Genomic DNA, 140719 nt, shown 5'->3' with positions numbered 1-140719 from the left:
GAGGGATTGAAAGGGAAGCTCCACAAATCGTAGCTGTAGCTGATTAACTGGTCCCTCCAAAACGCCTGAGTGGCCAGGGTAGCCCAAACGTGGCGTAATGACGACTATACACGTGTCAGCTAGTTAATCTTGTACGTCCTCGAATACACTGTAAGCACTTTAACGAGATGCCCGATCGAGCTGTGCAAATCACCAACCAACCATCCTAAATACCATTCCGTTCCAATGGGAGCCGCTCGCTCCAACAAAAATTCCCGCGCACCCGATGTATCCGTACATTTCACACATCACATTTAAAATCCAACAAACAAACATCAAATACTTTCATAAATCTATAATAATAATAATAATAAATCTTTTTAGTTTTACTTTCTTTTTTTTTGAAAAAGAATAGTAGCTAACGCCTTACTGTTTCACAATTTAGTAGTAAATATGAAACAACTACTAGACTTCGAACTTAAAATTTAGTTACAGTGCATGATATATATTATTGGCTATTTATTATTGGGTTAAAATAGGTTCAGCTTCCTGTCCCGTGATAATAAATTTAAAAGACTAATAAGTTGAGTGGATGTGCGGTTCACAAAAAATCTAATGTCAAGAGACCCAACAATAGACTGAACGTCTTGTTGCGTTAAGTCACGTCGAAACTTGCGAGCGTTGTAGTTGAGCCCTTAAGTACGATGGGTGAGCACTTTCTATCAATACGTGTTTTTGAAATAGTTGGTTAGCGTTTACAATATATATATATATATATATATATATATATATATATATATATATATATATATAGTTCGGCTGGCCTGGATAGCACCGAACGTTTGGTGCTATTCAACTAATAACTCACTCAATATATATAAATATATATATATATATAATATATATATATTATAGAGAGAAGAGAGAGAGAGAGAGAGAGAGAGAGAGAGAGAGAGAGAGAGAGAGAGGAGAGAGAGGCTGAAATACTATCAATAGCTCCAAGTTATTAGTGCTATTAGGTTTTTGGCCATTGAATAAAAAAAATATACGGTTAGGATGATATGAGCCCCATAGGATTAAGTAAGTTATTTATTTAATAATAAACTAACGGATGAAAATAATTAAAGGTTAAATTTAACAGCAGAAAACTTAATAGCACCAAATGCTTGGTTTATCGATAGTATCATAACCAGACTTATATATATATAATATATATAATATATATATATATATATATATATAGAACTATGCTGGAATACTATCAATAGCACCAAGCTATTGGTGCTATTGATTTTTTAGCCCTTAGATTGAGAAATAAGTTGTTAGGATGATGTGGACCCTCTAGAATTGAGTGAGTGGTTGTTGAATAGTATAATCTAACGGAAAAATAATAAGAGGGACGTTAAATTAACGGTGGAAAACTCAATAGCATCAAATCCTTAATACTATTGATAGTATTTCAGCTGGACTATATATATATATATATATATATATATATATATATATATATATATAGATTATATATATATATATATATATTTAATTATGTGTTAGGTGCAGGGAGTAATAGGGAATAATTCCACTTGGTTGCATGGGAGCGGAGGAAAAGAATATCCGTGAGGGTTTCCTTCGGAATAATGTGGCTTTACTCACTTTATTATTTATTATTTATTCGTTGCTTGTTTGTGTGCATGTATCATGTATGTGATGGACCGGGGTTTGTGTTCCGAACCGGACGTCACTCCTGACGCCCTTCTCGCGTAGGCCGCCTCGCGCCGAACTTTCTCGCCTCGCACGATCTTCAATACGAGGTTGTTGTCACGTGTCGATCGGCACGTGTCTCGGAACGTTGTCACTTGTCACCACCGTGCGGCGACAGCAGGTTTTACTCCGCACTCTTCGGAGTGTAGGGAATTAATGCTGATTTTATTTTATTATTTTTATTATTACCATTTTTTGGTACTTTCAACCTTAAGTTTCGCGAACAAATCCATTAGGAAAACGTTACCTACATGCACACCCTAGCTATTTAGAATTTCTTTTTTTTTTTCAATAGTATAATAAGATTAGTTGAGAGTTACGGACCTATTTTTTGTATATATTTTTAGAACATACAAATAATATTGCTCAATCTGTTATTACATAGTTTAAATTCTTGAGGCTTCTTCGGTTCTTCCAATGACAAATATTTAGAGGAGGCAAGCTTAATTTAAGCTATTGAGCTCAGCTCAAATACGAAGAAGCTCATGCAAAAGCTTATCTTCAAAAAAATTATTGAGACTTCTTTTACATAAAATTTTGTCAAGTTATGTTATCACAACATGAAAAGTTATTTCTATACAAAATAATGATAAACTGTAGTATAATACTTATATGTATAAAATAAAGTATGTTTTATAATTCCTATTATTCAAAATTAGCAGAGTCAAGTGCGAGTAACTAAGCTAAGCTCACGCTTTCTCACCGTACGTCCCGCAATATAAAAGAAACCAAGCCTTAAACGTTTCACCTACAACCCGGCTTTTGGCACTTCCGATTAGCTCAGGCCCGACTCAGAGACCGGTCCAAAACTTTTATTTTGTAAAACCGGCCCAATTTGAGTGCATCAAAAATAAATCCGGCCTAGCTAGGACCGGCCCGATACTCTGCCAAAAGTAGCTATAAATATAAAGGAGGCATTTTAGTGCGATCTTGGTTTTTATCGACTAAATATTATATCTTACATCCCGCCCGTCCAACAGACTATTAATTTCTACTTCTTTCATCATTATTTTTATTATTAAAATTTAATCTAAGTTTCGATGGAACTTAGGATGAAAGAATTTTAAAATGTACACCCATAAAGTACATATATAACATTTTTCTTTATGTTTGAGTGGTTTGTTTTGAAAAATAGTTAGAGTCTTTTTTTTTCTAATAAAAATTTATAATTTATTTTTTAAAATTTATAAAAATAAGAATGTATTCATGTCTTGTGGATTTGAATACCTAAGTTTTGCATTCTTAAAAGAGATGTACAAATAATAAATTTTTTTTGGAAAAACTTCAAAAATCACCCTGTGGTTTCGCACTTTTCTATTTTAGTACATTGTGGTTTAAAGTGTATTAAGTTAGTACCCTGTGGTTTCGCACTTTCTCACTTTAGTATCTTGTGATTTAAAGTGTATCAATTTAGTACTCTGTGGTTTTATTTTTGTATCAAGTTAGTACCTTATGATTTTATTTTTGTATCAAATTATTACCCTATAGTTTTATTTTTTTCTTAATGAAATATTGAATCACAGGGTACTAAAGTGAGAAAGTGCGAACCACATGGTATTAACTTGATACACTTTAAACCACAGGGTACTAAAGTGAGAAAATACGAAACCACAGGATACTAATTTGATACACTTTAAATCACAGAATACTAAAGTGGAAAAAAATAAAACCAGAAGGAGGTTATTTGGAGTTTTTTTTTTTTTTTTAATCAGTTTCTCTATATATCTCTCTCTCTCTCTCTCTCTCTCTCTCTCTCCATCATTCTCCTTTAACCCCACAACCTGTTGGTGAGTCTTTTACCAGTACAAAGTAAAAGGTCAACATAACATCACAAGAAACAATCTGTACTTTGGTACATAATTTAGCACCCATGTGCTGCTGCTGCCAGCTGCAGCTGCAGCTGCTTTCAATGGTTTAGAGGTCCTATCGGCTTTTAATGGGGATGGGATTGTGAACGCACACACAAGGGAAATTTTTTGGGTTACCCTGTAAAGCCCCTTTATAGGTTGCTGATATTTTAGAAATTTATAGCTCCACATACAGATTATTAATATTGATGCATCAGTGATATATATATATATATAAGCAATATTTCGAAGAATTTATAACAGTGCTTCCAAAGAAAAAGCATGTGGGCCGAGCTTTATGTTAGCGAAAAAATGACTTGATCGATATCTATAGTTGGGGATATGCTATTTGGTCTCTTTCTGATTTTCGTAGCAACAGCATCGTATGGGTGCAATGACATGGATATATATGCATGCATGCAATTGCTATCTCTCGCAAATACTACGCAACGATGTAGAGTGCGTGAGGGATGCATCAATATACATAGGACAAAATAACTGTGGCAGCTGCTTTGTTAACATAGTTGCACAACTCTCTACGCTTCTAAACCCTCCGAGTACTACGCGCCCCTAAACAACATCGAAAAGAGTCTCAAATAATGATCTGGAAACAACTTTGATGCGATCGTATGTACTCACAAGTAGGCAAGAGCATATCATTGATGAATAATTCCACTTCAGTTTTTCTAATTAAGGGAAAGTTTGGAATATTACACAAGTATGTGGCAGATAAATAATGGCGATGAGTGCATGCATGTGTACTCTTAACTATCCATGTTTTTGCACAATATAGATCAAACACATTCTGCAGAAGCTCCAAATAGATAAGGCATACTTGTCCACATATATTTACAATTCTAGAATCAAATATTTTTGGTCAATTTTATAAAAGACTATATATATATATATATAGGCTAGACCTACTATCCTATTAATAGGATAGGAGCACTTGTCCTATCAAATTGTTCTTGATGATCGAGATTCCGAATCGATTATTGGAGCCATTGAAATTGATCTAGAGTATTTGAAATATCTAAAAACTAAATTTCATAAATTTTAAAAATTATTTACATGGTGATCAAAGTGTTATAAAATCAATAATTTTGACGGCCTATATGAGTCGTTTGCTTGTTTAACGGTGTAGAGCAATCCAAATTGCTTGAATTTTTGATAGAAAATTCTTTATATTATTTAGATAATGTTTGATAACTCTGATTATGAATTGAGAAAGTCTAACCTCTATTTTAAGAAGGTTATTCATTTATGACCATTCATTTTTTAACTCTTAAAATGAACTTGATAATGATTTTTAAATATTACAAAATTTGGTTTCTAAACATTTCTAATTGTGTAGATCAATTTTAACGGTGCCGATTATCAATTTGAAGTTCCGATCAATCAAAACGACTTGATAGGACCATGGCTCCAATCCTATTAATCGGATAGTAGCTGGACTCTCTCTCTCTCTCTCTCTCTCTATATATATATATAGAGTCCGACTATGGTGCTTGTAAAAGTATCAAACACTTGGTGCTTGTAAATTTTTTACCGATTTCTGCCTTTGATCATTTTTACCCGTTACATTATACTATTCAACCAACCACCCACTCAACCCTAGGAGGCCCATATTATCCTAACCACACATCTTTTAATCCAAGGGCCGAAAACTTACAAGCACCAAAGATTTGGTACTTTTAAAAGCATAGGAGCTCAATTCTATATATATATATATATAGAACTAGGCTGGAATACTATCAATAGCACAAAGCTATTGGTGCTATTGATTTTTTAGTCCTTGGATTGATAAATGGGTGGTTAGAATGATATGAGCTCTCTAGGGTTGAGTGAGTGGTTGAATAGCATAATCTAACGGGTAAAAATAATTAAAAGATTAAATCTAACGGTGGAAAACTCGATAGCACCAACTCCTTGGTGCTATTGATAGTACCCCAGCCGGACTCATATATATCCAATTTATTGAACATTTTGTTGATTGCTTTATAGAAATTACCGACTGTTTCTGGCGCAAGTGACAAAAGTCTTGGTGGTTGATAATCGAGGTCCAAAGTTTGAATTCTAGTTGATTTGTATTTCCAGCTAAGTTTATTTCTAAAAGAAATAAACGAAGTGGGTAGCATGCTACCTATTTCTCAAAAAAAAAAAAAAAAAAAGAGGATTGTTTTGTAGAAATCATATTGAAACCTTGTTAGGCATGTTATGGGACTGAAATGCAAGGCCCAAGATAAACCCTAGGGCCCAGCCCACTGGACTCAAATTGTCCTCGATTTCGATGGACAATGTTTACAAAATGTTGTTGATTTATTACGGTCATACATGTTGCTAATTGCAAAAAAAAAAAAAAAAAAAAAAAAGCTGTTCATTTTTTAATTTCAGGGTGATTGTGATATAAAATTATGTTCATCTAAAGCAAACTAGTATGTGAAAATCGTAAAGCAAATGCTTGAACTATAATGAATATCATAATGTAATTTATTATTTGTCATTGCAATAATGGGCATTTTAATTCCTACCGATGAAAATAATTATGAGAATAATCCCCTTTTTTATTTTTTTTAAAGAAATGGGAAGAAGAACCGTAGTGATCAAAATATTGTAATTGGTAATTTTGAGTTAAATTACTTTTAAATGAATATGTTGCTACTTATTTTTTTTATTCATATATTTATGTCATAAATCTCTTTTTTCCAAAAAGTAAAAATGAAAATATGCTAACGTGATTAATTAGCTTATGGAGTGAATGATTTACTCGTCCAAAAAGTTTTGGCTCCCATTTTTCTATTAGTTCACTTAATAAGATCAAGAGAAGGAAATAGTTAATTAGTTATTTCCCAAACTTCTACAAATTGCAGTTACTCCGAGAATCTTTTTTTTGAGAGATAGGTAGCACGCTACCCGCTTCGTTTATTTCATTTAGAAATAAACTTAGCTGGAAATGTGAATCAACTAGAATTCGAACTTGGGTCTCGAGTACTAACCACCAAACCCTTTGCCACCTGCTCTAGAAACGGTCAGTGTTACTCCAAGAACCTTAAGAAGGCTATTTTACATATAATACTATTATACTGTAAATTATAATAAGAGAACTCTCAGCAAATACAACATAGTCAGTATATTTTTCCATATTTAAAAAAATTTTCTTATATACTTCACGTGGTACCTAAAAATGATTTTTTTTTCCTCTGTTTTCAAAAAAAAAAAAAGTGGAACCATGCAGAATAAGTCAAATCATAATTCTCATCCATAATTCCATCTCCAATCTACTCCAAGTCAACCTTTGAAAATGAGCAAAGCTAATTTCAACAAGAATTTATTAGTCAATGCAAACAATGGTGGCCAAATTAAAGTGCTTTTATATTGACAGGTTTATATCTTTCCTTCACATAAACTTCTATGCTTCTCTCACTTTCAAAGAAATTCTCTTCGCTCATTTTCTTATTCCATGCACACACACTATATATATATATATAGAAGGTACGTACTTCACATCCCATTCTATAAGTTACATCTCAAATTGACAACCCATTTAGTGGGTCTAACTAGTTAGCTTAAACTTAGCAAACTCGATAGTCAAAACTCGAGACCACTTATTATTCTTTTACCGTTTGGTTCGGGTATAAGAAAGAACTAGCTATTACAGGGATAGGTACAAGTATGGGGATAAGAAAAATAATGTTTGGATGAAAATTGGGTTGTTCCTAAGGATAAGAACAATTTTAAGTAGTTTTTTATAGAAAATGGTGTTGGTGGGGATAACCGAGAACTACTATTCTCGGGTAAAAAATTAACGTTTGGATATAAAGGGAGGGATAAGGGCCTATTCCTATCCCTATCCCCTAACCAAACGCTGCGTTAGGGTATAAGGATCAATTAGTACTTTCAATGCAAATTAACAAATGTGGAACTCTAATAAATGTTGGAAAAGGAATTTTTCTTAATGTTCTCGACTTGATGCATAAATTTCAAGTGGTAAAACATAATTGAATGTGTGAGTGCATTCGTCACCGTCGAAGGTCGGTGAATATTTGTTGGCCGGTCCACCCCTTTTATCTAGATGAAGATTGTAGATTGAGTATTTTTAAATCACAATCGCCGACTTACTGCAACTAGTTAGATGAAACAATTTTCCATTGCTCTGTTATTGTCATTATATAGAAATTAATGTGTGACATATTCTGAGATTCACAGGCTTTAAGTGAAGGCAACAGCCACCTAAAGTTTTCGAGGAGTATCGGTCAACAAGCTAACTACCTACCAAATCCTGAAACTGAAAACAAACAGAAGCTTGACCACATCAAAAATCCCAAAAGGAGCTAATGCTAATGTTATATGCACCCATTTGAGAGAGCCCCAATTTATGTTTTGATTCATTGATCTTGAGATAAGTAAGGATGGAATTTTTTGGTAAGGAACAAAGAATGAAAGGCTAGAGTGGCATAGATTTGGTGTCCAAAGAAGGAGACTATATGTGGGATTTTATATATATAGAGTTAGGCTGGTATATTATCGGTAGCACGGACGCCTCCGTGCTACCAAATTGTTTTCAATGATGCGGCTTCCAAATCAACGATTGGCTTCGTTAGATTTGATCTATACTATTGAAAGTATTTGGAAACTAAATTTTATAATTTTTCAGCATCATTCACCTGTCAAACGAGTAGTCTAAAAATGGACAGCTGAAAATAAAAATCTCATAAAAAATGATAATAAAAAACTTAAATTTAAAATCAGATGTACTGATCTTACTCTAAATAGTGAAAAGAATTTTCTATAAAAATTTCATCAGATTTGGATTGTTTCACACCGTTAAATTCACAAACGCATCACATCTATCATTAAAATTGTCAATTTTGAGACCTTTTGATCACTAACCAAATGATGTTGAAAAATTATGAAATTTAATTTTCAAATATTTTTAATAGTGTAGGTTAAGTCTAAGGGAGCCGATTGTCGATTTGAAAGTCGCATTATTGAAAATAATTTAGTAGCACAGAGACCTCCGTGCTACCGATAGTATACCAGCCTAGCTATATATATATATATATATATATCCTCTACATCATACTACACACTATAACCGACACTAAAACCAATATATAGCTCATCAAACTTATTTCCTAGGAAAGTTTCCTATCACTTTGGTGTATGATTACTACACATGATGGGGTACTCTTTTGTGATTCTAATGAAACCCTAGCATGTCAATTGGCAAAGTGGGGTGGCGGCAACTGGCAAGTGGAAGAGGAAGTGGGTGAGGGAGAGGGAGGAGAAATCATCGCCCGGACCTTGTTCACCATATTCCAGTCGGGGGCCGCTGTATTTATTTGCGCTCCATCCCATCAATAGTTCAATAATCGTGATAAGATTTAAGAACTTCGTTCTTTCAACCGTCGTTCTTTCAACCGTGCTTCTGATAATTGAAAGTAGAGACATAATAGAGGACAGAGTAGCAGACTAGCTAGCGATGAGTGCGGTGCACCAAGTTCGCACAATAATTTCTCGATGGCGAGAGGCATGGAGCTTTTAAGCACCTGGGGCCCCATCCTGAAAGAGAAAGGAAACAAACAGGCCCTGGACCACTTTGATCACCACATATCTCAGTCCCTTTCCTTTTCTTCCCACCCACCCCTAACTTTTGCCCCTTCTCTTGCAATGTCCTCCTCACCCTTCGTCGATGCGTTGAGCATCTAAATCTTAACCGATCCAAGCCGAGGAAAACAAAACAGAAAGGTGGATCGTGGAGGATTTAGACGTGCCTCTTACGGCAGCTCACTAGGCTCACGCTTTGTTCCTATAACAACTTCCATTTCGTTAAATTTATTACTATTTTGGTGTGTTGAGAGGATTTGTTCTTCAAAGTGTTACTTTTTTATTTTGATCATATGATAAAACGATAGTAACACAACTGATAGATATTTCCCCAAGTCGATCTGGAAGGTGTACAGATTTTAGTTGCTTAAAGATCAAAAGCAACCAAATTTGGTTTTGAAGGTCCATGCATGCATGTATTCAAATTGGTATGTGGAGAATCTTCATATTGATGGCTCAGTGGAATAACTCCAATTCCTAAAGTTCACTCATGTATAAAGTTGAACTTCATTGTCTTAATTAGGTTATAATTTTCTGAAAAGATTTGACAAATGCTCATTGAAACGTACTTAATGCATTTGCTAACCAGTGAAAATGAAGTGAAGTTGTGTTTTTTCACTCCTATCTGTTGGCAACATGACATGAATTGCCGTAGGATGCCGGACTCAATTAGATCTGGTCATTTGAGACAGATCAAGTATGGTTTATGTCGATTGAGTAGATGAATGAAAATCATTCTGAAATTCTACACTCCGACAAATCATAATTGTTTTGATTGAGAATTATGTTCTGAGAAAGAATTCGACGCCACAACTCTTCTGTTAATAATCCAGTGAGAAAGCTCATCACCTAATATGGTATAAATTTACACTAGTTTATTGATGTCCTTGTAATTTGTTTTTTCATCACCTAATAATCAATCTCAGGAATCATTTCAAATCCTCGAGACTGCTTTTAATGAGTTATTCTTTGGTCTTCAACTTGATACACGCGCAATTCAACCACTCGAGACCGCCTTAGCATCAGAGGTGCTAACTAGTTATATGGAATGCAAAAGACTCTCTCCAACAGATTTGTGTAACTAACATTGGAAATAGTCAATTAAACAAAAATTTAGAGTAGATAAGTTTCTAAAAGTTGAAGGAGACCCTTCACTGTGAAGAAAAAGGAAAACTAGTTGATCTTCACGTGGAGGTCCGAGAGAATCTTGTCCGGCACAATGGTTCTATAATTTTTTTGAGAGATAAGGTAGTATGCTACCCGCTTCGTTTATTTTTCTTTAGAAATAAACTTAGCTGAATATATGAATCAACTAGGATTCGAACTTGGGAACCTCGGGTACCAACCATCAAGCTCTTTGTCACTTGGACTAAGGACGGTCAGATATGGTTCTATAATTGACCTGACTACAAGTAAATAACAATAAGAATTATGGCGCCACGAGTTGTTGACACATGTTGGATAATTTTTTGAATGAGACAGGGCTATTTGATTCAGCAGATTTTGACAATAATTAGTTCGCCATTTCATGAAAGTGGAGAATTCCCTTTAATCTTTTTCTCTATGCTAGTCTATATGTACAAGATATGAAGTACACAAATTAACAATTGAGCTCCCTATGCTAGTCAATATGTTCATGTACCATGCACCGCGATCTAAGTTTAATTAATTAGTAGTACCTTCACATTTGTTGATTTGTTACAGGATACTTAAGCCCAGAAGTATTCACGTATTTTCCCATTTTGCAGACATAAATGGGCATTGTTTAAATAAACTTATGGTTGAATGTTGATGGCGGTGAATTCCAACGAGTTATCATTCGATCGACTCGCACGAGAAGGGACTGCGTTTTTGTTATTTCAATTCTAATTATCACACATGCAAAATCATGAATAATAAGTAAATAGATATATATGTTAAATATGTCTCGAATTCTAGTACCGCAAGGTTTTCTAATCATATTCTGTTTTTATTATCCCATTAAATTAAGTTTAGATTAAGCCTAATCTTATTGAGATATTCCTAATCTTAGTGGGTTTATATACCTAGTTGTATTAGAATTTAGCCACTATTATAAATATACATTTTATTCCATTGATTTAGTGCGGAAGATGATAGAGAGTATAGGTGTATTTTTGATATTAGGGTTTTGTAAAAGAGACATATTTTGTACACCACTTTGATTATAATGAAGATCTTCGCTCCATCTTCGCCCGTGGATGTAGATCGGTGGCCGAACCACGTAAATATTGTATGCTTTATTTTTTCTTCTCTCTTTTTCGGATCTCTTTTGGTATTTTCGTACCCGACGAACTAGATCTTCTCAGTTTTAGTTCTAACAAGATAAATACATTAATTGCTGTGAGAGAACAAATGCGCACGAACGAATATATAGACAAATGTTCAATTTTAATCAATTGGTAATTGGGAGCCAGCAGTGAGAGTATTGACAAAAATCAAAAGTTCATATTAAATTAAGAAGCTGTTTAATTAAGTTTACTCAATAGATCGCACAGCCCGCTACAAGCTTGACACACTACAACAAAAACGGTCTATAGCGACACTTTTAAATGTCGGTACAGGTCAAAAAAAGTGCTGCTGGCTAAATTACCGACACTTTTAAAAATTGTTGCTATATGTGGGGTCACTAGGTATATAGTGACAGTTAAAGAGTGTCGCTATAAGCTAAAAAGAGTGCTGCTAATTTACCAACACTTATTTAAGTATTTAGCAACCGCCGGAACTCTACCTCATTGCTGTGGTGACGAAGAAGGCGGAAAGGGAAGGGCTTTTCGTCTAGAATTTCAGTAGATTGAGTAAGGGGAGAAGGGAAGATGGTAATCGATTTTTTTTTTTTCTTTTCTGTTTGTAATCGGGCCAAACGGGCTGGGTGGGGTGGGTTGAGTAGTGTAACCTTTTATTTTTGGTTGAATTGGGCTTTATATTTAGGCATTAGTATATTTTTTAAAAAATTTTGGCATAAATGGGACATTTACACAAAAATGTCCCAAACATGTGTCCCTATAACTTAATTCTGTTATAGTGCTTTTGCAATTTAAGTATGGAACCACAAGTTAATCTATAGGATTCCTCTGTCTTTATAATCTAAAAGTCTAACTATATAAAAGTTAACTTTGTTGGTCTTTAACACTTCCTATACTATTTTTTTCATTCTAAATTTTGAGGAATGATGGAACTACAATCCTGGTTCAACATATTCAGAAAAAAAAAAAAACAAGTTAATTCATATGTATTTGGCCTTTTTAGTTACTAACTAAATGAGGATTGCATGGTTACGTACTTCAGCTAAGATCAATTTAACTCTTAGTTGGTATACATGTTGGACACAGAGACATATTTCACATAGATATATATTAGATTCTAAATCATGAATTTAACTCCTGATTTGAACTAGTCATGCGAGAAAGCACCTGAAAGAGCGTCATAGGACTTGATATGCATTTTTAAACCTTTCTTTTCTTTTCTTTTGTTTTTCTCTTAAGTAACCTCATTTGTTGACTGCACAACTAATCAAAGTTCCCTTAATGATTTTTAGATTAATGTTTTAGCATAACTGCGTTTTTGTTGGTAATTTGGTTGCTACTAGAGGTAAATCTAAAATTGGTTCTCTAGTATTGCAAAACATCTATGGATTCAATGAATGATGAAGTATTCGACTTTTGATCTCCTCTAATCAAGTTCCTTTTGTGAACAGGGATTAGCAAGGTCTAGCAATTCCTAGCGTAGATTTAACCCGAGCTACGGTTTTATCAATGATTTTAACAGCAAAGTTACTAGCTAGGATATCCAAATAAATTGAAAACCATGCATCCAAACTAAAAAGGTATGATGGTTTCATACATAGATAGTAAGAACTAGTCTTCTAAACTCTAATAACTAGGCAAGTATATAAGAAAATCAACAAGGATTGTGGATGAACAATTAACCATAGTAAAATAATGTACGATCGTCTTAAATTAGATGTTAGCATAGGATCCTCAGACTTGATGTATAAACAATTTAATAGATTGACATCGTATAAAAACATTTTCACTCCAAATTAAAAGGAAAAAAAAAGTAACAATCATGAGCAATACTCATAATTGATCTAGATTGGCAAGTCCATTATATTCTATCTTGGTGATAAAATTGAGAATCAACTACCTGTGGGAAAAAAAAACTTATAAGATCATTGAGAAAAATATTTAGATAGGCATGAGGTAATATATATATCGAGAAAATGACCGAAGGATTACTATGTAGATATTTAGTCCCACAATACGATGCGTATATCCATGGGCCGAGAAAGTGCAAAAGTTAGGGGGAGAGTGCTAGTTTGGCATTGAAAAATAATATGTTATGGCTCTTTCTTTAGCCGTGAGGTGGCGTCGATAGCGGGTCAGCGTCACACAACGACAAGTCCTCGCCATCACTGCAAACATATCAAGCAGTCTCTATATATGCTCACATTCTTAAAAATGTCACTAAATTAAAACTATCTCAAATTGGTCCAAAAAAAATACGGTGCACCCAAATCGCATACGGAGTGCGAGACAGCCCAGATCGGGCCGCGAAGATCAAACAGCAAGTGGGCATCGCATTCGAGGGGAGCTAGCTAGGGTCCATGAACTGAAAGGAAGGGCGAATAAACGGCACCTTAGAACACCTTGTGCAAACTCTCAATATCAACATAAATGAGGAAAAGATTTTGGGGGGGGGGGGGGCGGGGGGGGGGGGGGGGGGGGGGGTGTGGGGGTGGGGGGCTGTGGTGGAGAACAGGGATCACATGGAGTTGCCCCTCTCTTGTGTCATGAGGCTCAATAACTTTTTGAGAAATGTAGTAGCTAGGATGCACAAAGCATCACATTCCTAATTAAATTCCCCAGTAACTATAAGATCAAACTCCAAAATCATATGTGAAAGTAAAGATAAAAGTCTAAGGGAAAGATACAAATTGACCACACACACATACACACTCTCTCCTATCTCAGACCCATACTTTGTGTTACTTTTCTGTAGCATGTTAGTTTTGAACTCAGCTCATCCCAAAGACCCAGTTCTTCTTAGTCACACCCTATTAATAATCCCTTTCAACGCCCAATCCTGTTCTCCCCTCTCTCTCTCTCTCTCTCTCTCTCTCTCTCTCTCTCTCTAGTCCCCACTGCTCACCCCCATAATCCTACCCATGAGTCTGATGGTAATGGATGCCTCACTTAATAATAACTAGTCCTTCTCCTTCTTTTGCATTTGATGCTCTACGCACACAAGTTTAGGGCCATAGATTGAGAGGGGAGGAATCATAGAGCGGAGGCTGAGGAAGAAGAGAGGAAGTGGAAGGAAAGTGGGAGCTTTTGGGGCTCAATCTTCTATAAATATCACTACCACCTCACACCCAAAAGCAAGCCCTTACCATTCCATGAATCTATAGAGGAGGAAAATTAAAATAAGAGAGAGAGAGAGAGCGAGAGAGAGAGAGAGAGAGAGAGAGAGCAAGGATTCACCCTCTTGTTAGAATTCTCATCTTTCACTTTCCCTCAAACTTTCTTCGCGGCCTTCCGATCTTAGACCCCAGTAAGGAAACGAGCCAAAAAGATCACAAGCAAGCACTTAAAAAATGATCACCTTTTTTTTTCTTTTTTTTTTTTTTCTTTTTTTTCCTGCCTCCTCAGATCCCACTTCCAACCACTGGGCACCCAATTGGTGTTACAACTCAATTAATCTCTCTATATATAAATATAGGAAAATTTCTGTGTTCTTCCGATTTATGGGCTTATCTTGTTTTTTTTTTTTTTTTTTACACAAGAAGCGGGCGACGACGGAGGGAGAGACGCTGGAGCAGCAATCAGAGAAGATGGGCAGGGGGAAGATCGAAATCAAGAGGATCGAGAACACGACGAACCGGCAGGTGACCTTCTGCAAGCGCCGCAACGGCCTGCTCAAGAAGGCGTACGAGCTGTCCGTCCTCTGCGACGCCGAGGTTGCCCTAATTGTCTTCTCCAGCCGCGGCCGCCTCTACGAGTACGCCAACAACAGGTCCTACTTATTATTACTCTTCCCTCCCCCTTCTACTACCCCAAATTCCCTTCTTCATCAAGCAGTACATATATAACTTACTAAGTTATAGTTCATAAATGAGAACTACTCTAGTCCTGAAAGGAGGAAAAGAGAGGTATAGAGAGAGAGAGAGCGAGAGAGAGAGAGAGAGAGAGATATAAGGAGGGGGGGGGATGAGAATGAGATGAGGATAATTAGATGGATCTGATTCGTTTTTCTTTTGCTATAACTTGTCTTTGTTTTTTTGGGTGTGTGCTCTAGTCATGAGGAGAGATTTTGCAGTGGTGGTGGTAGATCTAACAGTTAGAAGAGAAAGAGTAGGAGGATGTTTAGATAGATTTAGTACATGCTGAGCTGATATTTGCTATGCCTGGTGGTCCTCTTCCTTTTCTTTTATTTTTCTTTCTCTATTTATGCTGTTTCCCTTTCCTTTCTCTTTTGCTGTTATTTGGTGTGAGCTAATTCTCTTTAGATTCATCACCTCATTACACACACACACACACACACACACACACACACACATATGTTTACATATTAATATATATATATATATATATACACTTATATATGAAAATGGCACCCAAAATGGCACCTTTCCTTTATTTTATTTTTAATTTTATTTTGGCCTGTTTTCCTTATTTCTGCTTCTTTTCCTTTGCTTTGTTGGGTGGAAGCATGGATCTGAGGAGGCTGCAACAGGTAAAGAGGAAGTGGTAGGGAAAAAGTAGAGGTTTTAAGAGAAGAGTATATAGTTGGTTATAACTAAGTTGTTAATATATTGGGTTGTGAAACACACCTCCTCCCCCCTATCCATCTACTCTTTTTTGCCTCTCTCCCTTTCCCATTTCCTCTCTTATCCCCCCCCCACCCCACCCCACCCCACCCCTCTCACTCTCTCTCTCTCTCTCTCTCTGTTATCTCTCTTTTCCTTCTCTTCGTCACCCTCCCTCTACTACGTTGCTACTACCACCCCCCCATTTTCCTGTCTCTTCACGTCAAAGTACGTCACACCCCGCACCACACCACTCACCAATGAGAGATTAGGGTTTCTTCCTCGTTTTCTCCTTCCCATTATGCCCCTCCTTTTATTTACTTCTCTCTCTCTACGTATGTATGTGTGTTTCTCTCTCTCTCTCTCACTCTCTCTCTCCTCTCACTTCTACGAATCTTAAAACCAAAACCATCACGAGATTTCACCAGTCACACTCCTCCACCCCACCTCCCCCCCTCTGACACCATCTCTGCCACAATGCTCACTTCTCTTTTTTTTCATTTTTTTTAATCCACAAATTACTACAAAAAAAAAAAGAAAATATGGTGTTATCCCCAGAGAGAGAGAGAGAGAGAGAGAGAGAGAGAACGTACGGGGACGAAGAGGGTGACCAATGGGGTGATTGTACTCGCGGGGGTTTGCATGGGAACACTACAAAGCTTTTCTTTTTTTTTTAAAAAAAAGAAGAAACAAAAGAAAAAAAAAAGAAAAGATGAGGAGTGTATATACGTACCGTTGGGTAAAAGGGGCGCGCTCCACGTGGAGAACCGGGAATGGCCCCGGCCAATCATATCGTGGGATCGCGCGCCAGCGTGGCAGAGGAGAGCCAATCGGATCCTCGGGGAAACTAAGGTTGCGGAGAAAAGCTTTTTTATTTTTTGTTAATTTATTTTTCTCATTGTCCTCGGAAACAGGAGTGGAGTAATTCCTTTTTTCTTTTCTTAATAGTTATTATTAAATGTCTTTGAGGTGACATCCTCTTTTGTTCTTTTGGGCTCTATCATAATGAGTGTGTTTGAATAGTTTAATGTTGGGTCATTTCCCGCGAGTTTTTTCATTATTTACTGTTTTTTTGCGTTTTTTTTAATGGTTGAAATGATGGGGAATGAGTCGAAACGGAGAATATGAGAAGAGATAGGGATTAAAAAACAAAGTGGAGAAAAAGAATGAATACTTTTTTGGTGAAAAGACCCTACTGTTGATTATGTTCTTTAGGTTTGAGTACATGAGGATTTTGAATATCTTTTGGATGGTTTTGTTGTTTGAGATTAATAAATGGATGATTGTTTTAATTTTATATTTAAATAATACACATCATAATATAGCAGGTCCACTCTGATCTAATGTTTTGAGTAAGATTATGCACTTTTAAGTACTTAGATGAACAAAATTATGGGATGATCAGTTTAATTATAGCTTAATTTCATGAGAATTTCTAAGATATAGTTCTTCAGAGAAGTATACTTATGAGGCATAATGACATATATTTAGTTAAAAGAATTTAAGTTCTTTTCGTACCTTGTTTGCAAAGAACAACGCACGAAGGAAAAGTCGCAGATTAATAAGTTTCGACGTTGTTCTTCCTTAGTTGGTGCTTTAACTGCATCCTAATGAGTTGATCACACAGGATTAATTGTTTTTTTTTTGAGAGATCACACAGGATTAATTGTTTAGCCGATTTGTCAAATAAGCATTCTTTGTTTGCAACATAAAGCTTTGCATCAACTAATTATTTTTAATCTATTATGAATTACTTTTTCCTACGGCCCCTAGCCTCCTACTAGCCTCCTACTAAATAGGATTTTGTTCACGAATGCATGAGAGAATATATTGCTGATAATTTTTAGCTCTTTTGCAATTATTAAGTTCTTTTGCTATGCATAAAGCTCTTTTAACGCTTTATCTATAACAACATTAGTTGAGAATTAGATTGGTTACTCAATTTAGTTTATTTATTCACAAAAAAGATTTACAGCAATCCATACTTATTTCTGCTAGAAAGAACATTTGCAAAAGAGCTAANAAAGGGGTTAATCTAACGGCAGAAAACTTGATAGCACCAACTACTTGGTGCTATTGATAGCATAGCAGCCGGACTCATATAGATAGAACTTGGCTACTATGCTATTAATAGCACCAAGTCATTGGTGCTACCAAGTTTTTGGCCATTGGATTAAGTGATGTGCGGTTAGGATGATGTGGGCCCCCTTGGGTTGATAACACACTAGTGAAAAGATCCACGCTTCGTAGCGAGTGGAAAGTATAAAAGCTACCAATAAAAAGTAAAAAGTATTCATCAATAAAAACAAAGAAGGTGTCATGGACGGGATGATTGGCGCGACGGAATGCTAACCCTCACCTCTAACCCCCTATTAATAGTGGAGCCCTATGCTGCCGCAATCGCAAGAGGCTGCGTCGCCGTTACTGCCACCTACATTGACGNCGGGAACCTCATCCTCATTCTTGACTATAGATTCCAGTACACCACCCACCATATCCGCCAACTCTTCTCCTTTCTCTTTCTCTGCATCTTCCTAAACTCTCCCATCTCCTTTATCTCCAACAAAAAAAATAACAAAAAAATTGCAAAAGAGAGAAAGAAGCAATTAAACGAAGCTGACCTCGACGCACCCGTTTACAACGGCGATGTGGAGTGTAGAGAGGAGGTCGTAGATAGTGGTGTGGCGGAGGAGATCGAGATCAACATAGAGGGAGGAGCGGATGACATTGGCGCCCTCGACTCGGATCGCGCCGAAGAAGGCATCAGATCAATCAGTCACCGCCAATCTACATTGGAAAAGGCAAGATAATAAAAAAAAAGGCCAATGAAGAAAGTAGAAGAAGAATCACAACGTATGTGGAGGAAAAACGGTCACATGAAAACGAGAAACAGTTGTATGCGGAAGATAAACTGTCACATGAGAGAGAGAAACGGTTAAAGAAAGATGGGAGGCCGGAAAAAGCAAACATGAAAATGGAGCCCACACCAAACCTTGAAGATGGGGCTGCTACGTGGATTCTTTTTAGGAATATATATATATATATATGGAACTAGGCTAATATACTATTAATAGCACCAAATCATTGGCGCTACCAAGTTTTTGGCCATTGGATTAAGAGATGTGCGGTTAGGATTATGTGGGCCTCCTAGGGTTGAGTGGGTGGTTGGTTGAATAGTATGATCTAATGGGTGAAAATGATCAAAAGGGTAGATCTAACGGCGGAAAACTTGGTAGCACCAAGTGCTTCGTGCTATTAATAGCATAGTAGCCGGACTCTCTCTATATATATAGAGTTGGACTGGGCTACTATTAGTAGCAAAATCCCATTGTTGCTATCAGTTTTTTAGCCTTTGAATCAACTCTTTTCATTATTTCTAACCATTGGATTAAATATTATAATCTAGTGGGGACCACTCAACCCTAGGGGGACCACTCAACTCTAACCGACTAATATCATCCTGACCCTACAATTTTTCATATAAGGGTTAAAAACTTAATAGCAAAAAGAGCGTTTTACTATTNTATATATATATATATATATATTGAAAAGGGGGAAAAGAAAATTCTGAATTGAAGTTTCTTCAAGGAGAGAAGCTCCTCTATAGCTTCAATTCTGTTCGCAACTACTGTTGAATTTCCGGCATGTTTTATGCCACCTTTTCAATTTAGACTACTATAACACTTCTAATGCCTCAACACATGCTAAGAAAAATAGAGAGTGAATGCTTATTTGATGAAATTAGAGCATGTAATGTTATTTTCCAGAGTATGATTGTATCAAAAAGTTCTTCAAGTTTATACAAAATAGTGTGCATATAGGTATGATGGTACAATAGTTGAATCTTACCGCTAAACTAAATCACTACACTTTTAGTTTGCTAGCAAAGCAGAAATGAATGTAAGATTACTCTGACAAGCAAGAAGTTTACCCCGTAAATATTTAAGGGAAAACACAATGTAGTAGAAGCTCTGATTCTATAATAGTTTCTTACAACAGGTAATTAGTTCGAATTTGTGATTGCATGCATCTATGATGCTAAAAATTATCACAATTATACAACTGCTTAGTTATCCTGTTGCTGCATTAGTTATCTCTTAATTAAACAGCCTAAACTTGCCAATGGTTTTTACGATATTCATTAACAATACTCTCTGTTAATGCAGCGTGAAGGCTACAATCGAGCGATATAAGAAAGCCTACAGTGATACCTCAAACACTGGTTCGGTCTCAGAAGCTAATGCGCAGGTGATATATTGTCATACTTATATTGCTTCAATATATGAGCATAAACTTGGATTGCCCCTCCTTTGATGTAAATGAAGCATATACTATTAGAACTAGGACTTGATTCTGTAACTATCCCTTCATACATTTGCTAAATATCTTTGCATGTATTAAATCCAATTCTTCTATTAAACTCTTAAGTTTATTAGAAGTCATGATTTTCTTAGTGTTAAATTGTTTATGCAATTTACATAAACACTTCAATTAAATGAAAGTAAAATATCAGATTTACCTAATAACGGAAGAACATCAGATAACACACTATAGGTTGGTTTTGTATACTGATGGAAGAACATTAGATAACGTACTATAGATGCTCTTAGGTTCTTAAGTTATTGTATTGACCGAATAATGTAAAAGATTATTATATTAATTTATTTTTAAATGCTCAGATCATTTCTAAAACTCAAACTTGTTTATTTTTTCCATCCATCCTCTATCGATCATGCAAACCCATGATAAGTTAGGTCATTATTAGGAGATATCATCAAATTAAAAGATGGGGAAATGTAAGATCTCTAGCAACATAACTTTTTTGTGTAGAAGAAATGCAAGTGGAGTGTGACAAACCATTCTAAAATCTGCGGGTTGGCCAATATAGATAGTTGAACATGACATTTAAAAGTTCTTTATTATACTCACCATAAATAAATAAATCGCTACTAGTTCATGACTTGACTACTTCGGATGATGAAAAGGTTCTAGATGACAAATGTTGAAGTGTGATTAACTAATAGACTGCTAATGAGTTAAACTATGAAGGATAGGATAAAAGTGGTTGGTGAAATTAATGGAAAATGAAGCGATAAAACTAGCTGGAGAAAAAAATATGAATAGTTTATACCAAGGATTTCTGAATGCATGTTTGTTGCTGACTCCTTAGAATCTTGCACATAGTCCATCATAACTTAAAGCTATTGTATCTATACAACAAACTACAAATCACTTAAAGCTATTGTATCCATCTACAATATAAATCTCACTGACTCCTTACTCTTTAATCCTCACAATTTACAAGAGTCTGCTGTCATGTATAAGTTCTGATTCTCGGAATCAACATCAGACTCTTAAGCCACATATTTGGCATGCATTTCTATTGATCCTAATATACTGAGGTGTCCAGTTAGAATCCTAAGGCCTTCACTTGCCACTATCAATTTGTAATTGTTCGAGTCATCTAAGTTGCTAATTCTTGTATGATCTCTTAAACCTTCTAATTGGTAATTTTCAGCTATTTCTAGAGACCGTGAAGCCGGAAGGTCATACTTCTTCTAAACCCTGTCAACGGGGAATAATAGATACATTAAAATATAGTTTTTCCTAGGTCACTTATGCATTGTAAGATAGTTTTTCCTAGATCACTTATGCATTGTAAGGTGAATTATTATCACTCGACTTGAGATACAATTAAATTTCATCATCAACAAATAGAGTGGGTGTCGATCTAACAAATATGTAACTTTGACGCCCCACTTTCTAGGGGGATCATTCATTCTAGAACTACTTCAGTTCTAACACATATAACCTTTTTAATTTCTTGAATCTAACCGCTGCTCAAAATATTATAGCCGAGTTAAGAGATTTAACCGTATTAGACCTAATATGTAGGACTATTTCAAATCTTAGGGATGTCACATTCCTCTTCTATTTAAGCCCTAACATCCTCATTAGGCTCAGGTACACTGTCAAGCATAAGGTAATATGAGATTTTTCTTGCTAGATTTAGCCAACCTTGTGGGGAGCCTGTGCCCTACCCACAATGATCGTCAGTCACGGAACCATGCTTTTCCGCTGTATGACTCTAACTCAATTGAGACTCATTTCACTCTTCTGACTGATGATTGGTTCTAATACCAAACGTAACACCCTACTTCTTAGGGGGATCACCCATTCTAGAATTGCTCTTTCCCTAACACGCTTAACTCTCTTAACCCTTTTAATCTCTTAGGCTTATCTATTGCCCAAAATACTATAATCGGGTTAAGAGGTTTAGTCATATTATATTTAATATATAAGACTATGCCAAATTCCAGGTGTGTCATAGCAACTATGATCAGAATGAAGTCTTTCCATAGAACAAGCAATAATAGCTAAATACATTGGTGCCTACCAAAGTAAGAATGTATAAGCTGGCATTTCATCCACATAAAATTTGAGTGTAAAGGATAAGAAGTTAAAAAAATGAAGAATGTTTAACCTCATACCCCATCATTTTTTATGTTTGCAATACAGCACCTGTATGTGTTGTAGATACAATGGTAAAAAAGTTTGCATGAGAAATTAAGGGAACAAAGGTACATCTACAATCTTTAACAGCATGAATTAACTCTTTCACACTCCTAATATGTTAAAAAAATAGAAAATCAGAACAAAGTTTTTCACAAACTCTACTTACCTCTATTTATTTAGTGGTTTGACAAGGAAAAATACTATAATATATACTCACTTCAGTCCAAAGGTTAATTTCTTATAGTTTAGATTCCATTTGACTTGAGGCACAGGAATTGTAAGTTTGTTTTGTACATCTTTCCAAATTCAGTTCATAAATATCATTATAATTAACAAGAAACCAAATTTCTGCAAGTACAATCATTTCAGCATAGAAGCAGATTGTCTTTAGATAAATGATGATGATGAAACTGCATTGCCACAGGCACCTTGACAGTTGTTTCATTCTCAAAAGCATTTGATTGATGATACCCAATTGCCACCTAGCTAGGTACCTTCCTAGACTTGAGTTTCTCTTAGAAAAGATGAAAATTTTGATTGATGACTAAAAACAAAGCATGAAAACTATTTTGATTGATGACTCAAAAACTAGCAACAAAACAAAATGTCAAAATACAAGATTCTTTCAACAGATAAAAGAGACATACATAGAGATTTGACAACTTCTGTTGGAAGTCAAGTAATCAATCTTTCATCCTTTTGCCATTAAAACCGAGTTTTAAGTAAACTCTTGACTTTGTTTTCCCCAAAAATCGAAAAAGAGGGGAAAAAAATGTTATTAAACCAAAAGAACAGAAGGGATATGCAACTGAAAATATGAAACTTAATTTGCTGCATCGAAGATACCTTCTCAAAATATGAAACTTGAGGAAAATTAACTTACCTGACAGTGATGATAATACTACTTCAAATGCCCTCTATATAGTTGGCAGGTCTTACTATAATTTACCAAAACAAAAAGGAAAATAGACACCCAATCATGAGGTATACTTTTTAGTTCAAAATGTGAGACATAGCTTTTATTAGTGTGATCATTGGATGGAAAATTGACGCAGACCTAAGCCACATTGAGAGAGAAGAAGCATAAAAACGAAAAGAAAGCTAGGGATACACGAAGAACCAATTCTTTGCCAAACACCACGTCTATGTATAGGATTGATACCCAAATCTTAATATATATAAATTCTAATATATCTTTAAACGTAATCCGATCAGAAATAACCAAATAATCGGATTGAAAATAGAAAAATACAAAATTTTCTGAAAATAACCTAAATATGCAAAAACGGATGCCGAAACAATTGAATGTAGGTCCCAAACTTGGCCAGAACAGCTTTGCTATTCAATGCGTAAATTCGAAAAGTATTTTCTGAATAGGAGTTGCACGCTGAAATCAAACTCTTAAACAAAAAGTTATGACAGTTTAAAAATTTTCCACGCTGATTGTACAAATTGTCGAACTCAATGGAATTTTCGGCTCAGCTTAGTTGAGTCATGCTTTTTTTAGAAACTAGAATGCTAAATTGGCCGCATAAAAAACAAACAGGTAACTAACATGTAATAATATTAATTCAGACATTAAGCAATCCTATTGTCATATTGTAGAAGATAATGATCACAGGACAATTTGTATACATGGTTTTGTCATCAAATACTGGCTTTCAAGAACATCTACCACATTCGTAACTGAAAACTTTTTCACAATTCTGGCTATTCTACCAAGAATTATTTAGTTCATTGTGTTTTTGCATTTGGAGGCAGGAAGCACACTATTTTCTGTTAGCCACTAAGCCTACAAAATGATGAAGTTGCCCACATTTTCATTTTCCCATGTTGTTATCTCTGTTTGCCTCTAATGCAAAAAATAGTTGGCTATTAATGTACCATTTACTTTTATTATGATTGTGGGGAAGTGCTTCTCCAATGTGAAACCTATCAATACCTTATACTGTACAAATCACCACCTTTCACTTGTTCCATTCATTTATTCAGTTTTCTTATTTATAATGCTGCTAATTAACTCTTGCTTCATGTTGATTTTTCAGTACTACCAGCAAGAAGCAACAAAACTGCGCCAACAAATCACCAACCTCCAGAATTCAAACAGGTAAATATCTAAAATAGGACAGAATGCTTTTGGTTGTTAGTTTTTCTAACAAATTCTTTAATTTTTCTAGGAATTTACTGGGTGAGTCTCTCAGCACCATGAGCCCTAGAGACCTCAAACAATTGGAAACCAGGTTGGAGAGAGCTATAACCAAGATAAGAACCAAAAAGGTAGTCTCTTAACTGTCTATGTCAGTGTTGAAGTATGTTACAGTTAGTGAACTTTTCTTAGCCTTTTTGTTTGTCTTTTGCCTTTTCTCACTATTTTTTTCTTCTGTATTTCAGAATGAACTGTTATTTGCTGAGATTGAGTACATGCAGAAGAGGGTAAATGTGCACTAAACTACTTTATTAGTAACAATAATTTCTATAAACTGCAATAAATTACTGATCAAACCCTAAATTCTTCTTCAGGAAATGGAGCTGCAAAATGATAACATGTACCTGCGAAACAAAGTATTTTATTTCCAGAGCTACAAAATATTGAAAATATGGAAAACAAAGCTTTCCTATGCAACTATACTGTGTCTTGCAATAACTTAATTAGGATTTTACCATGAAACAGATAACTGAAAATGAGAGGACGCAGCAGCACATGACTATGTTGCCGTCAACAAGCGAGTATGAAGTCATGCTGCCATATGATTCTAGGAACTTCCTGCAAGTGAATCTTCTGCAACCCAATCAACATTACTCCAACCATCAGAGCACAGCACTTCAACTAGGGTATAAGTCTTATCTATATTCCACTAGATTTCGCACACACGTACAAATCACCCTCTTCATAATTCGTCATGCACCCTCTCTCTTTGAATCTTTCTATTTCGATGTATTTATGTTGTTCTTTCTAATTTTCACCCCTTTTTGTAGATGAATGCTGCATTAGATCACTCCCTGGTGCTTCTGCAAATTTAAGTTGTAGTTTGGCTACTTCGAAGCATCCTGTGGTAAGTCAAAATCTAAGATATGGACATTGTGTGAAATATTGCCTCACCTAAGAGCCCTCCCTCTAAAATTATCTCATAAGGTTTTACATTATGCTGTATGCTCTAACTATGTATTTTCTTCGTCACATAAGACCTGAGTGCTAGCTTTCATGTATTTTTGTGTGATCATTAGTATATCCTGAGAACCTTTAAATTGCTTGTTAGTTACTGGAGACATAGGATTGAAGTAGCTGTTTCTTAACTAACTAAAATTAATTCATAGTAGCTTCATTTATTGATTCCTTTTACAGGGAAAAAAAAGCTTAACTTATTTATCTCAAGAACTTGAGTATTACTTCTAATTAATTACTACATATTACATTTCTACTATCAAACTACTAGAATAGCGTCTAATAAGTTATTGCACCACTCGAAAGAGTAGTAAACCATTAAAATTCAGCGTGAATTTAAAATCTCTTTGGAAATGTGTATTGAAACTGATTTTTGAGATTGTTCTTGCATTCATTCAGTTGATTTTAAACAGATTAATTACATACAAAGATGACTTGTTTTGAAGCATGAATGTTATCCAGGACGTAGCTGGTTACATCAGTTTGCATTTTTGTGCCATGATCATTCACTTTTCAGTTTTACACTCGTTTCTAAGTACGGACGAGATTGAATTCGATTTTTGATCTGATACTGTATTTCTTTTTATGTGCCGACGGATTGAATAATATAGAGATTATTGCTGGAAGAGACAACTATTCCTCCACTTCTTTGTGAAAATAGATCAAGAAACTTTTGAGAAACAAAACAACAAACACTTGGTGCACAACCCAAAAAAGAAAAACGCCGAAACAGTATATTAAACCTCTAATAAAAATGAATTTTACAGTAGTTTATTCTGCAGCCCAAATTAGTGCTTCAGTCATATCTAAGGAGCCATCGATCTCTCTTAAGCACATCGTATGGAGTATTTATCAAAAAGGAAATATTTTCAATGAGGTCAAAAAGGCTAAGATGTAAGATCAAGAATAAGAAACTCATCTTCTGGGATGCTGTGAATAGGAGCCTGGGAGTGTGATTGATCAACCTAGACAATTGTAAAGTAGGCCCAAGTTCCACTCGAATGGTAACTGGACCTTCTCTACAGAGAAGGATGTAGCATTACAGGTGAAAAATCAATAATTGAATATATCTTGGGCAGCAAGATCAGAGGCTTGAAACCTCGACCCCTCTGACATATGACAACGATTAGAGTGTTTCTACCAACTGTGCTAATAATGTAGCATGAATTCGATAGAGGACACGTAATTAGGAGGCATATATTCGACTGATGCAAGGAAATCTTTTTTGTCTTCTCATCAAATCTATCTTTCATTTTGACCGCAAATTTGACAATCTTGCTATAAAACTGATCGGCAACCCAAAAAAGAAAAATTTAAGATTTTCCGTGTCATTTGTCAAGTTTGGCACCTCAAATTTCGCAGCCAATAAGTAGCTACTAGGAGTGTAAACGAGCCGAACACGAGCGAGCTGGGGTCGGCTCGTGTTCGGCTCATTTTAACACGAGCTGGCTCGCTAAAGTATAGAGCCGAAAAATTCAGCTCGTGTTCGGCTCGTTTATTAACGAACCGAATACGAGCTGGCTCACGAGCTGGCCAACGAACAATAAATTAAAAAAGATTGGATTAAATATATGATTATAAAAAATAAATTTTATAAATCTTATCCATTAGATTTTGATGTAATAGTTGAAACTTTACATATAAATGAGTATTTTTATAATTAAGCTCGCATTTTTATTTTTATTTTGCTAAAATTAATAATAAAAATATATATTATATATAATTATTTATTTGTATATAAAAATATAAATTAAATAAATTATATAAATATAAAATATATATATTCGAGCCTATTATTGAGCCGAACACGAGCGAGCTCACCCAGCTCGTGTTCGCGCTCATTTATTAAACGAGCTGAAAATCCAGCGTCGTGTTCAGCTCGTTTACTAAACGAGCGAGCGATCTCGGAGCTCGAATTTCGAGCGAACACGAGCTGGCTCGCGAACAGCGAGCTAGATTGCCACCCCTAGTAGCTACCACCCCAATAGTCTTAACTAATTATGGATTCAATGATGCGACAGTTGCACCCACTTAAACCCTGCTTGCCACGTTATTGGAAAGGAGGATTTGGACTTGATCCCTTTCACCCTAATCTATTTCTTATCTAGATAATTAAGTTTTAATCAACAGAAGAGAAAGTTATCTTCTTTTTTAAAAAAAAAAATTACAAAGGATGATAACTTTGGATAGGGATTGAAAGGTAAAGCCTCGTCCTTCCTTCTAGTCTCACCTTGAGCATCTTCTTATCACAAGGAACTTGTCATAGGATTCAATTTTGCTAATGCAAAATTCTGTCGAATGAAATCAAACCAAATAGTACTGTTTCCATGGTCGAAAATGTGTTTGAAAGCTTTAAAAAATTGAATAAATACTCCCTATCTCGTATTAAGGATATTTGTTTTACTCGCAATATGACAGGTCATAATTAAAGCAGATGGCTAAATATTTAATGATTGATATTCAAAGTTTTATGTTCGAAACTAAATTACTTTATATTTTTGGCTGGATTTTTTTTATTAAATCAGAACGAACCAAACACTAAAAAAAGAAATGAAAGGAGTGGGTTATTATTATAAGTATTATATGCCTGATTTAGTGCAACTCATTTATCCTTTTTCTGTCCTATTCTTAATTACATGATATTTATTGTTTTAAGATCAAATCAGTCGGTTTTATTCAATAAATCAAAAAAACAAAGAGCTATCAACTATGTAAATCACACTCTATAGAATTATGTCTTATCAAACAGATTTTTACCAACTGCCAATATATATATATAAGCCACAAACATACAGATTTTAAACTTAAGATTACATTACGAACAGGTTTTTATTCTATTACTTTGCAGATCTCTTATCCTTAGATTCAGTCATTTTTATTGTTTTAAAAAAATATTAAAAAAATCCTTAGTATCTTAAAAATAACGTTGTTCTTAATGGAAAATGTGCTTACTCAAAAGGCTATTTATGTGAGACACCGATATTATTTCCTTTTTAAAAAAAATTTTTTGAACTCGAAAGCAGCGAACATTGCGTGGAGACGTGGATCGGGGAGGGAACCGTTGCCCTCCACAAAAAAAGTTACGACAGGGTGCACCCGTGCCAACCCGGGCCCACACCCGGTCCAGGTGGTCGCACCATACGCCGCAAAAGCCCCTACGACGCTAACGCACGGCGCTCCCCCAATCCCATTACCCACCCAGTAACTTGCATCCCCCGGTACGCTTCACCGGCTGGTGCCGGTCGCACCCTCCTGATCGCACCGGTTCCCCCGTGGGCCCCGGCCCCAACGGATCGCCGAGACCGCCGCGCGAAACAGCATCTCCCCGTACCGACACGTGTCCGACAAATCGCAACGAGCCAACCCTCGCGAATTTTAAAGTCCGCGTGTTTACTGGTGACACGCTCGATCGCGTGTTTCCTGTTCTGATCTGTGGCGCGGAGCTGGGACACGGGTCCCGAGTGGGAGCGGTGGTGGGGGGAGCGTCGTACTGTAACTTTTAAATGTTTTGAACCCCAATGTTTCGTGGCCCAATCATCTCCCACCACCTCTCAAAATCGCGTTCGCCGAGGAGCCAGCGCATCTAGAGGCTCAGAATCCTCTCATCTCNCCGGTCGCACCCTCCTGATCGCACCGGTTCCCCCGTGGGCCCCGGCCCCAACGGATCGCCGAGACCGCCGCGCGAAACAGCATCTCCCCGTACCGTCACCTGTTCGACCTGAACCACCGGAAACCCTTCCCCGCCGACGTGTCGCAACGTCATTTGCTCGCGGACGAACACGATGCCCTTTTACGGTGCGTCCATGTTTGGGACGGAGCAGCTAATCACGACGGTAAATTAGTAACGTAAAGGTAAAAACAGTGTCAATTATGTCACAGAACTACATGTCACAGCAGTTGTGGGCGACAAGTCAAGGAAGCGTCGGGAAAGGTGCCACGCGTCCTCCCTTCTTTTGGCACTTTTGTGGTCTCGCATTTGTCCCCCGCACCCCCGACTACAAAATGAAAGCGCTTCACTACCGCACTTTATACCTTCTTCGGTAACCCCCTTATATTCCCCCTCTTCCCCTCTCCGATCTCCACCCACGCACCCAACCACCCCTTTTTTTTTTTTGTTTTCCCTTTTCTCTCTTTCTTTTTTTTTTCCTCGATCTTTTCTCTCGTCCAATTTTAGAGCGGCGCTACTACTACTACTGTAATGATGATGATGATGATGGAAAAATACGGTGGTGGCAAAATTAGCAGGAACGGTAACAACAGTAGTAATAACGGTAGCGGGGGCGGCGGAGGTGCGGTGGTGGCGGCGCCGTTCGTGGTGAAGACGTACCGGATGGTGAACGACCCGTCGACGGATTCGGTGATCGCGTGGGGGAGGGAGAACAACAGCTTCGTCGTCGTCGACCCCTTCGTGTTCTCGCAGACGCTCCTCCCGGCCAATTTCAAGCACAACAACTTCTCCAGCTTCGTGCGGCAGCTCAACACATACGTCCGCACCCTCACCATATTCTAGTAGTATCAATCATGCTATTGAATTTATATATATATGTATATATAAAACGCACCTTGTGTGTGTTCGTTCGATCGGGGTAATCATATCATCTGAAATGGGTTTGCTCGATCAGGGATTCCGCAAGGTGGACCCCGACCGGTGGGAGTTCGCGCACGGGGCGTTTCTACGGGGGCAGACGCATCTGCTGCGGCAAATAGTGCGGCGGAGTAGCGGGGGTGGGGGTGGAGGGAGGAGGAGGGAGGGGTGTGGAAATGGGGATGGGGGTGGGGATGGGGATGGCCAAGGCCGCGGGGGACCCGCAGCTGCTTCGCCGCCTCATGGGCCCCACCGCAGATTGCGCGCAGGAACAGCAGGAGGACGACAACGACGAGGAGGAGGAGGAGGAGGAGGAGGAGGGAGGGGAGAAGAGGGCTCGGTTGTGTTTGGAGGGGATGCACTCCTCCTGGCCGTTTGATTGCCCTCATCACGATCAGGAGCCGTTTGTGGATCAGATCGCGGTCGGTGATCATGGTGAGCATCATCCTTTCATCCGCACCGTCGATCCGGTCGGGTTTTACGGCGGAGTCGGTGGCGGCGGACCGAATCTGAATCCTAACCCGAACCCGAATGCTTACCCGTTTCTGCCACCAAATGGTATCAGTGGGTTCTAAATTACAGCTCGGTACGTCTCTGCCTTTCCTTTTTCCTCCTCCCTGCTTTTGTTTTGAGGGATCTGTGTGTAACAAAGTGACGTTTTAGGTATGTTACGTAATGACATGCAAGAAAACTGCTGTAAATAAAGCGATCTATGCAGTTTTCCCAAGATGTGAAGAGTCCATACTAGGAATACAAATGTATCTAAGTTGATAAAGTTCTTGTCCAATCCATCTTTTGTGCGCTAGGAAGTAACTGGAAGCTAGGTGGGTGGTTCGAAACAGGTAACATACTATCTTACTTCCAAAAAAATTGTTTGGAATCTTTTAATGATCCACTTCCAATGGTAATTCTACACGTTTATATAAGATAGTTGTTTTGGCATTACATTTTCTTTGCTTAGACATGCAAAATTCAGGATGACGCCATGTTTTATTGAGTCTGTAGTTCAAGATAACGCCAATAATTAAGATGTCACGATGTACCAATAATTAAGATGTCACGATATATTTACATAAACAATGTCATGTAAAACAATGAATGAAGCGGGTAGATTGCTATCTATTCTCAAAAAAACAATGTCACGTATAAAGTTCTTCTTTTTGAGGTCTCCTCGTGTTTCTTATATGGCCTATCAGTAAATATGGGGTCGTTAGATTGAGGGAGCACAAGAATAAAAAATAAACTCCAAAACTACTCGTATAAGCATCTTTTAGCAAGCAAACTATATCCCTCACCATGTACTCAGAATAAAGTATTTGAATATTATATTTTCTTTGCATGAGGTAAGGCAACTAGTAAACATTGAAATGAAGTGGATATGATGATGTTATGCTCCTTTGGGAAATTGAACGAAATCTTAGTAAATTGCAGAAACTCTATTAGACAACAAAAAGCAGAAAGAGAGTGGCAGATATATATATATTCAGTGCAAAATACAAGAAGGACAAAAGAGTGCATTACTTTCACTGGATAAAGATGTTCTAACCCACACAATTTTGATAACTAGACTTATCGGCATCGATAGGATGCACGTCTTGGCAAACCAAATGTCACTGCACCTACCTTTAAAGATCAAGGAAGTGAAGGAACAACCATCAAAACAATGTGAAAGAACAGATAAATAGCATGTTGGATTACATAAATTAGCTGCGGTTAACTACTCATGCAGATGTCAAGGCTAGTGACTAGTTGTTAACGAGTCGGTTTCATCAGTCAGCTAATTCACCAGCTGTGATCTTCCTGTTGGGCTCAAAAACATACTTGATCAATGAATCTTTGATAGATAATACCTCAGGGAACTCATTCTTCAACTTTGAAGCATCCATCTCATTGTTACTTCGAGGGGCGACAATTACTTTGGCTTGTTCTTCGAGCGTAAAGTTTACCCACGTTAAGTTAGGATCGATGAAGCTTCTATATAACTCTAAAATCTCATTGTGGCTAATAACCCCGGGATTAGTAAAATTCCATATGCCCCTGCAGTTCCTTCTAGCCATCTCAACTGATATGGGCAGAAGTTCATCCAGGACGGTCATGCTGTTCGGGATGTTTACCACTTTGTCGTACCTAGAGATCTTAGTGATGAAGTTGCGCGGGTTATTAAGGTCTGAAGATATTGGCATTCGAACTCGAAGAGTGCACACATTGTTGTACTCTTGCAAAAGATCTTCGACCTGCATTATAATGGGAAGGTCGGATATAGTTACTGTTAATCAACAAAACATAGTATTTACAGAGTGGATACACTGTTAAGAATGAAGTTAATTGCAAATTTTCACTTCCATCACCATATGCCAATTTGCTGCAATTTATAAATGAGCTACACTATCGAATTCTATCAAATTTCCCCTACAAGTTAGATGAGTGTGATGACAATGTAACAGTTAATACACGATAATATAATATGGAAATGAGATGCCAACTATAAGTCCTGCAACCTAAATGAAATTTTATTGAACTTTATCGGCGACGACAGGTGTAATTCACTCTCAATTTTGTGCCTAGGGACCAATTCTGCAAAAAGAAAAATTGAATACAAAGCAGAATTTACCATTGCTTTGGTCTTCGAGTAAAATGATCCGGTAAAGTTTGGCTTGTCTTCCTCTTTAAAGCCAAGGCCTGACCCTTCAGGATGCTCGTCATCATACTCAAATATGCACCCAGTAGCATAATTCATCATCAACAATCCATATTCTCTGCATACATCTGCAAGATTCAGAGTACCCGTGACATTGGTTCGAATCGTCCCTGGCTTGTGAGACTCACACCAGTCGACATTTGGTCTCCCAGTCACGCCGGCTGCATTGAAGACGTGTGTTGGCTTCGCATTCAGGATGTCTAATACGAGTTGCGAACGCTCTTCGAGACGACCCTTTCCGTACTCAAATGGTATGCCTTTCGTCTCACATATTTTACCAAGAAGCCCCCCTATCCATCCAGTCCTGCCGTAAATAAGGAACTTCAGAGGAGAATTTTCAGAATAGTTCGTTGAATTACGGATTGCCGTACTTGTGTAGTTACTCGTAAATTGATAAACCAAGTCCTTGATCTCCCCGGATCCATTGAAAGGCCTAGACGTCGTCAGCATTCTAGGATGAGGCAGTAACGCGCCAGAAACGTCGCCCCACCAATCAGGATTGCTTCTGTACCATTCAATAGTCTTTCTTAGCCCCTCCTCCCAAGTAGTTCGCTCCGACCACCCAAGTTTCTTCAATTTCTGATCATCCAAATAATATCTCTGATCGTTGAAGGGCCTGTTCGTAACAAACTGAATAACTTTATCAGGATCCAGCGTGAAAAGCTTGCAAATATCTTTAGCAACATCAATCACCCTCCTCTCTTTCTTCGTCCCGATATTATAAACATGCCCGACTGCTCCTTTGTGAAGGACAACATCGAAAGCCTCCGCGACATCCTCACAGTATAGATAGCTCCTAACATTAGATCCATCTCCGTGAATCGGAAGAGGCTGCCCCCTCATAGCTAAAAGTACAAACTTCGGAATAAGCTTTTCGGGGAACTGATTAGGCCCGTAAACATTGTTTCCGCGAGTAGTCACCACAGGCAAGCCATACGATCTCCCGTAAGCCATCACAAGCATCTCCGCTCCGGCTTTAGAAGCAGAGTAAGGATTTGTAGGAAGGAGCTGAGACGCCTCGTGATTCCCAACCACAGCATCCTCATCGGTTTCGCCGTACACCTCATCGGTACTGACATGAATGAACCTCCGAATCTGACCTGCTGACGTCCTGCAGGCCTCGAGAAGAACATGAGTCCCGTAAACGTTACTCTTCGTGAACTCAAAAGAATTGCCAAAGGAGTTGTCTACATGGGTCTGCGCAGCAAAGTGCATGACGGTGTCGATGGCCTCGGTGGTGAGGATGAAGTTTATGAGGTCTGCGCATGCTATATCGCCTTTGACGAACTTGAAGTTCGGCAAGGAATGTGAGGGCAGAAGATTCTTTATGTTGGAGCAGTAGTCGAGCTTGTCGAGAACCACGATGTTGTATTCTGGGTAGTTACTGGCGAGGCGGTTGGCGACGTGAGAGGCAATGAAGCCCGCGGCTCCTGTGATTAGTATGTTCTTCGGTTTATAGGCTGCCATATCCCCTTATAACTCTTCTTCAGAATCTATACTGCAATAACCAAATCAAAATATGAGTGCAAAGAAGAAATTTTCTCATCTTCTCATCATTCACTAGTTCTGATTCTGTGCAAAATGCAGTAAATTCAGCAACTCCAAATGTAATTAAATATAGAAACTGAGAAAATTAGGTGACAATATTATTCTGAGATCAGAAATTATTCCGTAAGGAATAAAGAAACGAGAAAACTGCTATGGAATTTGTAGGTAAGTTCACTAGATTTTCAATGAAATTATTATGGCAAAAGCGGAAAACTTTAGTTTGTTGGTTACAAAAAAAAAGAAAAACGAAGAGAAATAGGAAAAACGAAATAAAGCACACAATAAATTAACGCTAGTTTCACAACTAGCTTGAGTATGCATGGGGAGACGAAGTAAGAAAAGTGAAACACAAAAAGTATCACTCTCTCAGAAAACACTGCCTCCTCTTGGGGCCCCCTCTCGACTCACGAAAGAAAGTATATTTATCAAAGGGGCTAAATTACTAAATGGCCGTAATAGAATGAGATTAGAAACAATAATCCCAATTTAACTAAATGAACCAACCAAAATATAAATATAATGATATTAGGAAAACTCTAGAAAATCTCCATGCAATTTTATTAGGATAGTAAGAACTAGTACAACTGGTACACTCCAAACTCCTAACGAAAGGTTCAATTTTTATAAAAGAACAAAAAAAAAAAAAAAATTCTATGCAATGCACACTAGATTAAATATTTATTAAATAAAAAGAAAACTTCAAAGTAATTGAAACCACCAATACCAGAGTAACTTCAAACAAATCAAACCCTACAGACAAATACCAAAAACGACACAGAAATCAAAGAAATGACCCAAAGTTTCTACTTTTATATTACTACTAAAACACTCTAAATCAAATAGCAAAATTTTTATAAAAAAATAGGGATAATAGAGAGAGAGAGAGAGAGATTTACTCATATGAGGAGGCGATTTCACTCTGTGTGTGGGGAGGAAAAAAAAAATGAAAATGAAAATAAAGCCGTAGAAGAGAAAGAGACGTGGGTGGGGAACGAAAAGGTTCGCCAACTTAACCGAAAACGTAACGGCTCGTATTTTTTATATAAGGTTTACTTGGTAACGATAAGATCATAATTCGTTCTCCGTTATCCTTCATCAATCGCAATTAACAGCTGTATCTTAGATCCTAAAAACCGTTCATTCCCTTAATTTTTTCGATTTATAGATTTTCTTTTCTTTTCTTTTTTTGAAATAACATTTTAGTTGGGTGCGCATGTGTGCAAAACTTGTGCGAACACATGCTATTAGGTTGATAGTGGGCCTAATTATGGGCCGGGCTTTTTTCCTGGCCGATAATAAGTAAGTAGGCCCTTTAGTTTAATCGTTTGTAATGTTTCATAACTCTTCCATATTTTTTATTCGAAATATTTAAATTGAAAAAGATAAGTATGTTTTGTCCAAAAATTATCTTTAGTCACTAGCAAATTTATTAGTTTTATAATAAATTACACAACAGTTTTGAAATTTTATAAAGCTGCAAAATAAACAGCTCTGAAAAATTATTTTAAATATTTTAAATCCAAGGTGGGGATGTCAATGGGTACGGATATTTTTGATACTAAATGGATATGGATTCGAATATGAATATCAAAAATAGAAACTCGACGGATATGAATTCGGATATGAATTTTGACTGTACCCGATCTGAACCCGAATTTATTTTGTATTATAATATATATATATATATATATATATATATATATATATATATATATATATATATATATATATATATATATATATGATATATNTAATGTTATATTTAAATTTGTATTTTAAAAATTTAGATTTAATATAATATATTTTGAAATATTAAAAAAAAGAATAATTGTTTCGAATTCAAATTTTCGGTTTCAGATTCGGGTTCGAGTTTCGAATTTTTGGTGGGGTTTGGATTTGAATATAAATTTTTAAAATCCGTCATGTTCAGGTTCGGGTTCGGGCTCGGATTCGGGTCTTGAGTTTGGAGTCGGGTTCGGATTCGAATTTTTAAAAATCCACCCGAATCTGCCCAAATCCGCCCCGTTGACATCTCTATTCCGAGCAGTAAAAAAACCTCTCATGTAGACCAAGATGTATATTTAAAATGATGCAGATCTTAACAAGATACAGCAAACAAACGACACTACCACGCACCAATCCCCAAATCCAGCCACCAAACAAACGACCCATCAAACAATTAAGAAAGATACACAACACGTAATAATAATAAAAATCATAACAAAAAGCAAACCGTAGCTTGGATCACATAAAAAAAAAAAAAAAGGAAAAAAAAAAAAAAACATCACTGCATGCATACGTGCATGCATGTATTTCTTTTGGGGTTCTAGAACTTGAGCCGGCCCTCGTTGGCCCGCTTGAAGAGCCCGGCCTGGGCGGTGGCGGCGCCGTCGGAGGAGACTGCGGCGGCGAACGCGTCCTTCACCTGCTGGGTGGTGAACGGAAAATTCCTGTTGACGATGGAGTTGAGGAACGAGGCCGTCCCCTCGCGGAAGAGCGCGCCGATACCGTCGTGGCGCGTGTTCGCCAGCGCATCCGGCAGGCTCATGCTCTTCCCGAACGCCGCGCCGGACGCTGCACCGAAGTACTGGCCGACGGTGCCCCAGTAGCCGAAGATGGCCCAGATAGCCTCAGGGTGGCTCCTCCAGTAGCTTTAGTTAGTATTGGAAAAAAAATAAATAAAGAAAAATAAAATGTTAGAGCCATTTGGACAAACTTTGCTACATTGTTAATGAAAAGAGTAAAACTAATGCATGGAAATATAGCTCCCCGTGTTATTTGGCTTTTGCATTAAGAGTCGACGCTTAAAATTAAAAATAATTGAGCAATTTATTCTTTAATTACTAAAGACACTTTTTGATCGGGTGCATGGTGTTATATTAAGCATCGTAAGAAAAACGTACTTATAATTAATGAGATGTTTTTAAGTAATTAGTTATGACAAATTATAGTTACCCGAGATAGTTAATGTACTTACTCGCAGGAGCCAGTGAAGTAGTGGAAATGAGGATCAACTGGGATCAACGGGGACGGGGTGGAGATGGTGGGGGTGGAGGGAGCAGTGTCCGGAGTGGAGGGAACGGTGGCCGGAGTGGAGGGAGCGGTGACCGGAGTAGTTGGGGTGTATGGCGCGACGACAGGGGCATTCGACGGAGTGGGGTGGCTAACCGGCGTCGGGGTGCCGTAGGATGGTGTTGGGGTCGTGTGTGTTGGTGTAGAGCAATCTGGGTTTTTGTTGGAACCTGCATCAATGTAAGCCGTGGTGTTTGTAAGTAACATGCATATATTGGTTGGAAATAGCATTATTGCAATTAAGTTTTTATTGAATGGAAAGAAACTTAATCTTTTAATTTAGAAGTGTTAGTATGATCTAGAGGGAAACAAAAAAGCAAGTGTAAGGGAATGAATAATGGATAAATTTTTGGATAGGTACAACATACATACAACAGAATCTACCAAACAAACCATCCAAAGTATTCTCACGGTAAAAACAAAAAAAAGTGCCATAATAATAGCTATCCACAAAATGTTCTCCTAAACTAGAGTTGATTAGTTCAAATTTTGTATTTGCTGGTGATGATTGTATTATTAGCTTTACTAAAGGAATATTCGGCTATACTATATAATTGAATTCCTTAACTGCAATGAATTATAGTGAGGAATAATATTATTAGATCCAGTGATGTTAGGAAATAATAAAGAAATAACAATTTGCGTATTTATCGTTTGTTTTTTAACTTAAATATGCACCAAATAGTTTGTTTGGTTTGAAAATGTATTCTGCAAATGCAGAAGCCAGGCCAAACAAGTCCTAAGAATATATATGGTTCGCGATTCATTTATCTATCTATATATCTAACACTTTATCTAGCTAGGTAGAGAAAGAGGAAGAGTGAGAGAGTAGTAGAGATAGAAAAAAAAATGTGGCACACGTACTCCCAGTGTGTGGGCTTGAGTAGTAGTTCTTCTGGTCAGATAACTCCCCTAGCTTTCTACACATAACAGGAGGAATCAAGCTTTGAGAAAACAACCCAACTAGAATAAAACTCAGCACAAAACCTCTTCCTCTCCTCTCCTTCTCCATGATCACTGCGCACCTAAGAACACACTACAAAAATGAGAAAAGAGAAGATGAAATGTGGTAGAGAGATGCTACTCTTCTTCACTTCACTGGGTAGAGTGAGAGTGTGGCCATGCATATATATATAAATAACTTGACAAGGGAAAATATTATGTTTTGGTGCCACTACATGCATTCATGAACATAAATGTTGATACGGGAGGAAAGAAAGTAGTTGGGCAACATTTAATGCTTCCTTTTTATTTTTCCTTTAATCTATTTTTGGCAATGAGATAGTTGTCATCTAGTGGATACTCATCTTTAGTGATATGATCCCATTTTACTATTTACAAACCCGTGCTCAGTTAATCCACTTGTTCATATATATCACTTGTACTATGGCCATTTTAATTATGTAGCCGTGATCAGAAGCTTTCATCTTCTTTGCAAGTGAATATTAATAGACACTTGTAGTAAATTTAATTCTTGGAACTTGGTCATTTTCTCAGACATGTTGGTCCAACATGTCTAGATCACACACTGCATCATTTATTCATGATTCTTGATTTGAACTAACTAATGTGGGGGCCTAATTCAAGGTGTAAATGTCACATATAGACCATGCCTATTTTGGTGATAATTATGCTTGGAACTGTTTCTTATAAGCAAGGACCACATAATATTTATGTGAACTGGTTAATTTATAGCATGAGCCCAAGTCAAAACAATTCGTTGCTGTTATTCAAAAAATGTCAATAAATCCAGAAATGGTCACATTAATACTAGAAATTCTATATATGTCCCTCTAGTCCTTCTATAATTAATTAGTTTTTTTTTTTTTACCTGAATCGACTGGTACATAGCCTAACCAATTAAGCAGTGATTAAATGCCTATTGAGTACTGTTGTCCAAAAGATCATTTGAACTTGCAATTAAGTAATAATATTTTTGTAATGTTGGATGGAATCCTAGGAGTGATTAAAACAAAAAGGAGGGAGGAGTAGAAACATTTATTCACTGGAGAAATGCATGTAAGTTATCAGCATATCACTAGTCTAGTTATTATTATAATATGTTTCTAATTAATCACAATATATACCTTATATATCTTTCTCCCTCGTATGGTTTAATGTTATGTATGATAATTACATGGATTATGATAAAGCAAAGGGTAACCAAAAAACTATCTCAATCTTTTTGGGGATTTTTTTTTTTTTTTTTTTTTTTTTTGTGGTTGTGCTTTGATATATAGATTTTGCACTGCAAAAAAGGACATCAATTATCATACTAGCTAGATATCACATGCAAATGAAAATATTAATGAAAAAGGACTAAGGACAATTTGTTGCCCCATAAAGCTATTCCCTGAAAAGGCCTTATTTGGCTACACCTTTTATTTTAAATTTTCAAATTAAATTCTATACAATAAAATTGTGCTGGTAAATAGACCTCTTTAATTGTGTTACTATTACTTAGTGTATCACCCTATTTTTATTTTTATTTTTAAAGCATAAGCTATTGTCAATTTTTTATTTTTTCATTATGGAATCAAATTTGTGGATGTCTACATTGCAAAATAATAGGCCACACCATCTGCTGACACATTTAGAATCATGTAATAGAGTCAAAATAACAAAAAGCTCAAGCATAGGCAAATGGGGCCTAATGTAGAGTTTTTTTTATCCTTTCTGATTTTTTTTTTTTTTTGAGAGAAAGTTAGTAGGCAATTGCTTCATTCTTATTAAAAAAGGAAGAGAAAAACTCAATTAGAAGTACAAAGCAACTATACTTCAAATTTAATTAGAACCTTGGTTATCAACTATCAAATTCTTAGTCAACTGTGCTTGGTATGGTTTCTTCCTGAAATTATGTGAAGAATAATGGCTTTTACTTACTCTATTTTTCTTTAAAAAAAAAAAAAAAATCTAATGCCTCCTCTGTTTCAATCTCTAACATGATCTAAAGGACACTTTACATATACAGGATCTCTCCTTCAAGGAAGTGACCAGCTCATTGCTCTCTTGGATATGCCCAGCTAGTTTGGGTCACTTACTCTGCTCATAATGAGCAGATTACAGCAACTCCCCATGTGTAGCTCACATGGCCAATGAACAAGTAGCAGTACTTCCTTAAAGGTTATATTTTCTTCTTCTTCTTCTTTTTTGTGGAATTTTGAAAGTTATGATCTTGTCAGAGAGTTGAAGAAAAAAAAGGTGGAGATAGGTGTCATGGCCAGAGCTGGAATTTGGAATTATTTGGTCTTGGTAACTAGAAGATAAACTTCAAAAATAATCTTAACACTTTCAATGACGTGTATAATAACATAAGATGGGCGTGACAGTAATAATAGAGGCAACAAATAAAATCATTATTTAACACATTAATTATCCAAGATGGGTAACATGGATCCACATAAAAACCGATCAGATAAGATAAGAAATAGTCTAAGAATTGTCTTAAAAAGCCCTTAAAAAGAGGGGATGGAAAATAAGAAAGCTAGTATGAACTGTTGTGTGTGTGTGCGCGCGTGCGCGTGTGTTTCTCCCTCTCTCTCTCTTTTTTCTTTTTTTTTCTTTTTTTGAGAATAAGTATGAACTATTAATTGTTAGTGTACCTGAATTGTGGGATGAAAAGTTTTTGCATTTGGCTTAGACATGCCAAATTTTGTGCAAATTTGATAATTCCATTTAATTTACCACTCGTATACCAAATTGATCTCTATCTTGGTTAATTGCGATCAAGTAATTTCCAGGAGAGACAATTCAGAACGTTCAACAAACAAACTAGAAAAGAATTTGGATTCAGCTGCAGAACCGCGGCGAAGTGACTATTCTCCAGAAGCTCTGCTCATTCCAGGCCAAACAGATTTAAGTTACTACTGCTAGTGATCTTTACCACTGCGCTGCTCAGCTTTACAACCAACGGAAGCAGCAAATCGAACCGTTCGTCAGCCCGGCGTTGTCCTCATTATTGGAGAATAATAATTGTGAAATTATTCAGGCACTCATCCCTACCACTTGCAGAAGAGGAGGAGGCCCCATTCTCAGAATTAACTGCTAGTAGTTATTTGGTGGCAAAGGCTTCTTCTTTTTTCTTTTGGGGGGAAAAATCCTTCCTTTAAATGTGATGTAGACAGAGTAGTAGTTGAGTACTGAATATATGTGAGTAAAACCATGCAGAGGACAGCCAAGATTTGCTTAAATTGCCCATTTAGGATTTGAAGAGGAAAAGAAGAAAAAAAAAGAAGAAAAAGAGTGAGTAGGGGTCAGTTTTGAACAATTTTGCTATTCTTTTAACCGCAGCAATTGACAGACGAGGTTATGATTAGATATCTGCAACAGCACGGTATCATATACGATCTCTATTAAGTTTTTTTTTTTTTTATAGGGGAGAAACGCATTACATGACTCGAAGGATCTTACAGTAGATTTGTGTTTGCGATTCGATGAGTGCGCATGTCTTACGGGGTAGAGAAGAAGTAATTGCATCCTTACGTAATTGCATCCTTACGTAATTGCAACTTTAGGGCAATGGCATGTACTTGTGCGCCAATGAACATAAGCAATTAATTGCATTGACAAAGTTTCAGTGGTAACAGGTTGGAATGGAGATTTACAATCTGAGCTGCATTTATGACTGTCGGGGTTTGCTTCTTTACAAGCCTGACTCAAATCCTACTCCGGTTCCTGTCTATAGTGATGCTAATATTCAAAATTGCTCCTCAGGATTATTATCTGACAAAAATCTACTGTCGAGGAAATAGAATATTAACACACATGGCGAGATGGAATTGACCGGTTGTTTATTCTATACAGAATATCTGTTACAGGAAAGGCTCTTTCGGATCTCATTGAGCCTTACAAAATCTATTTAATTGCGTTAAAGAAGTCAAGTCACTTGGGCCGGTACTCTTTTTTTTTTTTTTGGGGCTCATGGCATGAGGAAACAAGTTCTCACTTGGGCTTTATAAGGCCCATTAGAGTTTGCCTTCTTCTGGCCCATCCGTACACCAACAGGAATCTTCGGCTGGGCTGGAATGTCTAGGCCTGCCTAGAAGCGCTTTTCAATATCTTAATCTTTCCACAGCATGAAAGCCGGTATTTTTATGTGACGCAGTACCAAACTAGGCCTAAAAATGATACAGAAGAGCTTCTTAGCAAAAATTTCTATATTTTATGACAGTCGAGTAGCAGATTCAGAGAGTATTTTTCAAATTAGATTGGAAGATTGATTGCCGGTGATTTTATGCTCTAATCGAATCAGAAATCACGAGCAGATTCAATTATTGGTGAGTCCGGTACACGAGCGACGTGGCAGACTAGGTGCAGGCAATAGGACAATGAGCTGCGGCCATCCGAAATGAACGAGGGGGAGCGAGAGACGGGCACCCACAGAAACGACGTGCGACGCCCCGCATAAACCGGCCCTCCCACAACACCCCCACCATTCGGCCCTCCTCCATAACCCATTTCCCAACCCCCCCCAACCTTTTCCTGATCTCTCCACCCTACTACTCTCTCTTCCCCCACACNCCCCCCCCCCCTCTCCCTCCTCACGAAGGGAAAGGGTCCCCACCACCAACATTAAACAAATAATAATTAAGTACGTAGTAGAGAAGTATAAACCCTGATCCGCTTCATTCCCATGGCCTTGATCCGCCCCGTTTTCCTCCTCCTCCTCCCCCTCCTCCTCCTCTCCCTCGCCTTCGCCGCCGTCTCAACCACCCTCGATGCCGCCGATGCCGCTGCGTCCCGCGACACTGACTGGGAACTCGCGAGCATCGGCCCCGATGAGGACTTCGAGGAGGAGACCGCCCTGCGGACATGCGGGAGCGGCACGGCCGCGGGGGAATGCAGCAGTGCTGCGATCGGCGAGGACGACGACGGCGACGACGCGACCGTCGAAGCTACGGATGCGGAGGAGGGGGCGAACGTGAGCCGCCGCGGGCTTGCCGGCGCCTACCCGGCCGGCCGCACGAGGTTCATCAGCTACGGGGCGCTGACGAAGAACCGCGTGCCGTGCAGCCAACGCGGGCACTCCTACTACAACTGCCGCCCACGGAGGCGCGCCAACCCCTACCACCGCGGCTGCAGCGTCATCACCCACTGCGCCCGGAACCTCCACTAGAGAGAGAGAGAGAGAGAGAGAGAGAGAGAGAGAGAGAGAGAGAGAGAGAGATATGTAGAGCGAGAGAAAAGAACCAAGGAAGAAAAACGATTTGGGCACTATATGTATACGTATGTGAGTGTTTGAGTGTGTTCAACGTTGCATGTTACTGTTGAGTTGTTCCTTCACATGAATTTCCTCGAATATTACATTTTAATGCCATATTATTATTATTATTATTATTTGTTTACATGCATGTGTGTGCAATAAAAGGACCCTAGTCGGGTCGGGGTCGGGGTCCGGGTCTATTAGTTCTACGTAATTCTCTCATACTCATTGATTTAAATTAATTTGCATATATATTAATTTAAAGAGAACAACTTAAAAAGACGTATCCAGTTTTTTCTAATTTAAATCACGCATAGTGTCATGCATGAAAGCTTATTCTCACATTGCGATTAATCCTGAGATTAGAAGAGCTTCATATTGCACCACCTGAGATTGTCGTTTGGTTCTAAAATTTTTAGTGATATGGTTCCTTTGGGAAAGTTAAACAGAATAAAAAAGTAGAGTAAACCCAAAACTTCTGCTAACTTTTGCTGAGATGGAAGGCAGAAAATTTTGAGGTTTAGTGGCAAAAACTCTCATTTAGAGCTCCTGGAGCAAACACAGGAATAGGAGATTACACCTTAAAAACGCTTCAATTTTCAAAGTTAAACGAGTTAATATCTTGGCCCATAAAACAACGGGCCGGACCGGGCCGGACTAGTCCAACTAACCCAGTGGGCGGTGGTTACTTCATGTTTTTTTTTTACGAACTTCTATGCGTAACAATAAGACTGCATTGAACGAAGCGGATAACATACTACCTTTCTCTTAAAAAAAAAGAAAAATATAATGGGACTGCAATGGATAGAATGTATGGAAAGTTTTTGAACTATCTCGACAATATTTTAAAAGAATTTGAAAAGAATTTTGTAAATAATCAGTTTGGCACCTTCTTCCCGTGGAACATCCTTGTTTTATTTTACCGTGATCATCATTTTCACGTAATATGTACTTTTCGACAAGATATGTATGCGGATACTTTCATTTCACCTATGAATTTTGACATAAAAAATTGGTTTAGTGGCTAATATTGTTGAGGTAGATGGTATCAAAATTTACAATTTAGCAACCCCATTTTGCACAAGTTCTCTTCTCACCAACAGGGATATTTGATGGCTTCAAATTAAAGTTAAGTCAGAAAAATTACATATATATTTTTTGCTTTTTTGTAAGATGAAAATATTATTTTATATATTATTATTCTTATCCGGACTATATGTTACACAGCAGAGTACTTTCTCCGGGAGTACATGCTCTTCAAATCATATGTCATACCCAAAGAGGGAAACAATAATTAAATACTAAACAAGTTTCTTAAGCACAGTTTAAGACTCACGATTATAAATATATGTAATAATATGACAACAAAGATCGGGTTAATTAGCATGGGCAACATATGATCTATATTATAATAACAACATACGCTTTTCATGTATGTGTCAAGATTTGAAAAGGGGATTAAGTTTAATTATGTAATTAAATAAGTAATCACATGTACTAAGCATACTATTAATGATTAAATATGCTGTTCCTAGGAGGAATGTGGTAGCTATTTTATATTGTATTGTCATTATCATGGATTGAGAAACTAGCTTTACTATTCTACTGTATACATTAGTACTGCATCGATCCATGTTGTCTCTTTCTATTTATTATGGTAATGTAGCATATGATAGCATTGTTGAGGCTCAAGTTTATGTATTAACAATTTATTCAAATTTTAATTGTACACTAAACCTTGTTAGCCAGTGCATGATAGGCGATTGATGGAGAAATTCATGTGCCACAATATTTAACCATTCCTACGATTTTGAACCCCATTCTTTTTGCCAGAAAAATAAGCAAATTGAAGGGGAATTTTGCATAATTAAATAAATTACTTATTTTTTGCTTTTTTTTTTTTCTTTTGACTTTGGATAAGGTTTTTCTAGTTTAAAAATTTTAGATCATTTTCAAATACTAATTAATGACATGAGTGCCGGCCCTTGCATTCTATATTTCTTAGGAATTAGGACAATTTGACTTCTTTTAATTATAATAAAGAGTAGGTTAAAATTGCAAACATGAAAAAGATAGAGGAAAAAAAAATGCTATATATGAAGTTGCAAAATTTTTTAAAAAAACTTAAAAGTGGTTATTCTTTTGTTATCAATGGTGTACTACATTCTTTTTTTTTTCCTTGGAGGCATTAGAGAATGTCATAATCTTTTGGAGACAATGTTATACAATCGACTACTGTAGTGTGATTTTGAGCACCTACCAACAAACATTACAAATGTGCTTTGGATTTTGCAACTCTATGTGGGCATTTAAATTCATAATATAAAAATTCAAATTAGAAAGAGTATCTTGTACACAAATCACGAACTTAATAAAGAAAAATCTTGCATACAAATCCATCGTCCATCACATACAGTGTTCGACACTTAAAGCACCGATGGGTGACATATTTGACAATATATTTTCGATAAAATTTTGTTAGAAGCCAAAAATGAATTAAGCAACATTTAATCTCAGATAATTTGCCACCATGATTAGAATTAGAAATCTTAATTGAACCTTATCTATTATCAAACAAATTAACTTGGACTCCACTGTTGTATAAAAGAATGTTAAATAAAATAAAGAGATTTTTGTCAAAAGTTTCAAGTGATACCCAGCAAAGAATTTATTAATTAAACAAAATGCTTAATTAATTACACAAGTTTGGTGAGTTCTAATAAAATAATTTGTGGACTCGAAAACTTTGCCCAGTAAGGAAACGAACAAGGAATATCTTAAGTTGGTTAGGTGATCGGTGTTACAAAATTAAATAGTTCCAATCATTCAAAAGCAATGCATGCTCTAGTCGTTTTATTACTTTAATTATTATAATATACACATTAATACAACTTGTCTATGCATCCTCAACAGATATGCTTGGTAAAGTTTATTTGTTTATAGTGGTCTAAGTTCTTCTTTTGTTATTTTTGTTAATTATAGTAATGTTAATCTATGTGGTGGAAAGGATTGCCACACATTTCAAATGATTATTATTGGGTATGACCTTTGAAGAATGACTAATAAATTAATAAATATTAACAAACAAGTTAATGTCTTATATTAGAAAGTGTATTATATTAGAAACCAAGATGCAGTGTACAGTAGTCCTAATACATGAGGCTAAAATGTAGGAGCTAAATAAAAAAACTTTACTATGGCCAGGAATAGTTGTGGTGTGCACTCCTGTGCCACAAATTATTTTATTTTATTTTATTTTTTGCAGGAGATCAAGTAAAAGAATTATGGGCCTTTTTAAGTCTAATTAGAGCTTCTGAAAAAAAAAAAATTAATCAAATTTATGCAAATAAATGTTAACCATTTTTTTTCTTTAAAAAAATTAGAGTTACAACGGTGACTCCTTGATCTAGAACTCTTTTGATAAAGTACTTTGAATTAGTTTTCATTGAAATTTCACAAGTAATTAATGATATCCTGTATTTAGAAGTAGNCTGAAAAAAAAAAAATTAATCAAATTTATGCAAATAAATGTTAACCATTTTTTTTCTTTAAAAAAATTAGAGTTACAACGGTGACTCCTTGATCTAGAACTCTTTTGATAAAGTACTTTGAATTAGTTTTCATTGAAATTTCACAAGTAATTAATGATATCCTGTATTTAGAAGTAGTAGTTATGGATGAAGATTGAAGAGGAACTTTAAAAATAAGGGGCAATTTCAAATGTGCCATTCAAGAGTTATAAAATATCGTAAATATTCTTTCAAAATTATCAATATTATTTTTGCCCCTATAAATTAATAAATTATATTAAAAATGTCCTTCATCTCATCGATTAAGAGTTCTTAACTAATTTATCCCTATTTATACCTAATTTTAAATAAATGTGTAATATCACGTACGTAGGGCTAATAAATTTATCTTTCATCGAAAGTAACTTGGTTTTAGTTCATGATCCAATTTATGAATGCATCTTTTGCGTACTTTAGTTTTTTTATTAATACTATATGGGTCTGATGTTAATCGTAATTAACAATTAACTAAAATTAAAAATAAATTATACTTTTTTGTGAATCTATTTTCTTTTTTGAATAAATTAATATATTGTATAGTATAGTTTGTTGTAATTCATTAGTTTTAATTTGATATACATTCAATTGTATTTCTAATATTTTCACACAAAATAATGTTTAAGTTAATTAAAAAGTATAGATAAATGATAATGGGAAAAATATAAATTTATTTAGTTTCTAATAAATTATTATCAATTTAAATATTTATGATAGTTTTTTTAAAACTTAAGAATAATCTTAAGTATAATAATATGGCGTGCCTTTCATATTAGTTGACACTTACACAATCACATATGACATCAAAATCGAAAAAATCAACACTTTATATGGGACACTTAAATCGCTTGTTGAAACAGAAATATTATTGGTGAGAAAATTTAAAATCATACCATTCTCATCTTAAAAGTGCACGAAAATTTGCTCGAGGGAGGACTTTTTACTCGCAATCTCTTAACATTAAAAAAAAAATTTTAAGTTACATTGAAAATAAGATAATAAGACAACGCCACTATCTTATTAATAATACATAAATATTACTTTTATAGATCGACTTGGCTTTACTGTTTGGTAGGTCATGTCGGTATCAGACCTAAAAGTGTGTGCAAAATACTATTTATGTTTTATTAATAGAATAGTAGTTTAATCCAGAATAATATTATATATATCAATAGAGCAGATCTAATACTATATATATATATATATATATATATATATATATATATATATATATATATANGGGGAAGTTGAGGACGGCGGCGGCGCCCTTGACGCAGAGCGCGGCGGCGTCGTGGGCGCGCGCCGCCATCTCCGGCGTGGGGAAGGTGCCGAGCCAGATGCGCGACTTCTTCCGCGGCTCCCTTATCTCCGACACCCACTTCCCCCACGCCCGCATGCGCACCCCCCGGTACCTCCCGTGCCGCCTCTTCTTCTCCTCCTCCCCCCCTGCTGCTTTTGGTTTTCTACTTTGAAGCGTTCCTTCCGAGGAGGAGGAGGAGGACGACGACGACGACGACGACGAAGGGGACGAAGGGGACGAGGGCGAAGAGCGCGACGACGATGTCGTCGAACTGCTGCTGCCGCTGCTCTCGCGAGCCTCAGCGCATCTCGGCGGCGGGTCGCTCATTGGCATATCAAATAATGCCACCTAATTTAAAAGGTTGTGCTGAGATATTGTTTCAGCTTCTGCGCGAATGCTGTAATTGGGCATGGATCATGATCAATGTGGGATCGACGAAGGGATCGTACGTACAATATGCATGCAGGGGAAGCTTAATTAGGATCGAGAGAGTGTTGATGATCGAGAAGAGAGAGAGAGATTTGGGAAAGAGGAGGAGATTGAGGGGAAGAGAAAAAAGGGGAGAGAGAGAGAGATAGAGTTGAATAGGAGGAGGAGGAGGAGGAGGATATTTGTAGGGTTAGAGCTAGGCGTGTTTGTATGAAACGTGCATCGCCAAAGCGACACTCAACCGACCTGGCTCCCCTCCCTGTCCCCTTTCATATTATTCATGTCTCAAAGACATGCACCTGGTCCCACACCTTCCTTTCCCCACGGTGCAGGGACTAGGGAGCCCCCCTCATCTCTCTCTCTTTGTCCCTCTCTCTCTCTCTCTCTCTCTCTCTCAATGATTTAATTCTTTTTTAAATATTTTGTTTAGAGAAAATATAGCAGGGCATCCAAAACTTTTAGCTAATTATAGAAAATTTTCTGAATATTAAAAAAAAAAATACAAACAATCTGGTCCCCTCACTCAATGATTTAATTCTTTTTTAAATATTTTGTTTAGAGAAAATATATCAGAGCATCCAAAACTTTTAGCTAATTATAAAAAATTTTCTGAATATTAAAGAAAAAATACAAACAATCTAGTTCATCAAATGTACCATCTATTTCTATTCTTGCTTGTTTTTTGCGATGACTATTGATGGTGTGAGTCCTACGTGTGACTGTACTATTGATGGTTCATCAAATTATAGAAAATTTTTAGCCATTAATTAATCATGACGAGTATATATATATATATATATATATATATAGAGAGAGAGAGAGAGAGAGAGAGAGAGAGAGAGAGAGATTATAGCTACTATTAGCTTATGACGAGTATAAGTCTCTTTGTACTTATAAATTTTTAATCATTGGATAAAGATATGTGCGGTTAGGATGATAGTGATCCTCTAAAATTGAGCAGGTGATTGGTTGAATAGAATGATTTAACGGGTGAAAATGATCTAAAGAGTGAATTTTACGGCCGAAAACTTATGAGTACAAAGTAGCTTATACTTATAAAAGTATAGTAGCCGAGGTTTCAATGCAATAGTCTCGTTTTCGATCTTAAGATATTCATATCAACGATCCATATCATTAAATATGATTCATAATATATGAAATTCTTAGAAATAAAATTTTGATTTTTTTCGATATTATTTACTTAGTAAATAAATTATGTCAAAACGAATAGTTGAAATTGAATAATCTTTAAAATTTGAGAATAGAATTTTTTAATTCAACATCAAGAATGTTGATCTTGATCTAGATAGTTTAAAATATTTTCTATCAAAATTTGATAAATTTAGATTCTTCTACACCGTTAAACTACAAACTTGCCATTACTAGCAATTGAAAATTAACAATTTTAAAATAATTTGATCATAAAATAAACTATGTTAAAAAAGTATAAAATTTTATTTCTAAAAACTTCAAATACTCTAGATCAGTTTTAACGGTATAGATTGCTGATTTGAATATTTTAAAATTAAAAATGAGACTATAATATTGAAGTTTCTATATTATATATAGTATAGAAGTCTAGTTTTATATATATTTATATACATCTATGCGCGCGCGCATGTGTGGTACCCTAAACTTTTTTGCTATTCACGTATATTGTTAACTTTATCAGATTCAATGTATAAGCTATTCTAATGAAAAGCCTTTAATATTATTATCACTACTTTAATTGAGAGGTGACATGAGATCCGATCCTTACTGAAACTTAGAATAATTTGGACGGAAGACCCAAAAAAAGGAAAAAAAAAATCTTTTCTTTATCTAATTTTTTTATAATTTTGCACTAATCCTGGACTATTGGAATCCAAATTATTAGTTGTAACTAGTATTCTTCTCAGAAATAACATTATTTATTGCTAGTTTTGTGAAAAAAAAAAGGAGAAAATGTGACATCATTTTGCTTCTTTTTAAATATTCATGTTATCAATTAAATAGAGCAAGAAATTAAAAAAGGTACGTCGATCTGTATGTACACTCAAAAAAAAAAAGAAGTATAAATTATATAAAAAGTGTATAATTTACACCATATATTTGGATGTACAACTAGTACTTTTCAATTAGGAGTGATGGTATTAAGGGTACATATATATTAATTGTAAACTTTGTTTTCCCAATCCTACAATACATAAGGTACATTTTAGCTGTTCTTTGTTGGAAAAAGATAAAAAGACAAATACTCTCAAAAGAAAATTTCAAATTCTATAATTTATGCAATCATCTGATCATCTCTGATCTTCTGATCAGAGGATAAGAGCATGTTTTAGCTGTTCTTTGTTGGAAAAACATAAGAAATAAATATTCTCTCATATTCTACAATTTATGCAATCATCTCTGATCTTCTGATCAGAGGATAGGAGCATGGGCAATAAGATAGGCATTTTTCATTTTTCAAGTTGTAAAAACTGCCTGAATATTTTTTTGCTACAGAAGACAAAAGGAGTAGAAATTAAATCCTTGCAATAATAAACTCACTCAGATGAAGACACCCACACCATGTAACACCCTAATTTCACACCCATATCTTTTTTTTTTTTTTTAATCTTTTCAGAATTAAGATCTCGAACTTCTACGTTCAGCGTTTGAGCCTGCTTGTTCGTTCGGTATGTGGTATTTATTTGTGACTAATCCCACAACCGCGATTCGAACACGGTAGGGACGCACCCGTCCGGCACGGCCCACAGCTGATCCGACGCAAACCCGGGCTCCTCCATGGCGGCGGCCAGGGCGGCGGCGGCCTGGACGTCGCGCGGGGCGAGGGTGGCGGGGCGGGGGAGGGCGGCGGCGAGCTCGGGGAAGTTGAGGGCGGCGGCGGGGCCCTTGACGCAGAGGGCGGCGGCGTCGTGGGCGCGCGCGGCCATCTCCGGGGTGGGGAAGGTGCCGAGCCAAATGCGCGTCTTCTTCCGCGGCTCCCGGATCTCCGACACCCACTTCCCCCACGCCCGCATGCGGACGCCCCGGTACGACGGGTGCCGCGTGCTCCCCGCGCCGCGCCCCCGCTTCGTCGGCGCACCAGGACTCGTCGCCGCACCAGAACTCGGCGGCGACATCGCTTTGCTGCCGGGTTCTGCGGAATCGGCGCCGCCGCTCTGCGTCATCTCCGCATTGGCGGGGGGTGGTCTCTTTGAAATTCGTGCTGGCTAGATTTGGTCGCTCTGGTCTACTTTATATAGTCTTTACAGAGAGGAAGAGGAGGAGAAATGGGCTTTTGTTTTCGGGTGAATTAATAGCCCCGGGTTGTGTGAAGTAAATATATAAATGTTTGTTGGGAAAAGCAATTGCTAAATTTTTTTTTAAAAAAAACTTGTTTCTAGCACATATATAATATATAAAATATATTCCTGAGCTAGCCTGCTATGCTATTGCAGTAGTTTTCGTGTTATCAAATTATTTTTAATAATATGACTTTCAAATCGATGATCGATTCTCTTAAATTTAATTTATATTATTAAAAATATTTAAAACTAAATTTTATATATATATATATATATATATATATATATATATATATATCTCAACTCGATCTTATGATAGCCATCATTTGCTCAGCTAAATGATAGCTAAACAAAAGCTACTATCTCGAAGGTTTAACTGCTAGTCGAGGCAATTTATACTAGATTTGGTAAATTTGATGGATCTTTAGTTTAAAGTGCGTGAAAGATATAATAAGAAAATAGGTAGTTCACTTGTCTTTTTACTTACCGGCTTTTACTTATGAGAAATTTTTTACTACTATCCTCAGAACATTAGTTCTAGTTCTCATATCTAGAACAAAATTTATCAAGTTTTTTAAAAGATTGTTTTTAAGTTAACTAAACCTATAGAAATGCGGCAATTTGCTCTTTTGCGGAGAATAGCTGGTAATTTTAATATTTAAAACTTTGGGAAACTAGTAATCCGTTTACTATAGCTTTTCTAAACTTTAAATTAAAGATTTATGAAGTTCACCATATCTAGTACAAGTTGCCTCGGCTAGCAGTTAAACCTTCAAGATAGTAGCCTTTATTTAGCCATCATTTTGCCGAGCAAATGATGGCTATCATAAGATCGAGTTGATATATATATATATATATATATATATATATATATATATATATATCAGACCGATGATATGATAGCTATCATAGTTCGAGAACTATGATAACTCAAAAGATAGCAATCTAGATAGGAAAATAGTAAAGGTGGGCAATCTAATATGATAATTTGGTTGGTGAATTGGAATCCCCTGGTGATAGTAAGATTGACGTGTAGAAAAGTAGGTTGCTAGCTTTTGAGTTATCATGGTTCCCGAACCATGATAACTATCATATATATATATATATATATATATATATATCAACACGGCCATACGAATACCTTCGTGCCTCCGGAAGCACGAAAGTTCAGTAAAAGCTACAAGCCTGAAAGCTTAGCTGCTAGCCGAGGCAATCTCAACTAGATCTCGTAAACTTCATGGATCTTTTATTTAAAACAATAAAAAGCTATAGTAAACGGATCACTAGCTTCCCGAGTTTTAGTTATTAAAATTACCGGCACCACTCGTCCAACGTTCAAATTGCCACATTTTTATAAGTTTAGTGTACTTTAAAACTATCTTTTAAAAAATATGGTATATTTTGTTCTAGTTATTGAAACTAGATTTTAAAATTACAGTATACTACTATAAAACATTCTAAAAATAAAAGTCGGCAACTAAAACTCGGTGAAGTTAGTGATCCGTTTACTATAGCTTTTTAGCGTTTTAAATAAAAGATCTATGAAGTTTATGAGATCTAGTTCAGATTGCCTCGGCTAGCAGCTAAGCTTTCAGGCTTGTAGCTTTTATTTCACCTTCGTGCCTCGGGAGGCACGAAGGTATTCGTAGGAAACTAGATTTTAAAATTACAGTATACTACTATAAAACATTCTAAAAATAAAAGTCAGCAACTAAAACTCGGTGAAGCTAGTGATCCGTTTACTATAGCTTTTTAGCGTTTTAAATAAAAGCTATAGTATATATATATATATATATATATATATAATCAAAATATACGTTAGTGATATAATAAGTGGTAAACTAAGTACAGGTAGAATGAGCTGTGTTTTATCTAGAACAAACCGGATCACCACGTCGCGCGACCACCCGGCGTAGCTAGACGGAAAGCTCTTTTCAAGAGTAAGTCTCGAAAGTATTACGGGAGAAAGTATGTTGCGAGAAATATTGAGCAACTAAAAAAAAATTCTCTCTTTTGATCGTACGATAAATAAAGCAAATAAAAAATTGTTTAAATTAACTTTACACTTATTGATCTGAAGTTTGAACTTTAAAGCCTATGGTTGGCGGTTTAAGAAACGGTGAACGCGATTCTTGCCAGTCAACGAGAAAGAACAACAATGTGCACCTTTTAGGTGTGTGTTAGTGTTCGTGGTTTGAGGTACGCTGTCGTACCGAATTATGTAGGTATTAATTAACCCTTATATCTCAGGCTGACAATATGATAGCTATCGTGCTTCCGGAGGCACGATAGTTCAATAAATATTATTATGCCAAAGTAATCTGAATTAGATGTGATGATTTTTATAAACTTTGATTTAAAATATTAAAAAGCTATGGTAAATGGATAGTTTGTCTATCAGATTTTTATTTGCTAACTTTTATTTTTAGAGTATTTTTTATTATTATTTTTTAAACTTAAATTCTAGTTTTCATGATTAAAATAGGTGTTATAATTTAAGTGTTTATGTATTGTAGCTAGCAATTTTAACAGTTAAAACTTTATAAAATTAGTAATCAGTTTATTATAGCTTTTTANTAGTACAAAAACTCAGATATTATTAATAGTATTCCAGCTCAACTCTCTTTTTTATATATCTCTCTCTCTATATATATTGCTTATTCAAGAGCTATATGATAATTGGATATTAAAATACTTTATGACAATATATATACTTATTACCTCATAAAATTGAGACCTTCAAATCATTTGCTATAGATATAATTTATCAAATTATGAGTACAATGAAACTTTTCATTGCCTTTCTATAATCATCCAATTAATTATAGGTAGTCATATGTAAGAGAAATTCTTTAGTCTACAAATCAAAGGAATTGCATTCTCTCTACAATTCCTCATCAAGAAATTATACATTTTACTAGCATTTTCTTTGTTGTTAATAAAGAAAATGAGTGATAAGACTTGTAGAGGAATAGTGGATTTTGGATCAGAATATTATCGGATTACAACTTATTTTAGATCGTAGACGTAACAATACGCGTAGCCGTATATAAGTATAAACTGTGATACGTGCAGTACATAATTTTTTATACGATAACTTATTATAATTTTTTAATTTTAATTTATACAAGTCATTTGAGTTCATATCTTATCTTTTTACTCTCTCACGTGCGTGTTAACATTTAATTGATTATTATTGATCAGATAACCATTTGCTTTACGTAAAATAATAATAATTTACATCAAGTGGAAATATATGTAGCATGACATATATATTGACATTAGATAACCCAGGTTATTTATGTGTTCTTATAATAATGTTTTGGTTGATCGCCTCTATTTAATGGAGTAAAAATATAGGAGGCATTACTCATTAGTGTTTTCGTGAGTATTTTTACCCCCTTTTTTTTATTTAATTCATTAATTATTTGTTCCTTGCCCTGTTCATATTTTCCCACTCCTCACATCACCTGTTTCTGGGTCATTTCACCCAATTTCCCACTGAATCTCCAGCTCACAACTTGCACATTAATTTATTTTGGACAACCAACCCTAATATCATATGGGTTGGTCTACAAACTAGAATTTTTTTTTTTATTTTTTATTTTTTACATCTTCATGTAGAGAGGGGACTACACCTGGTCATTTCTCGATTATTGCACTTTCTAGATGTTGAATCAATCAAGCAAGCTTGTTGGTGTTCTCTTGTGATCGACTCCTTGCAGTTTCTTGTTATGATCTCTTCTATTCCTTGTGTAGAATTTTATAGGAAAGTATAGATTGTTAGTCAAAATATTGATCTGGAAGAAAAGAATTTAAAGATATTTTAATATTTTTATTCATCGGCCCGCGTGATGGACAGTAATTAACCACTAACAGATGAAAACTTACGCCAATAGATGGCGGGTACGTATAAGAATTGAACTAAGCATGCGTGACTATTGAGAGTAGGACCGTCAATGAACTGAATGTGAGCGAGCTGGATCCAACTTGTATTCCGCTCGAAACTATTTGATACCGACTCATGCTCGGCTCAAGCTCATGACGAACTTGAAAAGTCCAAGTCATGATTGGAATGGGACTAATGATCAAGCCGAGCTAGCTCATATATAGCTTGTGTTTGTGGTTCAAATTTAAATTTTTTATGGTTGAAACTATACAGATAAAGGAGCCTTCTTTTTAATTTGAGCTTGATAAAAGGGAAAATTTTTTTAATACCCTTCCAAGTAGATCTAATTTTGTAAATACCCTTCAAAATTTTCAAAATTTCATATTTGCCCTCCAAAAGTATGGAAAAGATTAAAAAAATAACCTCACCGGTAGCAATATGTTATATTAGCTTCAAAATATCAATTTTACCCTCCGTTTTAATTTAATCACCACCCTTACAATTTTTTTTTTGAATATATGGAGACCACGTCAAGCACAACCCATTGTGAAATAGCCTCTTAAATTTAACTTTTTAATTAAAGTCTTCTTAAGTTTTATTTTCTTTAAATTGAATAATTTTTTATTATTAAATTAGAGATTTTATCTAATCCATTAATGATTCAAACAAATTTAATAATTTTAGTAATTTTGTAGTATATAAAATTAAATAAGTCTAAGGACAAAATAGTAATGTGGATATAATTCATATATATTACCTGAAAAAAATTAAAAGCTAAGAAGTTTCTGTTCAAAAAAGAAAAATTAATAAAAACTTTAAGGATTTACTAGATGGCTTATAGTTGATAGTTTTAGTATATATATTAAAAAATAAGTGAAAAATGTTTGATTTTTAAATAAAAAGTGAACAAATTAAGGGTAAAATGATAATTTCATATTTTGAAGTAAACTGAAAAAAATACTAAGTTGATGGAAGTTAGCAAAAAATAACGGTGAGGATATTTATGAAAGAAATATTGTATTAAAAGGGGGTATTTGTGAAATTTTAAAAATTCGACTATGATATTACATAACTTTATGAGGGTACAAATGAAATTAACCCTTGATAAAAGCCCAAATTGTACGAATTTATATTTATATATATAATTTTATATATAAATATAATATATATGAAACATATAAGTATAAAGCACACATATTCGCGCTGTATCGAGTCGAACACGAACAAGCCGATCCCAGCTCGTGTTCAGCTTGTTCAGATACCGAATTGAAAAATTCAGTTGGTATTCAGCTTATTTATTAAACGAGCTATTCGATTTCAAGCTCATTTCAAGCCGACATGAGCAACAGAGCAACTAGCGAACTGGATTGCCAGTAACCGAGGGGTTTGAGCTAGCTACCCAACATTAATTTTAATTTTTTTTTACTATCCAACATTTTAATTTGTCTAATTTGAATAAGTCAACAGTACTTTGATTTCAAAATTTAAATTCATTGTTTATTTTTACGGGTTTAAATAACTATATACTTATTAAAGTAAGTAATTAGCTTAAAATTTAAAATTAAAGTATCGTTCACTAACTCAAAATCAAATAAATGAAAAAAATAGATAATAAATTTAAAATGTAGAAGGTTGAGTAACAGTCTTAAAAGAGCCTATCAAAGTTCTCTACGTTTTTACTTACCATCAGTGAAGCTGGTATGTCAGAAAACAGTTTGAGAATTATCTTAACAGCACTTAGGATATTATTTTGCGCAGATCAGAGATGAATGGGGGCCAAGAGGTATTCTAGAGGTCAAAGCTTTGGTCCTTTTGTTACATTGGCACTGGATCAAATATTTGTCTTAATTGAAAGGAACGCACAGTTGTCGTCCTCAATCATTATCTTCAATAGTAATTGGGTCTCTAAAGGGGTCCCCAGGGGAGTACTAGTTTGAAATACTAAATTTTTGGTGCAGTTAAAAAGGTTAACACTTTGATAACTTTGGTCATATCTCATGCATCTACGTATAATTCTAGAGAAAAAGAATTACAAGAGAGAACAGAGGAAAAGCCTTTTGAGTTTTCTTGAGTTAGCGGATACATAGAATTTTTTTTGTACTCCATACATGAATACTTACGATAAGTGATCAAACTATATAAATTACTTGAATACGTATTTTTTTTTTTCTTTTATTATTTATGTTGTTTCACACTACTGAAAAGCAAAACAGCTTTGAATTTTTTTTTTTTTTTTTTCATCAATGTGATTTCACAAGGACTCCAATGATTTGCTATTCATTTGTAGTGATTGTAGTAGCTTTATATCGTAGTGCTTTTTAGAAAAGCTTTTGGGTGTATTCAGAAAAGACGGATCCGAAGCTTTTTTATCCGTGACCCAACTGTTTTTTTTAATTTTGGGACAGAGACCCAAAGATTATGAGCAACCACTAAATCAATAGGGAAAGCCCTGGTCTACAACAGCGTTCACACGAAGCTCATGCCATAATATGACACCTGTGGTTGAGAATTACAAGGACACCATGTCTCGTCAATTTTTTATTTATTATTATTATTATTATTATTTTGGCTCGCATCTTTTCACGAGTTTATAAATTGAGTTTATAAATTATCATGCATTTTCTATCCATAAATGAAATTGAGTTTGAAACGTTAATGATTAATATAAAAAAAACATTAGCTTTGAAGATTTTTTCCCCCCCTTTTTTCTACATTATTTGAAGATGTCGAAACTTAAGAAATTTTTAACACACAGTTTTTCGAGACTACATTTAACGGTAAAGCAAATTTGTTAAACTCGATCTACGTCTTTCTCACTACAGCAAGGAGTTTTTGCAATTCGATCACGATCGCGCCGCTAGACAAAGCAGTCTCTTAGATTTCGATATTTCGAGTTTCGACTGCATTCGATATTAAAACTGTGAAAAAGTGTGTAACTAACACCGCCGTAGAATTGACCCAAAATTAACTTCTGTTTAGCTTTTCATTGATCTACTGATGGATTAATTTTTCACTAATAATTAGGAAGTGGAGAGTGGAGACCCATGTATTTAATATACACTGACTAGTTTGTTGCACATCTTTGGCAATGAGTTGTCAAATAAGCGCACCTAAGCAATTACCCCTTCTTGTGTGCAGGGGAGAAAGGGATGGGCCTCTCAGGCTCTTAATACTACATGATAATTGGTAGGTGCACAGGTTGAGTAATTAGTAGGTGGGAGCCATAGTTATAAGCTCAGCTCCTCTCGGGACCAAATTTAAGATTCAAAAAAAAAAAAAAAAAAAAAAAAAAGATTTTAAATTTTTGTAAAAACACAAGGAATTAAACGTGAAGTTATTGCCTGAACCTAGTGGACTTTGTTAGTCATGAACTACTCAGTTATCTACCGCATAATCTATCATTTTCTTAAATCGCACCTGTTCAACAAATTTTTGTTAGGAATTCATATGCGCGAAGAGCAAGTATATATCATTCGAATTAAACTGGATGGTTTGATCAAAGCTTTCCAAATAATTCTCTTTCCGTGCAATCCAAATTCAGATTTTGAATACAAAATTTGTTAAAGAAAAGTTAACAGAGCTGTTGAATTTTCAACGAGGGACACTTGGTGATGGGCCGCACGAGGCGCACGAGCCCAATAAACTCTGCGATCGAACTTGGGCTGCTCACATATATATATATATATATATATATACTCTTATGTAAGAGCTTCAGAAAACGAGAAACATGGCATGCATGATGCATGGGACTATCACTGTGTCCACAGCAGGAGTACCAGCATATGTATGTATATGAAAGTTTTTTTTTTTTGAGAGATAGTTAACATGCTACCTGTTTCGTTTATTTCATTTAGAAATAAATTTAACTGGAAATATGAATCAATTAGGATTCGAACTTGGGTCTCGGATACTAACCACCAAGCCCTTTACTACTTGCTCTAGGGACGGTCGGTATATGTATATGAAAGTTATGAAGGAGCCTTGATCTCCACCAAAGTGTTTGCAGATGCGCGCCGGCCATGTTGGTACCACATGGAACGCACATTGCGCTTCTGGCGCAAAACAGAGAGAGAGAGAGAGAGAGAGAGAGAGAGAGAGAGAGACTACATGACAGCAGGAGTTTGCTCTGCGTCAGGGAAGGAGCCGCAGGAATAAAAATTCTATCAAGAGCACCTTACAGCAGTAGCTCAATCTTTTCAATATAAATTATACAAAGCCAATTTTTTTCAAAATAAAATTTTAAATTAAAATTACTGACCATCTCTGGCGCAAGTGGTAAAGGGCTTGATGGTTGATATTCGAGGTTCCAAGTTTGAATTCTAGTTGATTCACATTTCTAACTAAGTTTATTTTTTAAAAAATTAAACAAAGCGGATAGCATGCTGCCTGTCCCTTTCAAATTTTAAATTAAAATTCACATATTAGTTGAGCCTAGAATTGTTTTCTAGCATGTCGCAGGCCGAAGGGATAACTAAAACAAAGTTTGCAAGCCGCCGCCCCGGCCTGGTTGTGGCCTTGGACTCAAAAGGCCCTTTTCATCTTAACTCAGGCCCAGCCTAGCCCATTAGTACTTCTAGAAATATACTACAACAAAGTATATTTTAGATAATGTTTTTTAGACGACACTCTATTCTATCGTCTTAAATATTTGGTATGTACATAATTAAGTGTCACAAATAAACATATTTTTATTAAATATTAATAAAAAATTTTTGACGCTAGATTAAAGAATCAGTATATTTATATTTTATACAGACATGTTTACTTAACGACTCTTTACTCGACGCTTTTACAAACGTCGTTAGTTATTATTTAAAGTGTCATTAAGTACAAAAATTTATTGTAACAATAGCATTTCTTTTTTATATTTCAAAGCTGTCCGCAGACGACACGCATGTACGTACTCTGTTTGAAGCTGGAATTAAAACTGGATTATATTAGTCCAAAAGAGGATTCTCTATTAACTGTCCTATACACATATTTCGCTTAAAGCTGGTATCGAAATTAAAGTAAATTTTAGGGAAGGAGAATACGTACCAAGTGTTTTAGATAGCATTGGTATCGAATAATCATTTTTAGTATAATGGTTTTGACTACTTAAAGCAAACATGATCATGAAGATAGCATCAGTTCCAGTTGCACGGCTGGTAGGCCGCGACAAGAGTTTTCATTTCGATTCCTTCGGATTAGATAGTATTGGCACAATCAAAAGCACAACCAAAGCATCAACTTCAACAGTTCCTCTGATGGGAAAATCCACTGCTCGCAGATTCCGATCGCCATTGATGAAGATAAGTTTTAAGAAAACTTGATATCTGGGTAATAACATGCATCCGACTAATTATATTGACAACTCATACAGAAATAATTGCATGGATATGATATCTCATGTTACCCGTAAACTTTACCATTTAAAACACAACACATAATAATAAATAGAAAAAAAGAAATTATACTTTTCAGTTCTCAAATTATGAGATGCGTGATACTTTGATTGTCAAATTTCAATTTATTGTAATTTTTTATTCGAGATTTCCAAATTATTTTAATCAAGTCCTACTATCTAATTACGTTGGCTAAATATTGATGTGTTGCTAATGTGAGAGTGATGTTACAGTATTGTGATGAATAATGCGATAATAACTAAAATATTATATCACTTCCACATTAGTTAGCGACCCGTCAATGTTGTTTGAGACTTAATTACAATAATTTATAAAATTCGAGCCATAAATTATAACGAATTAAAGTTTAAGGATTAAGATGTCGCGAGCCTCATGGAGTCATAGTTTGAGGACCAAAAGTGTATTTTAGCCTAATAAATAAGAAACTTGTAAATTTTAAAATTATTTTCTCCCTCTAATTAGCTCTAGGTCCATTGGATAGAGGGAAAATTTTGGGAAATTGTCTAATGAGTGTTGAAGTGTAATTGAGGCGACCTATAAATTGTTAGGAGTAGAAAATGTTTCCCTCGAAAGAAGCACTCCAAATAGGATTTATTTCTGTCTAATTTTATCAAGCCATTCGAGATGGTGGATGTTTAATCAAGGATAATATATAGCCACTTCGGATATATTGAAATGCAAAATAAAAATATGTGATTGGATGTTGTTCTTTCAAGATTAGATTGGCACCAAGTTGTGTGACAAGGACATGAGTGGAAAATCAACAGAAACGAGCAAATGTGGTGAGGTCCACAAGCATGAATATATACAAGGTTAGAAAGAGAAAACCCACGACCTTTCAAGGATGTAAAGGTTAGCAACAAGGATAGGCAATTTGCACTTCTTTTTTTTCTTTTGAGAGAGAGAGAGATATACCGAGAAAAGTAGTATACTACTCGTTTCATTTATTAAGAAAGTGAATTGAGCTACAAAAGTGAGATTGAGATGAGCAGGAAACAAAAAAAAATACGAAATATTGGAAAATTTGAGCTGGCCAACACTAGTTTACCCTCTTAGGAAAGTAATTTGATCTGTCAGCATTCTATTTTCTAGGCAATCTTGTTCATGATCACTATCAAGTCTCTTTTTTCAAGCATTTTATTAGTAAATGGCAAACCCAAATAGCGTGTTGGAAACTTTTTCACACTACAGGACAATATGCTTGCCAACCTTTCATTCTTTCCTATTGTTGTGCCTAAGTTTATTCTACTGCACTCGTAAAATTCAAGATATTTGCATATACTCTCTTTTTTTCTGATAGTAAAAATCATAAATTACTTGTATTACACTAACAACCATGCAAGTGATATAAATTTAAAGTTAAATTTATTAACTTCTTAAGGTTTATTAAAATATTTTAGTCTATCATAGTATCTGTAAATTAATCGCACCTCGTATTGCAACAAATTGGAGTGAATAAGATGCATGAAATGTTCTGAAAACAAGTAGAATGGAGTAATGCTGGTTATTTAGGGAAAAAGAAATGAAATAAGTTCCTAAAAGGCCCTTAATAGTTTATCAAAGAAGATGATGGATTTCTACATATCCTATTATCCTGTAAAGGATCGATATACATAGTCTTTAATAAGTTGCAAATAATTTCTTTCTATCACCGACAATTAGAGCAGTTGATTGATATCCTTGTTAGAATCCTATAAATTATAAATTTGATTTGAGATTCTACACCTTCAAACAAGACTTATATTTTCTCTTCATTTGGTTGAACAACTAATGGCTCGTATGCATTCACGGGAGGATAACAATTGCCTACATATGCTATGCTAAAGAGCAAGTGAGCAAACACACAAAAATTTCACCACAAGTCAATATTGTATTTTTTTAATAGCACCAAACGCTAAGTTCATATTTTTATTTTTATTTTTATTTTTATTTTTATTTTTATTTTTTTCGTCTTTGTCCGGCTTTTCATCTCTTTAGAGGCTTTGTTGCCTCACTCATGTAGCTAAGGTCATATCCTGAATGAATGAAGTGTGTAGCGTGCTACCTTTTTCTCCAAAAAAATAAGTCAATATTGTATTATATATACACATATATAGAGCCCGGCTAAGGTACTTTTAATAGCACCAAACAGTACTAGCTACTAAATTTGACACTGTTAGATCATTTTCATCTGTTAAATCATATAATTCAACCAACTGCCGACTCAACCCAAGGGATCACTATTATTCTAATAGCGCATCCTTCATCCAAGAGCCAAAAAGCAAATAGCACTAACGATTTCGTCCGATTAGAAATATTCCAGCCTGATTCCACATATATATACTCTTTTCCTTTTTATCTCTATACTTTTAAATTATTTTTAATGATGAGACATCCAATTTGAATATCAATTAAATTAGACATGATCTATATTATTAAAACTATTTAGAAATCAAATTTTATAATTTTTTAATATTATTTGTCAAGTGGCCAGCGAATCTCAAAAATAATTATTATAATAGCCGGTGTGGTTTGTTTACAAGTTCAACAGTATAGAACAATCTAAATTAGTTGACATTTTTCTAGTAAATTTACTTACTATCAAGAATGAGATCAGTACTTCTGATTAAAATTTAAGTCTTTTATTATTATTTTTTATAAAATTTTATTTTCAGTCATTCATTTTGAGACTACTGATTTTCTAGGCAAATAAAGTTAAAAAATGATAAAATTTTATTTCTAAATAGTTTCAACATTATAGATCATATCTAACAGAATTAATCGATGAATCGAATGTCTCATTATCGAAATAATTTGGAAGTACGAAGGCTTTTGTACTTTTATCATTTGGTTTGGGGATAAACAAAAAGTGGCTATTCCAGGAATATGTATAAATTGAGATATAAGCAGGGATTAAATTAATTTTGCGTTTGCATAAAAATTGGATTATTCCTGGGAATAAAAAAAATAGCGTTTGGTTAGATAAGATGGAATAAGAATTAAAGTGGATAATTATAAATAAAAAGTAATAATATTGCCCTTTTCATTATATTTGAATTTCAATTTTTAAATTATATATATATTTTTTTAAAATATTAACTTTTAAATTTCAAATTTTAAAATATAAAATCTCAAATTTTAAATTCAAAATTTTAAATTTTAAATTTTAAACTTTAAATTTAAGATCAAATTAAAATTTGAAAAATATAAAACATCAAATTTTAAATTTTAAAAATTTTAAAAATCAAATTTTAAATTTTAAATTTTAAAATTTGAAAATAAGAATAGGGGTGAGAACAATTAATAAAAATAATTTATTATAATAAATTTATAAATTTGATAATAATAAATTTTTTAATAAATTTATAAATTTTTTATTATTAACAAATTAATAATTTTTTATAATTCTACTTAAACTTAAATTTAATAAAAATAATATTTTATAATATTTCAATATAATTTATTACAATTTTTTGAATATTTAATATTTAAATATAAATAATATGTATTTATATAGTACAATTAATAATTTTATAATAAAAATACTATATTATAATATATATAACATATTATATTTATATAATTTAGTTTTAATTTAATTTATAATTTTAATAAAGTTTGAAATTAAACATTGGAATAGCACTATTCCATTAAAATGGTGGAATAGTAAATCACTTGATATTCCGGGATAGCCGGAAATAGCAAGATTTGACCGGAATAAAATATCTCAATTAAAAATTATTTCGTTTGGCGGAATAGCGGGGAATAGCAAGGTTTGGAATAGCACTAACTCTCTCTCTCTATATATACAGAGAGAGAGAGAGAGAGAGTTCACCTAATATACTATTCATAGTATATGAATAGTATTTACTATCTATTTTTCTATTCTTAAATTATTAGTATTCCACGAATCCTCACTAAACTTTAATGACCATTTAATGGTTAAATAAAATAATTTATAGTAAATACTATTCAATATTATTCTACGTCCACATATATATATATATATATATATATATATATATATGATAATTGTCAAATAAAAGTGAGGAGATTTAGACATAAGAGGTGGGAACGAAACCACCATCTCCACCATTATTGAGATTCCCTTTGGATGTTTCCTTTGAAGCGTGTGCCTATCGTAAGAGGCGTGTGCCCCTTCACAACCTAAACAACCATACTATGCGATCCAACCAAAAAAAAAATGCCTATAAATATGGACCAAAACTTAAGTGCTTTTCCTCACAGCAAAACCAAAAAGCTCCTCCTTGCTTAAGTACTAGCTATCTTCTGCCTCATTTATTGGCTCATCAATCCACACCATGTCGGACACCTGCGGCAACTGCGACTGCGCTGACAAGAGCCAGTGTGTGTAAGTACTCTCTCTTTCATCGAACAACTTTAATTTTGAGAACTTAGTCATGGCATGGATCGCTGGGTTATTGATCTACCGAAGTGATGAGCTTCAAAGCTCAACTCTGAAGGTTTTAAAATCTAAATCTAATTCGTTAGATATGATCTATAGTCGACTCTGTACAATTTATGTTTTAAAGAAGTACTATTCCATGGAAAACTATTTGTAACGTTAAATATTTTGTTCTTTATTGCTCGAGGACAAAAATTATCAAAACTAATGATTTATAATGAATAAATGTTTTTAAGTGTTATAAATCATATTTAGCGATTTAAAATATTATTATAAAACCTCTTTGCAATTGAGTTTTGGAGAGTTTCCATCATGTATATATACTACTTTTTGATATATGAAATATTCATCATGTCTAGCTCTTAATAATTTACATTTAAATTTGAGAATAATTAACTCCATGATTGTTAATACTATGCTAATTTGTATTCTACTTGGTAACTGCAGGAAGAAGGGAAACGGCTATGGAGTAGTGATTGTTGACACTGAGAAGAGGTACATGTACACTGTTCTCAGATATATCTCCCAGTGCCTGAACCATGCATCTTTGTTACTTGATGAGTGCAAATTAAACTATTAGAAGGCTCATAATATATACGTTCATGATAAATAATAAGTCAAACTAATGGTTGATCCTAGAGCCAATATATTGCACTAAGACATGAAGGTTCTATTTGTCGGAATAAGATTTAATAATAATTTATTCAGTACGAAGGTTTTCTTATACGATTGGAAGTAAGGAGCTTAATTTTCGCTTCTCAAAAAATATTTGCATCCATGCTTTGATAGGACAATAAATTTCATCAACGGAGGTGATTTATCTAATCCCAACAATGACTTGAAAGTAGAATATATATGGTATTCAGTATTCATTATTGATAGTTAACAAATCAAAAAAATATTTCAAATAAGATATTCATGTATCGAAATAAGGTCAAACATGGGACTCGAAGTGGACAAAAGATATGAATAAAGTGACATATATGATAAATTTTAAACCTTAAGATACAATATATGTAGTGAATAATAGAAATAAAATTATTTCAAATATTTTAATTACAAATTTTATTATATTGAATGACCAGATAACAAAGAAGTGATGAAACCACAGTTTTGAACAAAGATGTATGGAAATTTCAGCTTATTTTCTATGGAAAGGCCCAAAACCACAACTAAATTAAAGCCCATTAGGCAGATCGGCCCACTGAGAAAAAAAATATACAAAACTCTTTCCATTCAGAGTGATTCAAATTTGATTCTGATAATACTAACTGATGCGTTTGATGCAGCTACTTTGAGGATGTTGCGGAGTTCGCGGCATCCGCGGAGCACAACGGCAAGTGCAAGTGTGGCGCGAGCTGCACCTGTGTGGACTGCGCATGTGGCAATTGAAGGCTCTCTGATGCAGAATGCTAGTATGTGAGGTGCTCTAGTTTGCGCACTTATGTCATAAAAGTATGTGTCTGTGATGGTGTGTTTGTGATAGTAAGCCAAAGATCGGGCTTGGCTTCTATTCTATGGGTTTGATAGCATAATGTCTGATACTTATTATGTTATGTTTAATAATATAATCTGCTTCTAGTTTGAATAATTATTAATTGTTTCTATTGGATGATATGAAGTGTGAGTTATTATCACTTTTGCTGTTCAAACTTCTGAACACTACGAAGTTTCCACAAAAATTAAGTAGAACAACTGGGACATTTTTTTTTTTTTCCCTGAAAGGTATTTAAGAGTATTGGATCGTTCTCTTATCTTTTGGGTGTTATAAGTACAAAATTTCTATTCAACAATGATTGATATTGAATCTAAAACCACAATATTCATCCAGCAAACCAAAAGCATTAATGTTTTCATTAAAATTATTATAGGTTAATTAGATGAACAACACAAAATGAATATACTCTCCCGTAGGTAATGATCAAAACAATAAAACAAGACTAACCAATCCTCCACCTAACAGAATACCTATTAGGCAGCTTAAATGAACTGCAGAAAGAGATACTGAGTGAGCACAAAAAAGCAAAAACAAAGAAAATTTTGATACATTTAGCAAATCTTCTTGGCAGCTCTTCTTGTCGGGTCGTCGCCGTGTCTTAATGCCGCGAGCCTGCACGACTGCTGTTTTATCAGCTTGTCTACTGAAGTTCTCTCCCCGGGGACGAATCCAAAATCGTCGTTGTAATCCTCCATCCCTTCAACCAAGAGTTGCCATATGAGGGCGCCCGCCCCTGCTCCATTTTGCTTTGCTGACTCATAAACAATATCAAAAACGGACTTGTAGAACAATTCTCGATGGGAGTAATCAAAGTTCTTGTTCTTCTTTGAGAGCCCGAACTCCGTGAATAGCACGGGCTTGTTTAGCTCTCTTTCACCATCTTCAATGTGAGAAGTCACCCACTTGGAGATGTATTTGATTTTCTCATCAAGTGTGGCTTCAGGTAACCTGTAAACAAGCAAATTGATTCTCCCAATTACTAAGTATAATAGTTTCGATTTTAACAACTTATTCACTAATGTTTGTTCCAGGTAACAATGGAGTTGTTGATTACTGCCTAAAACAGTGCTAAGTAGCATTATCATTAAAATTAAATTACAAAAAAAAAAAAAACTATCACATCTGTGAACTCGATCAAAAGAAAAACTTATAATAGTGCGTAGATAGATACCACTGATCAGGATAAACATGCGCGGAAGCGAAATCGATTGTTGAGATCTTCGAATTGCGAATGAAGTCTGATCCTACGGTGCCGTACCATTCCCCTGGATTGACACTCAACTTCTCTTGAGGGCTCGTCGGGCCATAAAACCCTTCGACTCCAATTGTTAACAGGTGCTTCCTATCAATTGACTTCACATATCCGGCCATTTCTTCAATCCAATCCTGCAGTTCTTTAGAACCAACATTATCAATCGAAAACTCACAATATACTGTTATTATCTGCTGCACAGTATACTCTTACAGAGTGAAAGGGTATTGTATAATACCTTAATGACACATTAAACTGACCATCTCTCACTCAATTAGCGGGATTTCTCCTCGAATTACTTAGCTATTTTTAAAAAAAAAAGTAAGAGGACACTCACTTGAAGGGTGTCGCCAGATGCATCTGATACACATTGAGGCTCATTCATCAACTCCCATGCGAAGATGGTCGGATCATCTCTATATTCAATTCCAGTCAAGTGGTTTTTCCTCGTCAGTATCGCCTAAAAAGCAAATGATATTGGATCAAATATCATCGTATTTGAAGCTCAAATCACAGAAAATCCCAAAGAAATTAGATTTAAGTCTCAACAATGAACTGTTTTCAGTGAAAATTAGTCTACGGGTGCATATTACCTTGAGATAAATCTTGAAATAACCCCGAATCAACGGATCAAAGAAGAAAGAATCATTCGAGGAGCTCAATCCAATGCCCTCGTCCCACGCCCATTTAACATATTGCGTCTTCCCACCGTAATGTTTTAGATTATTGACTAAGCTAAGAATCAATCTGATCCCGTGTTTTCGTGCTTCCACAATAACATGATCGAGCGCCTACAATCACCGTAATCATTACTTTGATTAACCAAGCATCAAAAAGTTTGATGAACTAAAAAAATTTATATGAATTAAACTGATTTTAAACAGAACCATCATGTAAGCATTTCAGAAAGATGCACAGAGCAAATTAAAAAAGTAACATAATTAGTCACAGCTCAATACTCGGATTCGCAAAATAAGTATGAGATGAAGAGATACCTTAAAAACCCGTTGGTCGAAACGGGCTAGCGAAACTTGTAAAGCATTGTAGGCACCATCATTGAAGGCCCAAGTTCTACAAACAGTGAGCCCCATTTTGGCGCCAATTCGGAACATTTTGCCAATCCTTGGCCTACTAAACTCCTGCACAGCTTGATCCATCAACCAGTAGGAGTTCCACCCATTCACATAGAATGCTCTCCCATCCACCATGAACTGTGTCCCCTCCCTATGAACAAAGCTCAATTTGGGCTCCTCAGTGTGGAAGCTAAACTCCCCAAAGGACATGAATACAAAGGCTATTAAGGTGCCAATGCCGAGTAGAGGATACAGCAGCCCATTCTCTGCTTTCATGATCTTGAATTGATTTTTCTGAAACTTCTTTTTTTTCCTTTTTGCTGGCGAAAACAAGATCCAAAGGAAGCAGTGGTACTGGGTTTTATATAGTGATAAGATTCCTTGTAGCAGAGAAAAAAAGATGGCAGGTGGCAAGAATTTTACCTGAAGCACATTTTAGCAAACAGGAGATCTAATTTTGGTCAGTACTTTTTTTTTCCCCTTAACTAGTAGTATGGTTCCTCGGAATAGAGGAGAAAGAGGGCGCCAGAGAAAATGGTTTACTTTATCATTATTACTTAGAGCAGTTGAATTTTATCACTATTTATAATAATTCAATTCCATCTACTCGTTAGCTAAAAATTTGGAAGTGACATTTAAAAAGAAAATTGTTTATTTCTTTTCCTAATACCATAATAGAGATATAAATTTCATGCAAATTAAGTTTCTCTTCTCTTTATTTTTTTTTTTCCCCTCTTTTTGTGTGCGTTTTGTATTTTGTGTGCGTTTTGTATGTGTGTGTAGGGAAAGACACTACACTGCAATGTCGGCAAGATTGCCAATTCGAAAGGCTAATCTCCTTCGCTTCCGAACACAACCGAATCTATTAATTAGATATAAGAAAATTAATTTATCTCGTACGGAATCTTAAACGCAATTTGGAGATATTAGCTCATTGTTTAATTATGATCACATTATTACATAAATCTATAGTTCCTGCGTACACATATTTTGCCGTCAATATTTCTACTCATGTTCAAATCACCATTAACCTTAAAGCTCTGCTTAGAATTCAAAATATATTATCCAACGTACTTTTTAAAATTCTTTCCATCTTTTTATCTACTAAACACCACAAATTTTTTAAGTGAATTAAAAAAAATACCGAATAACATATTTATACAACCAAACACGGTCAAAATCTACTATATTATTGCCTTTGAATCATACAGGTGAGTGAGTATTCAACAAACATTAAGTGGTCCATGGAAGTGATTGGCTTCAAAATAAAATTGAAGTCGAAATATCAAGCATGTTGAACGTGACAGACCAACGAGACAGGCGATTTCAAACATACAGTAGCAGTCACCGACACTGGCCATGCCCATTTCCCTTCTGTTTGGTGGCGAGTCCTTTCTTTAACTTGGCACAGCGCCCAGTACAAGAGATCCCACTTTTTTGTCTTTTTTTTTTTGAGAAAGATAGCTAACACGCTATCCACTTCGTTTATTTCATTTAGGATGGATCAATTTCCGGCTCTATTCTCCTACTCTGCTCACAAATTTGCTCTTGTGTCCGAGGTTTTTATTGATAATCTGTTCTCATTACCGGTCATCTCTTACCCGTCCATCATTGCACATGAGGAGTTTTCGACACTCTGCCACAGGCTATGCAACTTCCAAATTTGCGTCGGCCCCGACATCTGCTGCTGGAAATGGACTCCCCATGCCACTTTCTCCACTGCATCAGCATACAATCTGTTCTTTGCTGGATCCACATTCGACTCGACTCCGATCACTGTTTGGTACTCTTTTGCGCCACCTCGAGTGCAGTTTTTTATGTGGCTTTTATATAAAAACCGAATTTTAACTCATGACAACCTTCGGCGTCGTGGCTGGATTCTCGCCTCAAGATGTGAGCTTTGCTTTAATGCTGGCGAAGATATCATTCACTTATTCCTCCATTGCCCCTACTCCCTAGCAGTGTGGGCATCTCTCAATCTTCTTCTTTGTCTACCTCAACCATCTTTATTGGGACTTGGAGACTCTTGGGCAATGTGGTCATCTCGCCTTCCTAAGGATATTCGAAAGGTTGGGAACACCATCTTCAGCTGCTTCGCTTGGTCCATCTGGTCTGAGCGAAATCGTCGCATCTTCGACAACACTTGCTCTACTCCCCTCTCCACTGCAAGCCGTATTCGCATGCTAATCGCTGATGTCGATATTTCATCTTTGACGTGATCATTTTGTGTCCCCTCACTTTTTAAATTTATAGTTGCTATTATATACTGATTGTCTGAAACCTTGTATTATTGTTAATCTTTCTTTATTAAGTACACCTTGGTCAGCCCTTTTGGGTTGACCTGTTTTCTTTTTCAAAAAAGAAATAAACTTAGCTAGAAAGGACAATCTCAAGAGATCCCACTTAGAATAGCAAATTCTAGAACAATCTCAATGATTAACCAATTAGAGAAGCCATGGGTACAACTTTAGTATTGGCCAAGGATAAACTTATCCCCGCAACAACTATCTAGTTTAGTCTGCTGTTACATTGAACGGCAACCAAAAAGTCAGGAGTTCGACATCTCACTTGCGCCTTTGTAATTTGAAGTATCCAAATGAATCAACCAGAACCGAGTTAACGAGATACTTAGCTCATTTTTGAAAGGCATGTATAGGGTATTACCTATACGTTTTATTGAATATAATATGAATTACATATAAGACAAGTATAAATTATGATTGCTAGGGCTGAGTAGGCCGGCAGCAACAATTGATCCTCCAAACTGAACTCCCCTAGTTATAAAAATTTGAACCATATTAGTGCCTTATTGTGAAATACTCAAGCTAGTTTTTCAGATGATATACACAACTCATTAAAAATTCTATTATTGTGCTCCTTCCATAAGTTACAGTATATAGCAGTAAGCATTGAGTCAATTTTACATCGCAGTTTGACTGATATTTTTTTTTTTTCTTATTTGGATCCAAATGAAAAAAAAGATACTATCTGACCGTAGTAGGGGCCAATGAGTGTATCTGAAAAGTTTTTCGCATTCGGCCCAAGTAAGCCTGGAAAAATCACAGCAAGTAAAAAGGTGCATAGTTATTTTATGTTCTATGTTGCATAGCGGGCAACTCAATGGATGCGGCCATTCCTTCCTAATAAAATTATGGACCGTTAGTATTTTTTTCCCTAGACGCCAACCATATAAAGATAGCACATTTGCCTTACCCAAAATTAAAACTCTAGTGTACCACCACAACAAAAATTAAGATGCCTGCAAAAAAAGAATAATAATAATAATAAACACAGAATAAAATAAAATAATTAAGATTTGACATGACTCCAAACATCAAATCCGTTGTAGTCTAGTTGGTTAGGATACTCGGCTCTCACCCGAGAGACCCGGGTTCAAGTCCCGGCAACGGAATTATAATAAATTTTTGTCTCGAATAATCGAGATCAGTAATGTCGAATGTCTCTGCGAAAGAGCTATGACTAGGAAAAGAGAATACCACAAAAAAAAACTGGAGGAAAGAAAATTCAACAATTGATCTCTAAAAATTATTACTGAGTTATCCTTGCTAAATATTTTAATCCTTTCATAAGGATTCTTCTCAGCATTCTCAGAGTCTCTATCATTTGAGCATAAAAGCAAGCCCCATGCACCACAATGTAAGAGTCAGAGAGGCTCGTAGTTCAAGAACACCTACAACCAAATTCGGTAGTGAAAACTGATGAAGATATAGTCAGAGGCGAAATTGTTCTGGAATTTCGTAATATGGCCTTTTCACATTTAGACTTCATCTGATGCGGCAATGAACAACTGTTAGACCTTCCTACAGAATAATGTGTATATAAGACCAGTGATATGTCATAACCTAGGATGTTAAAAGAAGCATAACATTAGAATTTCAAAATTACATCTCCTTTAGCTGCATCTTAGTTTCATTGTGCTCAACATCTTATTGTACAATCTCTGGTTCAAGGAAAAGAGTAAAAGGATAAAGAAAGAGTGAATTCACTGCTAAAAATAATCACTTCATAGCAACAAATTTGGAGTTTTTCTTAATTTGCATAAGTTACCAACAAGAACAAGCTGACCAATTAACTGTATATCACAACATCAGAGTTTTAGAAGTTAATTACCTCAGCATCTTTTACAATCCATCGGATCAACCATCTCAAAGCCAATCTATCTTGCACAATTTGGCGACTTGCTCCCGCGCCGAAGACGACATCCACCCTCTCAACGACTTATCCAAGCCCACGTATCTCAAAGTCGGGCACCCGAAAACAACATGCACTATATCATCTAGTGAAACATTAAAGCAAGAGGCCAACACGAGGATCTCCACCGACCCATGGCCAGCAAAGGCCTGAACGCCCGACCCAGTAATCAACTCACAACCCGTAAGATCAATCTCCACCAGATTCACACAATTCGGAGCCAAACTGATGATCGTCGCGTCCGATAAGTTGATCAGCCATGAAAGATTCAATCTTTTTAGGTTATAAATGGAGGCAATAGCAAAACCTCCAAAATCAGTAACTTTGGGGCCACATTCTGCTAAGTCCAGTTCCTGCAGATTTTCCAGTTTCGGCAATAAACAAACGCCGTTGTCGGATATCCGATCGCATTCCGACAGATCGAGCCTCCCTAGGGTTTGTGATGCTGTACCATTTGCCAAGTGAGCCAGACCCAAATCGGTCACCAAGGAGCATCCATGGAGGATCAACGCCATTAACGAGCTCATCGAAGCGATCGCTTCGACGGCCTCATCAGCGATTCTACTACACCATGATAGATCGAGCACTGATAGATTCGTAGCATAACGAACAAGAGCTGCGACACCGGCGTCGCCGATCCCTCTTCTTCTCCGCAAGTACACTTTCCTCAACCGCGGGCACCCGATTGCGACGGCGCGCAATCCATGATCGCCGAAATCGTCGTCACCGTCGACGTCGACGTCGTCGTCGCCTTGATCGAGCTCTTCGGGCATGGTGAATCGGCTTCGGCGGAGGCTGAGATTTAGGGTTTCGAGGGCGGGGCACGCGCGAGCTAGGGTTTCAAGGTGGGTGTCAGAGATCGATCGGGTGGCCTCGAAGGAGGCGAGATTGGGGAATCGGGGGAGGAGTTGAGGGAGGGACGAGGGGTCGAGGGCGCGGAGGGAGACGCGGGAGAGGCCCTCCGCTCTCGCCCACGCTCTACACACCTCCGAGCAACTCTTTCGATCGCGGGAATCGGAGATACGGCTCAGAATCGAGGAGAGCTCGTCGTCGCCGAGCTTCTCCATGGCGGTGGTGGGTTAGGGTTCCACCAATGGAGCAGCGGCGAAACCATAGAGAGCTTCAGCAAGCTCTCTAATGGCGAAAACCCTAGAAAGGTTTGAGGGGATGGATTTGGGAGGTGAAGGAGGCGGGAGCGGGAGCGGGAGCGGGAGTCGGCTTGGGGCAGGTGTCGTCGCCGACTTCAAGGGAAAAATTGCACCTTATTTCCCAAACTTTTGAAAGTCTGTTATTTTGGTCCCTATAAATTTTGAATCGAGCAAAAAAGAAACATCTCAAGTGTGCGGAAAATCAACTCGTTTACATATTTAATTCTAGATTATGGTTGGTTACGAGCTATACATTTTAGATATTTTCACCCTAAATTGTAATAATAGAATCAATGGACGAGTGAGTGTAATGATATGTCACACTCTAATATTATGTTATCTATCTATATTTACTGAAATATGAAAATTTGCAATTTCTGCACCTATTATTATTGTAATTAATGGATGGTTTCTTTGATTCGTTTCATAAAATTTATCCCTACTTGGAGTATACAAAATAACATTTTCGATTTTACTAGAGGCGAATCAAAAATTGATTGAGTACTTACGAATAATACACTCAAATCAATAATCATACGATTCGACAAATGTATCAGTTAATATCAAAAGTTATCTATTGATAAGATCATCCATCGGAAAAACGAAGAACAGAAGCACAAATACAAATTGAAATAACACACATTAATCATTGCAAATAAAACCACCTAAGCAAATATGTCCTCAGCATCACAAATAGCCAAAATTCAATCCCAGCAAATCTCAATCAAGAGGAGGGCCCCTAAAAACACCAAACTACGAAAACTCGACGCTTCCCGCAAGGCCGCGGCACTTGGGAGGGGTGCAGGAGATGGCCCGGCCATAACCGGCACCAGCGGAGGCGGCCGCTGCTGGCCCGCGACCTCGACCATCAGCCTCTGGCCTTTCCTGCAGTGGTCGACGTCGCCGCTGACGAAGTAGCAGAACCCGGGCTCATCGAGGACGAAGAGAGTGTTCCCGTCCTTGAACATGGATCCGCGGCCGCTCTCGTTGCAGTGGTAGTACCCTCTTTTATCCACCCTCACCACAGAGTCGTTCTGGTACGTGAACACTGAGACCGAAAAATGTTCTTATATTTTACTTGGCACGAATTTTAAAACAGTGATAAAGAGCGTACTTTCGAAAGACCGATTTGAAACAGAAGAAGAAAGAAAATGAATCTATTCTTGGGGACTCAATACTCACAAAGGGAATCTCCAACATGGAAAGTGATCTTGCTGGCCCAGTTCTTGTACATGTCAATGTTGTTGTCATCGGGGAGGCGCCAGCCCGCGGCGTCCCCAACTTTGTAACGGTTCACAGCGGCCGCAAGGATGCCCAAGGAGGCTGCCACGATGGCGACGAGGATGATGACGCGCCGACCGAAGTACGGTGAAGCCATTTCCAAACCTTCGACTGTGTGTGGTGGGTGCTTGAAAGTTCGTAGGATGGGATGAATGGTGAAAGTGAATGGCTCTAAATTAAGAGTGTTGGAAAGAGTACTGCAACGGTTGTGAATATGAGGAGAGGCTCTGTTCACAAAAAAGTCACAATGCGAAGAGATGCGTACGTATAATAGCCGTTATGGGCAGTTGTTGGGGCCTAAAAAAGTGGAGATCGTGGTGCTCGAAATACAGTTACTGCGTGAGATGAGAGAACCCCTGGTAGCGGTTATAGTCGCACGTGTGCACGTGCCATTGAAAAAAGAAAAAAAGTAAAACTATATGGAAACTCCCTTCTAACTAGTTACTGCACGAGTTTTTTTTTTTTTTTTTTTTAATAGTTGATGAAGTTAAAAAGCTTTTGTTAGATTTCATGGCACAACTAGTTACAGGCAGATAAATAATCTAATTCCATCTGGTAGAGTAATTTAAACTATTGAATTTGATGAAATTATCAACCAATTTGGTAAAAATCATTCGACTCCAAAAATTTTAAACGTTGAGAGGATCTCAATATTGCTTCTAAATATGGAAAAGATTCTTCATCAACCTCTGCCTATACCTGATAAATCAAAAGGGTCATGGTTAAATCCACTTAAATAAATCAAGAAAAAAAGTGTTTAGTTTGGAAGAACATTAACTCAGTTCAATCAACAGAATACTTGGTGCGAGAGAAGAAAAAAATGTGACTCGTGATGATTTGTATCGATTATTGATGTAAAAAGAATTATCCGGAACAACGTATACGCTCGACAGAATTGATTCTCATACAACATTACAAAATGAAGACGAAACTCCCACAACAATGCCTGACTCGAAACTCCAGAAACAGTGCAGCATACATGCATAATTGCCTCGAAAGCATACAGATTAGTCAATAACTGCTTGGCGAAGATCCCTCTTCCTTGCTGAGGTTGAAGGAACTAAACAGACTAAATTTTCAGGAAAGAAGGGACCCATATTCGAAAAAGAAAAGAACGAGCTTATCCTCACTCATATGCCAAACATCAAGTCCATGACTTTGGACAGGACCGATTTTGCCGGAGAAGCAATCGCTCCAGAAGAAGGGCGGGCGCCATCATGGGGGGCGGCACCACCATTTTGTAATTGATAAGGCCGGAGAAACAGTCCAGCGGTACTCCGGGTTACAGAACTGGTTGGAGGTGAGGGCACGGGAGCCAAAAAGCCTGCAGTATAGTTGTTGTTGAGGCTCTCATTCAAATATTGCCGCTGCCTTGGATCAATAGGCTTCACCCCAATAATGAGAACACTGTTTAATTTCTGCGCATGCTTCGCAAGTGCTTTCTGAGCATCATATCGGCTCTAAAACAGCACAAAAAAAGAAGAAAAGTTAGGCAAAACAACATGATGTTTAACAAATAGTCTCCATAATTAGGGGAAATGAAATACCACACTTAAAGTACCAATACAACTATAGGGAAGGAAGAGTACCTGGTACAGAATATGCATCCAGTTTGCATCTCTTGAACCGGGGATGTGTCTCAAGATTACTCCGCATTTTTCGAATTCTCTGAGCACCAAGTTGGTATCAGCAGGGGAAAATCTGGACAGAACAATTAGGAAACCAGGCATTAAATGTCAAGTACAATAAGAAAAATATACATGCAATCTGTAACATACACAAGGCATCAGCACTATATTAAACGATTGGATTCTGTTAGCTCATAAGAACAGTGCAATGGTATCGAAGATCAAATAACCATACTTTCTCCGCTAGTAAGAGTGACCAACATACATAAGAGGATATAAATCACTCCCATGCAGAAGCTCTGCTAATATATCACTTCAGTTAAGATTCACGACAAACAAAATTACCTACAAACAGATATCAAAAAGAAATGGTTAAAGTTATAAACCAGCCAACAAAGGAAACCTCATCAATCATCATCTACGAATTTATTTTAATAGGTGCCGATTGAAGTTTGTGTAAAAACAATCCAAAAGCGTCACTGTATCCAGTCCAGATATTGACTCCCATAAGATCTCTAGAAATAGTTAAATTCCACAAAATCCTAAATCCCGTTTGACTTGACCTTTAATCAGATCAAACATAAGTAAATTGGAGATAAATTGGACAGGATCATATAATTTGCACCGGCACTGTTAAGAGTGAAAACTAACATTTTGTAAGGAAAGATGCAAAAGAGAAATTCGAGTTACTATCCCAACGGCGTTGCCAAAGTCAAGAACGTATTCTGACTACAATGCGATAAAATAACAATAGCTAGTTTACAGTTAAAGAACCACCACCATTTCACGGTCAGTGTGAACAACCCAAAACTTAGTTTTGATGTTCCCCGCTGCTCATTAGATGTCCACAGGGTGGGAAGAGCTTTGAGCTTTCTAAAAATTCAATAGGTATTTTACCACATTAGCTGAATCACTCAGCTCAAAGAGATAAGGAAAAAATATCCATCCTTAGGGTTCACAAAACCAATTCCCTTCTCAATACTATCAATTGAGTTCTTTTAATAGCTTAAAATGCCTTGAATTCGACTACGAAGAGGTCTCTAGCTATCTACAATGTTAAAAGTAGGCTTAGCAACAATAATTGACTAAAAAAGAAGCAAAAAAGATGGCTTGGAATCATACCCATAAACCGTGACCCACTCTTCCTCATCGAGCTCGCCCACGGGCAAGGCGGTGCGCTGGATCTCCGGCCTCGCCACCTCCCTCGGCGGCGGCAGCATGATGAGCGCCCCGGGCTGCACCACGCCCTCCACCGGCGAGCCAGCCTTCCCCTTCTCCTCACGATCCGATCCACCGCCGCCGCTTCCGAAGGGGCCGCCGCTCCTCGCCGGCGACCACCAGCTCGCGCTCCTGGGGCTCGCCGCCGCCGCCTCGTCGGGCCTCGTCCGGAGAGGGGACGGGGTGGAGAAGAGGTAGCTCCGCGCGGGGGGCGGGGGCGGGGGCGAGGGGGAGAGATCGGCTGCGGCGGCGGCGGCGGCGGAGAGGGGGAGGGGCTCCGGGGAGAAGTCGGGGCGATCGTCGAGGGAGAGGACGGGGGGAGGCGGAGGGGGCGCGGCGGCAGAGCTCTCACGGCGGAGGGCGGATACGGCGGCGGCTTGGCCGGGGGTGGCGAAGCGCGCCGCGGCGGCGGAGGAGTAGGAGGAGCGGGAGGCGGAGATGGGGGAGGCGAGGTCGCGGAAGAAGAGGGAGTGGGGATTGGGGCGCTCCGCCTTGGAGCTTCGGTGGATGGTGGTGCTCATCTTCGCGCTAGGGTTTTTTTTTTTTTTTTTTTCTTTTTTTTGGGGGGTTTAAGATAAGGGATTATTTTTATTTTTTATCTTGAGCAATAAAAAATAGTTAAAGAAAACTCACCGATTTTTTTTTCTTTTTTTTTTGCTGGAGTAATAAAAAATAGCTAAATATAAAGAACACTCTTTTTCTTCTTTTTATTTTATTGGTACAAAATTAGATACCAATAATGATACCATAATACTCTAAACTCTTATTTGGATGTTGAAATAAGTAATCTAATATTATCTATAATCAACATAAAAATAATTTCGTCATTGATTAAAAATTCAAAATTAATGAAGTGTCTAGCATAAAATGACATATTTTCTNATTAGGGTGAAAGAGTCCCTAAACCCTAAACTCAATTTCTCTTCTCTCTTTCACCCTAACCACCCATCAAATTTGATGGACAGTTAAGAACTTAGGAGCACAAGGGCTGCTGTGCTCCTAATAGCACAGTTGCTCTACTCTATATATATATATATATACTTATAAATTTAATCAATTATTACTTACAATTAAGAATATTCAGCACATCAATAATCAATTTTTAATATTTGTTTATTTATATATTAGTACTACTATAAATATAAATATCCAAAAACCTGTTGTATATTACATACCAACACATTAGTGGTAAGAGATGATACTTGGAATGAATCGAGAGCATATTTACTAATAACATACACACTTGGTATTATTTGTGTTGGCTGATTTGATATATGATTAATAATAAATATTCTCATCCAAAGAATGGCAGTCTCACGAAACAATAACATCACACGCCCACATATATATCATGCATTAAATGTTAAAAGTGGAGATTGAACTCAAAAACCTCAAGAAATAATTCGAGTTGAAGGATGGCTCTAACACAATGAAAGGATCCCTCATAAGAAAAATGACTCAAAAAGTTTATAAATAACAAGAACATAACAATCAGTGGCTATGCCATTATTGCTACAACATAAAAATTTACAATCTCCTCAAAAATCTAGTCTAGAGCAATAGCAGAGACACTTCCAATTCAAAATGGAGATGATAAGGGCTCCTTTCTTGTGTTATCATCAGGAGATTCTTCGGAATTGTTTGGAGAACAAGGATAATCCCCAGATGTGTTGGGAACTTCAAGCGCCTCTTTAATCTCAACAAGCTTATGAAACTGGTTTTGCCTCTCTATCTTCTTTTCCATTTCTCTCATTGTAAGTACAGCCTTTTTTCCCTGCAAGTAGTCAATACAATAAATAGAGAGTTTTGTAATTAGCTAGCATAATTGAATATTTCAAGAGAATATCATTTTCTTTTCTCATTTCAAATGAAACTTAAAATAACAGGAAGGAAATTAATACAGAGAAAATGAGAGAGAATAGGCCCCTTAATGATTTTTTTTTTTTTTCTCCTCCCAAAAAGTGAAGAGAAAAGAAGAGAGAAAATAGCACTACTAAAAACTTGCTCTCCTATGTATGTTCTCTTCTACATATCTAAATATCACATGATAGTCTTTTTTTTTTGTTTCATTTCTTGTGCTTTTTCCTTTTTATTTTCTTTTCACTTCTCTCTTATTCTATCGATCCAAACATTAGCATTAAGTGCTTGAACTAATGGTACTACCTCGGTGAAAATAATCGAGGCTTCTATTGGCTCCTTCTCTTGGACTACATCCATCGCTGCTTCCTGCATAGCGTCAATTGAAAGTGAACACCTTACTCATAAAAGTCTTAAGTGCTTGCTCTCTAATTTCTCAACGAGTTTTCTAATCAGAGAAGCTACAGCAACACATTTGACAAAAATAGAAGTTGCTAAATTCTTATTATAGCAGAAGTTAAAATGAACTTAAGACAATAAAATGGTATTCAAAAACTCTACTTGATCAGCATTTTTATATAAGCTCATAGTCGTGTAAAACAGGCTCTTAACATTGTAAGAAATGTTACATACCCGCGCATTGTTAAGTTGTTCCACATTCAAGGTTCGGGGTTCCATTTCGATGGAGCAGCGTAATCTCTCCATATCTAAGCAGAAATTGGAAAAGAAGCATAAGAGGATTCACTACAAGCATATGGAAATATATATATGTATATAGAGAAATGATGAGAAGTGCAAAAGTGAAGCAAGGTCTCATGTAGTTCCCATGCCGTGTTGTTGATAGCTTTAATTAGCTTCACGGTTTCTTCTTCTTGTGACTATGCCAATAAAACAAAAGATAAAGAAGAGGATGAAAAGAAAAGCTGAGTTTACGTTACAAGGTAATGATCCAAGCCCGTCATAATCATGTACGAGTCCGAAACAAATCAATCTGATGGGATTTGAACCTGAGAATCTCCTTTTCTCTGGTGTAATGCGAAATAATCAATTTCTACAAAAGTAAGCTATTAAAGGGACTAGTTAAGCAAAGTTACTATTTGAAAATTATGAGGGGTCTGAAAACGACTATAACAAGAACAGTAACTTTCTTAAGGGGGAAAAAAAAATTCTGTGGAAGAAGCAACGAAACACTCTGCACACGCCCGTTTACACTTAAAATTTTGAGACATTTGAATCCAGAACCTACTGCCTAAGGTTAAAACAATAATTATGCAAATTTTGTTATGCAAATAACTTTGTTTACTTCTTAAAACATATATCAGTGCCTAGATGAGCGAAACAAGAAGAGGAAAAAATCATGCTTCACACTTAGCATTTTTCATTATCCAAAATAACTAAAAATTCTTAAAATTTACATGTAATTGGCAAGTCGAAATTGCAAACACAGTAAACAAAAATACAGGAAAGAGAGGTCTGAATGTTCATTCCACAGCACTATCCTGCACAGCAGCAAATTGTCCAATAAACCCAAATTTATTGGCGAGATCAAGGATTAAAGTGCCCATTGGTACGGGTCGTATCCACCATACCGTATCGTGCCAACAAGATATTGGCAAGATACAGCCCCCATGCCGATAGCACAACTCAAAAGTCAAAACCCTCTATTTTTGAAATTAATAAGTAATTTTCTCAATAAAGTTCAAAAGATTTGATAAAAATACATAATAAATAATTGGCATATTTGTTGCTAAAAAAAATAAATATTTTATGCCATTATATGTCGGCACACATATTTTTTGTGACCAAGACACATCAGCACGGCCCGGCATGCACCATGCCGGTAAGTTTTCGGCACGACTCCGTGCCACGGTACTTAATCCTTGGGTGAGATTTATACAGCAGTGTCTCCATTCATTGAGCACCAAACCAAAGGACGAAATCAGTTTATGAAATGAGATGTATGATAGCCACAACTTACGAAAAGAACAATTATTTCATTAAACATACAAATTTAGTTCATAACGGCACAAATATTTTGGAGCCATGAACCAAAAGACCCATCACTTAAAAAAAAAGCCTGATTTTGACAAATTTTGAGGTTCCATTTATGAAATTTCACAATCCTGAGCTCGTGGCTCGGACAGAAGGAATAAATATGAGATTACATTCTCAAGAAAAAAAAAACATTCTGCAACTGAAGCCTTCATTTTCGCTCTTAAGTCCTTTGTGAACTTGGATAATCCTTTTTTCTCTTTCTAGTTTCATCCACGACAAAAAGTAAGTTAAAACACCACCTACCCATGAAAAAAAAAATTTCCAAAAATGGATAAACTAAGTTGAGTAACATTGAAATATATAGAAAAGCCAAAAGTATTTGTACCAAAGATTGGAACTTTACCAAAAAGGAATATATAAAAATCAAGGATTTAAGTATCTCTCCCAGCCTTCACTCTCGAGTTTTTCTGCTTTTATTAGCACCGTATCCTTCAAGTTTTGTTGATATTTGATTAACCTACCAGATACACCATGCGGAAACAATTAAAAGGTGACAAAATATATAGTAATCAAATTCTTACCAGAGATTTTTGGAAATGATTTATCCCACCTGGCCCATAAATCAGCATCTGCAGAGGCAAGCATTCTAACTGCTAACAAAGCTGCATTTGCTGCATTTCCTATAGCAACTGTCGCAACTGGAATACCTTTTGGCATCTATAAAGTTGAAAAAAAAGAAAAAATCATATTGTAACAGCATATATTTAATATTTTAATTGCCACATACGTATCATTTCTCAGATATATCCAATGCTTTTCGCTTATCTGATTCTATATTTAAATCTAATCTGTTGCTTCACTATAAGAACTTAAAAGAGTCAAATATTTCTTTCTGCAAGAGAGACGCAATAGTAACAAAATAATTCTCCAACAATGAAGAGAAAAATTACTGTTGCATACCTGCACAATAGATAAGAGAGAATCAACTCCACTCATCGAGGAGGTTTTGATTGGAACTCCTATTACAGGCAATGGAGTCAAAGAAGCCACCATTCCTAAGAAACATCAAACATTTTAATGTAAACTCAAATTCCATCCATGCACGAAAAAGAACCATACTTGCGCTACTGTTTGAGATATTACTATACACCCAGCAAAAATATCTATTTACAAATATGGATACTTGAGATTTTGAAAGCTTACATATGTACATAGATAATTCTGCAGGTACACAAATGTAAAAACTTGTTTTTATCCCACCTATGCAACTAACCTGGTAAGTGTGCTGCACCACCAGCGCCAGCAATGATGACCTGGATACCTCTTTCCTTTGCAGACAATGCAAAAGAGTACATCCTCTCAGGTGTTCGGTGTGCTGAAACGATTGTTAGCTGCAAAACTCAATACACAGGACACGATATTTAATGTGAGGTACTCAAAAGAAGCAATAGAGCTTTTTGATTGCCGTACAAAACAGTCGGAAACATCTAGAATAGTAAAGGTTCAGAATGCAAACCTCAAAGGGCACGCCAAATGTTTCCAAAACCTCTGCAGCATCTTTCATCGTTGGGAGATCAGAATCAGAGCCCATTATAATGGCAACGCATGGAGTAACTACAACCAAGAGGTGCATATTAATTTATCAAGCAACATTTAACACCCAACCAAAGGAAAAAAACAAAAACATAAACAAGAAAAATCAAAAAGACTGGTGGTGTGCTATACGCCAACCTAATTTGGAACTCTCTATTGTGTCTCTTTGCAACAATTTATTCAGGCGGGCTTTTACAGCGTTCCTAGAAGGCCCAACTATTGTGATATGACCCATCTTCCGTTGCTTCCGAATTTCTGCAGGAATAAATGATCAAATGTTATTTTAAAAGAGGGAAAGGCAGACAAGATATCTTATTATAGTACAAATGAAAAAAAAAAAAAAAAATAGCCTTAAGCTGACCTGGTTTATCATACCAATGCACTGTGGCCCCAGAAATATTCAACGCCCTTTTAATCAACTGATGAGCAAGATAGAAACCTGTTTCTCCCTAAAAACAAATTGTCCTGAACAAAATTAAAACCTAGGCTACCAAAGTTATCAAATTCACTTGTGAACTAGATCTACTTCATGTACTAAAATAACAGTTCGTCGACATCATTTAAAATATGGGTTACTGTTACATAAGCAAACGGAATAAAATACTTTAATATAATTGTATTCAAGGATCAAGAAATTTCTAAGATGAGAAGATCATGAAGATCAGAAAAGGCAATTCAATTAAGTTGCTGCTCGAACTAAATAGGAGAAGCCTTTCATGTGTTGACATTTAAGACCAGGAAACAATGAAAGAGCAAAAGATTCAAAACTAACCATTCACCTCAGTCATAATTATACTAGCCACATGTAATCCCTAGACAAAATATAGCAAAACAAGATAGTCTTATAAAAAGAATCCCTAGAATGATATTTTTACCTTATCTTCACCAAGAATATTGTACATAATTGCTGCAGGGACTTTCATTGAAGGATCCCCAAGAGGAAGACCAAGAACAGCTCGTAAATGTTGTTCATACTGCGATGTATAGCACGACTCGATTGTGTGATGTCCACTATTGTGAGGTCTAGGTGCTACTTCATTCAACAAAACCTATTGATATTGTAAAAAGTCAACATTACAGACGATTCAGAAGCATAATCATATTAGCATGTTGAGAGCATCTCACACTAAGATGAGGAAAAAAGGACAAAATTATGTACATACCCCCAAACAAATATAATTCTGTAGATGCTCTACAACAGTTTGAAAATCAAAAATACTCAAAATGCCCTCAAAAAATATTATGTGTCTTTAAAAGTGCTAAATATACTCTGAAAAGGGCATTTCTGAGTTGTTATGTATATTAACAGGGGAGAATCTCTGACATTTGATGTCTTATAGGAGTAGGGGTGAAACTAGTCCCTAAAAAAAAGGTAAAATTTATTTATTGAACCTAAAGAACAGCAGCAAACCTGACCATCCTTTGTTAGAAACAACTCTACTGCGAAAACACCAGCACCTTCTAAGGACCCAATAGCCTTTTGAGCAACATCATTGGCGAGTATTTTTACTTCCTCTGATACATTGGCAGGAGATTCAACTATGTGGCAGATGTTATCCCTGCAGATACCAGAATCCCATGAATATCATTAAGGTTTTAGAGTATTCTGACAGTTAAGAAGCCCAAATGTAAGCTAAAAGCCGAAGATTACAAAATATTGATAAGACTAGCCTTAGCCTTACTTATGAATAGTCTCAACCACGGAATAGCATGATAGAGAGCCATCTCTACTTCTAGCGACAATAACGGAGAGTTCCTATAAGAGACGTAGAAGAAAGACTCGGTCACGAACGCCAAACAAAACTATTTCTTTTTAAGTCTATGATCTAATTTTGAATTCCCATGGATACCATCATCCAAATAAATATAGCCTGGATAAAGCACAAAAGATATGTCTAGAAGCTGAGAGAATTCCAAGAATAAAAGTAAAAAAGAAGGTGAAATCAACATTCGAAATATACATAATGTAGAAGAACTACTAACCTTCAAAAAGGGTGTCCACCTCTCAACATATAAGCCATGAGCAAATCCTCCTAATGCTGCAAAAAGACTATCATAGAATATTATAGAAATGTTTGCCGTTCATAAAACATTCAGATTGCGGAGAACAGTATTGAGTACTAATAGAAAATCTGCTTAAAACCACGAAATATTTTAAGAAAATTGAATCACATTCAACCTGCTTACTCAAAATTCTGCACGACGCTCTAAGCACAACATGAACTATGAATTATGAAACAAGTTTCTCAATGTATGATAAATTTCATAACTAATCTCAAGTGTAGCATTACTCTATATTGCATGAGAAGAAACAAATATGTGATGCTCAGAAGAATTTCTCAATGATTAGCTAACTCACATGACATGGAAGAACTTTCTGAAAATTCAAACTGACCATTTGTTTAGTCTATCAGTTGGCTGGGAGTCAAACATTTAAGTAACACTCTATTAAGACTCATAATTCAGCTAATGTAACATAGACCATCATGAGATTAAAATTAGATTAAATACTAGAGATTGTGCCAAACAAGGGCTTACAAGTTGCTGCCATAAGCAGACCAATACCATGATATAAATTTGGAATTAATTGAAGGACTATCATCTATTGTCTTAATTAAAGATTTTGAATTTTAGCTCTGACAGCCAGAAAAAATGAGCCAGCAATATATGTCCAACAAAAATAGGAATGTCATCCAAAAAATCATTGAATAAATAAATTAAGAAGTTTAGTATGTAAAGATTTGGTAATCAAGGTGTGATGAAGCTAGTAACTAAAAAATCTAGAAATGACGGCATAAGATCATACAAGTAACAACAGAAGGAAGCTCCTCTTTGTTGTAAGCAACAGCATTGCCACGCCCATCGTAGGCTAATCTCTTGCTTTTTATCATTAAAGGATAACCAAATAAGTCCCCAGCTTTCTCAAGAGTTGTTAAATCATCTATCTGCTTTGACAAGAATATCAACAAAATTAAAATTCTCATAACCTTTTTATCATTAATTCCACTTGTTAAGATTACAGTATTTCCAACCTGCACAAAATCTGGAAGTGGAATTCCATGCTGAGAAAAATGGACCTTCTGCAGATATTTGTCCTGCAGTGGAAATACAACAAACATCAACCTTAACAACATTATCTGTCACAAAAAGAACCTGTATCAAATGAAATATAGTAGCATCAAAAGGTAGTAAAACCAACATGATATATAGAAATATCCATACATGGCATAGTGAAAATAGTCAACACCAGTTTTCCATTAGTAAACCTACACGATATATAGAATAAAGTATGCAAAACACAGAAGTAACATCCAAAGAGCGTATAGGGAATGTGGAAATTGCTAGCTTTTATAAGCTAAGTTAGCACAAAATAGCCAGTATGTAAAGCAAGCACCGAAGCACCAACATACAAGTTCAAGTAGGACACTTGATACAACACAAGCGAGATGAGAATTCTTTGGCCTGTATAAGTAAAACCTAATATTCCATTTTAGTTTAACAACGATGGTAGCAAAATAATATATGCATCACCTGAATCTCTTCTAGTAGCATCACTAGCTACTTTTGGATAAGAACTCTTGTTTGATTTTTTTTTTTATTTACGTTTTTAAGTAGGCTTCAGGCAAAAGAGTTTGAAATTGCATTACGTAACCATGTAAGATTTAAGAAAAACTCATCATCTTTATACAAGCAAAAAAGCCCAATAAGGGCAAGCCTTACTTGGATTATCTTTATAGTTGATGCTTTAGGTTGACAATCAATTCCTTGTTGCTCAAGCAGTTCAAGGGTAACAGCATCAACATGTTCAATTTCCACAGTCAACACCCCACACCTATAATGCACCCATAAGATTAAATAAAAACAGAATGCAGTAAACAGAAAGACACCAATCATGTCCAAAGAAACCAAGATTTAATGAATCCATAAAGAACCCACCTCTTTGCAAATTCGCGAATAGCATCACCATCATTGAAGCTCCCGACTACATGTTCATAAGAAAGAGCACTTGCGGGACAATTTTCAAGGGGGTCCAGGGTCGCTACTTTAATCGCCATTTTACTCGCCGCTTGGCAAAGCATTCGACCTAATTGACCTCCTCCTAGGACCCCAACAACTGTATTCGACACCCCATGGATAGGCAAATCCTGCTCTCTGAAATAAAGAAACAAGTTTCCATAGAAAGTTTTGCAGGGTAACTTAACATAAGAAATTAACATTGAAAATATTGATATAATACTACTCCGACCTATTCAAAATGATAACTTTTAGTGCTAGAAAAAAAAGAAAAACTAAAACTAAAACCATGAACAATGACTGTTTGACAAAAAGCCTCAAAGAAGACGTTTTTAACCCAATGTACTTAATCAGATCAATTACAAATATTTTTTTTTGAGAGTAATTACAAATAAAATTCTAAACCTGTTTTCAAATACCTAGTAACCAAAAGGTTTCCAGAGTAAATTAACACATTACCATTGGAAATATTAACACAGCATTACTACGCTCTATTCAAAAATGATATTTTTAGTGCTTCAGAAACATCTAAAACCGCGAACGACAACTCTTCGACGAAAAGCTCCAAAGAAGAAATTCTACACCCGATCACTCCCCTTCTTAATTAGATCAAAGTCAAGTAAAATTTTGCATCGTACCCATCCGAAGACGAGATCCCGTCCTCTTTGATCGAGGAGCGAACACGGGATGGCGATCGCAGCATCGAAAACTTCTTCTTCCGAGGAAAAGAGAGCCCTAGCGGGTTCCTTCGACCGCCGAGGTGGAAAACTAGTGGATTGGGCACGAAGATGAGGTGGTCTTGGTTGTGATCGGAGGAGGTTAGGGCACAGTTCGCGGCGGAGGAGAACCTAACGAGCATTTTTGGTGTCGGAGGCTTTTGAGCATACAAGGGCGAGAGCGTAGGGTTTAAACGGCGCATTGTCGCACTTGAGGCGGAGAAGATGAATAAAAAGGCAAAATAATAATAAAAAATTTTAAAAAAAAAATACTGTGTTTTGTGGGCCGTTGTCGAGTTGAGCGGCGGCCCAGTAACCACCCAGATGCGGATCGGACTGAATTAAATTTGGCCCGTTAATTTTAGGCTGTTGAGTGGTAGAAATTTAATAATAATAATAATATAATAATAATAATAATAATTATTATTATTATTATTATTATTATTATTATTATTATTATTAGTCGTTTGTTTCTTTCATATATAGAACTGATTCTTTCGCGCCAACTCTTTTTGGCACAATAAGGTTATTCAGCCTAATCCCTCTGTTTTCTTCGTAGAAATATAAAATAAATAATTAAATTTGGAACTTAAGGCCTCAATATCAATTCTTAAGCCTTTAATTAACCAAATGCGCTAGATATACATACGGTTAGTACGTAATGTTGTAGATCCTTGTTGTCTCTTTTTTACTGATACAATTATTATCATTCGGTCCATAAATTACATCACTGATTTTGTGAATCATATTAAATTAATATTGTGGAGTTAACAATCTCCCTACCACTAATTAAAGAACGTACGCGCATCTAAATTTTTCTTAGCAGAGAATTTAAATTGGCCTAGCTAGTAACTTACAAGTACAACACTTAACATTAATACATTCCTTTTCTCTTTTATGCATATATTTACATATCAAAATAAAAAAGTAAAAGCTAGTTCATCTCTCTGACTACGTACACATAGGGAGGAATAACAATTCCATGCATGCAGTAATTACAAAATCACAGGAAATAACAAGCTACTCAAATAGAGGATATATATATATTACATTGGACCAAGTAACCCAAACGGTGGAACTGAGGGAACTAGCTAGCTAGTATTAGTTCCAACTTCACTAGATATGCATAAAAAAAAAAAACTATAAAATGTGAAGTTAACATAATGATCCCCACCAAAAAGCCTTAAGCTAATTACAGATACTCTAATCCCTTATATATATATATATAAGTAGCTTAATTAATTCACAGGTGTGTTCTCTCAGTCATGTCCTTTGTTATTGCAGGAATGCAACTGGAGCTCCTCATGATGCCTCCTTTCTTCAGATTCTCCCTATCTCTAGGGTTACTGGATTTCGACCTCGCCATCTTCGACGACTTCCTCAGCATCTCCCTCATCGCCTCGGCCTGAAGCAGGACTGGCTGTGTCCTCCCGAGCCTGTTAAACCTCGAGCACACGCTCATATGTGTGTCGAGGGCCTTGTCCCGTCCCCCTCCGTTCTTCTCCGCCTCTTCCTTCACCGCCTCCGAGCACAGCCCGCATATCCACTTACCGTTGAACTTGTCGCGAACGCGGCGGATGTACTCCTGCGTGCACTCCTCGGACATGCCGCAGCACTCGCACTTTGCGTCCTCCACTTCGGATATCGGAGGGAGTTGCGTCTCCGTCGCGTCTTTGCTCAGCTCGAAGGAGAGGTCGGAAATCGTCCGCTGTAAGCCTTCCATCGAGAACTTTCGAGGCTTCTGAGGATTGTTCGCGAACTTCTTCAGAGAGAAGGAGGTGACTAGGGTTTCTCCATTGGGTGCCATGGCAGGTAGAGGGAAGCTAGTTAAGGGAGAGATGTGTATTCTGTGTGAAAATGAAGAGTGGCTAGAGCTCAAAGTGATCTATTTGGTGTGATTGGTTTCATGGTATATAGGGCATAGTAGGGCTTATTTATACTAGTTCGCAACCCTTCGTTGAGCCCGAAAAGTGCACTTACGTGGACCACAAGTGTATCGATCTTTGCATGTGATCAAAATAAAGAGAGGAAGGAGACTTGAGAAACCTAGATTTCTCATGAACGTTGATTAGAAAAAGAGCAAAAAGAGTTGTTGTATGGACACAAGAACAGTTAATCTTTTTCTTTTCTCTTTTTTTTTCAAAAATCACATAAATGTTTCATCAATAGTTTTCTTTATACATGGTGATGAGCACACGCACATCTACAGTTCACTTGCTAACATTCTCAACCTCAACATCTTAGTGGAGCAAAATGAACTGATCATGTATCTTTTGCTGGGCTTTGTCCAATTCTAACGCATGCACGTGAAATTGATGTGATTGTTCAGTAGTGAGATTGCGCGGTATCTCTTTATAGATTCTAAAAGCACTTCCCCCAATCGTAAGAAATTGTTTGTCCGCGCGAAATTAAATTTTGTAAAAATTTAATTCCACGCTATGTTTTAGATGTCTTTTTAGTATTTAATGTAGTGGATTAATTAGGTGCCTCTTGTATTCTTTGGATGAGAATGTGTGCATCAAGGGAGGGAACGCATGCATTACTATTTTCTTAACACTGTAAGAAGATTAAACACAGTAGCTAGTCGATATCTATATGTATAGTTATCTTGTTCAATATGAAATATCACCCCATGATCGTTCTCTACCAAATTAAGCTTTCAAAAGTATCTAGTTATTATTGCACATGATATCAGAGCCTTTGAAAGTAGAGAAACGATTCGATACTTTATTTTATAAAAAATAAAAAAAAAATTTAGCCACTTCTTTAACAGTACAAGGTTTTGGAGTAACTTTTTATTTTGCTTCTTGAAAGGATATATTCTTAATTAGTATGTATACATGATTTGATAGGAGTATCATTCTTCTCCGGCGAGCTTATTTATCTTATTTTGAAAAATGATCAAAATAATAAATATAATATTTATTTTAAATATTTAATGGCACTTCTTATTCATCAAATATTAGTAAATTAAAAAAATAAATTAAATAAAATATTTATGTATCTAAGAAGGAGCTTAAGATTGTAAATTTTGAGGTCGGTGCAAAAGCTTCACGTGTAATACTCTTCTGGCCATGTTTATACACTGGAGCCAGCATCACCACTAGATATTGAGTGCACTGGGACATGTTTATCTCTCAACCATGGAATAGCATGCATCTTAGGGAAAAGATAACAGATCACGAGAAACCTGGATCCGCACACAGAGAGAGAGAGACTTGGATGGATCCGCGCACACAGAAAGAAAGAGAGAGAGAGAGAGAGAGTGTTTAAAATATTAAACAATAGTTTAATTTAAATTTCTTAAGGGTAATTTTCTGGGTGTCACGGATATTGACACGAGAGACGAGACATGATACTATCTGATACGATGACTCGATAGTTTTTAAAAACTCAGGACACTGATATGAATCCAACACAGACACACGCGCATATAATTAGACAAGGATAAGCGAGACTAATAGAAATATCTGTGAAACATAGCTAACTCTAATCTTATTTAATTCAAGCCTAGTTATTAGAAACTGTCGTGCCTAGACGTGAAAAAAAATGCATTCAAATAAAAATTTATCCTCTAATAGTTTAAGCTTTATTAAAAGACACATCCTTATTCCCCAAAAAAACAAAAAAGCTTGGTTTACAGTAATTTCTACCCCTATTAGTAAAAGTGTTATATAGTTAAAAATAGATTAGTCTGTTTTGCTTTTGAGACGTACATAATTTTATTTCTACTTTCGTTATAGAAGCTCCGTATATACGTTCATATTTATCAAATATTTTGTTAAATTGCTGCTGCTAAAAGCAAATATGGGAGCAGATCCGAGAGATGGCGAAAAAGGTTGATGGCCCTGCAAGGATTACCCAGCGTGAGCAATGTGGCAGATGCAGGATCAAAGAGAGTGAGCTCAACAGCTACTACTACGTAGAGATCACAGGAAACAGGTTCAACCTTGTTATACTTTACCATTGAACTTGGACTATACTGCTCTGTATCTTTCTCCTTTCGTGAAGAGCTAACATTTATATGATATTTACTGACTGTCCCTAAAGCAAGTGGCAAAAGGCTTGGTGGTCCGTATCCGAGGTTTCAAATTCGAATCCTAATTGATTCACATTTCCAGCTAAGTTTATTTCTAAATGAAATAAACGAAGCGGGCAGCGTGCTACCTATATATCAAAAAAAAAAACATTTATATGATATTTTGTCACGTAGCATAGTTATTTCTCTCTACACGTACTCGATCCTCTTTTTGATGATTAGTTTTTCCAATGGGTCACTTGAGATTAACTAATCAAATTAAAGTTTCATACAACAACAGGGATGTTATCTTTAGATATACCCAAGTTATGTACCACGCTAGTCATAAAAAGATTATGCGGTAGCCATCTGATTGTAAAAATAGAAGCAACACTAAATATAAACAAAGTTAAACAAGCCGCCTATATACGAACAACAGTGCAGTGCACAGAAACAGTATATGATTACACACCGTAATCCGTGGTCTCACCCCCAAAACACCAAAAGAGCCAATGTGGAACAAGGTAGTAGATGCAAAATGATGATACTTAATCCGCAAATGATTTTGATTAATTGCACTATTAGACCTGGCCCAAATATAGTGTCTTGTTGAAGCCCAACAACAACAGTGAAGGCCCAATTAAAAAGCCTCTTTGGCCCAACCTATTTATGGCCAAGCCCAAAGATACAGCCCTTTCAAAGTCAGCCCAAAATTGTGCAGCCCATTAACGAAAACAAAATTCGTCGAAACTGTTTGTCGGCCCAAAATGTGGAGGTATGTATGATAATACAATAATAATAATAATAATATTGTTATTATTATTGTATTATCATTATCTTATTCGTAGCAATAGTCAATGCTTTTGCCTAATAATATCGACGCCCTTTGAAGATTAGATATTGAGCGATTCACGACGCTAAGGTTGCGTTATTTCACTTTATTTTATAGCGGAAATAGAGCCAAGTGTTTGGTCCCCTGTCTAGTTCTGCCTCTGTATCGACAAAAGAATAATTTTAACCCAATCATATATACTTATAATTAAAGACTACGACGGTCTCTCTGAGTTAGTAGGCTATTGGTGATGGCTCTGTATGCCATAATTTTCTAACCTAACTTTTGTTCTATTTTTAGAACTGGACAAAACGGAGTCATGACCTGCTATTTACGGCCCATGTATGTTGAAGCACAATTTATTATTGCGTCCAATTAGCCACCTAACATAACTGTTAACCTAGACCTGGACCAGACCGAGTCAAGTATGTGCTGCTTTTGCCCTCACCCATATTTGAATACAATTTATTAGGGGGCAAACTTCATGTATAGTCCCTATACTTTTCCGGTAGTATGAGTTGGTCCTAAACTTTATTATCGGGCTTAAAAAGGTTATTTTAAATAAAATTTATTTTTTTCTAAAATTTATAAAAATAGGGATGTTTGAAACATTAAAACTATAGGGACTAAATTACAAAGCGATGGCATTGAAGCGCACTTGGTCCACCGTGCTCCCGATTTTCTCGACGCTGTCCCGTACGGACCACGGGACCGCTGACACTGTGGACCGCATCCATTCACCCCCGGGCAAATTCTCGACCGTCCAATACGATACAAATCAACCACCCCAATCCACATCAGCACCGTCCAATCCCCCTTCCTCCGGTCATTGGACGGCCCGTTCCCACCTGCCTCGATTCGAGCGTCCAATCAACGGTCGAGATCAACCGCATGGTCCTGACCCTTTCATGTGGACCCCACGTGATCGGGGCCCACAACTTCGTCTCCGATCGTATAAAGCGAGGGACACATAACTTTTTTTTACAAATAAACCCTCCGAAATCCCCGTAATTCGCGCGAACCACCGCCACACGGAACCGCCAAAGTCCACGTGGCCCATCGTAATCCCCACAAACGCGTGCTTTAAGATCGCCCCCCGGCGCGTCACCAGCATACGCAATATCCCCCTATTTTCCAACACCCCAAATTAATAATGTTCGAAAGAGCGAATTACATCAAATTAAACCGAGGCCCCTCAACTATAGTTGGTCTGAAAAAGGATCCTCAAATTTAGTTTGTTATTAATATTTGTAACTTTTAAGTAAAATTCTTTATTATGTTTGATAGATCTATTAACTGTTAATTATTAATCAGGTAGGGCTATTAATTAATTATTAGAAGATATCATAACATTTTGAAAATACTTGACCAAGACATGGTGTAGTAGAAAATAAAAATATAGATAAAAATATTTTATTTGTTTATGTAAGCAATAATACATTATGTAAGCTGCATAGAATTGTTGAAATATAATTTCTATAATCAATTAAAAATATATTTTTTTTATAACTTATAGGTTTTTTGGTTTAGTATTGTCAAGCATTTTACAATATTCTAAAATCCTTTAAAGAACTAAAATTAAGAAGTATAAAAGTTTAACCTATTTTTAAGTGCAGGTGATAAAGAACTTGATAGTTAGTATTCAAAAATTTAAATTTTAAATTTAATTACTTCATATTTTTAACTAAAATTTATTTCTAAAAAACGAATAAAATAGTAGACCATCTCTCTCTTAAAAAAAAATTGTTAGAAAATTAGTAATAAGGAAATGAGGCGGCGTCGTTAAAATAGACTGTAGTTAAGGGTTCCTCATGCAAATTTCATCCTCTAATTTTCAAATTTTATAAAAAATAAGCTGAAACCGATACAAGGAATCGATCCCCAACCCATCACCCTTTCGTTTCCTATATATGTTTCCTTCTCTTTTCTTCTGCGCTTCTCCTTCTCCTTCTCCTTCTCCATCTCCATCTCCATTTATACGAATTAAGAAGAAGCGGTCGCTGTGGAAAAGGGGAGAAATAGAGGAGATAACGATGGAGAGGAGTGTACAACAGGTGGAGGAGCTCACCTCCGGCGCGAGCGGCCGCATAATTCCGGTTTGTAGGAACATCCGCCGCTCCGTGCTCTCCCGCGCGGCGCTCGTCCGCTTCTTCGTCTTCGTCTACTCCATCCTCCTAGGGTTCCTGCTCCTCCTCCGACGGAGCTCCAGGGCGGCGCCGCCGCTCTCGTCGCCGCGGCGGAAGGGGGCGGGAGGGGGTCGACGGAGGGGCTGGAGGGCCGCGGCGGCGGCGGCGGAGGAGGAGGACGTGAGGCGGCGGAGGGCGCTCGCGGAGGAGGTGCCCATGGCCGAGTCGTCCGATCTCGGCGGCGGCGGCGGGGGAGAGGGTGGGGGTTGGGGGCGCTGTAGGTGGGAGACCTTCGTGCTCGCGGGGCCGAGGAGGAACGCGCTCTTTTGCCGGTCGTGGGTCCCGGCCTCGGGCGACATGAGGTGAGGTCTCGACTCTCGATCGGATCCTTGGGATTAGGGTTTCGTTCTTACTCGGAGGGTTTTTTCCCCCCCTCGCATTCTAGCTTCGCTTTTCTATCCTGTGATTAGGTGATTGTGCCCCAATTCCTTTCCATAAACTACATGCAAATGCAAATTTTAGGCCGGATCGTGCTCGGTGACTGGAACAAATTGTTCACGAAAGTGTAATGCTTGCGGTACTCTGATCATCACCTCCTCGCCTATATAGTGACATTTGCTGATCATTGCTTCTTTTATTTTGTTCTAGTTGACTCCTTTTCCTGGTCCTATGTATTGTTCTGATTAATTTTTTGGGCTGCTATGGCGTCTTCAATTTTATTGTAAAATCCGCAATTCTACGGTAAAATCTGCAAAATTTGTTTACCTCATCGGTAGAATCGTTTTAACATAATTTAGCTTCTTAAAAAGGCTTCCAATCTCCGCTCTTCAAGTGTCTCTTCTGGTGCGAAATTCGTTGGAAATATTGCAAGTAATCAGGTGTTTATATGTTCAATTGCTTGACATGAAAGCTGTTGAGAAGAGTGATATTTGGTAGAGCTGACTAATTAGCTATACCAAGTTTAATACAAATTGTTCTTTTAACGTAGGAGCACTTTTTCTTTGATGTTTTGTGGTTGTCCCTTTAAGGCAGTACACATGCGGAATGCATTTGATTACTCTTTTTTAAAATTTTTTTGAGTGATCCAAGTAGTTGCCTTGCACAGGTTGCCATCAATTGTTGCGGCAAATAATTTAAAATGTACTATTCAATAATTTTCAATCCTATTTTAGAAATTTTCTCTTTTTTTCAGTGTTACATGTTTCTTTAGTTCAATCCTGGAGCAGAGTGTCAGTTATATATAAGCATACTTATCCCCTGCTTAACTTAATACGTTAGTTGCAATGGTCCCATCCTAGTTAGCATGAGTGATGGTACAATTGATTTCGTCATGATACCATTTTGTAGTTTCCTCAAAACCATCCAAATTTCTCTTTGTTTGTTGGAAAAGTCTGGGCCATTGTTGTCTCTTTTCTTCAGCAATTTGCAGATTCTGAATTTACTTCATGCAGTTTCACATATTTGTGGGAAGTTACGCCACCCCTTTGGAAAAATTAAGCTAGTCGAAGCCTCCATCTAATGTGGTAACCAGCAGTACTGACCCTCTTGTTCTACGCCTTCCATTTCTCAGGCCAAACAATGCCTTTTGTTAAAGGCACGCCAACCCCTTAGGTGTGACATCAGATCATTCTCATGCAAATACCCAGCTAAGGCGCATGCTGGTGCTTGCTTCGATTGTTGTCTTGTTAGGAGTAGGTAGTAGGTAGTTACTAGCAAGGCAGAATATCTTGGTGGCCGTTGAGAGCTTGATTGCTCAGGGGCTCTTGGTATTACCTAGAGCATACACTAGAATGTGTGAGCTATACACGCATTGCTTCTTCTCTTCATGCTAACCATTCAAGTTGCTTACTATATTTCTTATTTGCCTATGTTTCTTAATATAAATGCAGTATGTGGAGAGGCAAACTATAAATGTTTGATTGTCGACTTTTGCATATAAGTCTCATATCACAATCTTGCTATGAAAACTGTGGATAAATATTTTCTTTCTTTAATCTCTTTTATCATTAGAAAGTTTGCATATTCCATTTCCTACGTGCGATATACATAGTTGAAGAATTTTTTTTCTTGGAGCGATATACAATTGCGACGATGTTCCATGTTTCATTTAAGTTAATTTGTTACTGATTTTCTTTATTTTTTGTACCTTAAAATCATTGTTCACTGATCTTTTTAATTAATTTTTTCAGGGGTATTTTATTGGTTATACATGGGCTCAATGAGCATAGGTGAGCAAGTTATGACCATACTTTCCGATCAATTTTGTAATTTTGCTCACACAAAGTCACACTTAGACTTTGATAGCTAATGGTGGCAGGCTCTCCGGCGACATCCAATTTGCTATTGGATACGCTAATTTGGTCAATTCGCTTAAAAAGCCTGAGAACAATGACCATATAATCTTATATTGATCCTGTCTTCATATTTATTCTTCTCTAAATTCTACACTTTTGCCTGGATATATGCTGAAGCAGCAGCCAATTGCAAAAGGTGCCTTTTATCAAAAGAAATAATATCCTAGTTATTGAGAACCTTATCTGATACATGTTGATTTTTCTTTTTGCCAGTGGAAGATATGTACATTTTGCAGAGCAGCTAACATCATGCCAATTTGGAGTATATGCAATGGATTGGATAGGTGGGTACAGTTCTACTTCATTATTGAATGCATGATATTTCTCTTTTTAGCTGGTTCAGTGGTTCTCCCTGAAAGCAAAAGGTTTCATATTCTGATGGCATCACTCTTGTGGAATCAGTTCCCGGTGGAATCAATGCTTTATCCCTCCTTTTTTTAAAAATTTATTTGAGAGAGAGAACTTTTTCTTTTCCTTCTAGATCATGCTGCTTTTTATCTCCAATTTCCTTATGTCAATTAGTCTAAATCATGCTTCTGGATTGCTATCCTCAAAAAGTCATAAATTATGGAAACTTACATTGAAATAAAAAAAGTAAACTAACATTCCTTTGACAGGCCATGGTGGAAGCGATGGATTGCATGGATATGTACCTTCATTAGATTATGTTGTTGAAGACACAGTAAGTTTCTTTCCTTTCCAATTATTTGAAAGTTTTCAAAAGTTGAAACTGAACATTTATGCTTATCTGATGCTGGATTTAATTATATGGCAATAAACAGATAATGTTCCTGGAGAAAATTAAGTTGGAGAATCCTGGTGTTCCATGTTTCCTCTTTGGCCATTCTACCGGTGGAGCTGTTGTTGTGAAGGTAGTATTCATATAGAAATTATTTCATTTTGGGTTGAGTTTCAGTTGTTTCTTGGTTTCTTAAGCAGTGTCTTTACAATTTTTTTCAGGCGGCATCCTATCCTCATATTGAAGCCATGATAGAAGGAATTATACTCACCTCACCAGCATTGCGAGTAAAGCCTGCTCATCCTATAGTTGGGGTAATATCCACTATCACCATTTTCTTGCATGTGAGACATGCTAATTCTCATTAGTCTATAATATACAGGAAACTCTCCGATAAACAGAGAGATGAATGTTGTAATTGACGGGAATCTGGTAACATATAGATTTCAATTTAACATGGGTGTTGAAGTTGGGAACAGTGACATTGATATATATATGGTTTGCTGCATCCTAGATTATATTTGCTTGTAGATGATGTTAAACAATCGCTCAATTTGCTTTTGCTTCTCTAACAAGAACAGCTATAATTAATGATACGCTTTATCTTTTTCTGCAGGCTGTGGCACCAATCTTTTCGCTTGTAGCCCCAAAGTTCCAATTCAAGGGAGCGAACAAAAGGGGCATTCCTGTTTCAAGGGACCCCGCAGCTATGATAGCCAAATACACTGATCCTTTGGTCTACACAGGTCCAATTAGGGTTAGGACGGGCCATGAGATACTTCGCATGTCATCTTATTTGCTGCAGAACATTAAGTCCGTGACTGTCCCATTCTTCGTCCTCCACGGAACGGCCGATCGGGTGACTGACCCATTGGCTTCTCAAGATTTGTACAACGAGGCCCCATCAACATACAAGGATATAAGGCTCTATGACGGCTTCTTACACGATTTACTATTCGAGCCAGAGCGAGATGAAATTGGCTTGGATATTATATACTGGATGGAGAAGAAATTGAAACAGCAAAGCTTATGAAGTTTTTAAATACTACCACACATATTTTGGCTCACGGCTTTTCGTGACAAAATGCCTGGCAAAAGCAAGGGCATATTTCTTACTAGATTAAATAGATTTATCTCTGTGTGTATTTGTCTGTTATTTTAAAATGTGAAAGGGATTACGATTTGTGTAAGATTGGAAATTATGTATTTGTATAAATGCTAGGATGCAGTTTAGTTCAAATGAACAGTATATTTCTGTGCTTGTGATGTTCTACACCAATATATAAGAGGATTAATGCCTTGTTCTGCTTTTATTTTGTAACCATGTGGGGGAGAATATCGCCTCTTTTGAAAATTCTGATGCATAACTTCACAACAGAAGTAGAAGTTCTAATTCAATATTTTATTTTTTCTGGAATAAGATGCTACTGTGGAGGTTCTAGTAAAGGTAAAAATGTTGAGACTTCATAAACTACATCGGTTATTTAGAAATAGGTCTCTGAACTTTATTATAATTTTCGAATGTTCTTTTAGCTTTATTTGTTTCAGTTTAAAGTATCAGTCAATTAAACTAGAAAGTTTTATTGTTTTAGTTAGTAATTTTGCCCAATCCACAGCTCTAACTTGTTCTCAGTGGCAGTGCGGGTTAATCGCTTGCTAGTTAACAAATAAAAAAGAATTTGTGCAAGGGCCTATTTCAAAAAAGCCCATCTTTGAGAGAGTCTCCAAATATTTTAACCTGTTTATTTTTTTAAAAAAGGAAGCGATCTTTTTTCATTTTCCTTTTGGAATAAAACCTTAATAAGCCACAACACAGTTACATTTTTCGCTTAAACATGATTCGAATTTGTATCTTATTGAGTTAACACAATCTTTAGAAGTGGTCAACTGTTACAAATATCATCGTTAATGTTGCGTAATAAAATTTTTCATAAATATTCGCAACGTACACGTCTCGGCTACGTCGACGACTACAGCGTGGAAAGTACGTCTATAGCATTTGTGAGGTGCAAATACACTCACAGTGAGTCAACAAATAAAGTCAAGTTTTAAAACTGCGTGTGTGGTTTTTAGTGCTTGAGAGAGAACAAAAAAAACCAAAAAAGAGAAAAGAAAACTGTAGACATATCACTATCAAATTGTGGTCCAAGAGGGGAATAATTTCATGAGTTGGTGTGATGGAGCAACTAACAGGGAGTTTTAAATCGTGCATGAAATTACACGTTAGGGATTATCTCATTTCACATTATAGAAATAGGGAACATAAATTTTTTATGCACGAAAAATGCACCTAATGGACGCAGGAATATATAGTGTGATATATTTAACTCATAGTGCTTTCCATCAAAAATGATATATAGAACTAGGCTCCTATGCTTTTAAAAATACAGAGGTCTCTATGCTTCCAAATTATTTTCGATAATGGGACATTCAATTTGGAGTTCGGTTCCATTAGATATGATTTATGCTATTGGAACTATCTAGAAAGCAAATTTCATAATTTTTTGACTTCATTTACCTAGTGAATGAGTAGCCTTAAAATGGACAACTGAAAATAAAAATTTTATAAAAAAAAGTAATAAAAGACTCAAATTTTAAATCTGAAGTATTGATCTTATTATTGATTTTAGGTAGATTTTTTTTATTAAAGTTTCATATAATTTGAATTGTTTTATATCATTGAACTTAAAAATGTGCCATGTTGACCGTTAAAATAGTCATTTTAAAACCTTTGGATAGCTTGATAAATAATATCAAAAAATTATTAAATTTGGTTTTTAGATAGTTCCAATAACGTAAATTATGCCTAATGGACTTGATTGTCAAATCAAATGTCCCATCATCGAAAATAAATTACAAGCACTAAAAATTTTCGTACTTTCGAAAGTAGAGGAGATCGTGTGTGTGTGTGTGTGTGTGTGTGTGTGTGTGTGTGTGTGTGTGTGTGTGTAATCCAAATTTGCGAGAACTTGAGAAAGTATTTTTAGTTACAGGTTCGGTTGGCCTATGAATTGGCAGTTTTTGATAAAGATCAAGTACTAAAATATCATCAACTCGGATAGTAAAGTTGAACTAATTTTGAACCATAAAGTGCTATATATAGTATAATAGGCCAAATTTACTAAAAATGATATCTCAAAATTTTACCTAGATCACATATTATGGAGATCACACTTTTAATGCTGCATTGCTGCTTAATTTGATGCTAACTAAGTTCTAATGAAAAGTCAAAATAACAAATATAGGAGATAAAGTGTTACGCTTTAAACTACATGTTTGTAAATTAAATAGACTAGCTTTGGCTAAACCATGAAGCATTCTATAAAATTTTCTTAAATTTCTATAATCCAAGTTGGTAATTTGGCAGTTAAAAATATCTTTTTAATGCTTTGAAGGATCAAAAGCTTTAGAAGAGCTTCCAATCTTTTTTTTCTCCAATACTACAAAATTACAATAGGTTCACAATTTCAATTATAATTTTACAGTATTAGAAAGAAAAGTTAAAAATACTTTTAAATATTTTGAATCGTTGATAATATAAAAGTAGTAATTTTAGCCGTTATATTACCAAACTAGGTTTATGTCTCTTTCCTTGACATAACATAACACTATTGACAAAGACTGCTGGCTTGCAAAATACTATTTAATTGATGTAAAATTCTATTCTTGGAGATGGAATAAGATGTGGAGAAGCCTTGTAGCCTAAAGTTGTATAGAGTTGTTATTTTCCATATGTTTTTATTTTACACAGTCATTTAAATAAATTTTTGTCTTTTTCATACTTGTTTTTTCCTATATTTGAATCTTTCCTTCTTCTGTTTTTGCTGGACATCGGGGTCTTCACATACATTCTTTGAAATTTGGTAGATTCAAAAAAGAAAATATTTTGATGTGGTTCGAAATCAGGAGCTAGATCGAGATAAGGATAATTGCCTTTTCCCTTGTATTTGCCTTTATTTTGTTTTTTATTTCCATCACAGTGTCACGGACAAAATATTTTTCACTGACTTCTCCTTGACAGTGGCCCAAATCTGCTAACGGAGTGGGTCGTTAAAGAGACCCGAACCCAACCCGCTATGGAAAGGCGAAGGATTTTGTAACTTCTTCCATCAATGATGGAAACTCAAGGGTTATGAAACTCCCAAGAGTTAATAGGGTGATTATTGGGTTTATGGCTCATTATGAGGGTGAGTTAATGGGTGCTTTAATGGCGAGTTAGTATAGGCTAGATTCAATGTATCTAGGAGCCTATAAATAGTGGGGTTTGGCTAAAGTCAAAACACACAAGAGAGATTGTGTTTGTAGGTTGTAATTCTCATTTTCTAAGTAGTGTAGTACTTAGCTTTTTGAGAGAATCTCTGCCTCTTTCTTTTTGTCATTCCCTTTGCATATTTAGTCATAGGACGCGAAGGTTCAGGCTAGCAACAGGGACGAAGGCTTGTCCATTTTCGAGCAGGAAGGCGGGCGCCGCACGGGCTATGCGAACAGAAACGCTAAGGCCGTGACAGTTAGTATCAGAGCCGGTTAAAGGAGGAACCATGTTTTCGTCGGAAACTGTCGTCGTTGACGTTGTGCCTGAGTCCAGGGCAACCAAGCACGGCAAGAGTAAGGAGCCGCGGACTCTGGCGAGAGAGTCCGTCTTGCTTGATGACCGCGTAGGCGTGCTGGAGGACTCTGCTGCGAGCGCGGAGGAGCGCTACTCCGACCTATCCCAACATATGGGGATGTTGGAGGATGGGTTTTATTTGATGAAGATAGATATTGTTGCAACTATGGCAACATTCCGCCATCGTCTGGAGCAGTTCAAGGTGAGCCTTGCCCGTCGCAACAACGAACGGGATGTGCGAGATGTGCTGCTTCAGGACATCGGTGTCGAGGTCAAGGAGGTCGAGGACCTTAAGACGAGGGAGTCACTACCTGAGCGAACCGAGAGCGATCGAGGTGAAACACCAAAGGCGAGCGAGGCCAAAGGTGGGGGAGATTGCCGTGATATAGGGGACGTAAAAAGGCGCAACGAGAGTTCAACCCTTACTGCCCTGCAGCTTTACAAGGAGGTGAAGCGCGGGAAGGCTAAGGACCTCGCGGAGGAAGGCCTGAGCAGCAGTAAGACTGTCAAGTCTCATGTGGCGTTGAAATGGATAGCGTCCAAGCAAAGTGCAAGTCATTTTGTCAAGGAGCATGCGAGGACCAAAAGGCGTTCTGCAGCTTGGCGGAGTATGCGTAGGTGTCGCAGAGGACATGCACACTCGGGGCATTCTGCAGGTTGGCAGAGTGCGCGTGCGTGTCGCGGAGGACATGCACATCCGGTGAACTCTTCGCACAGCAGGCTCGCTGGTGCACTTGCTCAGAGGGGCAAGGCACTAGGTGCTGGTGCGGAGACAGATGTGGACATTGTGAGCGAGGAACAGGGCTGTTCGGGCGCGAAGGCACAACGGATCGCGCGGAAGGCTATACGGACCGAGAGCGACTCGGTGCGCGACGAGGGCGCCTGCGCGTTTGGTTGGAAAGAATGTCACGGACAAAATGTTTCCCGCTGACTTCTCCTTGACAGTAGCCCAAATCTGCTAGCGGAGCGGGTCGTTAAAGAGACCCGAACCCAACCTGCTGTGGGAAGACGAAGGGTTTTGTAACTTCTTCCATCAATGATGGAAACTCAAGGATTATGAAACTCCCAAAAGTTAATAGGGTGACTCTTGGGCTTATGGCTTATTACGAGGGTGAGTTAATGGATGCTTTAATGGCGAGTTAGTATAAGCTAGATTCAATGTATCTAAGAGCCTATAAATAGTGAGGTTTGGGTAAGGCCAAAACACACAAGAGAGATTGTGTTTGTAGGTTGTAATTTTCATTTTCAAAGTAGTGTAGTACTTAGCTTTTTGAGAGAATCTCCGCCTCTTTCTCTTTGTCATTCCTTTTGCATATTTAGTCGTAGGACGCGAAGGTTCAGACTAGCAACAGGGATGAAGACTTACTCATCTTTGAACAGGAAGGCGGGCGCCGCACGGGTTTTGCGAACAGAAACACTAAGACCGTGACAACAAGCTTTTAGTTTAGAAGCTTGATGTACTTTTTTAGTACATGTGTAGGTTTAGAAGACCAATCTATATATCTTTCCTTTTTTATTTCTTAGGTTTGGATTTAGTTTTGGAAATTGTGAAAATGTGTTTTTATTTGCTTCTCTAAAATTGTTCGCTTGTAATCAAAGTTTCACTTTTTTAATGAACGAATTATCTACAGATTTATTCTCTACCAAAAAAAAAAACATTTCCTCCTTTTTCTCATGTGAAAATACCATTTATATATTTTGTGATCATGATCTATTGAGGTTAGCGCAATTGACAGGGAGAGATGATAAAAGAGACTCCTAACGGCTAGCTGTGTGGTGGATAGACATGAATAGAGTTCGCGATGCTTTTGCAATCTTTTCGGACTCAACATCTGTGACGTCCCAAACATTTCCACATTAGATGAAAATGAAAATAGAATAAAAAATATAAGTATCATACACCACAATAATAATAATTGGGGTTAAAATATTTTGGCCAATAATTTAGATACAACGAATTATTAATACTAATAGATCGGATCGTTACAGTTGATCTCAGAACTAGTTTGTCAGCCGGAACTGTGAGCCAATCTCACATCGCCCAGCAATCTTGGTTTAGAAATGAGATTTGACGAGACGCTAGGGTTTAACGAGAGGAGTTTGTGATGTTCCAAATAGTCTCAAATTAGATGAGAGTGGGAATAAAATGAAAGTTATAAATATCATAATCCCTAATAATAATAAAGTAGTTTAAGTATTTTGAGCCGATAATTTAGGTCCAACGAGTTATTAATGCTAATGAGTTTAAATATTTTCGATTATGATGGGAATTATTAGATAGGCATCTCACATCGGCCAGCAATCTTGGTCTAAGAAATGAGGTCTGATGAGAACATCAGGATTTAACCGGAGGAGTTTGTAACGTTGCAAATAGTCCCAAATTAGATGAGAGTGAGAATAAAATAAAAAAATGTAAATATTGTAAACCAAAATAATAAATTGGTTTAAGTATTTTGAGCCGATAATTTAAGTCCAACGAGTTATTAATGGATCTAAACATTTTCGATTAGGATGAGAATTACTAGACGGGGCATTACATCTCAAGTTGTTTCGTTTTGGTCCTCCGTTAAGGGATTTGTTGCGTTTGTATCTCTTCATCAAGTTTAATAATAGCCTTTGCGTTCTCCTAAACGAAAAAAAAAAAAAAAAAGGTTCCCAATTTGATTAAAATAGAGTTGTAACAGTGTCATTGCTCCTGTGGTGATGAGATAGTGGCAATTAAATAAGAAATTTTGCTAGCACCAGTGTATAATGAGTACATTTCCTGCACCCCATTTTTAAAAATTTTATAACAAAATCTTAAAATTAGAATAAATTTATTTATTATATTTCATAACATTCAGAAGTTCTATATATGAAAAATCTTATACTAATATGAGCATATTTTCAACTATTAATTTTAAGACTGTTTTTTTGCCTATGTAATATATTTTTTTAAGAAAATACAACTTATTTGTCAAAGTAGATTAGATAACATATGTTATATCTGTCAAATTAAATTTTAATTTTAAAAATATTAGCATACGAGATTCGAGGAAGTGGGGATTTTAGAGATGGTTCCATCCTAGGCATCTCCACTTTTGTAGTTTTTTAGACCATTGCATCAATTCCAACCACCAAATATTAGTGATTTTTGCTTTTTTGATGTAACAAAAGTTAGCAATTCAAGGCACTAATCCTTTGACCGGTAGCTTCCCCCGAATCACATTAACATGCAACTTCGTAATAAAGAAATATTTTATTTTTAAAAAAATAAATTTAGCTGAAAATACAAAGTAATTAAATTTTAAACTTAATATCTTATATGTTAGTCGTTAAATCGTTTGTTACTTGCGTTAGGAACGATCGGTTAATAACTAATAAGTTATAAATACCGGCCGTCCAAACGCAAGTGACAAAAAGCTTGATAGTTGGTATCTAAAGGCCCAAATTTGAATTCTAGTTGATTTATATTTTCAGCTTAAGTTTATTTTTTAAAAAAATGAATGAAGCGGTTAGTATGTTATCTTTTTCTCTCAAAAAAATTATAAATTATTTTAGAAATGGATATATCGGATAGAGTAGAGAATATTATTAGTATTATTATTATTATTATTGTTATTATTATTATTTTAGAGAAAGATAGTAAACCATATATTTTAATAAACTTTCAAAAATAAATTTAGCTACAAATATAAAGTAGCTAGACTTCAATCTTAGAATCCAAAATATCAATTATAAAAAGAATAAGAGAGATCTTTAAATATCATCTATGTCATATGTGGACTCGCACTTTCTCACTTTAGTACCTTGTGGTTCAAAGTGTATCATTTTCATACCCTTGTGATTTTATTTTTATTTTTTATTATTCCCTTCACAAATTTTTTTCGTTAAATTAGTGACAAAGATAAAACTAAAGGATACTAAAGTGAATATTTGATAAATTATATATAGGGTTTCTAAAACTATTTGTGAATAATTTAGCAAAATGTTAGCGGAGGGGCTGACGAAAAAAAAAATAATAAATTACATTGATACATTTTAAACCATAAAATACTACAAGAGAAATAGAAAACCCTAACCGTCAATCCTCTCCTCCACAATTGATATATCGGTTTTGATTTTCAAAAAATTGCTAACACATCTAGTAAATTAATTCATCTTTTTCAAATCGACGCAAGAGTTAATTCGTGATCGGTTTACAGATCGAAGCGGTCATCTAATTCGATCGAAGGCGTGATTTCGTGTGGACGCGAGTAGAGGCCGGGCGAGTGCACGGCTAAGTGAGGACGAACAATTTTACCAACGATTGTCGACTTTCGGTGATCTCGACTCGCGCAAGGTGAAAAACTAAATCTAATTTGATTAGATCAATTAGATCAATCATTAATGATTTGAAGTGAAATACCAGGTGATGTTTGATTTTAAAATTTTTAATTACATTATTTTCTTTTGTTGCGTACATATGATTTTTTTTTTTTTACAAAAAATGAGAAAGTGTGAAATCATGTGCATGGTATTTAAAGTTTACCCAAAAACAATAAAAAAAAAAGAGGAGAATGCGCTGCCTCAAGAATTAAACTCTAATTAAATTGTTACTTATTTAGGAGGAGGAGGAGGTACAAAGCAAAAATAATCGGATCTATAAGTTTTGCAGACTCGATCTGAACCAACAGACTTACTTACTTGCTAGTCACTTTCTCCGCTTTCTCCTCCTCCTCGGCGGCGGCGGCGGCGGCGGCGTCGTCGGCGCGCACCGCCGCAGCCACCCTCTCGGCCATGGCCTTGGCCCCGGCGTGGAGGTACGCGGCCAACCCCTCCCGGCTCCACCCCTCCCCGGGCTCGCACTCGAACGACCACTCGATCCTGCAACCCCCGCCCCGCCCTTCCTCCTCCTCCTCCGGCGCGACTTTTAAAGTCGCCGTGTAGCCCCGGAGCCCGAGGCTGCTGTCGAGCACCGCGTAGCGCACGCTCCGCGCGGCCGCGTCCGTCGCGAGGAGCTCCTCCAGCGCCCACTGCTCGCCGCTGGCGTCCGCGACGCGGCGCACGCTCCCGCCGCCGGCGCGCTCGCAGGACGCCACCCCGGGGAGCCAGCGCTGGATGGCGAAGAAGTCGGAGAGCAGCGCCCACGCCCGCCCCGCCGGCACGCCCGGCAGCGCCGCCGACACCGCCCCCGCCCATCTCGCCCTGCAGCTCTCCGCATCCCTTGCCTGCTGCTCCTGCGCCGATGCCGCCGCCATGCTACCTATTGCCAATTGCCAACAACGAAGCTGAGGTTTTTCTTCTTCCTTTTTTTTTTTTTTTTATTAAAAAAAATAGAGGCTAGAGAGTGGAAGGAGGGCTGGAGGAGGGAGGGAATCTATTGGAAAGCGAAGATTATTTTTATTTTATTTTTTTTTGGGGCAAACTTCAAATATTACCCTGTAGTTTCCTATTTTGTCATTTTAGTATCTTACAATTTAATGTGTATCAATTTAATATTCTGTGGTTTCATTTTTTTCCTTTTCGTCAGCTCCTTCGTTAATATTTCATTAAATTATGTATAAAAAAACTTCAGATAGCACATCTAGGTTTATCGAATATTCATTTTAGTATTTTTTAATTTTTACTTTGTCACTAATTTAACGAAAAAATTAGTAGAACGTACAATAAAAAGAGAAAAATATAATCACAGAGTACTAAATCGATACATTTTAAACCACAGGGTAACAAAATGAGAAAGTGCAAAACCACAATGGTGGTATTTGAAGTTTTTTTATTTCTTTTCTATTTTTTCATTGGCTAGATTATAAAGAGTGTTATTTTAATATAAAAATTAGGATAAATTGCACATTTGGTCCTCAATCTATGACTTTTATGCCATTTTGGTACTCAAATTTTAATTTATTATCATTTCTACTCGAGCTTTCGAAATTATTATAATAAAATTTAATTATCAAAATGTTAATATATTGCAAACATAGAATTGATGGTGGCATGTAACAGTATTGTGATTTATATAATTAGCCACTAGTCAAAATGACACATTGTATTTAAATTAGCCATGCATCAATATTTAGTTATCTAAGTTGGGTTATGCGATTTGATTACAATAATACTAAAGATTCGAATTAAAAATTACAATAAACTAAAATTTGCAGACTAAACTATCACTTGCCTCATAGTTTGAGGACCAAATGTTCAATTTATCCTAAAAATTAATGTTTTTATTTTGTTTTATTACTGTAAAGTTTGCATGTATAACTTAATAAAAAATGAATTAAATAGTAATGTTAATAATGTCCAATGTAACTCTAAAAAGAGAGAGAGAGAGAGATAGAGAGAGAGAGAAAGATGGAGTAACACCTATATTAAAATATGATACATATATTAGAATGATAGAGTAGTGGTTGAAACGTTCGTTTTTGTTAAAGAACTTGGGTTAACACCTATATTACGAAAAGATAAATAAAGGTTTTAGTCAAAACAATAAAATAATTTAATATTCTAGTATGGATATTTTAAGAAATTTAATTTTAATATTTTTGTACGAAATAAAAATTTCTGATTGAACCATTGAAAGCTTCCTGTGTTAGAGAGGGTTTTAGTTGACTTAAAAAGAAAGCGATGGTAATTAGAAGCAATGAGTTACACGTGTTGTCCTATTCTTGATGCGTTGACATAATTAATATGAAGATTTGTTTTTATTGGTTCATATGCAAATATCATTTATAATGGGGTTTTGGAAAGCTAAACACACACACAAAAAAAAAAAAAAAAAACAATCTATTGTTACATCAATAATTATGTTGCTTTTGATAGACTCGAGAATTTAGATCAAATCTTAGATCAGTGACACGTCACTAGCATACAATGTCCAAATCAGATGTACAGAAAATTTTTGCACACGACCTAAAATTTAATTTTAAGGTGAGGGCCGTGATTTGCAATCTTAGATCAGCGGCATTTACTGACCCATTTTGCTTCACCGAAAAAACAGAAGGGGATAATTTTATCTCTTAAAAAAGAGCGATACAAAAGTAAGGTACTACGACTGTCTTTGGTTCAGACATCAATAAAAATTGTTTATTTCAGAAGTAAATATAAGTTCAAATATAAACAGAAATTAGACTAATTTTGTATTTGGATAAAAATTGAATTGTTCTTACAGATAAGATAAATAATATTTGGATGGTTAGATTGAAACGAGAAAAATAAGAGTTATAATTTTAAATTAAAATTATTTTATCTAATTAATTAACATCAAAATATTCTTAAAAATAATTTAATAAATTAATAAATTTGTTAGCTATGAATATTATATAAAATAATGAAAATAATTTAACTTTTTAATTAGTTAAGTAAATAATTTTAGCTAGGTAACTAGTAAAAAAAATTAATTAAATTAATAAAAATATTAATGGTTGATAATATAAATATTAGTTTATAGATAAATACATTAAATTATTAATCATTAATTATAAATAATAAATTGATTAATTATTTTATTATTTAAGTAATAAATAATAATTCAATATCATAATTAAAATTAAATTTAAACTTTAATTAACCTCATTTCCACCTGGGAACAAGCATATTCTAGGGAAAATGATGGAACAACAGTTCCTATTTTTGCAGAGAAACCGATTTTTGCAGGGAAACCAGTTTTTGCATAGTAGGGTGACGCTTGTTTTGCTACTCCTTTTGGTTCGGACAAATATTTTTGCTTCTTCTTTTTTGCTCTTTTTTTTCTATCCCCTTTCTTCTTCGTTTTGTCTTTCTGAGGCCCCAGCTGTCTCATCCTATGTAGCTAAGTTCATTTACCTAATGAATGAAGCAGATAGCGTGCTATCTTTCTCTCAAAAAAAAAAAAAAACAGTTCCTATTACACGAACTCGAGAACTACTGTTTTCGGATACCAAACATATTATTTGGGAACAAAAGGGGTAAGAAGAGCTTATTCCCCTCTATTCCGGAACCAAACACTGCCTTCAGGTCTCCTGGATAGCCCTAAACAATTGTCAATGTGAATTCATGCAAAAAACAAAACCTATAGTATAGCTTTAATTTAAGAAAATGAATAAAGGCACACATAGGCAATCAAAAGTTATAGATAGTGCTGTGATCATATTGTCCACAAGTTAGTGTTGTGCGCATGGGAGAGAAAATCAGCATAGCCCAGTAATTGTCATCTTAATTTCAACGAAAATATTGTTTCTGTATGAATCATACTTTCCTTTTTCTTTTCCCTATCTGGAAGGAATTTCTGATAAAGTGATTGATGATGGAAAAAATATAAAGGCACACAAAGTAACTCTAAACACAACCCATACAGTACCTATATTGGTATATGAAAAATGGTGAACTTGCGATAACCATGAATTCGAATTCTGAGAAATCAACTCCAAGTAAGCTGCTCCTAATTCGATTCATAAATTACACGCTAACCTGATACTGTAATGACAATTTTATGGACACACACCGCTTCAAAGAGGTTATTCATGAAAACATGACAAAATTCCGTGACAAACTATTTTATTAGTTCCATGAAAATGTGGCATAATTATCCTATTAGGTCCAATTTAAAAGAATGCTAATAACCAAGTGATAGAAAACACATTTTACCTAAGAAATCTGAAACTCTTTCGCACTCGATTTCTACTCGACGTAGTGGAACATCTCCGTTTCGAGATCGTCCAATTCTTCTAGACCACCAAATAACCAACTAATTCTTATTCTGTATGACCTTCTTGCCCGGTTCCTTCTTTTACACTGTCACCTGAAAGGGGCAGGTTACTACCTGATTCAGAGCTAGTTCCATCCTCGGGCTTCCATTCAGTCTTAATCTCTTCAGCATTATTATCATCAGTATCCTCAACTGTTGAAACACCATCTCCTTTTTCACCTGACTCGCCATTGGAAGACTCATTGGCTTTTCTCTCTAAAATATCCTCCTCATTCGGATGAGAGGAACTCGAATCTACAGTATTAGTAATCTCATTATTCTCGGGTTCATTTGAAGAACTGTCCCCGACATTCTCAACCTCAGAAGCCTTCTCTCCAACTTTCTCTGCACTATCGCCCTCCTTGCTAGCTGACCGGTCTTCTTCTTCTTTATTTTCTCCATTGTTAGTGGCGACTTCAGTGATAGCATTAACATCATTATTTCCTTCAGGCTCAACTAGCTTCGAATCGAATGCCCCATCTTTCGTTGCCATCTCTATGTTGTTCTCGTTGCTGGTCTTTGCTTCTCCTGACAGGTCATTGATAGTTGTCACAACATCAGAATTATTGTCTGATTGCAGCTCAGCTGTTTTTATTTCGTGATTCTCATACTCAGAATTAGCATTGACATTGTCTTGCTGCGGTTCAATTGTCTGCTCGTTAGAAGTATCATTAAATGTTGGCATAGAATTGTTCTCTTCACTAGGATTTACTTTGGTGGGTTGCTTGTTTTTCGACGCACCAGCATCAACTGCTTCATCCGTATTTTTATTCGTAGTTTCGGATTCAGAATCATTACTTCCTTTAGATTCACCAGACTCCCCTACATGAACTTCCTCATTACTAGATACATCCAGTTTGCTTTGATCTTTTGGGAGAGACACATTCTCTATTTGATCAGCTGAGGTTAATATGTTTTCCTCGTTAGACACTTTACCCGGTGCATCATCACTATTTTCCCCATCGATATTGAAGTTTTGACCATCATGACCATCTACTTCGTTTCTATTTTTGTCTTGGTCCGAGTAATTATTTCCATCCTCGTCTTGACTAGGAAGTTTGAGGGTCTCTTCAGTTTCTTCACTCGTGCCATTACCAACTGCTTCGTCTCCACCATTACTATAAGAATCAGTCTTATCATCTTCATTACTATGTTGCTCCTTTTCTTTTTCTGCTTCCTGCAAGACCGCATTTTCTTTATTGGAAATATTTTCTTCATCCTTCTCTTCACCGTCATGATCAAAAACATGAGGTTGAGCTCCACTATCTTCATCTGTTTTGGAGATCTCATTGATCTCATCAAAATTCTTTTCATGGTTATCTATTTCAAGCTCGCTTTCATAGCCCGCTTTCTCTTTGCGACCCAGGTATAACTCTCTGTCTAGCTGGCTAATTCTTCTGCGGTCGACTTCTTCATACTCAGCCTTCTTATCATGCGAATGCTTCATCTGATAGAGAAGCCATAGAGAAACACCGAGAAGTAAGGTGAATTGAAGTATCCTTTTAACCTTTGAGCTTTTAGCCCTCTGGTTCCGGATACTCGATTGATAAAACATCAGGAAATATCGTCAACAATTTCCTGCAAAATAGCAGACCAATTATCAAGGTTAAATTATCAATTTACTTCACATAAAGTAGTGATTCCGCACATGCTAACAAGTTATCTATCTGAAAATATCATTAAAGTAACACATGCGGAAGAATTGGGTAATCCACATCAAGCTAACATACAACATAACTTAGTTTCACCCAAGCTTCATCCTGGTCGTGGATAGATCACCCAGGTTCGGGTCCATAAGCAGTGACAATAGCCCTATGAAGACTCGCTTTCGCTACGGCTCCGGTGGGTTCCCTTAATGACCATATCCACATTTTCTTCCTTCCTGATACGTACGTATATGTGTGGGCATATACGACACATATTATATATCATATATGTGGATCTCAGAAGCGCCCATATCAATGGAAGGGGTGACTCATTATTTCACAGGAGAAAGCAGCAGGAAGGGAGAATTAAGAGCCAAATTATGAATATTTTCAGTCATTATCTTGTGAAGAAAACACAATACAATATAACAGAACTAGGCAAAAGCAATGCTCCACAGTTTTACTACGAAAGATTCTTTTTCATGTGTATATTTTGGTTTTGGTTAAGCTTATGAACAATCAAAGAAGCCAAACTCAAAATTTTGTATACTAGAAGTCACTTCCTCGATGATTAATCAAGCACCGACTATACATTCAATTTGATATTAGTTTAAAGCACACATCGACCGAAGTTTCTGCTGGCAAACTTATCTTTCAGCCAAAGGGGTACCTCCTATAGGGACTACCTAATGTAATCCTTCCTCTTTAGTTTTACAAAGCACTCTATTGCTTCTCTATAACCACACCAATAAAACCAGAGATCATTTATGCACAAACAACAACATATGAACAACTCAACAACATTGCAGTGGCGCGCAACATCTCGATTATGCAAACATATTTATTCTTCTGCGCACTTAAATCTTTAGAGAGAATCAATACCCTATACATCCCTACAAAGTTTTAGTTATCCAATATACCCATCTAAATGTTCACAATTTGCAAAATTCATCCATCTCCATCATTTGACCAGTTAAAAGATGACGTTTTCACTTTAAAAGGACAACTACTTCAACAGTCGCTTTTCAAATTAAATGTCTCTAGTCTATCTCTCATGTCATCCTCAGCAAACCAAAGATCCTAAATCCGAAAAAATAAATTAATAATCTTAGAACAAAGAATCTGCAACATTTTGAAGCTTTGGAGTAATATATTTCAAAATTAAAACTTCGCAAGGCCAAATCGGAGTTCCCAAACTCTGCAGGGGGGCATCATTTATTACTCCAAAAGTTATCTGCAGAAACAGTAACATCACAAACTACACATTCTTCATCAACAACATCGGATCCTTGAGCCTTAATAACACAAAATTTTTAATTTGCACGATAAAATAACGCTTAGAATGATTCATCTGTAACATTATCGAAAAAATTTGAAAAGAAATAAAAACCCTCGCATTTTCCAGATGAATCGAGATCTGGAGAAATACAAATCAGATCTCGATAATCTCATTAATAGTAATTGGCGAAATTGAGGAGAGAGATCGAACCTTTTAAATGCTCGACGAATCGAAATAATACGAATCGAATCCGCAAGAGAGAGAGGAGATGGGGGGGCGAAGAGATCGAGAGAGAAGAGGTTGCTTTTGTTGTTTTTATTCGATTTAATTAATTATAATATAATTCAAATAATTTGGATTTTTATTAATTTAATAAAATTTTATTGTGCTTTTGAGATGGTCGAAGCGAATCCAAATCCACTGATTCCGCGTGGACCCGTGTTGGCCAATTAAAATGGAGAGCTCCGCGGTGGGCCCCACAACAAACAGTATATTAATAAAAGAAGCAATTATTATTTTAGTTCAGCAACTTATTATTTGGAGCGGTTTGTTTGTCTATTCAATTCCTCGTAGATTTTATGCTTAGTTTAGTATTAAAATCTATCTATTAAATAAAATAAAATTAGAATAAAAGTATATAAGAATGTATCTTTATATTTTTCGGTGGGACCGTAGAAAATTTATTGTAACCAACTAATCACAATATGCGGAACACAATATTACATACGGAAAAAAATAAATATTTTTTTATCGTACTTCCTAACTGCACGTAATGCAATCTCCCCACAATTTCAAATAAAACCTTAATATTATATATATATATATATATATATATATAAAGTAAAACTGAAATAACAGTATTAAGTTATTATATAAGTAATAATGTAATACCAATAAAAAAAATATACTGTATTTATAAATTAGTTTAAATATATATATTTTAAATATCGTTAGTCATAGGTTGGACGTACACACTAATACACTCATCCGATGTTACAGTGGGTAGAGAATAGGAGGACGAATTCAGGAATAAGAGGTTTCTTTGTGAGTAGAGGTGAATTTAAAACAGATTTTGTTATTCTGTTTTTTGTCTTTACTTACAACTCTATTTAAAGCGGATTGGAACGATAACAGATTTTTTTTTTTTAATAGATTTTTGATTTGATATCAAGGGAAAGAAGTGTTCCCTTCTTATTCCGTTTCTTTAGCGCATTAGGACAGATTCAAAATAAGTTTTTATTTTTTTTTATTTTGGCATCCGCTTATCACTCATTTCGACCGAATTAAGAGAGAACCTCTAGTAGTCTAGATCCATTTGCATTACTAGAAGAAAGCCAAACCTCACTAGTGGAATACCATAAGATCGTATTAATTGATTGGGTATTAAAGGGCACATAGTAAAAAAGGACACGAGGAGAAAAGTAAACTGTTGATAAAAAGCAAACAATATTGAAAAGTGTCCTCTAAGATTGGAGAAATATATAGATACATATGCACGACTCTATTTATCATGAGTGAGACCGCGATAAAAGTATGACCAACTGATAGAAAGAAAAATAATGGTTCGGAAGTATACCAATCAATTGATGGGAGAACCAATCGACCATGGACAATTTCGAAGCACCGGAAAAGCCGTGAGTTGCATGGAAAGACCAACAGATCATAGAACTTCGACTAAAGGAAGTGGACTGTAACAAGTGGCACAAAAAAAGACAGACATACCGAGCTCACCTTGGCTCATCAATCCTAAAAGAGCGGCGCAATAAAAAGGACAGTGATAGAGAATTAAGGACAATGATAGGGATCAAAATAGGGGAGAGGAGGTTACTAAGGATTTGATGCGGTTACTAATTTGTGGTAGCTTGGATTATAATTCTTTTGCAATTTAGAGAGAAATTCTAGCGGAATCACGCAATCCAACGGTCCACCTAAAGCCGATGACCAAATTGCACTTATTTGGAACTTTCTAATGCACCTAGCCCTTATGGCACTAAGACTAATATATAACTTAATTAAACCGACTGTCCCTAAAGCGAGTGGCAAAGGGCTTGGTTGTTGGTACCCAAGACCAAAATTCGAATCCTAGTTGATTCACATTTCCAGCTAAGTTTATTTATAAATGAAATAAACGAAACGGGTAGCGTGCTACCTATCTTTCAAAATATATATATATATATATATATATATATATATATATATAACTTAATTAGATGGCTAAATAGCAGTGCACAGGAAGTTCCTACCCAGAAGTCTACAAGAAATGTATGATTTAAAACAATAAATTCAGCTTAGGACTTGTTTAGTATCGAGACCCATCTAATGCCAATAGACAAAACAATGTTACAACAAAAGTATACAAAAATATTTTTCTCTGTTTTCGATGGAATTGCAGGAAATATATTATAATCGGCTCACGACTTTTTTCGTACTTTCTCAATGTACATACCATAATTTCTTCGTAATCTCAGACAGAGTCTTATTTAGTTCCAACAGCTTTTCCATATCTTTCACTCCTAGTTAGGCTTCATTTGGAATTGTGGAAAGATTGTGTTACATAAGATGAAAAAGTATAATGGAAAAATACTCTGTTTATTTCAGTACATAATATTACATTATGCATATCACGATGAGTCGGCTATGATATATTTTCTGTGGTCTCACCGGAGAACCTAGAAGTATATCTCTATATGCTTTTATCCCAACTCTATTTTATCTAATAGCGTCAGATAGACCTCAATACCAAAATAAACCTTAGTTGTGTAGGCGTTTAGTGGCCCAATGGGCACACTAGCTTACATGATCCCAGCCTTGGGTTCCTACTTTCTAGTAGCCTAGTAGGGGTGTAATGTGGGCCGTGCCGGGCATATTTTGCACGAGGCCAGCCTGGCACGGCCCAGCCCCAAAGTCGGGTTGTGCCGGGCCAAAGTTTTTGGACCCCTAGCTTAGCACGGCCCCCAGCCGAACGGCACGGGCCGTGCCAATCCGGGCCGGCCTTTGGGCCACCCCTTTTTTTACTTAATTAATTAAAAAGTTTAAAATTTTCAAAAAATAAAAATAAAAATATTAATTTTAAAAAAATAATGTATGAGTGAAAAATTTTGAATATTAAAATGTATTTATAAAATATTAATATTTTAAAATTATTTAAAAATTTTAAATATGTTTTGGACCAAAATACCCTCCCAACAATCAAATAGTTAACTGTTGAAAGAATATTTTGGTCCAAAGGAGATCAAAATACCCATGTGACCATCTCCCAAGGATCTGCCATAGCAAACTCTTGGGAGATCCCCAAGGCTGCACACCCCAACTCCCAAAAGGAGCCTTAGGAGTTGGGTACAACCCTACTTCCTGTCCGGCTCGATAGACACGGCCCATATAGGCCGTCATGGCCTCTCCTTAGGCCCGGCACGGCCCAGGCCCGTGTCGTGCCAGGCAGTACTGGGCAACCGGACCACAACAACGAGACTCGGCACGACCCAATTCATCTGGCCGGCCGCCCGGTAAGATTGCTACAGTATTCATGCCGTGCCTCAGCCCGGGCCACTCTCGTGCCGAACCGGGCTATTGGCGGGCCGCCCGGCCCGTTTTACACCCCCTAGTTCCTAGGGATATAGGCTTCAAATAGGCCAGATATTTGAAAGCCCAAAGCTAGTTGGGCCTGCGGACCTGTGGTTAGGCTTTTCTTTGGGCTGGATTGTTTTTAGAAGATCCTTGCACATTCAGAATTATCTAATATTGTTGAGTGAAAATAAATTATAGAAAAAGCATATTTTTATATGATTTTTGGTTTTCCGGTTGACGATTAAAATTAATTATATCCTAACCAACTTAGCGTAATCTATATACTCGGCTTGTAATTATTTTTAAAAAATAAAAAAAAATTTCTATTATACTTTTTCAATGCACGTGATGCATCTATCCTGCATTCCCAAACGAAGCTGCCAAGCCCAACGTGCAGCAACTTTTTTGAAATAATTACTCAAAACTTTAAACAACGCATATATGTCTCTCAAATTTAATTTTAAGTTCTTACAAATATATTCTTGAATTGCTCGGCTATACTTTTGAAAATGAATCTATCTCCCTTCATATGAATACGCCCGCGAAACGCTCGTTGTCAAATTAATTATGCAGGTATATATCAGGGTCAGATATCGCGACAAATGTGAAACTTTTTATCACATAATGAATCACCTTATAAATCTCAAGTAAATGACTTTGTGCGAGATCTATCGATCTATCAAGATGGTGACATGAATGGAAAGAACTAAAGAGTTATGTACGTGGGATTTGAGGTGTCAATGCATTGCTCGATCATGGGACAACGAAACCCATAAAATATCTAAAATGATAATTGAGCTTGAATAAATTAGTCAATGTGGTGCAGAGTGTGGTCACGTGGAGGGGCTTTTGGAGATATACATATGCATATAATTCTCTCAATATACCGACCGTTCCTAGAGCAAATGGCAAAAGGTTTGATGGTTGGTACCCGAGACCCAAATTCGAATCCTAGTTGATTTATATTTCTAGCCAAGTTTATTTCTAAATGAAATAAACAAAGCGGGTAGCCTGCTACCTATCTCTCAAAAAAATAAAAATAAAAAACTCTCTCAATAAAGCTATTACCTTTCATAATGTTTTGTCCCTCTACCTGCCTAATAATTATTTGGTCCCCTCTCTTTACTTCCACACAACCTTTAATTTTGTTTCGTTTTTGTTGGTTCTTATCTCCATTAATTCTATGGGCCATGCTATGGACGAAAACAATCACTTGAGCGTCATTGACTTGAGCGATAATGAGGATATATACTAGTATCATACCGAATACAAATTAGAATTCTGGTCTATATACAACGTAAAAGATTTCTATCTAGTCTGAGTTTTTGAATGAGGCTCGAGACCTTTCACATAGTATCAGAACATGTGCACGCTTCCTTACTCCTACTTTAATCCGATTTCATCTGATTTTCATATGATTTTGTTCAATATTTTTAACTTAATATTGTTCGTTGGTTTAATCCAATTCATACATTCAACTGTTTCCCGAGCTTTAAGATCAAGGTTTGTGAACAAATTGTATAGATATCGTATATGATTAGTGTTAATTGTTGGATCGATATATATGTATATGAAAAATGATCCTTCTTAATTTGTCAAAAAGGGCTAAATGGATTTTTTTCTTTTTTCTTTTTTTATGCTTTTTAAGACATATAAACTGAGAAGTACGTGTACATAATTTTTTTTTTCCTGTGTTTTCAGAAGAGAAATTAAAGCCAGGGGATCATTGTCGATCAATTAATTCGGTCTTTAATTATTTGAACTCCATCAGAAAAGTAAAAGGCAATCCAACTAAACCCAACTTCAGGAATCGACGGAAATATTTTAAACAAGTTTAGGAGAAAAGCGAGACAGAAAGCAGTAGCCCTAACGCATACTAAAACTGATAAATTACTTTAGCTAAAGTATGCAATTAACAACAAAGTGTATCTTGATGTGGACACCCTCACTAGCACAGCTATATACTATGTACCTTTTAAGGTGTGCATGAAAAAGTGGGAGAAGAGCCTTTTTAGTTTAATATGTATTGTTGTATGGTGTATATTTGGAGAATGATTGTTACCAAGAGGATTTGTAGCATGTTTGGTAAGGAGGTGGCTGTTGTGAGAAAGAGAGTACCCTACATATATGGGTTGCTTAGGGAGGTAGAGAAGAACCCACATACGGAACTTTTGTGGTTAAGAAATTAAAAAGAATGCACATTAAAATTAACAATGCATTTGAATGTAATAACTTGTTGGTTTTGATAATTTGTTATCGATTGTGTCACTGTCCAATACTGACTTAATTAATAGCTAATGTGCTTGTAGGGCTTTTTTGGGGCTAGGACCCCGGCTATATATATTAAGTTCGTCAACATTTGTCGTAGGAACTTCGATCGGTATATACTGTTGTTTAAGATTTTCAAACATAACCAGAGAAGGGATCGATGAATTTGGAAAAACGTCCCATCTCATGAGGGTATCTTTTCTCGTTCCTCTTTCCGGGGGTTCAAGCAAAGAATGATATCAGTACAAGAAGTTTTGAGCTCAAGCCTCAGCAGAATTTTAATTTTATTTAATTTTCTTCTTTTTAGTTCAAGTCCAAGCCTTAAGAATATTAAAGAGTTTCGATTTCAGACACGAGGAGAACTAATTTGCCTTCAGTCTCTCTCTCTCTCTTTCTTTCTCATAAGCGCGCGCACACACAACACCCACATGTACACGATTAATATCCACTAAGCCTTTTGAAGTTAGGATAAAAGGCAAGCTATGTGGTTGTAGATAAGCTTAATATATACATGGTACATGAATAGTATTCCTAACAGTATCATGGGGATTGCTCTTTTGTATATTTTTTCATTTTCTTTGGCTTCTCTTTCCTTTTTTGGCTGAGAAAAGAGCCAAAAGATGGAGTAAATAGTAGAGAAGCTCCTTTAAATTTGCTTTAGCTTTCCTAATGGATAGGATCGTTGCAGTAAGTAGATTCCCACAAGTGATGAGAATGGATGATGTCGTATCGAGAACTCTTTTAGCTAGCTAGCTAGCACATGATGCAGATGAAAGATCGAGCTTGATGTATGTTGTGAAAATAACTCGATAATATAAGAGGAGTAAAAATAATAAAATTTGGTCACATTTTATATTTCTTCTACGGCTATTCCTTTCAAAAGTTGTTTTAGTTTCTGAAAATTTTGTCTACTTGCGTTTAAATTTTTGTTGTTATAGCAGTGTTCAGATAAAAATATAAACGGTATCAAACTGTAGTACATTGTACAATAGACATTGAAGCTTTTAAAAATTTTAAATCTTAGTATGTAACCTTTTATGTTCGTTTGCAACATCTTTTAATTAGAGGGTGTTTGATTTCTCAAATGAAACGTGAAAAACTGTTTTTCAGGGGAAAAAAAAAGTTTTTTTACGGATAATACTCTTTTCCACAATTTTAGTTTTCAGGATAACATATTCAAAAAATGAAAAAACTACTTTGGCATAAAATCTAAAAATAATATATATATTTTTTAAAAAACCTACTTTTTCTAGTAACCCAATGGATGGAAAATACTCTTCTAACCAGCAAACACTGAAAACCTAATAATCAATTCGGAGCAACCATGTGGAGAAACTACTGATGACACCATCTCAACATTTATCTGTTTCTATTTTAGTGTGTTTAGTGTGGGTCTAGGATTTAATTAAAATTTACTGGTATATTAGCCATTCACCTGTTTTTAATTGAGTCGCTTGTTTTCCCAATTTATAACATTTAGAGGAATATCATGTTATTTTATATTTAAAATACTAAATTAATTTATTACCAACCAATTATATCACTTGAATTCCGATGTTGCTAGAAACGTAGATATTCTTCTTAAATGTTAACACACTACTTATGATTCACTTTAAATATGAAAATAATAAAACTTTCTAAATTTATTCCTACTAATTGATAATATGTGATGATTGCACGGCTGTAACAACAACTCTTATAACTTTTCAACTTGAATTGCACAGTAACGGATCGAGTATTTTTTTTTAGCGAATATATAAAAAATTTAAAATATTATAAACTATGAAATGAGCAGGCATATATAATTATATATGCTGATGAGAGCTCCGAGAATTGGCAAAAGATGTAAACTATATATATAAAAACCTTCTAATTAATTAGACATGTTGTACACTTGGTCCCTAATACTTATTATATATACATTTTTATTAGTCAATCAATTACTAAGCACAAAAATGGTGGCATCTAAAAAGGATAAGGAATCTAGGTACTAAGTAGTAGTAGCAGTACGTACCCATTGGTTTGGAAAGGGTGAAGATACCAAGTGCTTCATAAAGAGCAAAAAGCCATGGTTTCTATTGGTTTGGCTTTTCGGCTTGGTGGGGTTTGCTTTTTTTCAATTACATCCACTAGTGAAAAGCAAACCAAATGTAAAAGAAAATGTTGGGAGCACCAAACCAACTTGGCCACCAAACTTAATTAGACCATTTCAATTCAAAAATAAATATATAATACATGTTACTATCTAATTAATTAACTCCTTTGCCATCCAAATTTATTTGTAACTATATATCTCCATCTCTTGAGATCCAAATCTAAGTAATTAAAGAGAAATTATAGAAAGCTACTATATGTGTCGAAAAGAAAATTATGGTCACTTTGAACCTTTAAACTTAATCAGAGTTTTAATTTTTATAATATTAATAGTTGTTCGTACAACTCAAAATAAGATCATTTCTTTAAACCTTAACTAATATAGTTATTTAACCAAGAGCTGTTGTCTAAGTGGTTTTTATGCTAGGAGGTTTTGAGACGGTGGGTGCGCACATATTTATGGAAAATAATAACAAAATTCACATATAATTAATTAAAGAACGAATGCATTGTACACGTCTAGCCATTATAAAAATGTTACAAAAAACACACCAAAAAAAAAAGAGAAAAGAAGAAGCTGTTCTAGAAGCTAAATCAACGATCACGGATGATCATTTTAAGTTGCATGATGAAGAGAGCATACTAATAATCCAACCAAACTATGCATTTTCTTTTATTGTTACTACCCAGGCAATCAATCTAAAATTATGCTATAGTAAATTACAAAACATTATATATGTACATGACTTGCATAAAATATTAATGGTGTAATTTGTTAATTAGCACACGTTTCAACTTAGCCAGGGAACTCTATTAATTAAGTGAGTCTCTAATTGCGTTGAAGAGGTCTCCTAAAGAAGCTCATTGGTTCAAATCAACCCGAGCAAACCATGGTGCGTGGTTCAACTGGTTGGGGAATTAAAGTCAAAGCACTCTCTTATTTCAAGTGCTTTTTGAAAAAGCCCTCGATCTTGAGCTCCGAGCTCACCAACTTTAGGCAAAGGAGAACAGGGAAAAAAGGAGAAAATTAATAAAATAAAACCAGTTCACTTACACATTAAGTAATAAAATCTGTTGATAATGAGATCAAATTAAAGCTTCAGAAGAGGTGCATGGAACTATACATGTTGACCAAAAGAAGCAAAGTTTGGTTTGAACATTGGAAAGTTTTAAAGCAATATTAATATTGCTACAAATGCTTTTGTTTGTTTCCTTTTTATTTATTTATGCATTATTTGGGACATTCCATGGAACTCTTGGAGAAATTTTGTTTCATTCTATTATATATACATTGCTTTATATATTTGTAATTGCAATATTATTGTATATATGTAAACAACATCCAATATTGCTATTCTTTTATATATATATATATATACATATACCAAATATTTGCTTAAAAAAAAGCATCAATGGAATAAATCTAAGGGCCGAAAATTTATAAATATAAGGGAGCCAATATTCATAAAAGTATAGTAGGCGGACTCTATATATCGGCTGGGGCTACTATACTCTTATTAGTATAGGCCCTCTTGTACTCATAAATTTTTAATCATTAATTGATGTAATGTGTGGTTAGGATGTTAGTGGTCCCCACTTAAAATGATAGTGGTCTCCTAGGGTTGAGTGGGTAGTTGGTTGATTAGTATGATCTNTGGGGCTACTATACTCTTATGAGTATAGGCCCCCTTGTACTCATAAATTTTTAACCATTGTTTGATGTAATGTGTGGTTAGGATGATAGTGGTCCCCACTTAAAATGATAGTTGTCTCCTAGGGTTGAGTGGGTAGTTGGTTGATTAGTATGATCTAATGGGTGGAAATGATCAGTGGAATAAATCTAAGGGCCGAAAACTTATGAATATAAGGGAGCCAATACTCATAAAAGTATAGTAGCCAGACTCTATATAGGCTGGGACTACTATACTCTTATGAGTGAGTATATGCCCCCTTGTACTCATAAATTTTTAATTATTGATTGATGTAATATGTGGTTAGGATGATGGTGGTCTCCACTTAATATGATAGTGGTCTCCTAGGGTTGAGTGGGTAGTTGGTTGATTAGTATAATCTAACGGGTGGAAATGGTTAGTGGAATACATCTAAGGGTAGAAAACTTATGAGTATAAGGAAGCCGATACTTATAAAAGTATAGTAGCCAGACTATATATATATATATATATATATATTATATATATAACTAGTATACTATATATTATATATATATAATATTTGCTTAAAAAAAATAGCATCATGTTCCAATTTTTTCATATATTCTCACGAAAAAAAATCGTTTTCATACCATGTAGACGATCTATAGATCGACCTGTAATTGCCATTGAACATAACATATGTGCTCTTTCCGCCGCATTTCGCTTGGTATAGAAAAGTCGAAAGCAGGCAAATGTACGATCGATCATCATCATATGGAATAATTGAATATAAGAGAATTCAGAAAATTATTAATATGAATTTAGATATTACATTTTCCTTTTTACTATCTAAATATGCACCATAAATTAATTAGAGAGACCTTGTATTATTTATATCACGTATATCGTACGTATATGCTCGAAACCAATATGACTGTGCCATAGAGATGATGAAAGGTCTAATCTAAAATAATATAGTAATTTTATCGAAAAATAATATAACAATTAAAAGATTGTGTTATTGTATTTTTTGCGTATAATGTGAAAAATGGAATTACTGAAACAAAGACACCTAATCATCTTGGCACGTGGGAACACGCCAACTGCGACGACTCACCGCCTGATCAAACTCGTTGCATGCAAACAAAATAAAAAGAGGTCCACTCACTAGTCACTACTCGTAAGTCATTAAAAGCAAACAAATTAATGTGTAGTACACGTCAAATTTATGTACATTTCCCCACTTTGGACTGTTTCGTATCGATGGTGGTCTAATATTATTAAATAAAAAAAAATTAGGATGAAATTATAAGAGAGTATAAGTCGCCATTTTTTGTCGAGGTTAAAAAAATATAGAAAAAATTTCGAATATCACCTAATAGTTTCGTATTTTTTTTATTTTACTATTCTATAATTTAAAGTATATCAATTTATTACTATATGGTTTCAATTTTTTTATTATCAATTCTATTAAATTTTTTCGTTAAATCAAAGATAAAATTAAAACTAAACGGTACTGAAGTAAATATTTGATAAATCTAAAATAAAAATAAACCACAGGGAACTAACGTTTTTTTTGAGAGATAGATAGCATACTATCCGCTTTGTTTATTTTTATTAAGAAATAAACTTAACTAGAAATGTGAAGCAACTAGAATTCGAACTTGGAATCTGGGTATCAACCACAAAGGCCTTTGCCACTTTCGCTAAGGACGGTCAGTTTAAATCTTGGGTACTAATTAACTTGATACACTTTAAACCACATGATATTAAAGTGAAAAAGTGTGAAACCATAAAAAATATATTTGATGTTTATTCAAAAATATATTTTAATATGACTAATAATTCAATGATTTATTTGAAATTGCATGGAGATTACGTTATATGCTGTTGAAAAAGTGAAATAAGAAATAATCCGTTTATTTCTGTAAATAATAATTGCCACGGTAAGACAAATAATTGGATGACTTGGCTAGCTATTTACATGTGATATATATAACTATAATTACGTATTTTTAAATGTTTTGTGACTATTTGATATCCATATAAAATATCAAAATATTATTATTTTTCTTTATGATTTTTTTTANTATAACCTAATTCTGTTGTAGTGCTACTCGTAAGTCATTAAAAGCAAACAAATTAATGTGTCGTACACGTCAAATTTATGTACATTACCCCACTTTGGACTGTTTCGTATTGAGGGTGGTCTAATATTATTAAATAAAAAAAAATTAGGATGAAATTATAAGAGAGTATAAGTCTCCATTTTTTGTCGACTAGAAAAAAATATAGAAAAAATTTCGAATACCACCTAGTAGTTTCGTATTTTTCGATTTTACTATCCTATAATTTAAAGTGTATCAACTTATTACTATATGGTTTCATTTTTTTTATTATCAATTCTATTAATTTTTTCATTAAATTAATGATAAAATTAAACTAAACGATATTGAAGTAAATATTTAATAAATCTAAAATAAAAATAAAATCACACGGAACTAACTTTTTTTTTTAGAGATAGATAGCATGCTACCCGCTTTATTTATTTTCATTTAGAAATAAACTTAGTTAGAAATGTGAATCAACTAGGATTCGAACTTGGAACCCGGGTACCAACCACAAAGCCCTTTGCCACTTGCGCTAGGGACGATCAGTTTAAATCTTGAGCACTAATTAATTGATACACTTTAAACCACATGATACTAAAGTGAAAGAGTGTGAAACCACAAAAATTATATTTGATGTTTATTCAAAAATATATTTTAATATGACTAATAATACAAGGATTTATTTGAAATTGTATGAAGATTACGATAAATATGCTGTTGAAAAAGTGAAATAAGAAATAATCCGTTTATTTCTGTAAATAATATTTGCCACGGTAAGACAAATAATTGGATGACCTGGCTAGCTATTTACATGTGATATATATATATATAACTATAATTACATATTTTTAAATATTTTGTGACTATTTGATATCCATATAAAATATCAAAATATTATTATTTTTCTTTATGATTTTTCTTACACAGGTTATTCATAGTATGTGAAATTCATCCGATAATTTATCATTTATATTATTTAAATTTTAAGAACTGTATGTTTGAGTTTTGAAGACCTCGGTCTATAGACCGTGGTCCACGCAATTTTTCCTTACTAATCTTGGCCTTTCCCGCTGCCACGTGTCGTGCACCGTCAGCCATGTATTACTCGCCAGCTTTTCGGAGCTGGCATCTACCCTCTCTTCGCTTACCCCACCAAAAGCAAAATTACTAAAAGGCCCCTCTTCACTTACTTTTCCAAATTAATTAATCTCTTTTTCTAATCCAAGTTTTTTTTTTGGGTACTAAGGTCGCCTAACTTTATTAGCGCAAAAATGTATAAAAAGAATATAAAACATTTTTTTTAAAAAAATTATATGAATTATTATATTTTAATCAAATTGTTATGTCATATGCAATATAATATTATTTACAAAAGCACATAGACTATAATTTATAAAAAAAAAATAGTTTTATAAACAAGTGATATAATGATTTATAAAATTTTAAATTTAGTGATCTTACTAATTAACTATGCCACATTTATACCTATATATTATTTTTTCTAAATTTATCACATAACAATATTTTTTTTATTATTGGGTGTGTGTGCTCCCCTTCAAACCAGCTCAAGTCCTTTATATATATATATATATTTTTTTTGCTTTAAACTGATCTGAATTTTTCTTTCTTTACTTGAATTGATCGAATCATTGTTAAGTGCGGGTTTCGCCGAACCGGCTTGAGTCTTCCATATATATATATATATATATTTTATTTGCTTGAATCAAATCGGTTTTTTTTACTTAGATTAAACCGAATTATTCTTTTGCATTGGGTAAATTATTCCTCTTTCATTTATTTCTGTTGTTATTTTTTTTATTGGTAAGATAAATCTTATCTCTTATCGTTGTTTCTTCCATCATTATTTTTTCTTTTTTTTCGCCTTTTTCAATTTTTTTTAATTACTTATTCGTCGCATCGCACGAATTAATTAACTAATTAAAGTTAGTAATAAAATGCATAATTTATGTGTAAGCATAACATTAGCGGTAGCCGCCATTCGGACTCGAATTCCTGTCGTAAGGGCGTTCTAGTAATTTCCCCATCTTCCTCAATTATTGCGAAAAACCCCCCTCAACCTCTCTCCAACTTTTTAATTTTCTTAATTAGATCATTAAAACAAAATTTTAAAAAAAGAACCATTTTTCATGGCCTCCTCTCTCTCTCTCTCTCTCTCCTCCCCCCTATTTATACGCTCCCCACTCTCACCCACTCTTACTCATTCCCCATACGAGAGCAACACAACACCTCCTCCTCTCTCTCTCTCTCTCTGTCTCTCTCTCTCTCTCTCTCTCTCTCTCTCTAAACACACTTGAATCTTACAAAACCCCCCTTGAGAAAAAACGTAACCACGAAAAAGTACAGGCCCAAAAACATGGACTCGACAGTAGCCAAACGTACTTGGCACATGGTACGTGCGGTGTACTACATGTTACGCAAGGGGATCAACAAGAGAAAGATCATGATGGATCTCCAACTCCTGCTCCACCGCGGCAAGATCGCCGGAAAATCCCTCCGCCACCTCATGTCCTTCCACCACCACCACCACCACCACCACCACCCCGCTGCCGCCTCCGCCGCCTTTTCGTGCCTCTACGTAGACCCTAAGGCCTCGTTCCACGCGCCGAGAGACGTCGAATTCAGCTGCAGCAACACCCCCGCGTCGTACCCGCGCTTCTACGTGGGGAAGCAGAAGCACAAACACCCCCGCCACGATCACGCGGCCGCGGAGATTGCGAAGGTGTTCGAGATACTCAACGCGGAAGACGCGGGGGAGTGCGTATCGGCGGCTGCGACGCCGTCGCCCTCGCCGTTCGTGAGGCAGCTGAGGATAACGGATTCGCCGTTTCCGTTGCGGGAGGAGGAGGGGGAGGTGGACGGGGCCGTGGATAGGGATGCCGAGGAGTTCATAAAGCGGTTCTACGAGCAGCTGCGCCTGCAGCCGAGAAGTGTTGGCTCTACGCCCGAGTGTAGCAGGTTCGGGCGCCGCAGGACGTTGGTGGGCCGAAATTGAGTTCGAACCAGAAAGGAATTAATATTGGGTTCGAGTCAGAATGCTGCATGGATTCATACTTTTAATCTATGTATATTTGAGTTGGCTTTTGTTCTGCACGGAATGTGGGTATACTATAAAAAGCCTGCGAAAATTATATAATGTAGAGTTATCTCTTTGCTATTTTTTTTCCCCCTTTTTTTTTTAATGATATAGGTTGGGTTGTTATGAATTTTGAGCTTTTAAATAAAATAAACACTTTCGTTTTGTTGTATGGATACGCTTCTTTCTGACTAGATTTAGTTTTTGTTGCTTTACTTAGTAAATTGCATGTGTTTAATTTGGTTTGTTAGATTCCTCCATCTCGAGATTTAGACCAAATTATGTTTAATTTATCTAACATTTTATTATAAAGGCCAAAGCTTTAAGAAGTAGATGTATATATACTTCTTGATTAAATTCACTTATCATCTTATTTCTTTCACCTAAATTTTTCGTTTTCGATCGTTTGCCGATCTAATTAAGAGGTCAGAATTCGATCCTCCACTGCTTGAATTCCCTATTTCTTAGAGAAATATTTCATGATCATAACTTGAAGGGTTCTTAGGAAAGAAAAGAAAAGAAAATTCTTTTTATTTCTTTCAATTAATTTAAGCTATACAGTACTACAGAATTAGGAGGAAGTATTAGAAATTAATAATTTTTAGTTAATTGTTTGGCTCCTCCAACTACCCTAATCTCCCTAAACAACATATAATTATGTAATTAAGAGGAGGAAGGTTTAATCAGGGAGTACTAATTTTATGCTTAAAAACAAACTTTGCAACCCATTTTATAAATTACAAAATTGATAGTTAGATTTAATTTTTAATCTCGTGAATCATGCTTGTCTTTTTCTTCGCCATTTTGAGGCTGCGAATTCAGCAAGATAATCCTTACAAATTACTTTTATAATATTTAATGAATATACATATACATATATATTATACATTAAAAAGAAATTAATCTAACTATTAAGTTGCATATATATATATATATATATCAACCACTCACTCAACCCTAGGAGACCACTGGCAATTTAACCGGGGACCACTATCATCCTAACCGCACATCCTTTCATCCAACGGCCGAAAACTCAATAGTATCAAGGACTTAGTACTATTGATAGTATAGTAGCATAATTATATATATATATAGTGAGAGAGAAAGGTAGTACATTACACGTTTTTTTTTTTTTATAAGAAATAAACTTACCTAAAAATATGAAGCAATTAGGGACCTTAAATAACAGCTATTAAAAATTAGTTGTTATTGTAAAACTTTGTTTCCAAATATATATATTATATTTTTGGGTTGTTTTTCTCCGGACAATAAACCGACAAACATACATGAAAGCATTGAAACGAAAAATGCAATCCATAGAAAAAAAAAAAAGAGGGAAATTCTACTATGGTCAAAAAGAGGAAAAAGAATTTCAAAATGGGAGCCCAAAAATCAAAAAATGGTTTCAAACAAAATCGAATATTCGTAAACAATTAATAGACTATTCCCATGGACGTCACTCCGTCTCCCACGCGATTGCTTTCTGACTTTCCTCGTAAAAAGTCCAAAAAGTGCAACAAAAAAAACATTTAACATTTTCTAAAAAAGTATAGCAAATTATCTGCTTTGTTTTTTTTTTAAAAAATATTTTTTTATTCGACTTTAAATTTAAATTTTGGATACTAATTTTCAAATTTTTAGCCAACTACACTATTGAAAATATTGTTGTTGAAATTGTTAGCTTAGACCCTTGAATATCCCCCTTGATTTATTTTTAGTCCTATGTCAATTTATTTGCCAAACTTTCTACAAAATTTCTAAAATTTCTCAATTTGAATGAACTTTTGGGTCGACCTCTTTTAGCTTTTTGAAAATTCAACATCTCCCCACCCTCCCAATCGAGAGAAGTAATTGCGTAGCCCCAGCATACTTTTTAAACAAAGGGTGCATGCACTTGCACAAAATAAATTCTCCATGCGTTTCAATTTCTATCATCATTTTTTTAAAATGAAAAGAGCAATAAATCAATTATAGAATTAATAGTTATAATGAGTTGAATTGTTTAGCAACCGTGATTAAGTCTAGAATATTTAATCTATTAGTACATCTTTTTTCTTTTGAGAGAGAGAAAATTAGCATGCAATCTATTTCATTCATTATTTTTTAGGAATGAATTTAGATGAAAATATAAAATAACTAGATTTTAAATTTAGGATCTCGGATATTAACTATCAAGTTCTTTATCATTTGTGTTAGGAACGGTCGGTCTATTTGTAAAGATTTTGGGTCTTCACCTGTAGACCGGGTCCTCGCAATAATTTGTGTCCCTCATGACTCTTACCTAGGGGCGAAGCAAAGAGCGTTGGGAGTGTCCACGTATATGTTTATAATAGTAAAGCCATGCACGAGGAGCACGATGCATGTAGAAGTGCTTTTTACAACTTTTAATGCATGGTTGGGGGTTTTGAGTTTGATTGGTTCCACAAGTGGTTCTGCTTTTAGCAGTAGCCCTATATAGCTTTTCAGTAAGAAAAAGTCATAAAAAGAAGAGATTGCTTTCACCTTGGTTCACCTGTACCCACATCAATCGAGCTTGCAATTTTTCAAAAAATTATAAAAAAATATTTCTTTTGGAAAAAAAGTTTTTCATACAAATAGCGCAATTTTTTTATAAAATTTAAATTTTTTTATTAAAAAACCTATTATTTTTAAAAACTAAACAGACGAAAAATATTTTTTCTGGCAGAAAATTATTTTCTAGAATATTTTGTAGGGAACTAAATATTCATCCTATTTGGCTGCTTCAATTTCTAAAATGCTAAGGAATTAAAAATATAGTTTATCTAAATTTACTGCTTGGTATTATAAGTTAATGAAAAGTTGATTTATTTAGAAAAATTTGATAGAATTTCTTCTAAACATACAAATAACTGTAATCGAATTCCTATGATTTGAGGTTGTAAGTATTTGGTAAGAATTTATTTACTATTAGCTATACTTTATAATCAATAACACCAAAAAATCCTTTTTGAATTAGTTGTAACACGTTTCTTATTACATAATTGAGGATGGAATGAGAAAACTAATCACATTGAAAACATTTCTTTTCTTTTACTATTAGTTATACTTCATCAATAACACCAAAATATCCATTTTGAATTAGTTGTAACACGTTTCTTACTATATAATTGAGGATGAAATGAGAAAACTAATCACCTTGAAAACATTTCTTTTCTTTTACTATTAGTTATGCTTTATCAATAACACCAAAATATCCATTTTAAATTTGTTGTAACACATTTCTTACTATATAATTGATGATGGAATTTCTTTTCTTTCACCAAACAACAAGACAGAATATAATTCAATTGAACTCTGATTCATCTAAATTAGAATTCTTTTTTCATTTGGTGCCAAACAAAGTGATTAAGAGATTTATGTTTACTAAGCACAATTTCACATTAATGAATGGTGATCATATTCAATATAAATATTTATTGCTCACAATATTAGAACTGTAAATATGACCGGCCATCCATGGCCATCCATAGAAAAATTATCACATATATAAAAGATGCTCTCAATCAACATTCTAGGGTAATTTCAAAATATCACATGAATTGTAATAAATATATAATTCTATATGAGTCCGGCTACTATACTATCGATAGTACCAAGCCCTTAGTACTATTGAGTTTTCTACCGTTAAATCTACTCTTTGATCGTTTCCACCCGTTAGATTATACTATTAAATCAACCATCCACTCAACCCAAGGGGAACGGTATCATCGTAACTGCACATCTTTTCATNTATATATATATATATATATATAGAACTAGGCTGCTATACTATCGGTAGCACGAACGCCTCCGTGCTACCAAATTGTTTTCAATGATGCCGCTTCCAAATCGACGATCGGCTCCGTTAGACTTGATCTACACTATTGAAAGTATTTGGAAACTAAATTTCATAATTTTTCGGTATCACTTACCTATCAAACGAGTAGTCTAAAAATGAACGGCTGAAAATAAAAATTTCATAAAAAATGATGATAGAAGACTTGAATTTAAAATCAGAGATACTGATCTTACTCTAAATAGTAAAAAGAATTTTCTATAAAAATTTCATCTGATTTGGATTGTTTTACACCGTTAAATTTACAAATGTATCACATCTACCATTAAAATTGTCAATTTTGAGACCTTTTGATTACTAGCCAAATGATGTCGAAAAATTCTGAAATTTAGTTTCCAAATACTTTCAATAGTGTAGATCAAGTCTAACGAAGCCAATTGTCGATTTGGAAGCCGCATCATCAAAAATAACTTGGTAGCACGGAAGTCTCCGTGCTACCGATAGTATAGTAGCCGGGCTCTATATATATATATATAGATATATATATATATATATATAGAACTTTCGAATCGTCGATCGGCTCCGTTAAACTTGATCTAGAGTATTTGGAGTACCGAGAAAATAAATTTTATTATTTTTCGATATTATTTGCCTAGTGAACGAAAGGGCTCAAAATCAACAAATTTCAATGACTATAGTGAGCCGCTTGCAAGTTTAACGGTGTAGAAATATCCAAATCACGTGAAATTTTGATAGAAAATTCTTTATACTATATAAAACAAGATCAATATCTTTGATTTAAAATTTTAATGTCATATTATTACATTTTATAAGATTTTTATTTTCAGCCGTTGATTTTGAGCCCCTTCGTCCACTAGGCAAATGATATCATAAAATCATAAAATTTATTTTCTAGGTACCCCAAATACTCTATCGGAAGCACGGAGCCTTCCGTGCTTCCAGCTCGTTTTCGATGTTGCGACTTTCGAATCGTCGATCGGCTCCGTTAAACTTGATCTAGAGTATTTGGAGTACCTAGAAAATAAATTTTATTATTTTTCGATATCATTTGCCTAGTGATCGAATGGGCTCAAAATCAACAAATTTCAATGGCCGTAGTGAGCCGTTTGCAAGTTTAACGGTGTAGAAATATCCAAATCACGTGAAATTTTGATAGAAAATTCTTTATACTATATAAAACAAGATCAATATCTTTGATTTAAAATTTTAATGTCATATTATTACATTTTGTAAGATTTTTATTTTCAGCCGTTGATTTTGAGCCCCTTCGTTCACTAGGCAAATGATATCGTAAAATCATAAAATTTATTTTCTAGGTACTTCAAATACTCTAGATCAAGTTTAACGGAGCCGATCGACGATTCGAAAGTCGCAACATCGAAAACGAGCTGGAAGCACGGAAGGCTCCGTGCTTCCGATAGCATAGTAGCCTCACTCTATATATATATATATATATATATATATATATATATATATATATATATATATCAATTTTGATAGTTTCATAATTGCTTATGCATGTACACAACGCGATGCTGATCTTATTAGACATATTTCGTATAGCTATAACTAGATTTTTACAAAAGTGCTTTCTGAATAGAATTGTTCAAGTAAGTCGGGAAAAAAACAAAAGCTGAATTCCACTTCACTAATTTTATATCTAAAAGCATCTTACTTTTGTTAATTTGTCGACTGTTAAATTTTAATTCCTCCACCAGAACATGCTGATATAGAAGTGAGAGTAAAAAAACGCTTATGAAGTTAAAACCCAGCGAGAGTGACCTGATCTGACCAATTATATATATTAACATTAATAAATACCTCAAGTGGTTGCATAGAGTGGCCATTTCATTATCAAATTAAATTTTAGCATTGATTGAGTTCAAGAGAAAAAGCTTAGTAAGAAAGTGACACTCTTGATCGAATAAGAAGAAGCGCTTCAGGCTGCAGTTGAAACTTGAAAGTGCTTAACTGAAAAGTCCTTCTCATTCCACTGTAGAAGCTGAATTATGCTTTTCTTATTGGCTTATATGTCAGAAGCTTCTCACATAAGGATACCAAATACTCTTACTAATGGATAGTTCGAGAATTATCGCTTATATATAATGGATTTTCGACGACTCTTCTTATTATTTGCTTCACTTGTATGCTACGTACATGTACAAATGATTCATCTTATAATTTATATTAGATCTTTTGAACAAAATACACACACAAAAAAAAGAGAAGAAGATATTTAGTGGAATTTTTAAGTGTGGTTGCTTCTATATCCTGTTTATTTGCATGTGATTTACACATGCAAAATGTGAAAGGTTGTTTTTTCTTTTTTTTGGTAATTAATTATTAATAGAGGATGCATGATTTTAGTAGGATTCAAACTAATAAGAATATTTTACTTAATTTATTTAATTACTTTATAAAAGTGAAACACTTACAGCTTAAGGTACTAGAAAATAATACTTTAGAATTTTGTACAAATCGGAGTTATCAGTAAGCAACTACTTAATTTTTTATAGGTGAAAAATCAGATCCACAACACCAATCTACTCGCTAAGCAAATTTTACCACCTAAGAATTTTTATTTTGAAAAGTAGAAAAAATGCAAAGAAAATTTAAGTGTGATAGATATTCCTCGATTGGTTTTGTGCATTTGGATCCAGTAACTAATGTCTCCGCATTCATTTGGAATTGAACCTCATATAACGCTAATAATTAAGTAAAACGAAGTTGGGACAAAAATATATAGAAGGATACTTTTTATTTTTCATCAGACTTTTTATTGTAGTTTTTATCATACATAATGTGATCTTTCCGCAATTCCAAACAGAACATTAGATTTATGTCTTAACTTGTATCTAGCCACTCAAAACTCACACGGGATTATATATTGATCTCCCGACCCACTTCCAACCTTGTTGAATAAGACAGGATTTTGTAACTAATTAATTAAGTTACCACTAAAACATGTATTGTGTCACTCTTTTCTCTCTTAATTTTTTATAAATCTTTCCTTGTTGATTCTTCTGTAATAAGTGAAAGTGATGCTACAATTTCTACAATATATATTAGTCTATTGACTCTATTTCACTGATCAACAAAGTTAAAAAGCAGGATATTTTGGGAGCCAATATTAGTTGTTGCTTAGAGATAGGATCCACCTTTTTAACATTGATGGAACATTAATTGGAGAAATATAATTTTTTCTATGAATGATGTGAAAACCTAATTATGTATCTTTTGCTTTAGCTTTATAATGCGTGCTTGCCGACTATTTGGGCTAATGGTGAAGTCACTATGGATGCATCAATCCATTGCTTTTCTTATGCTAATCACAAAGGTAATTTAAAGTAATAATATAGCTAGAGCAAGTCATATTCTGTTGACACTAGAAGGTTAATTATTTCTATTAAGCACTAATGATAGCGACAAACAACGAAAACCACAGTTCAAAATTTTCCAAGGATGTAGTACTATATAAAGCACTTGCGCTCGAAGCTCATTTTGGAGGTTATTAGATTGAGATTGTGTTCACACTCATCTGCCATTAGTAAGTTCAACTATAACCACGTTCGTAGCTTAGAGAAGTAGCTAGGTTTTGTATTTTGTTACTTTAACTAAGTTTTACGTAACCATCAAAAACTGCTAGAGCAGTTGGTTGGTATGTACCTTTAACCTCGATTTGAATCTTGCATTGTTGCTTTAATAAATGAGAAAACCAGTATATGTGGGCCGTCTGCGGAAATTATTCAAAAAAAGTTTCACTTCACTAAAAGCAAAAAATATATTTATATACGTATGTTCATGTTTGGCTCAGCTCCAACTTATAATGAAGAAACAAAACAACTTGAAGTTTCTTTTTTATTTTTATTTTGTTTACGATCTTCGCATGCCAATTTTCAACTTTTTCGGTTGGAAAAACTCTTAGTATACACTTCTTGTAGTTTAGCATATTTGTACTTTTGCTACTTTATAATTGTATTTATCATACTTAGTTATTACATCATTGTAAAAATCTCTTACTAATTAAATTGGATCTGACACTTTGCTGTTTATTATGTCATGATTCTGTTTTGTGCTTGAATGTATTTTGAGTTGACTAAGTACTAACCATAGATTAGTTAAATAGAACAAAATAAATAAGGGGATAGCGAATCATAAATGTGCTAGATCGACCACATAAGATCGACCGTTTATTTATTTATTTATTTTTGTTTACAAACCAAAGTTTCTCGGAAGAGCAACACAAAAGGTGGGGAGGAAAAAAAAAGCCAAATAATTGGAAGTGATCACGCGAAAGAGAAAGAATATGAAAAAGAAGAAGAGCAAACGAAAAAAACGTGAGCATCAGCAAAGAAGAAAATCTAGTAAAATTATTCTTTGAGTGTAGAAAAAATTTATTCAAATAGTTAAATCAACACACTACAAACTTTGTAGTCGAGTTTTAAACATAAAACAAAAAAGATCAATTTTCACACGAACCAAGTACGAAACAAAACCTATCTCAACTAATAAACAGTAAACATTACAACCAATTTTGGTTTAACTCGACGGAGGAAAAGATCAACGAAGAGAAGCTTGTTGCGTATAACTGAAGAGTAACGCGAGGTGCGAACCGAACTCGAGTCGAAAACATCGGTTAGTGGAGGTGAGCAGGCTATGGACTTCAGTGAGGAAGAGAGGGAGATTTCTAAGTGATGGGATGCAGATAACAAAGGGACTTATGAGAAATCCCATAGCAAATATTACTGAAAACATATGGACAACTTGTTGAATTGTAATTTCTAAAGCTCGTAGCATACTATTTATCTTTTTCTTTACATTGGTTACACACTTACCCTTCAAATTTTTTCCTACATAGCAAGTTAATGATCAGTAGTTAGATATTTGACCAGAAGGCGAGAATGGATGGTGTGGATTGTAAGATACTCTATAGTAACCATTGTCCTCATTGATAGATGAATATAAATAGAGTACCAAAAGAAAAAAAAACAAAAAAATAAAAATAAAAAGATTTCATTAGGACAAATAGATTGGCCCGTCTATTATTAAACCCAAAAGTTGATTTCTGCAGTCCATCGCAGTCAGCTAACTCTAAATTTTTTTGAACGGAAGTTTAAATTTTATTGACCCATGCTCTTGAGCCTATTTTAGTTAGCTGTATTGAGTATTATTATGACATCAGTGGGCTTTTCTATAATATTTTAATCTTAACTTACTTAACTTTTATTACTTTTTAGGAGCTAAACACCGTCCAAAATAATATAACCGTATTAAGCTATTTAACTCTATTATATTTTATATATAAAACTATTCTACAATATAGAACTATTTTAAATATTTGGAGTGTGACATTCCTCCTCTTTTATGTCTTGACGTTCTCATTAAGTTCAAATATATTCACAAACAGTAAGTGCTCACTTTGCTGGGAGCCGCGCTCTATCCGTTGATAACTCTTACTTAGGCGAAACTCATCTCACATTTTCGGATGGTGATTGGCTCCGATACCAACTATGGCGCTCCATTTTCCAAAGGATCACCCCTACTAAAATTATTCAAGTCCTAACATACTTAATTCTCTTAATATCTAAAGTCTAATCATCGCCAAAAAATATTATAGCCGGTTAAAAGGTTTAGCCTTATTATATTTTATATATAAGACGCTTACAAATTCTACCGTTGTACAGCATGTGCTTTCCGCCATCGTAACCCCGGTCGATGGGCCAGCCGGCAACCAGAAAGAATAGGTAATGACTGTGTGCAAAGATAAGAGCCCACAACGAATATCAGCCCAACTATTGCCAGGCCGGGCCCGGTTCTGAGCCATAGTTCCCTCAAGCGGCTTGGCTCGGGCTCGTGTTCCTCATGGCCCACTTGAAACTCAGCCCATTTGTGTGGTGGAGCGGCCCTCTTTTTCCCCAACGACAACGAGTGACGCGTAACGACTCGGTGATTTGACAACGCCTGAAGAAAAGGAATCTGACAGTACATTCGAATCTCTGCTTTCGATCTCTTTACATCATTTTCACGCTGCGGGAACAGTTTTTCGACCGTTGCCACCACTCTCTCTCTCTCTCTCTCCCTCTCTCTCTTTTTCTCTCTCTCTTTCCCAATGACGCGCCATGTCTAATCGTACCATCATCACTAACTTATAAAGCCCTAAACCCTCGTTCCGCCATTTATCCCAAAATCCTTGCTCTCTTCTCTACCCCAATCGTATCCGCCATGGCTACTAATCCCTCTCCTCCTCCTCCTCCTCTCTCTCCCTGTTCTCCAATTTCCCC

At 35.7% G+C, this 140719-nt stretch overlaps 18 protein-coding genes, 1 long non-coding RNA gene and 1 other non-coding gene across 30 annotated transcripts in view; 8 read left to right on the top strand and 12 right to left on the bottom strand.

Annotated features, from left to right (window-relative positions):
* On the top strand, positions 14307–25792 carry LOC109716074 (MADS-box transcription factor 3-like). Of its 3 annotated transcripts, none has more exons than XM_020241366.1 (9): positions 14307–14391; positions 14995–15227; positions 20187–20268; positions 24582–24643; positions 24714–24813; positions 24928–24969; positions 25057–25098; positions 25208–25368; positions 25513–25792. In XM_020241366.1, the coding sequence occupies exons 1-9, from the start codon at positions 14380–14382 to the stop codon at positions 25514–25516; spliced, it is 738 nt and encodes a 245-aa protein (XP_020096955.1). In that variant the 5' UTR covers positions 14307–14379; the 3' UTR covers positions 25517–25792. The 3 variants fall into 3 exon arrangements, with proteins under 3 accessions (XP_020096955.1, XP_020096958.1, XP_020096957.1); XM_020241369.1 differs by lacking the exon at positions 14307–14391 and adding an exon at positions 14409–14765 and having other exon boundaries at positions 14998–15227; XM_020241368.1 differs by lacking the exon at positions 14307–14391 and adding an exon at positions 14410–14765.
* Positions 29718–30489, top strand: LOC109716612 (heat stress transcription factor C-2a-like; the record flags this gene model as incomplete). The annotated part of the gene is made up of 2 exons (XM_020242148.1): positions 29718–30185; positions 30322–30489. Coding segments are annotated over exons 1-2 (456 nt in total), but the record flags the coding sequence as incomplete, so codon positions are not given.
* LOC109716568 lies at positions 30492–31452 on the top strand. Its single transcript, XR_002217967.1, has 2 exons — positions 30492–30870; positions 30948–31452. It is a non-coding gene; the product is annotated as an uncharacterized LOC109716568 (long non-coding RNA).
* Positions 31978–35434, bottom strand: LOC109716566 (trifunctional UDP-glucose 4,6-dehydratase/UDP-4-keto-6-deoxy-D-glucose 3,5-epimerase/UDP-4-keto-L-rhamnose-reductase RHM1-like). Its single transcript, XM_020242091.1, has 2 exons — positions 32896–35434; positions 31978–32518 (listed from the first exon to the last, which is right to left on the bottom strand). Exons 1-2 carry the CDS (start codon positions 34447–34449, stop codon positions 32054–32056), a joined length of 2019 nt encoding a protein of 672 aa, XP_020097680.1. The 5' UTR covers positions 34450–35434; the 3' UTR covers positions 31978–32053.
* Positions 36595–38614, bottom strand: LOC109716611 (protodermal factor 1-like). The gene is made up of 3 exons (XM_020242147.1): positions 38467–38614; positions 37508–37772; positions 36595–37181 (listed from the first exon to the last, which is right to left on the bottom strand). The coding sequence occupies exons 1-3, from the start codon at positions 38612–38614 to the stop codon at positions 36857–36859; spliced, it is 738 nt and encodes a 245-aa protein (XP_020097736.1). The 3' UTR covers positions 36595–36856.
* LOC109716201 (protein RALF-like 22) lies at positions 43119–43935 on the top strand. The gene has a single exon (XM_020241532.1). It carries the CDS (start codon positions 43235–43237, stop codon positions 43715–43717), a length of 483 nt encoding a protein of 160 aa, XP_020097121.1. The 5' UTR covers positions 43119–43234; the 3' UTR covers positions 43718–43935.
* On the bottom strand, positions 48611–49184 carry LOC109716610 (ethylene-responsive transcription factor ERF034-like; the record flags this gene model as incomplete). Its single annotated transcript, XM_020242146.1, has 1 exon — positions 48611–49184. A coding segment is annotated over exon 1 (393 nt), but the record flags the coding sequence as incomplete, so codon positions are not given.
* Positions 51781–52440, bottom strand: LOC109716609 (dehydration-responsive element-binding protein 3-like). Its single transcript, XM_020242145.1, has one exon. It carries the CDS (start codon positions 52252–52254, stop codon positions 51781–51783), a length of 474 nt encoding a protein of 157 aa, XP_020097734.1. The 5' UTR covers positions 52255–52440.
* LOC109716334 (mannan endo-1,4-beta-mannosidase 2-like) lies at positions 67893–70322 on the bottom strand. The gene is made up of 5 exons (XM_020241712.1): positions 69816–70322; positions 69414–69611; positions 69158–69280; positions 68740–68954; positions 67893–68516 (listed from the first exon to the last, which is right to left on the bottom strand). Exons 1-5 carry the CDS (start codon positions 70167–70169, stop codon positions 68120–68122), a joined length of 1287 nt encoding a protein of 428 aa, XP_020097301.1. The 5' UTR covers positions 70170–70322; the 3' UTR covers positions 67893–68119.
* LOC109716019 (F-box/LRR-repeat protein 14-like) lies at positions 73231–75424 on the bottom strand. 4 transcript variants are annotated; one of them, XM_020241294.1, is made up of 2 exons: positions 74025–75424; positions 73231–73584 (listed from the first exon to the last, which is right to left on the bottom strand). In XM_020241294.1, the coding sequence occupies exon 1, from the start codon at positions 75170–75172 to the stop codon at positions 74060–74062; it is 1113 nt and encodes a 370-aa protein (XP_020096883.1). In that variant the 5' UTR covers positions 75173–75424; the 3' UTR covers positions 73231–73584; positions 74025–74059. The 4 variants fall into 4 exon arrangements, with proteins under 4 accessions (XP_020096883.1, XP_020096881.1, XP_020096880.1 ...); XM_020241292.1 differs by lacking the exon at positions 73231–73584 and adding an exon at positions 73591–73756; XM_020241291.1 differs by lacking the exon at positions 73231–73584 and adding an exon at positions 73591–73714.
* TRNAE-CUC lies at positions 73233–73305 on the top strand. Its single transcript has one exon. It is a non-coding gene; the product is annotated as a tRNA-Glu (tRNA).
* On the bottom strand, positions 75854–76892 carry LOC109716784 (mavicyanin-like). The gene is made up of 2 exons (XM_020242354.1): positions 76436–76892; positions 75854–76301 (listed from the first exon to the last, which is right to left on the bottom strand). The coding sequence occupies exons 1-2, from the start codon at positions 76629–76631 to the stop codon at positions 75958–75960; spliced, it is 540 nt and encodes a 179-aa protein (XP_020097943.1). The 5' UTR covers positions 76632–76892; the 3' UTR covers positions 75854–75957.
* Positions 77348–79945, bottom strand: LOC109715952 (nuclear pore complex protein NUP35). Its single transcript, XM_020241198.1, has 3 exons — positions 79285–79945; positions 78124–78235; positions 77348–77994 (listed from the first exon to the last, which is right to left on the bottom strand). Exons 1-3 carry the CDS (start codon positions 79899–79901, stop codon positions 77665–77667), a joined length of 1059 nt encoding a protein of 352 aa, XP_020096787.1. The 5' UTR covers positions 79902–79945; the 3' UTR covers positions 77348–77664.
* On the bottom strand, positions 80695–89765 carry LOC109716447 (phosphoribosylaminoimidazole carboxylase, chloroplastic-like). 6 transcript variants are annotated; one of them, XM_020241905.1, is made up of 19 exons: positions 89478–89765; positions 88762–88977; positions 88546–88657; positions 87858–87920; positions 87632–87770; positions 86809–86864; positions 86508–86581; positions 86237–86384; positions 85701–85874; positions 85187–85274; positions 84964–85080; positions 84749–84846; positions 84506–84623; positions 84193–84287; positions 83814–83949; positions 82176–82262; positions 81871–81944; positions 81544–81606; positions 80695–81154 (listed from the first exon to the last, which is right to left on the bottom strand). In XM_020241905.1, the coding sequence occupies exons 1-19, from the start codon at positions 89756–89758 to the stop codon at positions 80960–80962; spliced, it is 2334 nt and encodes a 777-aa protein (XP_020097494.1). In that variant the 5' UTR covers positions 89759–89765; the 3' UTR covers positions 80695–80959. The 6 variants fall into 6 exon arrangements, 5 of the variants coding, with proteins under 5 accessions (XP_020097494.1, XP_020097495.1, XP_020097496.1 ...); XR_002217926.1 differs by having other exon boundaries at positions 81077–81154; positions 82171–82262; XM_020241906.1 differs by lacking the exon at positions 82176–82262.
* LOC109716707 lies at positions 90494–91444 on the bottom strand. The gene has a single exon (XM_020242251.1). It carries the CDS (start codon positions 91360–91362, stop codon positions 90799–90801), a length of 564 nt encoding a protein of 187 aa, XP_020097840.1. The 5' UTR covers positions 91363–91444; the 3' UTR covers positions 90494–90798.
* On the top strand, positions 96290–100937 carry LOC109716604 (monoacylglycerol lipase). The gene is made up of 7 exons (XM_020242139.1): positions 96290–96893; positions 98721–98759; positions 99099–99169; positions 99503–99567; positions 99668–99757; positions 99846–99938; positions 100241–100937. Exons 1-7 carry the CDS (start codon positions 96316–96318, stop codon positions 100655–100657), a joined length of 1353 nt encoding a protein of 450 aa, XP_020097728.1. The 5' UTR covers positions 96290–96315; the 3' UTR covers positions 100658–100937.
* On the bottom strand, positions 108779–109611 carry LOC109716555 (lachrymatory-factor synthase-like). Its single transcript, XM_020242070.1, has one exon. The coding sequence runs from the start codon at positions 109447–109449 to the stop codon at positions 108892–108894; it is 558 nt and encodes a 185-aa protein (XP_020097659.1). The 5' UTR covers positions 109450–109611; the 3' UTR covers positions 108779–108891.
* LOC109716743 (uncharacterized protein DDB_G0290685-like) lies at positions 112506–116160 on the bottom strand. Its single transcript, XM_020242298.1, has 2 exons — positions 116049–116160; positions 112506–114491 (listed from the first exon to the last, which is right to left on the bottom strand). The coding sequence occupies exon 2, from the start codon at positions 114466–114468 to the stop codon at positions 112921–112923; it is 1548 nt and encodes a 515-aa protein (XP_020097887.1). The 5' UTR covers positions 114469–114491; positions 116049–116160; the 3' UTR covers positions 112506–112920.
* Positions 129674–130793, top strand: LOC109716101. The gene has a single exon (XM_020241416.1). The coding sequence runs from the start codon at positions 129902–129904 to the stop codon at positions 130538–130540; it is 639 nt and encodes a 212-aa protein (XP_020097005.1). The 5' UTR covers positions 129674–129901; the 3' UTR covers positions 130541–130793.
* The window catches only part of LOC109716390 (probable RNA-dependent RNA polymerase 3), a gene marked incomplete at its 5' end in the record, with an annotated part of 10649 nt that continues 10447 nt past the window's right edge, over positions 140518–140719 (top strand). The window contains 1 exon segment of the mRNA XM_020241809.1: positions 140518–140719. This exon segment is cut by the window's right edge and continues 296 nt beyond it. Within this exon segment, the coding sequence (XP_020097398.1) occupies positions 140661–140719 (59 nt within the window).

Source organism: Ananas comosus, linkage group 10 (genome assembly GCF_001540865.1).
Source record: "Ananas comosus cultivar F153 linkage group 10, ASM154086v1, whole genome shotgun sequence".
Lineage (NCBI taxonomy): Eukaryota > Viridiplantae > Streptophyta > Magnoliopsida > Poales > Bromeliaceae > Ananas > Ananas comosus.
The sequence above is the reverse complement of the archived record's forward strand: the minus strand, read 5'-3'. Positions and strand labels throughout refer to the sequence as shown.

What these genes read in the sequence shown, in the direction of transcription:
- LOC109716074 (XM_020241366.1), top strand. An exon ending in AACCTCCAGAATTCAAACAG is followed by an intron (nt 24,644 to 24,713) that starts GTAAATATCTAA and finishes TAATTTTTCTAG; the next exon opens with GAATTTACTGGGTGAGTCTC. An exon ending in TTGAGTACATGCAGAAGAGG is followed by an intron (nt 24,970 to 25,056) that starts GTAAATGTGCAC and finishes ATTCTTCTTCAG; the next exon opens with GAAATGGAGCTGCAAAATGA.
- LOC109716019 (XM_020241294.1), bottom strand. Translation starts at nt 75,172, where the DNA reads ATGGAGAAGCTCGGCGACGACGAGCTCTCCTCGATTCTGAGCCGTATC.
- LOC109715952 (XM_020241198.1), bottom strand. Translation starts at nt 79,901, where the DNA reads ATGAGCACCACCATCCACCGAAGCTCCAAGGCGGAGCGCCCCAATCCC. An exon ending in GAGTGGGTCACGGTTTATGG is followed by an intron (nt 78,236 to 79,284) that starts GTATGATTCCAA and finishes TGTTCTGTCCAG; the next exon opens with ATTTTCCCCTGCTGATACCA. An exon ending in GGATGCATATTCTGTACCAG is followed by an intron (nt 77,995 to 78,123) that starts GTACTCTTCCTT and finishes GTGCTGTTTTAG; the next exon opens with AGCCGATATGATGCTCAGAA.
- LOC109716101 (XM_020241416.1), top strand. Translation starts at nt 129,902, where the DNA reads ATGGACTCGACAGTAGCCAAACGTACTTGGCACATGGTACGTGCGGTG.
- LOC109716555 (XM_020242070.1), bottom strand. Translation starts at nt 109,449, where the DNA reads ATGGCGGCGGCATCGGCGCAGGAGCAGCAGGCAAGGGATGCGGAGAGC.
- LOC109716334 (XM_020241712.1), bottom strand. Translation starts at nt 70,169, where the DNA reads ATGAAAGCAGAGAATGGGCTGCTGTATCCTCTACTCGGCATTGGCACC. An exon ending in TCGACCAACGGGTTTTTAAG is followed by an intron (nt 69,612 to 69,815) that starts GTATCTCTTCAT and finishes CGGTGATTGTAG; the next exon opens with GCGCTCGATCATGTTATTGT. An exon ending in ATTTCAAGATTTATCTCAAG is followed by an intron (nt 69,281 to 69,413) that starts GTAATATGCACC and finishes TTTGCTTTTTAG; the next exon opens with GCGATACTGACGAGGAAAAA.
- LOC109716609 (XM_020242145.1), bottom strand. Translation starts at nt 52,254, where the DNA reads ATGACGCAGAGCGGCGGCGCCGATTCCGCAGAACCCGGCAGCAAAGCG.
- LOC109716604 (XM_020242139.1), top strand. Translation starts at nt 96,316, where the DNA reads ATGTTTCCTTCTCTTTTCTTCTGCGCTTCTCCTTCTCCTTCTCCTTCT. An exon ending in CATGGGCTCAATGAGCATAG is followed by an intron (nt 98,760 to 99,098) that starts GTGAGCAAGTTA and finishes TCTTTTTGCCAG; the next exon opens with TGGAAGATATGTACATTTTG. An exon ending in ATTATGTTGTTGAAGACACA is followed by an intron (nt 99,568 to 99,667) that starts GTAAGTTTCTTT and finishes GGCAATAAACAG; the next exon opens with ATAATGTTCCTGGAGAAAAT.
- LOC109716743 (XM_020242298.1), bottom strand. Translation starts at nt 114,468, where the DNA reads ATGTTTTATCAATCGAGTATCCGGAACCAGAGGGCTAAAAGCTCAAAG.
- LOC109716201 (XM_020241532.1), top strand. Translation starts at nt 43,235, where the DNA reads ATGGCCTTGATCCGCCCCGTTTTCCTCCTCCTCCTCCCCCTCCTCCTC.
- LOC109716566 (XM_020242091.1), bottom strand. Translation starts at nt 34,449, where the DNA reads ATGGCAGCCTATAAACCGAAGAACATACTAATCACAGGAGCCGCGGGC. An exon ending in ACTCGAAGACCAAAGCAATG is followed by an intron (nt 32,519 to 32,895) that starts GTAAATTCTGCT and finishes ATTATAATGCAG; the next exon opens with GTCGAAGATCTTTTGCAAGA.
- LOC109716447 (XM_020241905.1), bottom strand. Translation starts at nt 89,758, where the DNA reads ATGCGCCGTTTAAACCCTACGCTCTCGCCCTTGTATGCTCAAAAGCCT. An exon ending in CACTTCCAGATTTTGTGCAG is followed by an intron (nt 87,771 to 87,857) that starts GTTGGAAATACT and finishes TTGTCAAAGCAG; the next exon opens with ATAGATGATTTAACAACTCT. An exon ending in GCTTCCTTCTGTTGTTACTT is followed by an intron (nt 86,865 to 87,631) that starts GTATGATCTTAT and finishes GTCTTTTTGCAG; the next exon opens with CATTAGGAGGATTTGCTCAT.
- LOC109716784 (XM_020242354.1), bottom strand. Translation starts at nt 76,631, where the DNA reads ATGGCTTCACCGTACTTCGGTCGGCGCGTCATCATCCTCGTCGCCATC. An exon ending in CCATGTTGGAGATTCCCTTT is followed by an intron (nt 76,302 to 76,435) that starts GTGAGTATTGAG and finishes TTTCGGTCTCAG; the next exon opens with TGTTCACGTACCAGAACGAC.
- LOC109716707 (XM_020242251.1), bottom strand. Translation starts at nt 91,362, where the DNA reads ATGGCACCCAATGGAGAAACCCTAGTCACCTCCTTCTCTCTGAAGAAG.
- LOC109716611 (XM_020242147.1), bottom strand. Translation starts at nt 38,614, where the DNA reads ATGGAGAAGGAGAGGAGAGGAAGAGGTTTTGTGCTGAGTTTTATTCTA. An exon ending in CTCAAGCCCACACACTGGGA is followed by an intron (nt 37,773 to 38,466) that starts GTACGTGTGCCA and finishes ACATTGATGCAG; the next exon opens with GTTCCAACAAAAACCCAGAT. An exon ending in TACTTCACTGGCTCCTGCGA is followed by an intron (nt 37,182 to 37,507) that starts GTAAGTACATTA and finishes TACTAACTAAAG; the next exon opens with CTACTGGAGGAGCCACCCTG.